Source organism: Platichthys flesus, chromosome 15, assembly GCF_949316205.1.
Source record: "Platichthys flesus chromosome 15, fPlaFle2.1, whole genome shotgun sequence".
Classification (NCBI taxonomy): domain Eukaryota; kingdom Metazoa; phylum Chordata; class Actinopteri; order Pleuronectiformes; family Pleuronectidae; genus Platichthys; species Platichthys flesus.
In genome coordinates, this window is record NC_084959.1 from 4,868,844 (window position 1) to 5,002,783 (window position 133,940).

The 133,940-nt window shown below is 45.1% G+C and overlaps 1 protein-coding gene across 1 annotated transcript; it reads left to right on the plus strand.

The window, feature by feature from the left end:
- Positions 1 to 39,206: 39,206 nt before the first annotated feature.
- LOC133969944 (protocadherin-16-like) lies at positions 39,207 to 108,344 on the plus strand. Its single transcript, XM_062406679.1, has 28 exons — positions 39,207 to 40,036; positions 40,154 to 40,351; positions 40,446 to 41,219; positions 87,830 to 88,021; positions 89,164 to 89,395; positions 89,479 to 89,715; positions 90,371 to 91,429; positions 91,556 to 91,743; positions 91,904 to 92,000; positions 92,116 to 92,273; positions 94,507 to 94,944; positions 95,058 to 95,353; positions 95,464 to 95,579; positions 97,610 to 97,849; positions 98,376 to 98,501; positions 98,609 to 98,818; positions 99,668 to 99,924; positions 100,021 to 100,227; positions 100,326 to 100,722; positions 100,838 to 100,951; positions 101,058 to 101,269; positions 101,369 to 101,520; positions 101,970 to 102,100; positions 102,262 to 102,548; positions 103,146 to 103,287; positions 103,666 to 103,837; positions 103,929 to 104,338; positions 104,424 to 108,344. Exons 1-28 carry the CDS (start codon positions 39,218 to 39,220, stop codon positions 106,472 to 106,474), a joined length of 9,912 nt encoding a protein of 3,303 aa, XP_062262663.1. The 5' UTR covers positions 39,207 to 39,217; the 3' UTR covers positions 106,475 to 108,344.
- The last annotated feature ends 25,596 nt before the right edge of the window (positions 108,345 to 133,940 follow it).

A 133,940-nucleotide genomic window follows, 5' to 3' on the forward strand; every position in this document is an offset into this window, starting at 1 on the left:
GAGGTTCTTTAGAGTTCAGTGCATGACTGAAATCAACCCGATTATCAAGATTGGCAAATTCTTCGAAAAAATTCCTCTGTCCTCCGCTCTCCACTGTCTCCACTGTCCCCTGAGAAAGGTTTGATTGTCTCTGAGGGTCTATTAGCGGCAACGTGTGTCCTAAGTGGGTTCACACTAATTGGATTTGGTCGGGGCGTGCTCCTAAACACACACACAAACACACACACAAACACACACAGACCCAAGCACACAAAGTGACCTAGTGAGGCATCTCTGGTCACATCAGAAGCTCTCCGCTCTCAATCTAACATCACAGGAACCACAGAGCCGGATCGGTGCTTCTGTTTATCCAGCCAGGCGAGCAGTACGCCGGCAGGTTGTGGAGTGACGAGACCCAACCCAAACTTCTGCTCTTCATAATGAGCTCATTTCTTTTACAACCTGCAGCTCACTATATGTCTGGTTTTCACCAGTCTATAAATAGACCTTTTTCATTTCACTTGGTATTAGCACGGATTCTGCAGCGATCACAGGCATCGGGTTTATGATCACAGCCTCGGGATGGAAAACTATGTGGGCATAGAAGTCGGTCTGGGCCGTATATCCAGAAATGTAGTTCCCTGGTACATCCATTCTAAGAACACATGATATAAACAATAGTAACAAAATGCCTGCTTTTGTATTAAAGGCTTACTTGATTTTTATTTTCCACAAGTCTGGAAAGCCCCTGCCACTGACCCTTCAAATGTTATTGTTTTGTTTTAATTTGTCTAAATTAGTAAATCCTTCAATGTTCAACATTGGACTCAAATGATGCCGGGCGGATCTGGACCCAGTTTTAATGAAAGCAGTCATTTGAGATGGATTGTATTTTGTCAGTCGGACCTCTGACATGAACCCAAACATGAGAGAGGAAGTCTCTTTCCATTCGGTGCAGCAGTGGATGATGGTTGATGGCTTGTGGTTTGGAGTTGGGATGGAAAGGATATTATTATCTCCGTCAAGGAGGTTATGTTTTTACCCCTGTACATTGATTTGTTTGTCTGCAGGATTACACAAAGACAACTGAACAGATTTATGCAGATTCGAATAAAGAGGCAGATCAAGGATTTTTTTGTATCAGTTGTTTTTGTTTTATTTTCTTTGAGGGGAAAATGCAGGGAATTTGATGAGGAAAAATAATGTGGCTTATTAAGGGTGTGGATATCTATGACTGTTAACAATTTAATGCGGATCAGGATTGATAATCAGGAAATATGGATTTTAAATATGGTAACATAAGGGGACCATTGGGCCTTGGAGGAGGTATGAACCCTAAGTGCCATTTTCTTGTTTGGGTAGTTTGTATGTTTGTGTGCAAGATTGAACCCTAACAACTGAGCAGATTTCTTCAGAAATTGGTGTAAGGATGTGGTATGAATCAAACTAGAGCCCATTAAATTTTGGTGTGGATCAAGGATTTCCTTTTAACCTTTAACAGTGCGTGTGTGTGCTATTGTGTGCTCTTGTGAGTGGCCGCTCTAGTTGTGACCTTATCTCCTGCAATGAGAGATTTCTCTGAGGGAGATCTTGCTGCTGCTGCACAGTGTCCTTGACATTTCTTTGTTCTAAGTGGGACAGACACCTCCTGGAGTGTGTGAAGCCTTGAAGCAGGCGAACAAGAAACTCCTCCGACCAGCAGGGAGCGTCTCAGGACGCAGATCCCATCCCAAGGGGCTGTTTTGCCCTTATCTTCTGTTCGGAGGCCTCCTCCTCTCTACCAGCTGTCGGGACTTGTTTTTGTCGACTGGAACACTGCTAACATCTGTCCCCTGTCTGCCGCTGATTGATGTCAGTCATGTGATATAATATTGGCAATATCACAAACACAGAAGAACACGAACATGTGGGTTTACAGTACAGGGAAAACATGTGCCCGTGAAGACATCTGCCGACAAGCAGACGTGTGCACATGATGGCTTTAATGGCTCTTACATCCCGGTCCAAGCTCCTATTTTGGAATATTTGAAATAGCTTCAGCCTGATTTCAGCCAGGAAATCTGTGGATCTGTATTTGAATGTACTTTAATGGAGAGAAATACGTCTTTGTTCTGTCATCACGCGGATTACAAAACGGATGAATACAGACAAAGTACTTTTGTTTAATACTTTAATATAAGCCTGGTGAAATGAAAAGCTGCTGTGGTTGCTGTTGTGGGAATGTCTTATATATTTCCCAATTTTCTTTTTAACCCATAAACAAAAGCCAAGGCCGTGGATTTTCTCCTTATTTCACTTTCTGTAAGTGAACCTGTCGCACACTATTTCCACAGCTGTGTGCTCTTTCCTGACATTCGGTGAGTTCATGGTGAACTTCATAAATGGTGTTGATAATGATCTGATGTGTGCAGCGTAAAGTGAGACGTGCATTCAAAGGCAGGATCATTGAAAAATGATGTAATAATGTACATTAAGTAATGATGCTGTTAAAAAACCAAACCCTGTAATTTTAGATATACAAAACTTACTAACATGGAGATGTTGAAGGGAAAAACTATTTTTTTTATGAAATGAAACTAACACACGTCCTACAAAGTAAAAGTGACTCATTATAAACTATAGTTTTTAATTGTGAGTCCGTCATGTGTACACAAGTTCCCTTTTTGGAAGAGAAGATATAAAAAGTATGAAAAGTTGTGATTCTGCAAAAAATATGGAAAACGCTTTCTTTTTAAATGGTGTTTAAATTGTGTCAGCATTGTTAGCTCAGCCAAGGAAGTTGTGTGTTTGTGGTTGGTAAGTATGGTTTGGTAAAAACTACCAGATGGATTACTACAAAAATAGAGAGTTATGCTCAGTGAAGAATTTTGGGGCACCAAGACCTCCGCTTAAAATGAATAAACCTTCAATAAATTTAACACACAGTCACCGAGATTACATTTGGCAGCTTGATCGAAAACCAGTTCACAACATATTGCAATTAATAATTACAAGACATACCACACCTGCTCCCACAAATGGTCTTTCCCAGTGACATCACTGCTGATGTCGCCGAAGGTATAACTACAGGAAGTGTTTGGGTGCTCCCTTGTTTTTTTCCTGCAACACACGTTTGCAAAAGTGAGGATCAAAGAACTTAACTAATTTAAAACTGAAACATTGAACTGGTCTTAAAACAAACTTTATGGTTGAAACAAACAATTGATAAGAAAAGTTAAATTAAATTCATGATGGTTTCTGAAAACAAGGACGAATGGCATGTTCTCATCCACTTTGTGCCATTTGGTGTGGATCCAAATAAAAACCCAGATCCGATGAGGTTAAATGTGGTTTCATAAAGTGACTGTTGTTGAGGTAGGTGCTCGACTGACTGGTACGGCTCGATGTTTGGACTGGCTGCTCGGAAGGAAAAACGTTCCTCTGAAACGTCCACACACCCGGGTCAGTTCATTTTGTTGTCCCAAGGCTCCCAGTGGATCTACGGTATAGTTTTCAGTTTGTCCACATGAGGCCAAGCTAAAGAGATGCCTGCTGGCGTTTCTCTGACAGGAAACCACCGGAAAAATACCAATGTATGTCAGTCTTCCAGCTTTAAGTATGGTCGGAGAGCCGCTTCAACCACTGACACACACACACACATTCCTACATCACCATGGAAGTGGAATTTCCGACTCTACCTCGACCAAGGCATTTTGAAGAAAAAAAACTCCCCAAGGAAATGCATATTTTTACATTACATTATAATTGTGCATGTATTTTTATGATTTTTAGAGGACCGGTTCCTTCCATGTGAAGCCTGGTAAAAAGTCTCATGAAGTTTAAAAGCCTTGTTTGGGGCTGAGACCAATTTAAACTATACATGTGAGAGAGTCGTTAAAGTCCCAGCTCCAGCCTGCAGAGGCAGTGCTGAGTTTGACCTTTGACACCCATACACCTGCAGGTGCACTCATGGACAAAATCAAAATACATTCATCAGACTTTAGACGTAATTATAGCTTGATTTAAGTGTGGAACTCCAAAATGCCCCCTGCTGGCTCACACTGGTGTGTAATGAGGGGGAGGGCACTGCTGGATAGGTAGGCTACACACACACACAAGCACACACACACGCACACATGCACACATAGCCTTGTTGTATGTAAGCTTGCATGCAAACACATTCACCCTCGCACCTTTTTCGCAGCCTGCCTCACTCGTTCCCAGAGACTTTAATGTCATATTTGAAGACGTAGTATTTCTTCTCTGTCCTTGCTAGGCTCAGGGTGCGTTCGACTTCCCTGCACCTGGTAATGTAAAAACTCTGCCAAGAGGTCTCCTGGCTTTCAGCTGTTACATGCTAACTGCCACACCGGGGGGTGAAACCAGATGCTTTCAGGAGGAATTCAACCCTTTTCTTCCACCGGTGCTCGCTGATATGTAAATTAGGTCTCTGGATAAAACTGAGGGACCACAATCATAAACTAAAGTTTAAACAATCCTCATAAATGCACCGGATCTAACCTTTATTGGGCTAAATGTTATTGTTTGAAACAATGGTTCGGGTTTTTCCTTCAATTACACTGAGAGGCTTTGGCTGTAAACTTGGCTGCTGGTCAGTTTTAGACTAAACATGTGTTGCCATTTTAAAAAGTGAACTTATGTGACCCAAATTATCTGGCTGCGGCCTCTATTATCTTACCGGTACCAGATGCAGCTTTAGCGATAAAGCTCTCACGGTGCTGAGTGTGACGTTAAGCAGGGATCCTGGATGACCGTCACTTGACCTTATTGATTAGTCCTTCATCGGCCCGGCCTGTTTATATGCACTGTTGACTGTTGCTTTAGGTGGACGCGTTGCAAGATGCAGAGGCCGACGTCATTTCACCAAAACATGCAGCTCATCATAAAGAGAGAAATGCCATGTTTACTGAGAACATCAGTTGTAATAGTTGTAACAGCTGGAATAGAAAAGTTCTTCATACCATTAATTAGTTCCCTCCTGACTTTTTTTTTTAAATCACTTTCAGAGTAAAATACCTTCTGGACACAAAGACAGATCTTCAGATGGACCACAATGCACTTGTTCTCTGAAAGGTATGGACAAATGTCATCAATTGTCTGTCTGTTGTTCAAGCTGCACCAAATTGCATACACTCATTAATATTCTTACCCTAAAAATGCCTGATTAAAAAAAAAAATAAACCACATCAAGATCACTAAATTGTTCGCTTGGAAAATGGACCATGTGGATATTTAGCAAAGCGAACTTCCTCTCCTGCTTTCGGACGTCTCGTGCACCAGCAAACTTTTTAAGTCACTAAAATGGAGAAAATGTCTTTTAAAGTGTAGATTTTCAAAAACCCTAAATGTTAAATGGAGCCTCTGGAAAATGACGATGTCACCGCTGACCTCACTCACGCCCACTTTTGCTTTGTGTTATGAGAATGAGCCAGTAACAATAACAATTATGCAAAAAAAAATTTACCAAAACAATAGTCTGATTACATGTTTGCAGCTTTAAACATATTGTTCTTCTCTGGAATTTGACGGATCATTGCTGTTGAGTTTATCGCCACCTACTGGCCCGGCTTGCTTGCTAAGAGTTTGGTGTTCTTGACTGGACTGAGGTATCTCTTTTCCAGAGCGGTCTCTTTTCTTTTACATATATCTCCATCTTCATTACTTTGCTTTATACTTGGTGCACAGTGACGACTTTTACATGTTTACAAAGGAGGTTTTGTGAATTGACATGACCTTTGAAATTCTCCAGTAAGTCTCGCAGGCAGTTTAGAGTTTGAACAGTAGTCCAGCTTTGATGAGGTCTGCTACTGCCCTCTGTATTTTAAGGCATGTGCCAAGCAGCCAGCCAGCACATGCACACGCAGCCAACCGGCTCCCAGCACACAACCCAAACACAGGTTTTGCAAATTACAGCCTGCACATAGAGCTCTTTAAAAAGCCAACACTTTCTCTGATGCTGTTCAATGGAAAGCAGACCAGCGTGCCTACACACACACACACACACACACACATATGGGCCATGCATTTGAGCAGAGTGGCCTGAGGTCCACTGAGGTCAACAGTGTTGCTCTAGGACGTCCTGTTGATGTCCCTACAGGGATGAAAACGGCGTTAAAGGTGCAGGGGACACAGCTGGACAAGCTAAGTGACACTTTGATCGTGTCACACAAAGTTACAGTTCACAGATGTCTCCCGAGTGGAAATCCTTTATTAAGTTGGAGTTTAAGGAAAAAGTTGGAACCTAATGACAAACAATTGAGCAAAGAGGGCCGTGTTATTAAATGTCAGATGTCTTCAAGGCTCCCGCGGCTGTTATGACAAAGATAAGTTGGGTCCAATCCGTTCAGATGGAAAAGTTAAATGAGTGAAAGCTAAATGCGTAATCGTTGCCTTGATACCTGGCTTAACAACTCAGCCGAGCGTTTGCTGAGAGAATATGATCCTTGATCCTCAGACAGACAAACCTTGACTCTCTGGCTTCATTAGTCTAATGTGTTGGAAACAGGAAAACCAAAACCTTGTGTTTTCTGTGATCATATTTATTTAATTACGTTGTACATATCTGTGATATAAGTACATTGAAGGTACTGCCAATAAAAACAGTCCAGGATGTTGGTTGCAGAGGCTGAGCCTTTCCAGACACCACGAAATGAGGAAATGAATAACATTAGATGAAGGAGAAATACTAAGAGAGGGTGAGTCCGTCAACATGCAACTGAAACTAGGTTTAAAATACCAAAACATTATTAGGTTCTACAAATATGGAAAAAGGTTTTGATTCATCCCGGCAAGCTCAAGTCCGTTTTATCAATATCCAAGGATGAGAAGCTTCTGGAAGATTTGTCTGTGTTTTGGGTCTGGGCTGCAGAAGCTTCTGAAATCAAATAATAAATCATTTGGTAAATCAAAATATCAAAATGAAAGGGAACAAAATGGGTCCATAGACGAGATTCTTCACTGTAAGTGTTTCTTTAAGTTCTGGCCACAATTTCCACAAACTGCTTCCTCAGCGTGAAGAATGGCTCAATCTCTTCTGGTTAAAGGAAGACAAATCCATATTCATGCTCTAATGTTCAGAAAACACACAACTTCCCTCACACTGTCCACTGCTGCTGCTCCTCTTTTCAGCCCTTGCCGGAAACATAATGCACATGCAGGACATTGTAAAGTCACATGACATAACGATCATCCAGGAGCATTGGCCCTACTACTCACAAGCTCCTTTTACTGAGGACTTTGGGTTTTGTAACTTTACGGAACATTTACACACACAAATGAGGAGGGTGCTCAGAGATCTAACCTCTGCCAAGGCTAACGCTCTATTTCAGCATGTCAGAAAATCCTGGAGCAGCTTAAAAATGTAATTGCCTCCATGGGTCATGCCCCACCATCCACAAAATTTCATGGAAATGTGTGTACTTTTTTGCCCAATCCTGCTCACAAACAAAATCCTGATGAAAATACACTCAAATCAGCACTGATGGGGAAAAAGCACAAAACGTCTCATTCAAACACAAACTCCTCATCGTTAACTCGATTCTCTCTGTGATTTCTGTTTGTGTAGATTCATTGTGTAGAAAATGGGGCCATGGTCGGTTGTTTGCAGCTCGTGTGCCACAAGAGTGTTTCTTTAAATTATGACCACATTTTCCACAAACTGCCTCCTCTCACAAGGCGCAGCATTATTCCTTCTTGTTGACAGTTTTCGTCTCTTTGCCTAAGTGAAGAAGATAAACGCACTGGATAAACACTGAATGTAAGGAACTGTTGCTGTGGGAGAGTGGAGCCCTCTGACTGACTTGGATCTGAGACTGAACCGGGGGGGGGGGGGGGGGGGGGCTTCTAAAATATGAAGTTCTATTGATTTGAATGATGTTCAAATAGTTTCACAAAGCTCTCGAATGTTTTTCTAATAAAAAATGACTCACGACCGCGTCTTGTTCTCTCAGCGCAGCTTCTGAGACCGAGGAGGAGACGGAGAACAAGTGAAGAAGTGGTGAAGAGCAGGAGTTTCCAGAGGGTAAGTGGGGACACGAGGGTTAGGTAATGTAAAGTGTGTGTGTGTGTGTGTGTGTGTGTGGGGGGGGGGGGTGTTGAGAGCAGGTGCCAGACAGCTGACGAGGACGAGAATCTGAAGGCGATACTGTCACTTAAATGAAAACCACCTGAAAGTTACTGAAGCAATGGAATCTTCCCTGTAGTGTGTGTGGATCACAGTGTCCTCATAGAAGGGGGGGGGGTGTTATACTCTCTCTCACCAGCAGAACCTAACATATACACAAGCACACAGACACACACACAATATACACTGTTATTTCGTTTTTTGGGTACGTGTCTGATAATGTCCCTCCAGGTTTTCTGGACTCATTATTCACTTGCCCCCCCCCCCCCCCCCCCCCTATAAATTACGATCTGCTGCCCCCCCCCACCTCTCCCGTTGCACCATAGTCCAAACGAGAACCCTCGGAGAAGCTCCACCACATCACAGGAGGACAGACCTTTAGCATTAGAGCCGCGACTGAACAATGCTGGCACGCTCGGCCGTGTGACAGATGGACAGAATGAAAGAAAGAACAAGAGGAGCCCACAAGCCATCACAACCCCCCCCCCCACACACACACACACACTCCCCTGCCCCCCCTCCATCTTGTTTGGACCTCGCACATGGCTGAAGCAAGAGGTAGATCTTCAGGGAGAGCGTTTCGTATCATCTGAGGCCACTGGCATAGCAGTCAGTGAAATGTTATTGGGTTTTTCTAATCGTACGAACATGAACTCCTGTCCTCAGTTCTTTTATGGTCCCACCTGCAGCTCCCCGAGCGTGGCCCTCGCGGTCATTAAAAGCACGTTCAGCGTCGACCTACAGCCGTAGATCAAATGTTGTACAAATGAGTCGGCCTGTTAGGCTTCCTCAGACACCTCCAGCTCCACCTGGCACCCACATTATCCCCACAAGAGAGCTGGTAGCGCGAGCACAATGAGCTCCAGACTATCAAAGCCCTCCTTTTTTCAGACTCCTTCCCGTCTCTGTTGTCAGACCCAGCCCGGCTCCCCTCTGATGTTCAGGAAATTGAAGTCTGCCGTGGGCTTCCAAGGATGAAGGTCTGATTCTTATGAGGCTCAGCTGAAAGTGAAGATTGGAAACCACTCGTGTTGTGCTTCTTTGAATAAAGTGAACCTGGTGCTGGAGCTGGTTCGCTGTTAGTTCAACTTTGTAGTTTCACAGAACCACTTTTTCACAGAGCTACAGCCACCAACGATTTCCCAGCAACACCAGCTCAGACAAGCACACCAACAATGTTGGACTGGTGTGTCTCTTCAAGTGTTGCTCAGGGCTTTGTTTGTCTACGACTGGTTTTGTTGGTCATGATAATCCTGCCTGACTCAACCTGCAGTTCCCTATTCTAGACCAGTCTCTGGTTGACAGCCATTTGATAACTGGTTGGAGATTAGACACTTGCTCCGAATCGGCCCCTGAACTGCCTTTGTGGGAAAGAGGAATTGGTTCCCAGCACCAGTGAATGTAAAGAGTCAGTGGGGCAGCGTCTTGTGTGAAATCCTATCTGCTTTTACTTAGAGGATCAATAATCAATACTCCTGTGGTTGGTAGGAGATGGGATTAGGGGTTTTGAAAATGGATTATACTCTTGTACAATAGAAGCTACTCCTGTGTTAACAATCTGCTTTAATAGCTGCGAACACCAGTAGTCAGCTATGAACTGTAATGGTTTTACGTTTTAGTTTTTTCTTGTGCCAGTAGACTGCAACACTACATGACTTGTAGTTTTATAGGATCACTCTTATAGAGTTCAGCAGTGGACTGGATGTATGAACAGCTTTTCCAGTCTTAACCACCACTTGAAGAGCTTTACACCTCGAGTCAGCGTCTTGCCCAAGGACTCCGACGCAAGGAACCGGGAGTCAAACCACCTTCCAATTAGAAGATGACCAGCTCTATACCTCCTGAACCACAGTTGCCTCAAATACATACAAGATTATTTTCAGAGTAATTGTCAAACACAATGTTTAATTTAAACTTTAAGAAAACATAACGGTGAAGGATCCATTTTATAACCCAAGAAAACCTTTGCGTGTGAGAGTCTCCTCACAGCAGACAGATCTGCTGCAGGCGGCGGAGGTTCCCTCTTGGAATTCAAAAAAAAATTGCAAAAGTACTTTATGCACTTAGATTATTAAACAAGACCTTGATAAAAACTTGGGGAATAAGTCTGCCTCCACCGTGTGTGAGCAATCTGTGAGAAGGAAGATTTTTGAGTTATTGAGTGAATGTTGTGTTCAAGTGTCAGAGCCGCACTCAAAGTTAATAAAGCGGAACAGAACGTTGTGTTTGATTTAATAATAAAAAACAGACAGACAGTTTCTTTTGAGAATCCTGGTGTTAGATTTGTTTTCTGGAAGAAGATGAGTTAAAAACAACAAACACCCAAACTGTTTGTGACCTTGAGGGATAAACTTCATCTTACGACGCTTTCAACAACTGGGACGATTCATTCTATAGAACCAGAGCCTGCTCCTGCTCTCTGATCTGCTCACTTCCAGTAGTTCACCAGCACTCTGGAACCTCTATGTCCCAGAGATGAGCTCGATATCTCATGATGTGAAGTCAAAAGGGAAAATGGTAAATCTAATTTACCCACCGTGCAGTAACATGTCACCGCAACTTAAGATAACATTCCTCTGGAAAGCAGAAAAAGATGTTTGCCTCGTTCCAATCGTTGTTGAAGTGTTGTGCGGAGGACGCGGTTGCATTGTGTTGCTGTGGCGGATGAGCAGCTCGGAGATGATGTGGCAAATATCAAGTTGTGAAATCATGTTTGACGTTTCCAGTTCACATCACCGCCGCCTCGTTCCATTTTTCTACATTTGTCTGTGTCAGCATGTTTGCATCGTTTGTTTTTCAGATTCGCTGTGTGTGTCGGTGTGTGTGTGTGTGTGTGTGTCTGTGTGTGTTCTCCAATCTCTCAGCAGTCTGCCAGTTGATGGGAGTCACATGTAATAAATACACGACGCAGGCCGGAGGGATCCTGACAGCTCTCATTTTCTAATTCATTAAAGGAGCTTGTTGTTGGGTTGTGCCGACTTTCATGACAGTTTCCACCACGAGCTCTGTAATGACTTCAGCGTTGGGAGGGCTTGTGGGTCTCCAACACATACGTGTGTGAGTCTGGGTCTAAACGCTTATGGCTGTGTCAGCTTGTCATTACACCCGACTGATTAATAGCCAATGAGGAAGAAGTCATCGGTGAGTCATCTGCAAATGGAGGCGATTAAGTTCGAGGAGGAAATAAAAAGTTTTAGTTTCGCTTTGCTTTGTTTAAATCTGTCCCTGATAAAAACCTTGTGCTTTTCAAACAAACACACACTTCTCCAGTTGCCACCGCTCTCAGACTGTCGCGTCTAATCTCAATCTACCTCTGTTTATTATTCCTCACAAGCAACGTCCACGCTCTCCATGGAGACGCGCACCATCCCTGGCAATTTGCTTCCTAATTCATAGTCCCAACGCACCGAAATAGTCCCGTGTGGCTCGATTACAGAGCCTAGAAATCAGTGGTCACTGTGATGTGGACGGCCGGTGGGTATCCTGAGCGGTGCAGCAGATTTTCTGGTCACACACACACACAAACACACACACACACACACACACACACACCACCTTGCTTTTCCATTTAGCACTATCTGTGTGTGCAGAGGATGATGGGAAACACAATGGCCGCTCCTTCCTCATGGCAGCTCCGCTCACTACCGACTCTGTGGCATGGGCATGATGCTGTGCATAGGTATTACACAATGTTGTGTGGAAAGTTTAGTAACAAAACAGCGGTTGCCTGGAAGAGAGATGAACTCACACAAACCCTAACCATCACCTGATGTGCATTAAAGCTGCTTTCAGACAAGAACATGAACTGAAAAAGTTGTCCACAGAATTGGGTCCAGACTTTCTTCAGATGCCTTCACAATCGCTGAGAAACTTTCTCGTCAGTGTTGTCTACGTGTGTGGCTTCGTTTTTCATCATGAGATTTTTGTCTTGTTTGTTCTTTTCATTCACGTGTTAGAAACATCATCAACCTTCTCGCTTGCTCAAAGGGAATCCTGTAGACGATCTCCTGCCATTCTGTCAAATCGGCTCCTACGGGCATTTCGTCAGCCGGAGTAACTCCAGGAAGTCCTGAGGCTCTCATACACTGTCGTATACCTCAGCCCCTCCAGAGGATCTCCGGAGTTGTGGAGTGCAGAGAAAAGCATCAATTAGTTTAAGAATGAAGGGGAGAGACGCTGAGAGTAAAATTTAACACAAAAAGGGAGAGGGGGTGCAATCTGAGGCCATGTGGGTTGAATAACAAATATCATTAACTTCCAGAAAAGATTTCTCTGACTTTTAAAACCAGAGATCAGGCAAAATGAAGTCATGATGATGTCAGCCACGTACTAAATGGTGCCTGGAAGCTCGCTGTCCAAGTGATGATCACTGCTCCTGCAGGGATCAAGGGAATGAGGACTGGTTTATTCAGTTTAATGAGAGGGAATTATAGGGGGGGGGGGGTCCTCTAACACACAAACAAATAAGCAAAAGTGGTGTTTTCTCACAAAGACAAACACGATGTGAGAGGATTGCATTTTTTGCTAAACTTTGTGTGTTTGTGTTGTGTGCCAGCACCACAGCTGCAAGCCTCTTCCCATTGTACTTCACAGTGCAATGCTACGCTGAACTCTCCCCCGCTCATGTCCAGTATATCTGTGCATGCTAGCTCGCACTGCAGGGACATAAACAGATAATGAACACACGGAGGTGGAACTCAAACCGCTCTCTTGTTTTACGACTCAGGCGTGATGAAAGCGTTTCCCCGACAGGACGTCACAGTGATCGTTTCAAGCCGTATTTTACTTTAACTGAACCTTGTAACCACGTGTATTATGTTCCAGACTCGTATGGAAGCAGGCGGGCTGGGACACAAATGAAAAATTAGCTGCCAGTCTTGGCCTCCTCGCACATTCATAGTAATCTCACTCATTTACTGCTATTTAAATGAAAAATCATAAAAACAATAAGCAGCCGCTGATTTTCTTTCAGTTGACGGTTGTAAAGAAATATTACCGGAGCATTTTATTTCTTTTTTTTTCTTTTACATTTCTACTCTGCGAGTTGGAAAGCGCACTACTTTGTGCGGTGCCCTGCCTAATCATAAACCTGTGGAGGTATATGCATGATAGAATGAAAGAGAAACACGGCTGTAAATTGGAGAATCCCTCCCTTGTGGCAGGTAATCACTGGTAGCTCACATACAGTGGGCTTTGTAACGCCAAAGGCTCCCTTCCGGAAAACACCTCGTTGGGCTCTGGCTCCGAGCGGCCTACCTGGCCCACGCAACGTGCAGGAGCGGTGTTTATGATCTCCTCACCGGTCGGGATGGTTTACGGAGAGTATTTAACAAATGTCATACATACCTCCTGAGCTTCTCGCGGCCTGTTTCCAATCAAAGCCGCCGGGACGATACAGTTGTCGGTGGAAAAATGCTTCACGACTTGGCAGAGGCCCGCAGCGCTCCTTTCTGTGAAGTGAAGCGTAATTGAATAAATATGTCGTGTGGACAGAGGGTGTTTCGATGGCAGACCAGCCACTGTAAATATTTGGGTCTTGTCGGCTGCCCGGGGACAAGAGAGTTAAACCCCCCCCTCCCCTCCCGCGGTGGAACTGAAACCGATCACCATACAACGTGCGGCTATTAAAACAAGTTACCTGTGTTCATGTTTTAAACCCTTCACATGTTTATACATATATGTATGTAACAGAAGATATGATTAGCTTGAAATTGAGTGTAATGGGTTCGTTTTGGGAACAGCTGGGAGAACCCCCCCCCCCCCACAGCGCATCATCATCGGCGGCTCCCGTCCGGCTCCAGCTCTTATCAGTGTGGAGTCTAGACTTAACCTTGTTTAATATGTTTACTATCTACCAGGGACTGTCTAAATGTGTTTACAAAAATATGCGTGTGTGTGTGTGTGTGTGTGTGTGTGTGTGTGTGTGTGTGTGTGTGAGAGTCGTTCATGGAGCATTTAGTCAGAGGAGACTGTGGATAATGTCGGCTCCACGGCCCAGGTCACATGTCAGGGGATGAGCGAGGGTCACATCTCTCCATCGGCAGAGATGTACTGTGTGGCGGGGGGGGGGGGGGGGGGATGAATAACGCCCTGTGTAGTGGTCTGCACGAGTTGAACGCACCCGAGGAGATCTAATAGAGACACTGCTCCGTGCAGGGGAGGTTTCCGAACCAAAGAGTAAATCACTCTCAGCTTGTTATTTAGACTTTTGGATCAGTTTATTGTGGCTTTTATTTTTGTCCTTCTGCCCTCGTCTCCTCACGCAAACCCCGTTAATGGCTGCAGCGCCGGTTCGAGTCCAAGACAGATAAAATATTCTTTTGAACTGGCATCCAGTGATCAGGTCTCATGGAAACTTACAAAACGCTTGCACAGAACCCGAGCTGTGGCCTCCACTTCACTTCCCTGTTGCTCCCCCATTCTTCTCCAACTCTCTGTATATTTTTGTCACTTTGCCAAACAAGTTCAAACATCCTCGTGAACAAATATGAGCTTTGTTGGAGACTTTCCATCGCCTGGCCCTAATCCCCCTGAAAGCTCACACAGCGCTCTCATAATGTAAACACACTGTGACCTGGGCTGTGTGTGGCACTGGTGAGGAACCAGTATCGCAGTTTCTTGATTGTTGTCCTTCTGCAGCCGGCAATTTATTAAAATTAACCCCAAAACAAAACAGAAATCCAAAACTCCTCCAGAAAACAAACAAATCGAACGGGGCTGAAGCAGCAGGAGGAGAAGACTCCACATGAATCTCACTGGTGAAGCGGACGGAGAACCGACTCCAGCTCCTGCCCTGGCTCCAGCCACAGACAGCTGCAGGAGTAACAAAGACCAGTTCTGGAGTTTTTCTTGACCAATTTCCAGACTCCGAGTGGCTTTAAGTTTTTTCCACTCTCTGATTCCAAGAAGATAAGTAGCTTAAGTTTTCAGAACACCGTGTCATAAAACCTCGAATATGATCTATCAACTCCTTCTGTCCCGATGTAAACGTACACCCTTAGAAACATAGAAAGAATAACAGAGACTGTGCTTAACGGATCGTTTTCTGCTCTTTATGTTAAAACCAGATCCCGCTGAGTTTCGTACATCGTAGACGGATCTATCGGGGTGAGACAAGCAAACTGCACAAGTTCAAATAAGCTGTGCGCATTCATTTCTAAATGTCTGAGGATGTTTGATGTTTTGGGCTTTGTTCGTTGGGAGAAGGGGCCGAATTTGGTTCTGCTACTTTTGAGAAAAACTTTGTGTCCAGCGAAATATTTTTTCTTCTTCTAGAGCTTAGGTCATTATAATCCTACACACACTCTATCTATTTTATATTTTATCATCAAGATGGATGAATTATTCCCTGAGAATCCTGCATTGGCTCTAACGTGGAACGGGTTCTTCCCTGGATCATGCCCCCCGGCCTCTACACAATCTATCTGGAAATCAGTTCAGCAGATTTCTCGTAATCCTGCAAACTAACAAACAAACAGACAGACACACAACCTCGTTGGCGGAGGTAATTACTCTCGGGTAAAAATAATAACGTCAAAGCAAACCCATATTTTACACTGAAGCCATTCAATCATAGCGCTGCACTATGATCCTCGATGACGTGCACACAGGCTGAGGGCAGGTCACACTGGTTGTGTGATGAGTCCGTGACGACGCACCGAACAATATGGCATCTGTGGCAGGATATGCTCCTGTTCCGCCAGAGTCAGAAGTCAGAGCCGCCTTATCTTCACAGGACAACACTCCGGAGCAACAACAAACAGGAAGCAGCTGATCCAGAGGAACAGGACTTATCTCCCACCGCGCACTTGACCTCCTCTTCTTCCTCTTCCCCTCAAGACACGTTTCACAGGCCGAGCCAAGGCTAAGACGCCTCTTAACACACGCATCACACACTTACATACAGAAACAAAGGAGGAGCTGCTGCCATGTAAAGTTGCAGATATCTTATTTGGGGGGAGAGAATGTAAGGGAGTGTGTGTTTGTGTGATTGCGTGCATTTCAGAACATTAAACTTTGGCATGAATGCAGAAAGATCAGATGAGATAAAATGTGCAAAACAGCAAAACGACACTCCCAATCCATGCACACACACGCACACACACACAGGCTCACACAGACTTGTTATTAATCTGCCATTGACTCTAAATATGGACTCTATGGTAATCTGTGTGTCACATTAGTGGCACCGAGTCACACCAGTGCGACACGGCATCACATCTGGCGCACTACATCCCCTAAATCTGTCCCCGCCTCGGCTGCTTTATGTGCGCGGTGAGTGAGCGAGCGCGGCGTCCAGAGATGACACTCACTCTTTCCCACGATGCTTTGCAAGGGCAGGGAAGGAAGCAGCCAGGGTGGAATGTTGAATGGCATACACACACACACACACACACACTGAGGAAACTCCTGTGCCCGTAGTGCAGAAGCCGGCCTGTCGATGGGCTTATACAGGAAGTTCTCAGCTTTGGCTACTTCCTGTTTGCTAGACGCTTGTATTAGAAGCACATTGTGAGGTAGAGAAGCCTTTCAGCAGCTTTTCACCAAGTGTAATGAACCAGTATACGAGTTCTGTTCTATAGCTGCTGCAGCTGCTCCAGTTTCACAGATTTTGTAGCAATGGGTGCATTTTCTTTTTATTTCTACTTTCTAAACTGATCAACACGGAAAACATCATCTGCTACAACCACACATCACTGCAGGGTTATTATTGTCATCATACTTGCAAGAGATTTTATATTTTCATCACTTGAACGTAAAAAAAAACCCACACAAAAGCTGTTTTGCATTTAAAAACTAGAACAAATTTCTGGCAAAAACTCCATTCCTATCAATCTGTGAAGCTCATGCTTCATTGTCGCCATTGTTCTGTTTGCGTGTCAGTTTGCCAGCAGCTAAATAGTTTCCTCACAGCGTCAACAGTCTCGGTTGTTAGACTGAGGCCATCTTGATTTAGTGCGTCTCTCTCTGCTTGGTGCATTCGCTCTGTGATGGTAAAAGATTTGAATGAAAGGGAGGGAGAAGGAGGAAGTGCGATGTCACGGAGAGATGGATGAGTGAGGGGGGGGAGTGTGTGAAAGTCCGAATGGAGGAGGAGGAGGAGGTGATGGAGGAGGAGGATGCAGTCTGCAGGTAGCGTGTTGATGTAATGTGTCGTGCACAGAGAGAGAGAGATTGGGATGGTGATGAGAGCAGAGGAAAGGGAGGCAACTGAGAGATTTGTCAAAAGATGTCATCATAGACAAAGAGTCCCACGCGAGGGGATGTGCAGTGATAGCAGCCAAAACACCTTATAGATCTTTAAACCACCTGTCACAGCTTCGGAGATGATGCAATGGTGAAAACTCCCAGTTGCAAAATTAGAGCAACACTAAGTGGTTTTTGTACCTGAAAGTGGTTTAATTTGAAAACTGATTTCCTCGCTCCTTAAAGCAGCCACCCAATGTATCCTTCTATCCCAGAGCAACAAAGGCTCAAACAGGTTGGTCCCTCCTGTCTCATCCCATCCCAGGATTCATTGCGCTTCTCTGAACCAGTTTTTAAAGCGTTAATGGCAACGGCACGCGTCCATTGCTTGAGTATCACACTTCAACTCAATCAAACTGCTAATGAGCGGCTATAATTGGTAAAATGAAAACGGATTAAAACGTAAAACTGCAGCTCTGATGCTAAGCGATACTAATAAGGGCGGGACGAGCTGGTGACACAGATTAAGGGAATATCATTTCGGTTCTGCCTTCAATGTTGGTCTTTATGGGCTGGGTAGACCAGTCCCTGAAAAACACAACTTATCTTACTCTGGAGCACAATGCTGGAACCTAATTCCTGCTTTACGGCCTAGAACCAGAGCCAGAGCTAGCATCTATAGCTGTTAGAGACAACTAGCTCATCATTCTTAGTTTGGACATCGTGGAAGTGTCACCAAAGAAACCGAAGAAGACATTGTCGGAGGAAATGAAGAAGAGCAAAAGAAAAAGTGACGTCGTGTTCACATGGCACGATTTTCAAAGTTGGCATATCGCTGTCGACTCCTTAGTTTAACACCAGAAGCCTGGTAATCACATTTTTATAGAAGTTTAGCGAGTTAGCCAAACAATCCCATCATGTTTAGTTATGCATCCCACCTGTAGGGGGCGCCAACGTATCTTGTTAGTAAGCGAATCTCGCATTATGTCGTTTAAATGATTTAATGATTCAAGAATTTGTTGTCAGCGAGAAACAGAAACCAGGATGACACTTTGTAAGCGATATTCCTCAGTGAGATATGAGATAAGCGATTGAATCGATATATCCAACAGCGTGAGAGGACCTCAGATGGATTGTGACCCACAAGTTTCCTCCATTGTACAAAACCTGGAAGCTCGTCAGAGGAACTATTTAATCTCCTTCTCTGATATCAGCGTGTAAAGATGCAGAGAGAGCAAGGGGCCGGACAACTGCAGCTGAACCCCCCCCCCCCCCCCCCCCGTCTGCCGTTTTCCTGTTTTCACTCTTCACCCCAAGATCATCGTTGGATAAGAAAAATAAAAGTTACGACCTTCATGCATGAACATATGAGATAAGTTTCTCAGCTATGCTCTGCAGGGAAGCTGGGAGACCTTTCCTCATGCGGCAGAGCGCTGCCAAGTGGAAGCAGGCCAGCCTCTGATGGAGAGGAGCTCCGGTGATATATCAGTCAGAGATACACACGTTGCTTTCAACTGTAAGCACATTACGGAGATGACACAATTCAAGATAAGGCTGAAAAATGAAGCTCAAAATTAGCGGTAATCTTGTAGGATTAAAGATGAATGTTGGAATTTACTGAACTGTATAGAAAGGTATGTTAGGGATGAGTGGCTTCCATGATGACATCACGACTTCAAACATTGTATTCCAGATGTACGTTTGGATGTGGATCGTTTTGTGTGATTACGTTTTTTCTCTGGGAGAAGCACTATCGCTGTGAACAATGCCCTCTTCCTGCTCTGTCATCCCTCGCTCTATTTGTCCTCAAAGTTTCCCCCCGAAATAGTCCAGGAGCTGCACATGTCCACACAGACAACCGGGAATAACAATGTGAAAATCAGTGAAATGGCTAAAAAGGGTCTGGAGGAAACCACACATAACCTGCAGGAAATATGATGCCAACACCCGACAAAAGAAAAAACTTTGTTTTTTTCCTCCGCTGGCAGAACAAAAGTCACGATTCCTATTCAATACTATTCCTACATATTTAAATGTTGGTCTCTTTTTTGTGACATCTGCAGAAATGTTTGAAAACCTTTGACAGAACAGCCAAAGTCGTTGAGGCAGAGTATGGTTGCATGGTGGGAAGACTGGCCTGAGAGTAAAGTAAGCTATACTGGTCTCCCTAAGAATATCCTGCAGGAGCTGAAGAAGACAAACACCACTTTATTTGTTTCCAGTGGCAAAGGGAAGCACGAGACCAGCCAAGGGAAAGTGTTGTTAAGTGGAGGTGAGTAAACTTAAAGAGGTCTGTGATTTAAAAAATGAGACCTTCTGTTTTTTTCAGTATAGTTTGAACCAAAGTGTCAGGTGTGAGAGGAGCTTCGGACCAACGGACCAAAGTTTAGTCCGACCAGAGGAGTTGCTCCTGGTCCAGATCAAAGCCACTCTGGAACCAACTGCAGGGAGCTGAGACAGCAGTAAACAAGTTAACAACACGCTGACTTGAGACGCACACTCATCTACAAAACAATCAATGTCAAGAACAGTTAGACGCAGCCCACTAAGTTTATGACCTCAGGACGTATCTATGTCATACAAACGTCTTTAGTGTTTAGGGCGCTCCCTAAATCAAACCTATCAAATATAAGCAATGTAACAGAGACATGAAGGTTTTGTGTGGACGCATTAATACTCTACCAAAAACAATAATATCGACTGTACTCTGTATTTTTATGTTATAAAAACCAAAACCAACATTGTTCCTCTGTATCTGTAAATATGTTTTGACTTCCCCTTCCTGCCCGTGGCCCTCAGCCCAAGGCCTTTTATTCCAACTGAAAAGGCCAATGTTTAAAAAGTGATGTGTAAATACAATGTTCCCCTTGATTTAACTGTATTCAAAGTGATTGTACGTCTCCTTCTGATCAACTGTTTCTGGGGTCTATGCCACGAGAGGAACACTTTTTGTTTAGATTCTTTTTTCATGAAAACACTCGACTGTGACTCCAAGTAAACAATTTGTGGAATAAACTCCAGTTAATGAAACAGAGTGGTATTTAGTCTATGGGAAAGGAAGGACCGATCAAGCCACCGCTCTTTCCTTTCTTGGCAGAGTCGGCGGAGCGGGGCTGTGACCTCATCCCATCCTGTCGCACAGGAAAGGTGGATCAGATAGCCGGGGCCGACACCTGTGTGGACCCAGGGTCAAACCGTGTGTATACGGCCAAGAGAGAGAAACCGAGACTTCAGTGCCAAGAAAATACAAGAGAGTCAACGTATGTATGTACAATATGAACCTGTGTGTCGGGAAAGGGACTGAATCCAAAGAGATGAAGTGATAACAGTCGAATGAAATAGGACGCGATGGAAACAGACACGTTGAGCTCTCTTTGGCGACGGAGCTGCCGGCACACACGGAACCAGGATATCGTGTTGCCTGCCAGTCAAGGAGCAGCTTCAGATGCACTTTCCAGAGTACGTTTCTCAGAGGAAGAATATTTGTTATGTTACAGTGTTCACCGGCGTATTTCTTTAAGTGATGGAATCTAAAATAATTAGTTTCAGGCCACTGCGTATGCAAACATGTCAGTTTGGGCAATTTACTGCTTTGATTCGCACCAGAGGCATCACATTGTCGTGTGTGCTTTGTGTGTGTGTGTGTGTGTGTGTGTGTGTGTGTGTGTGTGTGTGTGTTTGTGTAGGATAGAGGGGGAAGCTCTGCCAACAAGTCCAATCCTACAGCCAATATAGACAGGCCCCTCCATTAGCGCCTAACGATGCATTTCTAAATGACCTCCCAGCCACTCGTCGCTGGTTAACCACCGTGTCACGCTTATTTCTCTGCTGGTTTCATGACGACCACAAGCAGAGTCGAGATCCAAGATTATTCAAATCAGTAAGGAGGATGTAAAAAAAACAGATTACATGATTTCTGCAGGTAATTTGGAGATTTAGAGCTGAAAGGAGGTTATGGTTCATCCCCTGTCCACTGAAATGTGGACAGGTTTGTTTGTTTGTCGGAAATATTCTATAACGATCACAAAGTGGATTTTCACCAAACTTGAGCTGTTCTCAGACATGAAGTCCACCTCTAGCTGCAGAAATATCATCTTTTTGTTTATAGCACATAGACACCAGCGTTGGCTCTTATCGCGATCAGCTCTCAAATCTTGTTGTCTTTCCAAAGGGACATCTTCTTCAGGCCAGGGGTCTGACAGGACGGTGGAAGGGTGAGACACGCGGTGAGAGAGGACCCATTCAATCAGACCTATGTATACAGGGAACAGATATTTATGTGTTTGTTCAATTTGGTGCGTATTGGCGGAGGTATGCACTCTGTTCTGAGTGCTATTTAATCTCCTTTCTTATGAATACAAGGGGTTGGAACATATATCAGGCTTATCTGTGACCTGATAGAGTCTAAATCATGGAGGTGTGCTGGTGGTTTGAGATGTGGCCCAGGGTTATCGTGGTCAGGCCGTGGATTTTGAGGCTGGAGGAAGAAAAATGACGAACGGGAGGTAATTAAATCTTACTGCATGTTTTTGGTACGAGTTTGTAACCCGTTTGTGACCGAGCGTGTACGTGGACAAACACAAGTGTTTGTATTCGACCGAGATGCAGAGAGAGACTTTAACATTTATTTGCGGCGTCAATATAAATCTTGCACTGGTCTCCTCCGCCGTGGGGAGCCCCACCTCAAGTGTCACTGCTCAGCCATCTGCTGCTGCTTAAAGCCGTGTAATTGCAACTCTGTGGCCAGTTTTACACGGCAAGTTCGATGCCGAATAAATTCCCTCCCAAACACAAACACATGCACACACACAGACACACACACACACAGGACAAGAACACGATTCAATTTTGAGCTGAAGCTGCACATGGACTCGTGGGGCAGGAGAGGATTTATTTATTGGTTTCCTTGTCTATTTTTTTTCATTTAAACATTTTCTCGTGACAAATTTATTTTCCAAACCTTCAAGGAGGTGCGTTCATTTCGAGGTGTCAGGTTCTTTCCGGCCGACCGACCTTTTTTACAAATATCTCCAAAGGCTTGTGCTGTATCGCCCTCGTAACTCACAGGCAGCAGGAGCAAGGCGCAATCAACCGGTGGATCAGGTTCTATATCTCAGCTATAAATTGCTTCTATTCATGTTAACCCTTCGTGCGTATCTGAGAAACGCAAGTGTATCTGGGGCCTGGGGTTCAGGAGGTGGGGAAACAGAGGGTGGGAATAAGAGACTGGCTTTTTATATGCATACAGTCAAACTAAAATAAGTTAGACTTGCTATGATAACATTAAAGACCAGTAATGTAATAAATATGTTATTGAAAGTTGCTGTTTTTGGCTCGTTGAAGGAAAATACATCATAAAAAATGAAAACAAAACCGATGACTTGTTGTACTTGTGGCTCTTAAATCACCGAAGGGACGACATCATATCAGCAGTAGATTAGTAGATAATACAGCACACAAATACATGTTATATACCATTGCTAATGTGATTAACTAACACATTTATGTGATTTATGACAAATCACGTCCTCAGCAATGGAAAGTAGTTAAACTCAACCCGGTGTGGTGGTATTATCGGTCGATATGGGCTTTTCACAGATGGATATCGAGGTTGATGTTTGTCGGTTTGCACTTATGAGGGCGGCGCAGCAGCTTGAAGGCTCCTGGTCTGTGCTGGTTTTCTCTGGTTACTCCAGCATCATCCCACAGTCTAGAAACATGCAGTCTGGTTTAGTTGGAGACTCTTAGGTGTGTGCGGAGGCTCAGTGAACCTCCAGGTGAACCAGGGAGAGGGGAGGGGCACAGCTCAGACTCGTTGGCCTATCAACTCTCCCTGGATTCAAAAGGCAACAGCTGAGACACCAGAGACAGAGACAAGGCCTGAGACACAGAGACTGAGACACACAGAGTGAGACACACTTCAGTGAAGCTCATAGAGGACACACACACTAAAGACTGAGCTGAAAGCTGGAGGCCGGCAGAAATGGCTGACCACTTTGAGTTGAGAGATCTGTGAGTTTAAAAAGCGAGTGGTGAGACCCCGGTGGCATCGTCTATTGCCTCAGTGTAAATGTGGATGTTTATCTCTGTGTGATGAACCTGCGATATGCTGGTGATCTGTCCAGGAAGTACCCAGCCCCTTTTGGAAATGTCAGCTGGGACTGACTCCAGCTCTCCCATGACCCTTAAAGGATAATTGATATAGATAATAAATGGATGGATATATCAAAAATGCAGAATAGATCTTTGTTTACATTTTATGTAAAAAAATATATTTTTATTAATCTAAATAAAGTTTTTGGTTAAACTGTAAAATATCAATTCGTCATAAGGATTGGATATCAACATCTTAGGATTGCAGTCTGCCTTTTTTCACATATATGACCTGGTCTATGTATGCAAATTTGACTCCTTAATATTGATATCAGCGTCGTCCCACAAAAATCCATGTTGGTTGTTCAGTTAAGTACAATCTGCACAAAACCATAGTTACAGGAATGATTATTAGTTATTGGATGTTGACCCTTTTCAGTTACTGGCTTTCAATCCTCTTTATGTTGCTTGTTGCTCGGCTGGGATTTAATTTCATCCTTTGGTAATTTTAACAAGTAGTTTATAACACTAATGCTGCCATTTCTTTAGATTTTTCATAGATCTTTGTTGTCTGCATAATTTTTTTTGTCTATTGTGTTAATGTAGCCGATGATTTGCGGTGAAAGTGTAAATGTACCATTTCCCATCGATAACTGATTGCAAAGAAATGTAAACAATGTTGTCTCCCAAAGCTAAAAAGATGGATTTACGTCCTTATTCACCTCCACCCCTGTTCCCACCTCCCTCATCCATCTCCTCCTCCTCCTCCTCCTCTTCCTCCTCCACATCTCCTCCTTTGCAGGTGGTTGCTTGACCTAAAATCTGGGGTGATGCATGACTCCCGTCTTGCTGATGCTAGCAATCCAAAGGGTGTGTGCGCTTTTTGTCTGCGTGTGCCTGAACCTCGCCTCAGCTGCTTCCTATAGACTCAAGCTTTTACATCCAGATTGAATATCTAACTTCATGTAACAGTATGGTATTGTGCTTGGGTTTCAGTAACACACACTGCAACTTGAAATCTTAATGTCATGTGTGACAGAAAATAAGAAAACAAAATGGCCAATATTTGTCTTTGTTTCCTTATTTCCCATTTTGTTTTCTTATTTACCGTTGTGGATTTCTTATTTTCCATTTGCACCCCAGGGCCACAATAGCACTGTGTTAACCCACGCTCATAAATAAAATCCCTAATCAGCTAAATCACAAGACACATTATATATTCAGAATTGATCAAAGCCTCAACTCCAAATAATGTGATCATCTTATTTCCTATCTTCCCAGAAAATAGATACAATACTAAATTCCCTAAACGTCCATATGGGAGCTCTTGGGTTTAGTCTGGTGTCCTTCTAAATTACAGAATAATATTAAGAAGGAGGAGGAGAGCAATGATTTTGCTAATGAGTCACATCCATATATAATGTGCCATGCTGAGCTGAGGTGCTTTGATCACTCCTTTGTCTCCAGCTCTACTTCCACTGAGCGGAGCTGGGGGGCACCAGAGGCTTCTCTCCAGCCTCCTCTCTCCCTGCTCCCTCTCTCTCAGCTCTGCCTACCGTAGTCCCCAGTCTGCCTCTCTCCTCTGTCCCCCCCTTTTGTGTAGAGAGCTACCCGAATAAATTATAAGTCTGTGGAAGGGAGGAGGAGGAGGAGGCTGAGGAAGAAGAAGAAGAAGAGGAGGGTATGGAGCAGAGCAGGGGGGCTGGGCCTTGTGCCGGAGGAGTCGGCTTTCAGTCGGTGAGGCGCACGGTGCCATGAAGCGGTTCACACATACACAGACACACACACACACACACCGGGTCTGAGTGGACTGGATGCTGAGGGAAGGAAGGAGAGGAGTTTAAGATCAGCGACACACTGAGGCGGATCTCTGCGGGGCTGCAGACTGCTCCTCTCCGCTACATTCATCCAGACGCGCTCACCTGACCAGGACGCAGAAAGGAGGAGTGGGACAATCCGAGGCTCATCCGCTGGATAAGAACATCTGTGGAATTGCTACAGCTGTCTTTTTTTTTTTTTAGTGTGTGTTTGTGTAGATATTTTTTTTAAACTAAAATCCAGAAAGGAAAAGGAAAAACCAGCTGACCAGCAGGGCTCCAATTCACCCATTTGTGTCCTGCTTGGATTGTCCGTCGCTGAATTGGGAAAAACCGTTTGAATACTAATCCGGTTTTCGGAGGGGGGGACACCGGGAGCGCACATCCACAGAGCAGAGGACCGGCTCGGATGAATGTAAGTGACATCTCCTTTATTCTCACCCTCTGTTCTCTGGTGGTGCATCACACCACCGGAGGATAAACGTGCAGAAAAATGGGGTGGAAGCGTCTGGTTCTTTTTTTACGCATAGAAGGGGGGTGCACCCTGCATCTGCACCTTGCATTCAGGAGCCTGTGGGTTGGTCAGGCGGCTACTGTGACCATATAGGCTACCAGAAGGGCTACAATAGTATAATAAGATCAATAAATCATGGTGGTGCAGCGTAGAGCCTCGTATTGATTATTGATTACCATTCACACAGCCCAGCCAGCGAATCTGCCAGGGTTGGAGAAAGAGACAAAAAGACCCGGCACCAGTGGCTTCCCATTTAAATCATATGCCAAACATGAAAGGGATGTTTAAGGTCTCATAGACCAGCGCAGAGGCTTAATATGGAACTGTTTAATAACAGCGAGTCAGTGATTTCTTCCCCAGGGTTGGCAACTTACAGCGAGTACACTTTGTTTTGGATGCAGGACAGAAACCACTTAATGGGAAACACCATGAAGTGCGTGAGAGGGGCCAGCACTTTTTTCTTTAACTGTTTCCTGGAGAGGGCTTTAGGATGAGTGCAAGGCATCCCTGTAGAGATGAGTTAGAGAGTGAGAATATGGAGTACAGATGGACGCCTTTGAGCAAGGCACTTTATCTACAGGGCAGCAAGGGGTCGAGAGACACAGAAGGAGGTTGTAAAATGATTTCCAGAAATTAAAAACACACTTTTATCTATACTGCTTATCTTTTTGAGGGTCGGGGGGCCAAGCGGGAGCCAATCCCAGCTGGCATTGGCTGGGAGGCGGGGTTCATCCTGGACAGGTCACCGGCATATCAAAAGGCCAAAATGCAGAAACAACCATTCACACTCACATTCAAATCTAAGGTCAATTAACTGTCTTCCATTGACCAAACCCCAATCTGCATGTGTGGAGAAAACCTAGAGGGTCACGTGGAGAACATGGAAACTCCACGTGGAAAGACTCTGGCCAAACCAGGACCGAACTGGGAACATTCTTGCTTTGTCAAATTTGAAAACCGAATAAATCCTCAGCCTTATGATTCTCATTGTCTACACGTGACCCCTGAGGTGATGACGACAGATTAGCGGCAGCCTCAGTTGCAGCAGGTTGTTTTTTTAGCACTACAGGAAACATAGCTGAATTTGTTTTGCTCAAATTAATATCTTTTGTGTTAATTATTTTGGGGACCGTTCATGGGCTGAACGATTTGGGAGCATCTGATCTACATTATGATCAGACTCTGTGATAGACCACCTTTAACATTCCAGAATAATGACTCCAATAAGATTTTAGGGGGTTTTTATTGTCAAGAAAATCGATTCTGACACAACTATGGCATTTTTTCCTAACAAGATGTGTATTTATAGCAGCCAGATCTCTCTGTGTGTGTTTACATGGCCAACATCTAAAAATGGGAGCCCAGGGGCATATTTAAGCACCTCACCACAAAAGTTATTCTCGTCATATCTGGTGTCCACTGGCGTCCTCAGCTCCTGGCTCTCTGCTAGGAGGAGGGAGGGATACAGATCTTTGCATTATTATTACACTATCCACTTACATGGTCCTGTGCGCTCCATGTTCAGCAGAAGATGTCTGCCTCGGCCTCAGCGTTTGGTCTGATTACAACCAGTTAGAGTTTGGTTTCTTGCGGAGTGAAGAAGCGTGCAGCGAGACGACTTCTAACAGGAACCATATGGATATCTATTGGAGCGCCTGCAACAGAGTGGAGTTTATATTTGCACAAACAAGTCGTGGTTGCTCACAATCAGCTGCTCATAGGAACAGATTGTCCTTTACAGGGGCAGTGGCAATAAAGGCAATTTGCCATATTTAGATATTTAATCAGATTTTTGTTTGATTTATTAAGTCATATTGTTATTTGTAGAAGATGAAAGTGGAAACTGAGCAGAGACCTGAGCTTTGTCTGATGTCGCTGGCGGGAGTGTGGCAGCTGAGGTGACCCCCCCTTGACCTCTGACCTCCCAGTCAAAGAGGCTCTTATTCATCTTCATTTACTTGTCAATAACGGTTGTGATGATAAATGCTACTATTGCCGTCTGTATTTGTTTCCAACATAGTCAAGGCAAAGAGGTCTGGCCATGCAGCTCAGTGTCGAGTCTCTTTGTCGAGCTTATCCACAAAGTAAACAGGGCACTGATAACCTTGCACTTCATGTGTTCCTGTGCAGCTGATGGCACCGACTCTACCAGGGTCAGGGGGCGGAAAACACACTTCACAGCATCTGCTACATCACTTTCTTGTATACTAATCCTTTTTCCTGATTCCCATATTGGCTCATGTGGGTGAAAGTTGGCACAGGGCTGCAGGATTGCGGCCGAAAATCAGGACCATGATTATTGTTGAGATCTCAATTATTTAAGGGACACAGTGTTTTTGCTGCATCAAAAAACAAAACTGCAAAATATCAATAAAACGGTAACACATTGTTCCATTAAATATGAAAACCACAGAGAACGGCTTTTAGTTTGACATAATGAAAGACATGACGAATCCCCCGAAGTGAACCCAAATTGTCTTGATTTCCACCTGATGGCTGGCAAAATACAAACAGTTATAAACCCCACCTCCTCCCTGTTAATGGATGGGACATGGACCAATCTGAAAAGTAAAATTAAACGTCAGAGAACATTTTCACAGTGCAGACTCTCGCTCCAAATACACAAAATGGCAGCGTTTGTGTCTTGGATGTTTCAGCTTCATATCTGAATAGTGGGAGGTAGTGGAGACACATCGTCCATCTTCATATACAGTCTGTGATTAGCATATCTTATCAATATATGACCTCAAATAAGGTTGACTACTGAACCTGAGGTAAGTGTGTCATCCAGAAGTAAAATATACATCAATTTTTCAGGTTAATTAAAAACAAATAGGCCGTTCCGCTCGCTGCTGTTTCTCTTGTCAACTTCCCAAAAAGTGAAGCACGAACATCTCGATATCTCGGTCGATCCTGTTTGTTTAATCGTCGGAGGCCAGAAGCACGTTTTGAGATTCACGTTAAATTAGTCCTGGCAGCAAACGACGGGGCATCACCTCTGACTTGGTCACTGCGTCTCATTCAGCTGAGTCAGGCAGAAAAGCAGTTAAGCTGAAATCTGTGCATTAAGCTTCCATCAGCTTTGTGTGTGTGTGTTTGTGTGTGTGTGTGTGTGTGTTTTTCTCCATCCAGATGAAATTGAACTCCACCAGCCACATTCTCCCAGGAGTTTTTCTTGTTTATATGGACTTACAATAGACAATGTGCTTTATTCCTTTGCAAATCTCAAGCAATCTGGGGAGTTTACTTTAAACTCAGCGGATACACAGTGTAATCAAACTGCACATTCGCCACCCACATCGACACTGCGATCCTGCATGCACTGTATACACCCCTGTCCTCTATGGGGCGCCCGCAAATCCCACATAAGAGGACAAATTTGTGTTTTTCAGTCAAGTTGTATTAAGCACGTGACTTTATCCCCGAACTTTCCTCTCCCACAGTCACATGTCTGACGCTGAATTGTTCACTTTCAACACAAAGGCCCCACAAGTAAAATACAGAGAGGAGGCGTTTTTGTGTCGTATCCGCTGCAGCTCATCAACACATATCACGGACGGCTGCCAACAGAGAAAAGAACAGAAAGCATCTTCCCACCCAACTGTCGCAGCTCAAACAAAAAAAAGGCTCTAATTGTATCCCTGAACTGTTGTTTCCTGGGTTTTTGTTTTTTCATGCGTGAGAAATCAGCATCTGAGCACAAATATCGGAAAGTGACTCAGAGACTTCCTCGTCCGCTTTCTCCCTCTGTCTGTCACTCATGCACACACACATGAAGCAGACACACAACACACTTAACGCCACGCCGGGTGCTTTGTCCTTACAAGTATAGAAAGACAATGCACACACTCGCCACTCTTCCAACTACATACAATTGTTTTCCTCTTACCAGGCTCCACAAGTAGCCAGTGGTAATATTGAACCTCAGTCCGTCATGCTTAGGATCTTGTGTTGGTGTTTTTATTTACCTCTCAGACCACCATCCTAGACATAGCCTAAAACCCAACACTCAATACTGAGGGGATTTAAATTGATTCTAGTTCATAAGTCGGCATATAGACTGTAACCGGTGTCTGCCGTGCGGCGTTGGCACGAGGGAGTGTGCGCTGCTTCGGTTTCCTGGAAGGTCGCTTGTATTTGCATCGTTCGTTCACAGGAAGGCCGGGCGCTTTATTAATAGCATCAGTTGTAGACTCAGAAAATAAGATTCCCATTGATAAGGAATCCCCCCCGTTCGCTGATTGCTTCACATTTCATTAGCTCTGAGCCTGAGGGCCTCTCGGTTGCCATGACAGTTACAATCACCAATCTGATGTGATTATAATCATGAAATTTAATTACGCGGTTGTAAAATTAGAGCTGTGTGTGTGTGTGGCGAAATTGGGGAAACGAAAAGTGGCACCAAATATCACACTGGAGTTAAAACGCAGCTATAACAAGTTGGCTTTGGTCATTTTTGGTCACCTGTAACAAAAGGAATTCCTATTTAGAGAGCAGTAGCTATACTTATTTGCTCTTTTCTTTAGTCCTTCTGGAACCTAGGTGATAATGTTTGAATTATGAGGTTTGGGACCTCACATCTAAAGTTATATTTCATCTTTCACCTCGATCTAGGGCTGGGTGACCCGAAATGTCCCAGTCAGGTGCTGAGGACATTCTCTGGAGTTGTGACCGGCCCCCAAGTTAAATCTGAGATTGTCAGAGTGAGCCCACGTGAGATCACAGCAGGAGGAATAACGAGCGATTGTTAGTGTTGATGATGATTCTAACAAGTGATGAAAGAATATAGAAATATCCAAGGATGGAAAAGAGGTTCCATTCAGGTAGAAGACCCAGAAGAGGATCTCCTTCAAATGTGAAAATCCCGACCCTGTGTGGACAGTTTCCAGATTCCATGTTTGACAAAATGTGACAAGAATCGTAGTCATTATCGATATTGAGTTATATGAAATATTGTTTATCTTGATTATATTTCTAACCATATCATCCAGCTCAAGCTCGAACTGAAGCGTCTTTTCCTGACAGTTTTCTTTACTCTTTCCCTTCAGTGAATACAGACCTTAATGTCCTCAAACAGTATGACTAGCCCCCTGACTGCTCCTCTGGAGAAGATATTACTGTAGGACGGACTCGCCCAAACCCAACGTGGAGCTTTGAGTTGGTGAAATTCCCCTTTTTGTTTGTTCTGAGGCCCAGATGTGAAGGAACTGGCTTCGTCGTTATCCATGGTCCTTATCCAGGCAGTTGGGATCCTGTTAGTTTAATGGTCAGGTCGGCGGAGTGGGAAACACTACAGAATCTGACCGCAAGATATTCTTAACAGTTTACGGCGATAGGTGCAGCCTGCAATGCTTTTTGGAGCCATTCCACTGACCTTCAAAAAGTTTCATATGACTCGAGTTGCGCGTGTTTAAACTCAAAACTTGACAACTAATTCAAATTCTAACTGGCGAAAACCAGGCCTTTCACTGGCCCGTGATTGAGATCTGGTATAACGCTGCCTGGATGAGGGTCGTTATGCTCCTGGAGGAAGCTGCAGATGGAAGTCCTCTAAAGTCCTGGTGTCGTCTCGAGTTTCCCCCGTCCTGTGCTTTCCCCCCGCTGTGGGTTGGAGCTGTGACACCGGCTCCCGGGTGCCAAAGAGCGTTGGAACTCTGGCTTTCTCGTTAGTGCAGTGGATGGATGAAAGAAGCTTGTGTGTTTCCCTGCGTGCACGACAGGGAAGCAGATGTGTGGCCTCAGCGTTTACCTGTGTGGATGATAGAGATATGTCAACAGGTCTGGAAATAAGGACGATTCCCAACAGCGATTAATGGTTGAGGTGATAAACACTCGGCATGTGTTTTCCAAACTCAGACCACACTTATCCCACGTATAATTGTATTAAACATTGTACATCTTCACATTTGCACAATTTGCCATAACAGCTAGAACATCCATTATTTTAGACCCAGGAAGCTAAAGGTGAATTCATAGTTTGTGTGTCCGCCAGTCCTCGTCCTGTACATGTCATCCACCCATGTCCACTTATGGACACTCCACAACCAACAAGTGTGCATCTCTCAACATATGTGTAACGCTGAAGGAATGGTCAACCCTTACGGCCTTTGTCTTCTGCTTTGTCACATTCTTCTCTCGGGATGAGATCATTGAGGCAGTTTTATTGACTCACAGAACCTTTTAGCTCAGATTGTTCAGAGTTTAGAGGTGTTCAGCATTTGAAGACTCTACAATTGGAAGACCCTTTTCTATTGTAGAGTTCAAAGTATTAATAAAGTTCACGTCTATCCAGTCATTATTGCTCCAGCCAGCAGAGCCTGTCACCTCTTCAGACCTTTTTCCGAGATGACGTTGCTCAGGCCCACATTTCTGAATAAACTGATGTATTAACTTCATTATAGTTGTTGGAAGGGATAAATAAGCGGATGCCTCTGAGAAAAAGATGAATGAAACGTGGTAACTGCTGCCCATCTGCTCGGCTTGATGGATGAGACGTGTCTGAGTGCGAAAGGCGAGCAGGCAGAGGAGAGGGAGGAAGAGAGAGAGCCCGTCTGCGCAGCGTCACATGTGTTTTTAATGAAGTCGGCGAGATGATCTGAGCTTCTGGTGCAACTACAAACACTCGCACGGAGCCCAGAGCTGCATGTAGAGCAGCTCTCGGCTCAGGTAGAGCAACGTGTTATGCAAGTTAAGGTGTGAGACCAAAGGAGATGAAGCTTTTTCCTCTCGATAACTTAGACACGGAAACATGTGACCTGTATTCACAACAAGAAAGGCAATTCTGTGATGTTTCCCATTGATTCTATCGTGTCAGGGAATCAAACCACCACTCATCAGCTCAGGAGTGAGACTCAAACTCATCACAGCTCACGTCTTGGCCCTTTTATCACTTAATCATCAATAACTGAGGAGAATTGACGTCTGTTTAACCCTGTGGAATAAATTAAAACAAAGACAGACGGACTTAATTCGCAGGCTTACCACAAGAAGTATAATGGCGTAACACGATACAAAGGCATTCTCCTGGAGCAGCAGCTGCTGGCGCGCCACCGACCCGGGAGTTGATGGAGAATTTAATAACTAATAAGCCAAGTTGCTGTTTCTCTATTCTGAGCTGGAGATGAGTAATTACAGATTTTAATTGAAAACACCCAAGAAATAGAGAAAATCCAGGAAGGAAGAAACTTTCTCTCTTTTTCTTTTTCACCCTAAAATAATAGTTGTTCACTTGCAGACTGGAGATACACTATATAATTACTTGTATTGATGTACATGTGTTTTTTCCCGAAACAATAACATGACCTGGTATGACTTTGTGTGTGGTTGACTGTCGGGCCACGTTGCTGGTGATTTCAATGGGTGGAAAGCAAAGAGATTGAAGTGTGTGTGTGTGTGTGTGTGTGTGTTTGTGTATGTGTGTGTCTGTGTGTGTGTGTGTGTGTGTGTTTTAAAGTTAAGATTGGATCTTTGGTTTCTCTTTCTCCTGACCCTTTTTTGGGTATTAGTTGAGAGTTTATTTTTCCGTCTTTGAACTTGTAACAAAATAACGTCCTCGCAAAAAGTTTAGCGTTTCTTTTAAAAGTTTTAAGCTTTAGGAGTTGTGACAGGGTTAAGGTTGGGGTAGAGGTTGAAGCCAGGCATTCAAGGTTAGAATAATCCTCCAGAGAATTAATGTAAGTCAATCCAACTTCCTTACAAGTGCACAGTGCTGCAAACACATGCACAGAAACCAAACAAGTCATTGGGGAATAACATGCGATGCAGATTTTAATTAATAATTTGATTATAATTGCAGTGTAATCAACTCTGAGGGGTCAGCGTTTGTTCGCCTTGGATTTACATCACATTAACATCGGAGCACAGTGATAAGACCTAAATACTCGCCAGTAGGGAATCATAGTGGTTATGTGTGCAGCTTGTTTTATTACAATATGGAGCCAAAATGGATCCATTAAGTGCTTGTTTGTACATTTTAATGTCTTCCTCATTCGAAACTGACAGAGGGATTTACTGGTGCTTAATTGCTTCCAGATAATGTTCTGGTTTTTCACCTCAGAGGATTGAATGGACGTTCTTAGACGAAAATCCACTCATTAATGGGGAAATGGTTTGTTTGAGTCGCCGAGGACATTTATCTGCGTTTCACCAGTGAGGTAATAATGTTTGACGGACAGGCACGGACACAGCTCGACAACTTGCCCTTGTGGGATATTAAAGCGGCTCTGATGGGGAGGGGCGTTGACTGACGCTCGATGGCAGCTGCAGCTTCACCTTCAGGGACATCTCCCGACACACGTCTTTTTTTAAATTCTTCTTTCAACTCTTGCCATCTACGTTTTGTTTTGAAGTCGTCGTGTCACTCATCGCTGCGTCACTTTCCCTTATTTCCTACCTGCTTTCTCTCTTAAAACGAATCTGCAGACACAAACAAACCAATGGTTCCTCCTGGCCTTGAAGGTTAAGAGGACAGGGAATCTCCTGGCCTGTGTTTCCACTTGCTATTAAATATATGTGCACTTCAGACTAAGTTTATCTTCTTTGTGTTTCCGTATCTTGGCATTATTATAGTGTTTTTTTACCGATCACTCACTCTATTGTTCTCGTTCTCCTTCTGGCCTGTGGGGCAGTCAAATCTGGGATGTTGTGTCACACGGGACCTGGTGTGTGTGCGACTGTTTTCCAGCTTTGAGCCACTGTGCGTGTAAATAAACAAATCTGAGTCATCACACCAGCGTTGAGTTGTCATGCTGCTGCTGCGAAAGAGTTTCACTGTTTTTTTCCAAACTAATACCCCGGTGGACTCCAGAGTGAAAGTTGGTGGAGAGATGTTTGTGTAGCCATCTTATAGTTGTGCTGATAACTTCCAGAAATCGTGACCTAATACTCATACACTACAGATTGAAGGAGTCAAATCCAGTCCAGAGCTGTGTCTCAATTTGGAGGCCGCATCCTTCATCGGCTGCATCAGTAAAATGATTGTGTCCCAGCGGCTCCGAGCAGCAGAGGCTCCACTGGGTGTGTCCAACATATCCCATGATTCAGTGCGCTTCAAAGAGGCAATGACAGAAAAGAGCGATGGTCGAAAAACGTCATGCTAACTGTGTTTTTCAGTTCAAAAACACCAAAGTACAGATATGTTGATCAGGGAGAAAAACAAAGTAAGCGTCTTGTGTAGTTAGCTTACATGACGTCAGCCTGTTTCTCAGTTGTTTAAGTGTATTTGATCAGATTATTAACATTTTCCAAGGCGTGTTCACTTCTTAGTGTCCCTTGGAAACACTGGTTGTTGTGAGGGTGGTGAGTTTTTGGTTTTGTTGTGAATTTTTGTTTGGATTGTGAGTATTTAGTTGAGTTGTGGGTATTTGGTTGCCTTGTTAGTGTTTTCTATTTGGCATGTGCTGTGTCTATTTGAATGTGTTTTACTAAATGTAGTGTGTCGAGCTCTCAGGGCCACCGTACAAACGACTCTCAGGACCTGATGAGGGTTTCCTCTCGTGCAAAGAAAGGGAAGCGACACACTAAAACGTATTTTATTGGAAAATATCTTAAATAGCACAGACAGACCTCAGGAGGAGGACACGTAACTTACAAGCAGGACCGGCCTTTCATGGCTGAGAATAAAACAAAAGTTAAACAACAAGTTCTCTGTTCCATCAACACACAAGAAACATAGCTGAGATACAGGCAGTATGCAGTGGCCATTTATTACTTGGAGCTTCATGACTTTGGGTCCTGTTTAGCTTGGCCACGGGTAGCCATGGCGTGCCCAACTAGAGCTGCTAAATCCATTAAAGAGGATGAACTGAGGGAAGGTGGGAGGAGGGGCCACTGGAGGGATACAGGGAGATAGAGGGGCCGGTTAAGAACTGGCACTGCACGAGGAAAAGCCATCCCTCACAACCGAGATACGACAGCACAAACACAGACACTCACACACACACAGTCAACCACTTTAAATGCTCACATCCTATAGAAAACACCCTGGTTTTCTATTATATGGTAACAGTACTTAAGAGCGGAGGCCCATGTATTTGAGGCTTTGAGGCTTCTGCACAGAAGAGGCAGATTATGGGGGTGCAATGCCAGATATAATGTGGCTGAGACTGCTTGGAGCCCACTGGGTCCGTCCTGCCTGTCAGTGTGGTCGCGCAGAGATGATGTCACCCTCTGCATGCACATGTGTTGTGCAGCCATACAGAGCAGCACACATAAAAAAAAAACAATTTACCAGACAGGTTGAAAGTTGTTGTATTTCTTGCATTTTAGAATAATTTTTGTGTGCATTTGAACTGGTAGAAATATAACTGTTGGTGAACGTTACACGGAGCGCCACTAGAGGGAGAGAATCACATGGCCGTCTCTCACTCCACTGACCATCTGTTAAAGCAGGTAGCCTGTCAACATGAGCTATACTTTAGCGACCTGCTCTCTCCATCCCTCTCCAGCTTGTGTTCTCCAGCACAAACACCAGTGTATTGCAGTGTATGTCGAGGGGGGGGGGGGGGGGGGGGGGGGGGGTTGGCGATGATGTCATGGACCGACCGCTCGCTGACAATGACAAATCGCAGCCGTGAGATCTGTTCATCAATATAACCTCTCACTGACACTCAACTGAGGCAAAGAGGGAGCGAGGACTTGAGACGGAAAAATAAAACACCGTCACACTTTGGCGTGCACTGATTCTGACTTTTATTTTTCGATCTCAGGCTTCACCTGCGCGGCTCAGAGGTCCCGAAAGAGGAATCATACTGTAATCACGCCCCAGTATGTAACTTTGTGTCCTGAATCTAATCCTTCCATTTCTCCTCTTTGTTCTTTTCTTTCCTTGGCGTTCTCAACGGCTGCATTATGGTTCTGTACTCAGGGCCTCACAGGGGCCGAGCTGTGACTCTGACTTTTCCTCTCAGCAGTAGGAGGCCTTCTCTTCATCATCACGCCCCTAATTATCTCTACCAGACCTCTTTTTTCTTTTATAGCCACTCTCCTTTTTTCTATTTCCTCCAAGTCCATTGAAGACAGACAAACACTCACCACTTTGCCACACAACAAAAGAAGGGTGTGTACGCACCCTGCATATGGGCTCGGTCTTAGCTTTCCTCATTGTGTGGGAGTGCAGCAACTGTCCAAAGCAGCCGTCTGGACCAGATGTAGAGGTCAGTGCTGTACCACTGGGTCCAGTATTCATGTCCCTCTCCCTGTCCCAGTGGAGCTATATACTTTATTAATCTCCCCTCCTCAGGGGCCTCAGAGACGACTGCAGGCGGCCAGGGTCATAAGAAAGGTTGCAGTAGGATCCATTAGATCTATTTTAATTATAACCTGCGCCAAGGAGGTTATGGTTTCGTCTGCGTTTGTTTGTCTATTAGTAAACAGAATTACGCATAAGATACTGGAAGGGTTACCGCAGAACTTGGTGGAAGGATGTGGTATGGGTCAGGGAAGAAGCCAGTAAATTTGGTTTCACATCCTGGTCAGGAAACAGATCAGTCTTTCACATTGTCATAGTTGCTGTTGTTTTTGATGAGTGCTTAAATGTGGTTTTATAAGGGTATATGCTCTGTTTAGCCACTGTAAGGTTACACATAGGGCTGTGAGCCTGTAACTACCACCAATGACAAACATACAAAAATAATGTGACCTTAGTTATAGGCTAGTCATAATCCAAGGGGACTGTTGGGCCTTGTTGGAGGTATTTGCTCTACTCAGTGCAATTCTAGTTTGCATGGTATTATCTGCAAAAATTGGAATTGCCATCCGGTGACAAATAAAGTTGTTTTGAATTGAAATGAAAGTCTTTCAAATGGAATCTGCTCATTAGAATTGATGTACATAAACAGACATTATAAATTAGAAAGGTTGTGTTTATAATCTTTTGTATCGAGGATATTAGTCTTACCATCGGTCTTCAAGAAACAGTATAAGCGTATTTATGTGTGAGGGTGAATACTTCAGTTCAATGTATGTGCAGATTCTGCAGCCGGCAGCAGAGTGGCGGACATTCCTAAATTTAACCTTCCAGATTATACATGCACCGTGGGAGTGATTGTCTGGGTGAATATAGCTGGCCAGCAAAGGGCCAACACCCTCCCCTGATAACTAGCCCCCTCTCTGCTCCTGGCCTGTAATACACATCCATACTTTCTTCGATCATTTGTTCCAAACATTAGCAAATTGAGGCAGAACTTGTTCACATTCCACAGAGTTTAGGTATTAATGCTCAGATTAATGGAGGAGATTGTTGAAAAGCAGCATCCCCCTGCTCTCAGAGTGTGATGAATGAGTGGTGTCAGGGTTGGTTGGCTCTCCATCATTGCAGGATGTTTTCACGAGTTATTCGCCCCATAAATCTTCCATCATAATTAGTAGAACATGCTTTTAGACTAATTTAGAACATAATCGAAAAATATTTGTTGAAGTCATCGACGGTCACAACATGCGTCTACTTGATCTCGTGAGAGTTTAGTGCATCCGGACAGGTCAACCTCGCCAGCTCAGTTAAGAGGCTATTTCCAGAATTTTATGGTACTGCGCAGAAGTATGTGTGTCAAACGTGGGTCAAGTACCATTTGCAAATAATTACTGGTGTTTGTCTTAACTTGCTGGAAGCACCAGATGGAGGCTTTGCTGCAGGATAACTCATATAGTGTCACGTGAGTTTGAGATTGCCTTTTAAACTCTCGTGATTACCTTTCTTGGAATGTGCCATCCGATGAAGGATATCCAAATTAAAGCCGACATCAACAGTTTGTGTTTGAACCCGTACTGACGCACGACCTGGTGGACAGTTACAGTGAGTGTATCTGTTTGTGATTAGGCTTGGTTTATGGCTGATAAGATTTATTTAACATTAGCATGAGAGGAATATTATCTTTATGGATTTGTGCATGATTTAGAGTTTGGGGAACATGGAAGCTAAGCTTACAGTCTTAAACTATAGACTTACTTCCCCATGCATTCCGACATGTGTGTGTATGTATGTGTAGCCATTTTGCTGTCGTGATCTGTGTTGGACATACAAATATTTTTGATGCTCATTTTAATAACTTTTAAGCTTTTTCTCGTGGGATTTCAGGGACAATTTGAAATGTTCTCACCCAGTGAATAAAATGTGTTATCCTTCAGATAAATATAGTTTAGTACTCTGTCCTCAGTACGTTTCAAGCCAGTGTGGATCCTGGACAGACTTAGACTTCCATTTCCACACTTTGTCAGATCTTCATGATCCAGCTGAGGAGTTCTTTCCAAAATGTTATATATTTTTACCCCTTTTATGGGGCAAAAGCTGAAGTTAGACAGGCAGTGTTTTTAACATTGGTTCTGGATTGTAAAAGTGTTCGCACATTGTCATGCAGAGATTTAAGAAACAGGCTCCACTTAGATAACACAGCAACTGCATTTTTAAGATGTTTTCTGTATTAGAATGAGAGAGGGTTTCAGTTATTCAATTCACATCTCAAATAGACTCTTTCTCTGTTTTTCTAATCCTAGGTGTAGCAGAACCCAACCATGCCATTAACAAGTAAAGGGTCAAGACGGCGGGCCTGGGTCAGCGGACCCTGTATGCCTCTCTGGCGGTGGAAGCCGCTCTGTCTTAGCATTGTCCTTGTTGTTATTCAGTTTACAACCGCCCATGGAGAATTGGAGCTCCAGCTGGATGAAGAACAGCCTGCTGGGACCATCGTTGGGGATATCAGTGCCGGGTTACCACCCGGTGAAACTGCAAGTCTTTACTTCATCTCAGACCATGAAGGCACAGGTGTTGGCAATGATCTTAACATTGACGAAACCACTGGCATCATCACCACCGCTCGCCGCCTGGACCGCGAGCAGAGGGACCACTACAGCTTCATCGCTGTGACAATGACAGGAGTCACGATTGAGGTGTCAGTCACTGTCAACGACATCAACGACCATGCGCCTGTGTTCCCTAAAGAGAAAGCCGTTCTCAAGATTCCTGAGCACACAGCAGTGGGGACAAGGTTTTCCCTGGAACCTGCGACTGATGCAGACAAGGACCAGTTGACTATCCAAGGCTATGCGATTAAAGAGGGCAATGTAGGCCAGGCATTCAGACTGGAGACCAAGAGAGCCACTAACAAGGTGCTGTATCTGGACCTGGTGGTCAATGGGCCACTGGACAGGGAGAAACGCTCGTCCTACAGCCTTGTACTGGAGGCGTTTGATGGGGGCTCGCCCAAAAAGATGGGATCCATGAGCCTGGAAGTGACAGTGACGGACATCAACGATCATGCGCCGTTGTTCAATCAGAGCAGATACCACGCCATTATCTCTGAAAGTCTTCCACAAGGAAGTAGCATCCTACAGGTTTGTATACTGTTAACAGTATTGCTGTAGTTTCTCATCTCTTAAGTAATAATCCTTCACTCAATAAATCCAGGAGACTAATTTTAACCTCTGTGTCCGACTTCCTTGTCTTTGTAGGTGTTTGCAACAGACGAGGATGAGAGCGATAATGGTCTGGTGCTTTATGAAATCAACCGGCGTCAGAGTGACCCTGACCGCTACTTCGTCATGGACGTAAAGTCAGGGGTCATCACCCTGAATAGGCCCCTGGACTATGAGCTAAAGAGGGTCCATGAACTGGTGGTCCAGGCCAGGGATAATGCCAGCCACCCTGAAGTAATTTTAACAATGAAACAGAAACACATAAATCCTAGTCGTCCTTGGTTTGAACACTATGTAACATGAATTTTGACCTATTATCTTTTCCCAGGTGACCAATGCGTTTGTGACTATCCATGTCCGTGACTACAACGACAACCAGCCAACCATGACCATCATCTTCCTCAGCGAGGACGGTTCTCCGAGAATCTCAGAGGGAGCCCAACCAGGACAGTATGTGGCCCGGATATCTGTCACCGACCCAGACTACGGAGAGTACGCCAACGTTAATGTGTCCCTCGAGGGCGGCGATGGGAAGTTTGCTCTTACAACCAAGGACAGCATCATTTACCTCATATATGTGGACGAGGTCTTGGATAGAGAGGAACGTGATTCATATGACCTCCGTGTGATGGCCACGGACTCCGGCACTCCTCCTCTCAGGGCCGAGTCGTCTTTCACCATCCAGGTGACCGACGTTAATGACAACCCCCCTCTGTTTGACCAGCAGGCCTACAGACAAACTATCCCTGAGGTTGTGTATCCTGGATCCTTTGTTTTGCAAGTTACCGCTAGGGACAAGGACCAAGGACCCAATGGGGACATCAAATATACCCTCCTCAAGGGTAAAACCTCTCACTCTGATTGGTTTTCAATTGACCCGGTCACGGGGATAATAACCACCGCAGCCGCTCTGGATTTCGAATCCGAGCCTGCGCCCAGCGTGACTGTGATTGCGACTGATAACGGCCGGCCGCCCCTCTCATCCACTGCGAAGGTGGACATCGTGCTGCAGGATGTTAACGATAACCCACCGGTGTTCTCCAGCAGCATCTACAATGCCTCCATAAAGGAGAACACTCCAGCTGGGACCTGCTTCTTAGAGGTAAGAGAAACCAAACAAGTTCTCTCTCCCCTCTTTCCCTCTGATTGTCTTCCTCTGTTTCTTCTGTTTCCTCTGTACTCGTCTTTACTTTGTATAGGAAACTGCCGTTTTCATTTCTCACGGTGCTCAGTCTTGCTGTGTATTGGCCTCAGCACTACTGTCCTTCTTATGCAGCCAAAACATAGAATCCACTGTCTCCCCTGCTCTCTCATCTCTTCATTCACTCTCTCTTTTCTTTCACACCCTCCTCTTAAGCCCCCTCTGATTACTTCTCTGGCAAAAGCCTGATTTGTAAATCAGTATAAACGAGTCTGGTAATCAAACGTGTTTCTGAAGTGAAAAAGGAAGGATGGTGCACTCGGCAGAGCTGGCGTTTGATGTGATTCATGAAAACAGTTCTATAGGAGGAGAAAAGGAAAAGCAGCCGTTCAGAGTGATTCCTTAAGACGGGACACGATGTATGGAGGTATGAGAGAAAAGACAAAGTGGGAGAAAGGCAGGGAGTGAGGCTTCACCTGCATTCCTGAAGCTACTGTGAGGAGATTTACTCTGAGCTGTGATATGTCCTCTGTCTCACCTCGCGGGGTTGTCATGGTAACCCAGCCGGTAGCGTAGGGTGAGTCCTCTGTGTCGGAGCGGCAGCCGGGACGTCTCGCTTTTATCTCGGCTCCTATTAAGCAGGACCTCTCCTGAGACCTCGAGAGAGAAGGGTCACTGGCTGTTTGTGTGCCAGCATCATGCTCCGTGTAGAATCAGTGTTTTCAAAAGGTTGGTTTTTAGATCTGTGCTCTGAAATGGACAAACCATGGTCCAAACTAATATCATGTGACTTTGTATGATTTATGTTCGTCCTATGAGCATGTGACACCAGAGTCAATTCATCGTTGACCAGCTCTTTTGGTCCCTTGTTCCAGAACCAAAGAAAATGTGCTGCCCTAAACTTAAAGCTGCAAACTTCCTGCAATGAAAAGCCTCTGGTCTTGCTAATATATGGCAACAGTAATGGAAATAGATAAATAGTTGAATTTCACATTCTTGCAGGTTCATTTACCATGAGTTTGGAAGAAGCGGCTGGTTGGTGTTCTGTGGAAACTGGCATATGGGCTTCTCTGCTCCTCAGGGACGAGCAGAAGCAAGGGAATTAGACGAAGAGTTTGAGATGCACGTGAAATAAAAAAAGCAGAGAGTTTGACTGAGCACGGGAAGCAGAAAAGAAGCAAGCAAGACCTTAACCTGATTTATAGTTTCCTTTCTACATGCAGTCTGTCCATTGTGGAATAATTGAACCCTGTAATTTGCCCCTAATGTGGCTGCTCTGTTGAATTATTACACCCCTCAACCAACTAAATACCCCCCCGGACCTTAAGTTCAGTTGTTGCAACAGTTGTAATCAAATAGTTAGTCCTATAGCCGGCAGTTATTCTGGCACTGGGTGCAGGCGTAATCCCATGCCAGACATCACGGTTGGTTTTCCGACATGTGAGTGAGAGAATAAGGCTCGATCTGCTCATTCCGGCACGTTCTTTAAGACTTGTCAAGGCAAGAGTCTCCCCACTGGGGGATTTGGGATTTGCAGGCTGTTGGTAGTAAACTTTTTTTCTGGGTCACTGGCATTTGTGGCCTCTGCAGACACACACACACACACACACACACTTTGGTATTATGTTAGACCTGACATCCCAGCCTAATGGATGCCCCTCTGTATTTTCTCTGCATTCTCTCTGTTTACCTGCCAACCGACTGTCAAGATTACGGAGCATTTCTTATTTTGTTTTGTCAAGATAACGACCAAAGTGAAGAATTGGCTCGGCTGATGCAATAAGACACATTTTTGTGTTATGTTATACAGAGTCGAGACGAGGAATATTCTCAGAATTGTGCTAATATTTATAAGAGATAAGAATCGCATTCGGGTTTTGGAATTATTGCAGTGGCCTGGCGGGGAATTTGAGGACAGAGGACAAAAGAATCAAATGTTTAATATCAAAACAAGAAAATGTGTTATCAGAAGAAGTGTCTGAGGAATAAAACATATATGCACATGAGGTTAGGATTAGTTATCCTCTCTCTTCTGGCAAAACTTACTTTAGTTCCATGTATTTTTCTATTCATAGTCTCCGTCTCTTCCGCTCACACTCTCTTTGTCTATTTTCCTTCCATTTCTGTTTCTCAGTTTTCGTACCTTCTCTCCTCACACACGCACAGTACAGACAATCACATGCTGTGCAGTCACAGTGCGTAGGAACCCTCTTATCAGTTTGTCCGTTATAGTAATCTGTAATGTGCTGCACTGTTTACATAGCCGTGATACAAAGGAGTTATTTATTTCTTGGTTTCCCTCTTTTCCTCTTCCCCTGCTTCCTTAAAGTATTTCCCAGGCAAGGAGAGGTTGTGTTGCCTCCTTGTTTGTGTGTCTGTGTGTGTGTGTGTGTGCACATTCATCTGACTCAGGTTCATATCCTGAGAATGACGAGGTCATGAGAACAGCGTGCATCGCGCCTGGTGACGAAAAGTGACAAGCTTATTAGCGTGGCTCTGAACCTTATTAGCATGTAGAGGTTGCTTAAACCTTCTGATCAGCGTGGGGCCTCTGTGAGTGAGGGCTAATGCCAGTGAGTTCATATAATTAGTTTCAGATCTCTCGCTCCTTTTTCTTGGGTATTATCTGTGTTCCTCAGCGTCTATAAGCGTCTTTCCCTTTTTCAGTGTGGGTGGTGCCCTGCAGAGCTGCTGTCAAATCCAATGACATGCACTCCCAGCATGACCTGACCGATACCACTGCTGATCTCACGAGCAGTGACACCCGCGCTCCTGCCAGTTCTCCAACCAACAGATGAGCTGCAAGCCAGGAAAAAAACTGTTTCAATAGACTTAAAATAAAATAGAGGGACTCTAGAGAAAAGGGAAATTAGATGAGATGACGTCAAAGCAGTGGGACAAAGCAAACATGTGCACGTGTGCTTCCCAGTACATGGACATGTGCATGTTTGCGGTACATCTGTGTATGTGCACTTGTGTACATGGTCGAGGCCAAGAACTCCCTTTGAGCAGGTGATGTGTCTCCCCTGCGATGTTCACCATGTGGTTTCCTGGTCAGGCCTGTTAAACAACGCTCAATCATCTCGACAGACAAGCAGATGTGCTCAGCTGGGAGATATACAAAGTATGGCATGCCGGGATTTCAGTACAACAGTATAACAGTAATGCAACGGTCTGCTAGAAAGACTACAGTTTGGTTCAGTGTTGTAAAGATCCACAACTTTGATTATGAAAAATAAATCAGTTGAAACATGAGTAGAACCTTCAAGCTAGGGGCCCATGTACAGTAGAGGCTGCAGAGTTCATTACAAAAACAGAAAAATGCTATTTATACATCCTTGCAGTAGTTGGGGATATGATTTAAGTTCAAGAGTTCATCTGAACATATTCCAGCAGAAAGAGAAGTAAAGTTGAGCGGGATATGCTCAGTAAAGGCTGCAGAACTCTGTCCATCGAATTGGTACGGCCCATTCAGTGAACATGACTCTTCCAATTTCATGGAAATTTGGGGGTTTGGAAGCTTGGCCTTGCTCTGACCTGATTGCCAAGGGGAAATTCTGACCCGATGTTGGTGATTTCCATCCACTATTCAGATGTGCAGAAATCTTGGTTTCACCTTCTGAGCAGGTTGTGCTCGTAAAAACAAGGTGAAAACCTTGTAGCATGTACGGAGGCTTGAGTCCTCTCCAGTCTGATGTGGCTCTTTCCCTCATCTTCCCTGCTCTCTCTTCCCTTTCACACTGTGGCTACATCCACATCTGCCTGAAAACTTTACGGCTGCATTGTAGTCTGGCCATGCAAAAACTGAGATATTTGAGACAAAGTCATGCACATTTGCTTCCTGTAGACGTTAGAATGGAGTAGTTAATACTCATGCGGAGCTAAAAACGCTCTTGTGGACAGAGATCATTTTAGTTTTAAAACGAAAATGAATTTGTGTGGATGTAGCCCTAAAAATCTGTCTTATCAATAAAAAACAACATGTCCACAAATATCTTTAAAACAATAAAGGAGGAGAAGGTCACACATGAAAACATGAGTGTGGTGTGAAGGTGACAGGTTTCTCTTCACAGGTGGACTCGGTCCTGAACTCACCCCATAAGCACTTAAACAAACACAGCTCTTCTTTCTGGCAGAGCAATCAGCCCCTTTTGGTTTGAAGTCCAAAGTTGGGGACCCTGTGTTCTCTGTTTCTCTGTGAAGAAAGACTGATCATAATTAAAATCCACTCACGCACCCGCAGTCACATTGATATCACATTTGATAAACCAATACAGCCGGAGACATACGGTGACGTACCGACACCACGAAGGTGTTCGGTTCAAGCTTCCTGTAACTCCAGTCCCCTGCTGGTGTTGTGCTGAATCCGACCCCCACGGAAAGCGGAGCCAGTCCAAACCACAGCTTCCACTTGGAGCTTGCACGCTCGCCTCTCGGGCCAGACTCACAACACACACACACACACACACACACTCCAGTCTTTATTAAGCTTGAAATATGGGGTTAGATGAAATTTATTGAGCGCTTGATGTCCTCCCTCCTCTCACAGTGGCAGCTGCGCTTCAAATACGGCCGCGCTCTGTTGAGACTTTAATTATTCTGTCAGTGTGTTTAATTTGCTCTAGGATCAGTAGCTGGGTGAAGAGCGGCTGCAGGTCGGAGTGTTCGCTGTCGACGCGGCTGCTCGGCTGCATCGAACAGCCGATCGGCATCAAACACACAAACCAGTTTAGAGAATGGCTTCGTGCTGTTAACAGCTGGCCCCTGTTCGCTATGTGCTACTGTCTCCTCCTCCAGCTTTCTCTCACCGACACACACATCCCTCAGCTGCCAGCCATGTTGACAGAATGTGTGTGACGAGGGATCGGGATGTGTGTGTTCGCTATGCAAACTATTCTCATAACATCCATCAGCGCCCTCTGTGAATTCATCACCTGTTGGCCACTGGAGGCTCCGGTGCCACGAACGATATCCGTCTTGGTTTCACGCTCAAATGCCCTGAGGTTTATTGATAATGACACTGGCTTTGATAACGTCATGGTGGTAACGTCTCCTGGGAATGTTTTTATAGATATAAAGGGTTTGATTCTTTCGTTTGTTTGGCCTGTGGTGATGCTGGTTGCAGTTTTTCTTTCTGGAACTGTTAAAGTGACCCTGCAGTTATTGAGCCATGGCAAAGAAAGACTTCTGCAGAAACCTGAACCTGCAACACCATTGCTGTGTTTATTCAGGTTCAGTCCCAGCCGCTGGTTTTAATCGTGTCCTGTGTCCAAATCCCACCAGATCCCACATTGCACTACCTTGGAATCTCAGAAAGACACACACCATGTATAAAGCAGATAGGGTTGACAGCTCTTGAGATACCTGAGCCATAAACAGACAGAGAGAGATTTCTGGATCATCAGATGGACGAACCCCTTAGTTCACAGCCTCGGTCCAGTCTACAGAGAGAGTGTGGAGATCCTCTGACTTTTCCCTCGGCTCCACCATGACGTTAACTGTTCCTGAGATTTGAACGGAAAGTTTCAACAAGTGCGATGCTATCTCCTTCTGCTGGAATATTTTCAGGAGCAATCAAAGTGCTTCAAAGCCTCAAAACTCTTATCAGACGCATTTCTCTTTGCCGGTGGATTTTTCAGCTCTTAGGTCGACTTTTGTTAAATCATTCAGTTTTTTTTTCTTCCTCTCTTTTCCCCTTCAGAAGCAGCACTTTGGTTCCATATCAATAGCTGTTGGCATATGCTGCGTTTTATACTTATCAGAGTGTTCAGTCATGTGTGATGTGACTGGCTGGTGCCTCTGTGGAGAGGATGGCCTCACGCCTCATTAAGCCCAATACTCTGTACCATATGGCAGCGAGGGGTTTTCTTCTCTCACTCTTTCAGTCTCTCTCCAGTGTGACTGCTCTCTATTCCATTTCTTCATCTCATCTGTTAGCGAGTATCGCTCGCTCCATTCTTTCTATTGTTTGTTTCAACCTCACGTGTCATTGGCTTTTACCCTGACGGCTGCTCTGCTGGTCTTGGCAACTTATTCTCTGCCAAGGAATCAATCTCCCATCAGTGAGCGAGACTATATCGTGAATGGAAACATATTTCTTTCTTTGTGCGGCCACGTTTTGTTGTTTCTCAGTTCTGAGCCCCAGAGATCTGCAGACACCAAAGTATAGCTTTAACAATGACGAAAATAATGATAATACATTTTATTTATAGAGCGATAAGCAAAACCTATTCAGTCAAGTTAAAAGCACACAATAAAAGCAGGAGGTAGCAGGATATTGAGCATATATTTAAGTTATGAGGTTTGGTTATGAAACATGAATAAATTACCCTAAAAGTGATAAATTAATCTATTTTCTGAACTGAAAAGAAGCTAAATAAGAAGCTAAGTAAGAAGCTTAAAACAAAACACCAGACATTCTCTCAAATATGACCACAGTCTATAAATAACACTGGATTATTAGGTCGACCACTAACTTGGTGGTCAGTTGGTGAAAACCCCTCATGTGTATTTCTATTCCCGATGGGTCGGGCGTTCCCTCCTCCAGTGTCTCTGTATTGAAATATCTGTTTGGCTGCTGTGAGAGAAGAAACATTAATCAAAGAAGGAGAAGTCCTGGAGTTCAGTTGAGGGAACGATGGATGGTAACATGAGACCTTCTGATAATCTCTTCAGTCTAATTCCACCAGGTATTCAGTGTTGGACGTGCAGAATCAAGGAATCTACTGGTATCAGGTTCTGTTTATATAGTTGTGGTGTCCGATCCACTTTTCCTAATTATGGAAATACAAAATAGTCTGGCCGCAGCTGATTGTTTTCATTATTGGTCAGTGGTTTAACATTTAAAGTATTTAGAACTATAAAAAGAATAGTGAACAGCCCCGAGGTGACATCTTTAAATTACATGTTTTTATAGATTAGCAGTGGAAAGACCAAATGTACAGAATTTACAATCAGATAAAACAGTGGAGCAGCAAGCGTTTGACATCAATCATTCATATCTTTTTCAACTAATTAATCATCCATCATCAACAAATTGTTACAGATTTTTTGCAACTAACTTTTTCAGGACCTCACAAAGCACTTTAGGGCTCATCTTTTTCATATAAGCCAAAGAAAATGGACGATTTATTTGAGATGTACTTTGACTTTTTAGTTTGGCCCCTGTCCGCTCCATGGAGGACTTCAGGGACCTTATCTGCAGCCTTCCACCAGGGGGTGATCTAGATACTTTGGCTTCATTTTTATGGAGCTGCCATATTGACCATCTTCATATAAAATCTATAATCTGAACCCAGAGTTAATCAATATCAGCAGATTCATCTAATCATGAGTTTATAACGGTGCATAGAGAAGACAGAAGTGATCTGCAAAGCTTGTCTTGTCTTCTGAAGCTGACGAGATGGACACAGTCAAATTCACCTCAGAACCCAGTTGAGATATCTTCTCTAGTCCCTGGAACTCACAGATATAAAACAGCTGCAATCACAGGATCCTCTGCAAAGAACAGACGACAGCAAAAACACAAAAACATTCACACATTTTCTATCTGTCTCCAGCTTCCTGTCCTATCTCTCTATTCTCTCCTGTGCGTCCTTTGTGTCTCTTTTCAAACGTATCTGCCGTCATTGCTCCAATCACTGTCACACACACACATACACACACACACACACACACACACACACACAGTCACATATGAAGAAAGTACGTACGAGGAGCCGGTGATCCCGTGGCTCTCCGCAGTTCATTAGGTCAACTCCTAATCTAATTTCAGGACACATGCTGATTTAAGTTGGTGTAAATTAGTACGCTTCCTGTGTTTCTCTGGATTATGTTTGCTTTGGGAGGGGTTCTGTGGTCTGGGAGCAGCAGGTGGTCAATAAGTTCAGGACGAGGGGTTGGTACAAAGAGCCGCTTTCCCAGCGTATCAGATTTTCATCATTTTGGCTTTAAGCAGAGGTGGATGTAGGGTTTGGAGTCACAGTTGGATGTGACCAAGTCGTAAACTCACCGAGATAAAGATACAAAAGATTTGAGGGATTTAATTAGTTTTTCTGTGTTGGGATCTGTCTTAGTGCTCGAGGGCTTCCATTCGTCATGTGTGTGTTTGTGCGTGTGTGAGTGTGTGTGTGTGTGTGTTGCAGCAGTAGCCTCGGAGCTGTTATCTGGCCGACTCTGCTCCTCAGCTGTTGTGTCTGCGTCCCAGCTCACTCCACACTATTTATTTTCACTATTTCCGAGGGGTTGAAGACAGTGCAGCTACAGATATTTGTTTTCTCAAATGAATCATCCATTTAATCATCTGGTCTCACCTCAGGAGCTCGAACGTGGAGAGAGATGCTGAGAGGCAGAACTATTCCAGATCTAGTGTTGCGTTCATCGAGCCAAAAGACACAGTATTAAACAATACTGCTGATCTCGCCTGGTCCATGTGAGATCACAGAAATGGCCCCGACCAAATAAAAAAGCATTTTATGTTCAATGTGGTCCACATCACGCGTCTCACTTTCTTTACGTCTCCCAGATGCATTTCGGTCATGCGTGCTCCTCGTCTTGTCTTGTCTTTGGACTCCAGCTTTTATAAGGATGGTTCTCACCATGAGATGTCCATTAAAGGTTAGAGCAACATCAGAACGAGCGAGAGAAAGTTTCCACTCCACTATAGTGGAATATTTTACAAGAGAATCCCCCGGCTACCTCCCACCTGCTCGCTCAGACCTCTGCTTCCCTTCTTTTCAGCCTCTTTTTCATTCACTGTCCTGGTCTCGAGATCCTGTGCCTGATTCTTCACGTCCAGCACCAACCTGACTGAATCACTAGTCAGACCCCGATGCCCAAGCTCTGTACTGAAATAGTTGCCCTGCTTAAAGGAAACATAACCATGATACATTTAAAAGCAGACGGATTGTTTGAGTTTGACTTGTCGTGCAAACGCATGATAAGCAAACCAGCCGGCCTTGAAACCCAGGGCTGAGGATACTGGAGCAGGAGTATTTTGCTGGATTAAGCCTTGAAACTGTTATTTAGTGAGATTTACACTCATCCAAGTTAAGTGGTCTTTAAACTGTTGACAGTTAATTTCCACTTTCAATTTGCCTCAGCAATAAAAGAGCTGCTCTTATCTTCAACCATCACTTTCTATAGATTCTGGCGCCTTTAAGCACCGGAATCTTTATAAATGTGTTGATTTAGCATCGGTATCAGAGAAAACTCTACCCAGCACTATCTGTACATGGGCATCATGCTGTCAAATAATGACACTGTCTCATGCACATTTATTATTAGACGACACTAATTGTACGGTAGATATTGAATTCCAAATACATGCACACGGGGAGAAGAGAAGCAAAGGATGAAACCGTGGAGCCGGACTCTGTGATGAGAACCACAGAGAAGTGGGGGACGTATTTTGACTCCGGGCCCGGGTGCATGTGAGCGTGCATGTGAAAGTGCATGTGAGCGTGCATGTGTGTTTGCGGTGGCTGGCCGCGGCCTGTCAGACTGGGCTGGAAGGACTACGGGAGTGGAAATAACTTCACTGTTTGCATGGGCAAACCTCTGTGATGTGTTTCGGTGAGCTGTACAAATCTTGGAACCGCGAGCGTGACAGGACCGGGGTTGGGGGAATGGGGGGGGAATGAAAGAGTGATGACAACGAACGGAGAGGTGGGGGATTAGAAAATGTGGGGAACAGAAAAACAATTGAGACGAGAGCTAAATTGATTCATGGGGCTTGATTATTAACTTTATCTTCGTCGTAAAGCTCCCGTCTTTTTCCCTCAGCAGTAGCGGTTTCATCCTCAGGCGATTCCCCTCGGACCCGGTGAACCGGAACACGCAGGACGAGCAGAATATGAATTTAATAAGCAGCCTTGAGATGTGGAATAAACCTCAGTGTCTCCCCCCCCCCACCTTTAAACTCACAAGCAGCTCATTGTGTGTCGGAGTTTTTAAAAAGCTTGGATCTGTGTTTATTGGAGCCTCGGACATGATTTGCCCAAATTTATAGCCACTGGGCCAAGGTCTAATTTATCAATCATCTTCAGCTTTTATATCCCTTTGAATGAGCACTCAGTGAAATATCAGTAAAGCTCCACTGACATTAACACTAATAACAAGGCTATAAACACAGTTTGCCATTCATCAATAATAGCTTTGATTATTTCTCTAAGCCAGTGACTTTAAACAGTCTTGACAGGCCGTGTACTGGTTTCCTACTCTGGTCTTTCAAAATGCTGCGTCGAGCCCCAGTCAGCAGCTTCAGGGTGGTCTGTCCTCTTCTGACCAATCATACAGTAACTTGTTATTAAGGGGAACGGGATTCTTCATGTCTCCTGTGCAGTATTACAATATTTTCCACCCGGCAATTTGGACAGAGCTCACGCTTTTTAATAAATTTATTGGATTTTCAGTTTTATTAGAATCTCCGGTGGCTGATGTGGAGCTGCAGCTTCTCTCTCTGCTCAGGTCAGAGTCAAACATCTCATGTTGACATCGAGGGACCAGGACTGAGAAACCTCCAACAGGAGCTATATTTATTTTATCATTTACACCATACTATAAAAATGAATACACTTGTAGAACATTAATGCGTATATAAGAACTTTCCAACATCTCACTATTGTTATACACCTCTAACATACATGTGTACTGCTGCTATCCGACCTGCAGTGAAGTCCAGCCCCCCCAGTTAATTCAGCCCATGAGAGAATGCAGCAGAAAATTCCCGTCAGACAGCGAGTGCGACATTTTGACGCCATGTGATGCGTGACGGACGCCAAACTGGACAAATACATCATTGATAAATGTCAACTGGGAAAGACAACGAGGCGATAAGGGCCGGTGCTGGAGTGGATGTGCTGTAAATAAGAATTGATGGGTTATGCTGCAGGCTCTGCAGATACTCTCCCGCCCCTCCCGCCCCCCCCCCTGCCTGAGTGCTCTGCAGATTGTTGTGAACGTGTTTGAGCTGCACAATCTCCTGCTGCGTTGTTCTATTTTCTATAAAACATGTGTAGGGCCTCACCAGGTGTAGAGCGGGTCGTCCACTAACCAGAGGGTCGGCGGGCTCCTTCAGTCCTTGGGCAAAACATTGAACCCCTAAATTTCCCCCGACGGCTGTAAAGGTTGTGTAGGACTGGTGTGTAATAGACAAATCCATGTGTAGTAAAGCCCTGTGTGAGTGTATTGTACTTCACAGAGCTTTATGTGGTCCATAAGATTGTTACAATATAAATTCAGTCCATTCCCAGTTGGTTTTGGGACATGTCTTACATTCAGATTACATCTAATATGTTTGTGAAGGAAAGATGAATCTCTGACTGGAAACAGTAGTCGGTACTTTAACCTCACACTGGGTTTATTCACCGGCACTGGGTGATCGGTGCCGGCTGAGGTTTGGTAAATCATCACATTTGAACCTGTCTCGCTGGTGTAAGTGATTTTTCTTTCTCGAGTAAAAATGAGTCGGATTCAGTGTCAATTCAGGAGAAGGAACATTTCTGGTGCGCGTGACCCAAATTCAGCTCTGTGGTTTTGGATCAGGTTTCCTGCGGCCCAACACACCCTGGTGTGCAGTTTAGGAAGTTCTTTATACTACTTGGAATAAATCCCTTGGTTTTGGAATAACACGTCCGTCTCGCAGAATTTAGCGGTAAAAGTGCTACTGGAGCGCACAGACGAGAAGGGGGGGTGGGGGGGGGGGAGCAGGTGTACTTTGAACGACACTGGGCTGTGACTGGTGACAGAGAGACGTCACTACAATCAAGAGCTCCACACGCTGTTCAATGGGATCAAAGGAACTAGCAGGGAAAGCAGCAGCGAGTCGCACAAGCCATCGTTTAATGTCAACATCTGGTGTCCCGGCTGCTGTCACTCATCAGGGCTCAGCTCAGCAGTCGGGTGGTCAGAAAATGAAAGGAAGATTTATATTTAATCTTATATGCACTCGTTCATTTTCCAATAGAGAGGATGACAGGATGTTATACAGGAAGTAGTGCGAGGATGGGATTTGCTCGAGTCGTTCCTCTCAACACTAAATAAACCACACGTCTGAGTAGTTGTAGATATTAGTATGAATATAACCACACGTTTAGGGTCAATTCATTTTGATGCAGCTGAAACAAAACCAATAAAACAGATGAATCCTGTGAAAGTGAACCTCAACAAAGAACAGGATAAGTAGAATATAAACATTCCACAATTGTGAATAAAGACCTTTTAATGATTTATTGTAAGCGTCTGAACGGGAAGTAGTAACCTCGGCCAAAAAGGTGTTTTAGCTCCTGTATGAAGGTCTGTTTGTTTGTTGGTTGTTTTGTTTGTCAGCAGGATTTTGCAAAAACTACTAAATGAATTTCCAAGAAACTTTACAGGAAGATGGGCCAATATTTTTTTTCTGAAATGTCCTATTCACTGTAGGCTAAAATAAATCTGCATATCTGGAAGTTCTTTCTAAATTGCTTCTACACATATGTGCAGTATCCACACACTCACCCACAACACACACATATATGAACATTCATGCACAGTCCACATGCTTCCCTGTATGGACCTGTTTGCGTCGTTACTCCCTGAACACTGACGGGCTGTTGCGAGCACTTGCTGCCTGAGCTCCAGGGGATGATTACAGAGGAGCTGCTTGATTGCTCAAATCTCAGAACAGCCGGATCTGCTGCTCAAATACCGGATACGAGAGCTAATGTGGATCCATGGAGGGATCTTTCCTCCTCTCGAGCCCTTTGTTTCTTATCGGACGCTTCTTTCAAGTCCTGCAGATGGCGAACGTGAGATCACAGCAAGGGCGGAACATGTGAAACTGCTTACTCGGGACATTGTGCTCTGCGCTATATGTTGTAATGAAGCGTGCAGGGATGGTAATGAATTGTAACAGTCTGGTCTCGATTGACCATCACATGGTTGTTTCATGCTTCACAATATGCACGTTGGATTGTAATGTAATCGAATTGGCAGGTGATGGAGTGGTAAACATATAGTTTGTGTACAATTACTAGTATTTTGACATATATTGTAAGTTTGAAAGTTTTCCAAAATCCAAACTCGCTTCCATGTTGTCATTGTTTCACCCACAGTTCCTTTAACATTTCACTGATCTCTCTCTCTGAGGTAGAGCAATCCAATCAAAATGCGTAATGTTATATATTCAGAACATTACATTGCTATATATAGTTGCAGTACACCACAGGGGGAGTAATTGCCTGATTACATTGTGTAACTTGCAGTGTGATGTGATTAATTAGGGAGTAAGAGGAGCAACATCTCACATGGAAGTCACACCCGGACAGAGAGGTCAGTGCTCCAGAAGCTGACGCTCCTGATCATCAAGTGAAAAACAACCTTCATTAAATCCATGTTGAATTACCACATGAGACATTGTTGAAAGGGGAAATGTATTTAATGCTCTTGGGCGGCTGTGGCTGAGGGGTAGAGTGGTCGTCCTCCAACCTGAAGGTCGGCAGTTTGATCCCTAGTCCCGATCTGCATGCCGAAGTGTCCTTGGGCAAGCTGCTGAACCCTGAATGCCCCCCCCCCCCCCCCCCATAGAATAGAATAGATGCACTGTATGAATGAGTGTGTGAATGGGTGAATGTAAAACTGTACTGTAAAGCGCTTTGAGTGGTCATCAAGACTAGAAAAGATCTATATAAATATTAAACCATTTACCATCTTGCTTGAACATGTTAATATTTCACGGTGAAGAACTGATGGTGCCGGATGTGTGGATGATTCATCGTGAAGAAGGAGAAGAGCTGTGAACAGAGGACTCAGCACATGGGAGGAGAAGGGAGTGGTGGAGAGGACGGCGGCTGGTGGTGTGAAAGCAGGATGCATCGGAGGTGCTGATGGTTACCATGACAATGAGAGATGGAGGACGGGGGGAGGTGGAGGCCGAACCGATTCATCACCAGCTCCCCCTGGTGTGTGCGACTGTGTGTAGGATGAAGGATTCCACCTCTACCTGTCCGACTGCACCCTTGAAACAGGCTATTCCTCTGCAGCTCTCCCGGCTAACACACACATTTATTTAAAAATAAAAGTGGAGCAGGGCAGTGGAGACCCGGATGGGAAACAGATTGGGAGCAGGGAGACCAGCTGTGCGGTGAGAGAGGGGAAGAGAGAGAGAGAGAGAGAGAGAGAGATGGAGTAAAAAGAGGACAACTGTCTTTGTCTTCAAGCAGCACATCATGGTCCACATTGTTTTCACGGCTTTATCTGGTGGAACCTGCAGACCGAGCGCGGTATCAGAGAGTTCCACGAGGCTGCACCAGAGACAAGCCCCTGATCAGACGATAATGGCGCCAATGAGGGGACTGTATCTGCAAATCAGAGCAAGAGAATGGGTGCAGATTCGACTTTGTGTGTGTGTGTGTCTCTGTGTGTGTGTGTGTAACAGGCAGGAATCTTCGTTTCAAAGATATTTTGTATTGCTGTCAGGGGGAGAGCGGGGTCATGTTATTCTAACTGGGCACGGAGAGGAGCAGGCAGACAGTCTTCACATGAACACTCAGCCATATGAAGGATGACGGCCATTACTTCATACAGATAGCATGTGCATGCGTGCATGTGTGTATGCATGTGGTGGGGGGGGAGCCATCGTTCAGCGGTAACCATGGTAACAGGACTCTCAGGACCACAGGGAGGGAAAAGAGAGGAGGAGGAGGAGGAGGGGGAGACAGAGGGAATTATGGGGGAGCGCGGTCGGGGTCTGTGTCTCATGATAAGTGATAATGAAAATCTGGGCCCCGCTGATCCAAAATGGAGGGCAGCATGCTTTCTTTTGGCCATGTGACAAATCAAAATAAGATTTAAAGCAATTTAAATCGTAATGAATGAGACGTTTCAGTGTCTGAATGAGAGAAAATGGAGAATGAGGGTGAAATTGTATGAAAAGGTATTCATGCAGTTCTTTCTCAGACGCCTTTTCGACTGTTCCTGCCTCTCCTTTAAAGTGGGCTATCGAAATGGAATCTCCAGGCCAAAGAAAACTCCTCTCATGCTGAAAACCTGCTCTGTTCGGTGCACACATGTGTGCGATTTGCTTTTGTAGTGTGATTTCTCGCACAGACAACGTGTGTGTACGTGCGTGTTACTGCACAAACTCGTTCTTTCACCAACCGAAGTGCGACTTAATGTGAGGTTAACGATCCTCCGCCAGCTCCACAGAAATCCCCATGTGCGTGTTTTATTTGCCTCACCTTTAAATCCCTGCGGTGCGCCGCTGCTTTGAGGTAAACTGAGGTAATGTTGAAACTGGCCTTTCCCAGCGCCGCTCTATCCACAACTTGAAATACTCTGCGCATGAGCCAGAGCGACTGGCACAGCGGCGGGCTCGGGCCCCAGTGGTTTGAATTAGCAGAAAAGTAAATTCCCGTTTTCAGTTTGTTCTCTCGCTCTCGCCTGTTTTCACTCATGCCTTCTTTTCCTCCCCTGCTTATCTAAACTGACGCCGCAGGTTCGCTGCAGGTTCTCCGGCGGCTGCGTCCACACCACTTCCCCTTCTGTCTCTCCCAGTTCAGCGGAGGCTCGTGACGAGCACGCACACTCGCACAGTGCACACAGCCCCCGACTGTGGATCTAAATGGAGTTCTTTGTTTTCTTAATTGTCAAATTAAACATGTCACTCTGCTTGAATGGGACGCATGTATGCCAGCTGCCGGTTCACCCAGTGGAGAAAGTAAATGGTGGTGGTGGTGGTGGGGGGGTTAGAGACACAAGCCCCCTTCCTCAAAGAAAAACTAATTGAGCATGCCTTTAAATCACACACACACGCACACACAGACACACACACACACACGCTCGCACAATGAGGAGAGGATGAAGGAAAGTCGGTGCAATCTTTTGTCTGTCGCAGAGTGAGGCTGGATGGACAACCCCCTCATCTGGTAACAATCACCTCACAGGCTGCCTCACTCTCTTGTGTGTGCGTGTGTGTGTGTGTGTGTATGTGTGTGCGCATACATAGTACTTGTGAGCACGTAGATGTTAGGACAAGCATGTGCGTCCCTGTGTGTGTGTACTTGTGTGTTTCTATTTCCCAGAGTGCCTGTAGAAATTCCCCATCCATCGTAGAGCTGTGTGTGAAATATGAAGAGGAGGAGGAGAGCTGCCTCCAAACAGGGAGAACTGCAACATGTTATAAAGTGGGCACCTTCTTTCTTCTTCTCCCAGAGGGTGGTTTATTCTTTTATATTTATTGGGCGTCCTGCTCCAATCACACATCCTCCCTTTTTACCCATTAGTCTGGCCTTCCCTCCAGCTGCCTCTCTCTCTTCAGAGCGGAGTGGTCCGGGCTGCCCTCAGCTCCTCACAATGCACACCTCCCTCTCACACTGCGGGAGCAACCCTCCTGCTTGGTGCTCGATGAACTCCATTGAGATGCTGCACACAGAGGAAGGATCATTTAGCTTAATTAATGTCCTCCTGCCGCACGGCCCCGAAGACTCATAACTGAGGCTCCGAACTCAGAGCCGTCTTTATTGGTTTAAGACTGAAAAGAGCGAGGACTTGAACCTTTGGCTCGAGGTCCAATCAGCGGCTCATTTTCTGAGGCAGCTGTCGGCCTCTCCAGTGGAACCATTAGGAGTTAAAAAGGAAAAATCAATCATAGAATCTGGCAAAGGCCGAATTTGTCAATGAGCAACTGAGTTCAAGCCATTTCCTTCAATTTACATTGATTCTAAAAACCAAACAGGTTTCTCCTGTTTTTATTGGAGAAAAGCTTTTTATTTCCTCCAACCGCCATTTCTGGCTCCAGTTCTTTAAAGCCGGTGCGCTGGGTAATAAAGTGATGTGGCGTCTTAACCCCCCCCCCCCCTCCGCCATTTCATCCTGGTGATTTAGAGGAGTGGAGTCAGGTCCTCGTTTTCACAAGGTTCGCCTTGATGAATACGATTTCTTCTGGCGCTGCTCTCTGGGTCTGGGAGAGATTTTCTGTCTCTCTCTGTCTCTCTCTGTCTCTCTCTCTCTCTCTCTCTCTCTCTCTCTCTCTCTCTCTCTCTCTCTCTCTCTCTCTCTCTCTCTCTCTCTCTTTTTGTTCTTTCAAGTTACATCAGTGAGACTCGACATACACCAGAGGATATTTGGCTGAAATCCTAAATGAGACGCACAAAATCGCTGTGGAAAAAGGATAAATACCTGAGTCTCTTCAGGGCGAGCGTTAAAAGAAGAAGCCGGTTGTCCATGTTGAAAATCTAACATGGACAACCAGGATGAAAAAGAAAAGAAAAGAAAAGAAAAAAGAAAGGAAAGAAAGAGACGAGGATTGAAGGACGAGAATGAGATTGACAGGCGTGCAGGTCAACTGACAAACAGGCTCATATTCAGTTACACACACACATTTCATGGTCTTTCGCGTCAATATCTTTGTATTCATTGTTAACACGATGCTGGTGGTCTGCGTGGAGTGAGTGTGCGTGCTGTGTGTTCCATTAATCACACACACACACACACACACACACACACACACACACACACACACACATACATAGAGATCTTCAGCCGAGATAGAGGAGAGCTGTGGCAATTATACACCTAATAAATCAGTCATTCACTCATTTTTGTATGTATGCGTTTACTGTGCAACCCACAAAGTGACACACACACACACACCTCTATACTGCTGACCTTTACACACACACACATACACCTAAAGACACACATACGCAGCAGGCTCACGTAGGATTGTATAGTAATGTTCTTTTTAGCGGTCACCTTGGCTGGAGTGCACACACACACACACACACACACAGACACACACACATGCATTATTTCATGTGTGACAGCTGCCTTATGAAGTGACTTATTTGTGGTATTGAAAAGCGTCACAGCTCCGACTCCTCGGATGTTTCTGGAGCCGTCCCCAGGCGGAGACAGGCTCCGTTTGGATTCCTCCGTTGGGTGGAGGGACGGAGGACTATCAGAGACCTGGATCTGGTTCAGCCATCACTTCTCTCCCACTCTTGGAAACTGGCACGTGTATAGAGGCGGGGGCGGGGGTTCCGGGCGTCCTGCACTGAGCCAGGGGTTTGGGCTCAGCCGGGCAAAACAGGATGAGTGTGTCAGATGCACTGGGGCTTCTCAGGTGCGGGGGACAAAGGTGCATTTACGTCCCGGCACGCTTGACAGGATCACAGCTGACAGCTCCGTCCTCGAGGCTCGGCCACAAATTCATATTCTTGGTGAACAAACGGGGCTCGTATATATACTCCAGGGCATGTGAGGCGAAAGGGGGGGGGGGGGGGGGGGGGGGCGAAAGAATGGAGAGGAAAGTTTTGAATGACACAGGTTTGATGTCAACTCAAATCAACTCACATTTTTCAAGAGAAGCCCTGATACAGAGCACGGCAGCTTCAGCCAGCCAGCGAGGGGCTGGAGATACAGAGGAGGAGGGAGGAGATAAAGGATTCAGTCGTGTTGCACTGATAACAACTTGTAGTCAATTATCTGGATTAAACACAAGCGGGGCTGGTTTGTGTTTGGTTTCCATTTAGTTTCTTTGTTCTCCTGGTCCTCGTGGACGTTTTCAGTGGAAGAGGTTTTCTGGGCACGCACACAAACCCAGTTGCTCAGCAGGATTTTGCACCTTTGGGCCCATCGCACAGGCACATTGCAGTTATCTTACGGCTGATCCACTCTCTACTGTATAAACAGCACACTCCTTTTATACTGTATTGTTGTGTAGGACTCAAATCTCTAAAATTTTGACGGCATAAACAGACATTTTCTTATTTTCACATTATTTTGGGGCATCTTTTTCCCGACCCGAGCCCTGGGGAAGGACTGCAGCCTCATTATCTGTTTTCTCTCTGTTGTTTTGCAGCAGTTTTTTATAATAATTGTATTTGGAAACCAGTGTTCAGTGCACAAGTGCCTTCAAATCCCACTGCTGCAGTTACTGGACACCAACCTTTGAAGATTGTGAATCCCTTGCGGATATATTGGGTCACGGTTCTGACCAGCGACTGTTATATATATATGATAAAGTATTCCTCATCTTGTTATGGACTCCTTTGTGCCCCCCCCCCCCCCCCCCCCCCCCCCCCTCCAGCTCCCTTTATGGGGTCTGGACCCTGCTTTTGGAACCACTGATCTGGGCTTCATGCTACCTTGATGAGACACAGGAGTAAAGAGTCAGGTCTGGTTAGCCTGCAGACCTCAGATCCAGGATGGAGGTAACGTGAGATGCAGACTATAGCAGACCTATGGAAACAAGGAGACGTCCGTTTATAGTCCAGCTATAGAGATTTAATCTGTTCTATTAAACTGAGCCAGTGGCGTCGCTCTGCTGCTCCTCTCTTATGGGATTCTTTAAACAGAGAACTACTGTGATTTATTTGTGCTTCACTTTCCTTGTCCACGTCTGCTCTTCTGCCTCGTTTTGTCTTGTCCTTCCTGCGCACAGAGACAGACACACACATGCCTGAGAGCAGCAGGCTACTGAGGTCATCATATATGCATACATGCATGTAGTGTGTGGTGTTTTTTAATGTGCAGTCTCCGAGTCTCTGTGTTAACACATGGGTCTGTGTAGGGCTTTCCTGCAGGGTCTCTGGAGTAAGGGTCAGAATCTCATGTAACCACCACTCCCTGTGTTTTGACTTCAGCGCCCACCCTCGACCTCACCCCATGTCCTGATGCATTACAGCAACTATGATCACACAAGGTGCATCCCCACTACCCCCGTTCACTACCCCCCCCTGCTCACTCCCATCTCCTAAGACCACTTTCGGTCATGGTAAAGTTGGTTTTTGCTTCCAGGGCCAACAACCAAATCTGGCATGTGTGAACAGATAAATGAAATATCTCAAGTAAACGACTTGTGTGTTTTTCTGGGATGAAGGATCTGGACGGTTAGACATTAGTTGGTTTTGGACCACTGGTATTTAACCAGTAATTGAGATCCGTATTTCCACTCTTCGTGATTTGAATCGGTACTTTTTTCCGTGTCAGTGATTTATTTTAGTCAAAAGTCAAAAACTAATTTGTCTTAAGTAGCTCAATATTTGGACAGTCTCTGCCCCATTTTCTCTTTCACTCACACACTTGGAAACAATCACACGTCGCCACTTCAACACCCCCCCACATGTTCCATCGCTCTGTGGAACCGTTCGTGTTTTGAACACTGGGAAAAAGTGAATTATCAACAGTGATCTCAGCCCTATAGCACTGTATGTTCTCCATCTGGAGTACAGTTTAATACTGACCGCCTCCGGGGTGAGTCAGCTGTGAGGAAATTAGTCTCATTATTGGTCCGACTGCTGCAGCGACCCGCAGGACAGACGAGAGGACAAGGACGAGGACGAGGAGAGGACTTGGACCGGGTCCAGGGATTGTTTGGAAACTCGCACCATAAAGTCCTCCTCCATTTTCTTTGGTCTTTCCTCTGGCCCTTCTGGTCGTTTGTTTGTCTTCCTGTCTCGTCCACTCAGCTCTCGTTCCCCTCAGGGACAGATTTAGCAGATGTATGTAAATATCGACATCTCTGATTTGGTTAAGGCCTCGGTCCCGGGCAGAGACTGGGGGGGTGAGAGCCGGGTCCCCTGCTACTCCCGTGAAGTGGTGAGTTGCGACCCCAAACCATCTGTCAGCCCCGTTTTCGTCACGTAACGTACACACAGATGCAAAAAAAGAAAGTGAGGGCGACTGGAACCTCGGGACAGGGCTCACGTTACATTACCCTTCCATTCACAGGAAAAGAAGTTTGGTCTTTTCTTGGATTGGAACATTAAACGGTAATTTATGAGCTGATTACATTTCATGGCCATAATTCCTGTGTAAACTCTTTTTGTTCAGGATGCCATGTATCGGCATCGGCAAACCGTATATCCGTGCGTCCTGCGTGTTGGAGCGAACGTGCAGTGAATCAGCGTCTGCTCCCTTGAGATGAAAACAGAGGGAAATCAACAGTGGCACTCGGTGGAGCTCATATGTCCGCCCCGGCCCAACAAGGCCCCTTAAACTCAATCGAGCTGAACCGAACTTCTCACAGTCAAAGATATCTGTTCCCTAAACCTGTCTGATCTTTGTCATCAATATCCACGAGTTATTTCCTGGGAAGAGGTTGAAAAACTGCAGAATCTCACAAAGTTGAAGAAAGTGAAAATAAAAAATTATCCCTGGTGTTAAAAACAACTGTAAACATCAGATAAACAGGTAAAGAAAGTTCCCGATAAGAACAGAGCTGTTGACATGTGTGATGAAGTGTCTCACATGCTCTGAGAGAACGAACATGTGCGTGTGTTTTTGTGTGTCCCTGCTGGAGGTCGTCACAGTGTCACGCAGGTCAAGAGGGTGTCAGCCATGTACTTCGATTGGGAAACACTCACTTCTCTGCTCAGTCACTCACGTCCCCTGAAAAGTCTCCAGGTTAAAGTAAATTGTGGTTCATTTATAATTTGGTTTTATTTCCACAGTCGTAAAGGTCGTTTTCTTTCCAATAGAAGTTTATTACACCCGGCTGATTGTTCCTAACCCGTCTGACTGCTCGTGTTTCACGTCACCGTCCCTGCAGAGCTCTGCGGTGAGTGAAATATTATCGCAACCCAATAAAAACTGTGATTATTATTCCAAGATATAAAACCCAAGATGAAATAAACCATCATCATCCTCGGAGCCAGATCATTTTTTAATCTCCTCATGTCCCTGTGCTAAGCTTCCTGCAGAGACGCTGGATATCAGTTCCCTTTGTCATAAACACAAGAGATCGTGTTGCCTCTGTCGTGAAGGTCCGGCCTCACGTCCAGGCCTCGACTTCAAGCTGCTCGTCCACACTTGACATTCAACACGCGCGGTGACCTGAGGTCAACTCCGCTTCCACACACTTGGTCACATTTAGAATTAGCTCGGAGTCCGCGTGCAGCTATGTGTGTGTGTGCAGTGCGGAGTAGAGGCCTGTTTGAGTTTATTTGGTGTATAGTCTATATACAGTGGATGGAAGTAAATCATTTGGAGCCGGAGCTGAGTGGAGGGTTTGTGTGTGTGTGTGTGTGTGTAGGGGGGGGGGGGGGGACAGGAGTGGGTGAAGGTAATCCCTCATGTCAGCGGCTGAACGGGAGGCCGGGCGCCCGAGCTGTGTAATGGTTTATATGTAAACAAGCTATATACACCCCCCCCCCCCCCTCCCGGTGGGTGTTTGTGTGTATAACCATGTGATTGTCCAAGTGGAGTGTCATTGATGAAATAACGGAAAATGAAATATCTTCTTATCACGGAACCAATCAGCCGCCGACCTGAAGATCAATGTGAAGTGGTCGGAAAACAGTTTTAGTCCAAACTGCTCCGACGTTTACAGTCTGTCTCTCTGTCTTCATACAAACAGTGGTGTAGAGTGACTGATGGGGCGGTTTATAATGCTGACTGGCTCTCTCTAGTGTCACCCCCCCCCCCCACACACACAAACACACACACACACTCCCCTCAGCTGCTACCCGCGAGGTTGTGTTTCACTCTGTTGCTTCAATATTTTATGCCCCTTGTAGCGCCAGTGCCCTAAAACATTTAAAGGCCTATTGATCATGTGCGTGTGAGGGGGCGGTTCGGAGGGACCACCCTCCCGAAAGACCAGACGCGAGGCATCAAAGCGCTGACCCTGGATGTTTATGCTACGTCTCCTCTTGCTGCGGCATCTGTCTGGGTGATTCAAAGTGCATATACATCACAGTGCGTGGCTCTGACCTTGGCAGTGAAGTACCAGGATTATTCCACCCGTCCCTCAGAAGTCGGCCACTCTGGAAATCATTATCTGGAGCTGCCCCCCCCTCATTTTGCTTCAAAGATTTCACTTTGCTGCAAGAGTGCGATGACAAGTCAACCTGTTCGATTTCTCCCCGGCTCCACATGCGTGTGTTTCCTGCGCTGATCGGAAGAGGAAGACTGTCGGTGCTCGGAGTTTGGGAAGTTAGGCATCTTTGTTCTGCCCCTGAGAGATTTATGGCCCAGATTCCTGAGCGGGATTGCTGGTTCCAAAATTCAAAGTCATGCTACAAAGTCCAAATGTCTCAATACTTCCCCGCTTTCTGAGGGTCTTTTTGTTTCCAAACTGTGCAGGATCATGTCCTCATAAAACGGCCGAGGAGTCCAACGATGCCACATGTACTGTATGTTGTGGGAGCTGTTGTATATTGTGTTGTGCATTATCAAAACAGCACTGAAATCCTTTCCCCCCCGTGGGGATGTGGAGCTCAGAGAGACGGATTCAAACAAACACCATGGTTGGCTTGTTATCGAATGCCTCCGCGGTTTCCCTGGATAACAAGAGCAAGAGAGAGAATAAAGAAAAGAAGGAAACACCAGCATTGATCAAGAGGGAGAAAGAATAGTTCACATGGCGCCTTTATCTGTTAATTAGAATCCTGAAATACATAATAACCGAGTTATCTCATTAAAAATGATTTGAATTGCATCTAAACTGTCCTTGAATTAATCAAACATCCAAATTTCCCATAACTGCTTAAATCCCTGGGATATAAGGGATGTGAAACAAACAGCCCGAGGTAATATTTTCACATTTGGAAAAAATATATATATATTTGTTAATTTATTGAAATACATTTGCTAATAGTATCTGACCCAGTTCTCTCCCATGACTTCTGTGGTTGGGATGCTTTCGCTTTGTTGCGATAGAAACCAACGAGGACACGGCCTTATCTGGGGGGTGTGTGGGGGGGGTCTTCTATCTCTTCTTCTCTCTCTCACCTTTAAGTTGCCTCTCAGTACGGCTGAAACAGATATTTGTTCTCACACGGTCACGCTACAGAATGAACGAGATGCACGAGCGAGCGCACACATGCGATCACTGGCGCTGACACACATTAACCTCGTGGTCTCCTTCTGAAACCGGTCGCAGCCAGCTGTTTGATTAAGGCTGTACGAGTAATCCAGATGTGTTCTCCGGTGGCTCGTCTCCCGTAATGAACCAATGAAAAGGCCCATTTCGTCTCTTTGCTCCTTTATCGTTTCACAGGGCTTCGGTCATGGCTGCTCGAGATTGTTTTTTTGTTCGTAATCCCTGACGTCTCCTACAGTCGAGCTGTCGCTGTCGGGGCGCTCGCTGAAATGCATTCATTAGCACATGTGTCCCCCCCCCCCTCCATCCAACGCTCACAGTTTGTCTTTCGCTGGTGGCTGCATGCAAAAAAAAACCCATGTAATCATGGTTTGATTGACAGCCATCCCCCTTTGTCCTTGCTCCTAATGAGGTTTGCCTGCCGAATAGAAATCGCAAAACCTGCAGGAGAGCTCCCCCGACGCAGCTCCAAGCAAAGTGAAGGCGACGCGTGACGTGTGCGCCGGTTCTGTCTTTCACACGTCTGCCTCTCTGTCTGTGTGAAAGCATCCCGGCTGTTGATAAGGAGTTAAAGCAAAAGCGTAGATGTGTAAAGACTTGGCCGTGAGAGAGAAAACACTTCTGTCACCAATCCATTTATGTGTGTAACGGGAGGACGAGAGGAGGAGGAGGAGGGGGGGGGGGGGGGGGGGGGGTTGAAAAGCAGAGTAAGGGGGGATGTACGTGTTTCTCCTGGGGCGACGCTGGAAGAAGGTTGAATTGATTCTGTCGAGACGAGCTGTGAAGAGCGTGTCAGCAAACTGCAGTGTCGGTTGAGTCGGAGCGGGATACACGTCCAGGTTGTCCTCCGGTGTCTGGAAGGGTTTTTCATAAGAGGAGACAAGTAACCAATCATTTCTCTGTGTGTGTTCATCACAGTATTATACTGTGGTGCCAGAAAATGATGAATCCAGTGTGTGTCACTCATCAGCTGCTCATCCTTCTTTGTGAGAGCAGATCTAATGTTACACAAACTTCACAAATCATTTCTATTAGCTCTGCCTCAGATAAATGTGTTATTCCAGTGTTTAACCAGAAATCACAGACCTATCTCTTTTATCTAGGGACCTATTTATACTTCTATATATACTAGTATAAATGCATGTATCAGTTAGCCAATATAAATCGGCCAATATGAGCCTTTCACTGCTGTTTATTTTATTCTGCAGAATAAACATCACAAAACTAGATTTTTTTTCTTGATTCAGGTTTTAAATATCTGGTAGAATTTGTGTTTTCTTTGTATTTATAGTTATTTATGATTTAGTTTAAGGTCAAACTGTAAAATATCAAGCATCAATTACTTTTGTCATAAGAAACAACATCTCAGGAGTCATTGTCATTTAAAAGAATATATTTATATCAATAAAAACGTTTGATAATGTTATTGAAATCCAAATCAGTCGGCCTTTAATACATATCTGTGCAATGTTTTGTACTTTTTATGTGATTAATATGTCGTTGTGCTTCAAACTGTGTTACTATTGTGTCAATCTCATTGTTGTCATTGTGTATTGGTTGTGTGTTAAGTCATGACATCAGTGTTTCCACTCTGATGAGGAAAGTCAATCAAAGCTCTGTCGTAGGTGTTTTATTTCCTCATCAGTCAGATATTTATCGTCTAAAAGCAGCTACAGACTCGGTCGGTGTATATTTAAGAGGAAATACAACTTATCTTAATGTTGAGAAAGTGTGTGAAGGCGTGTGTGTGTGTGTGTGTGTGTGTGTGTGTGTTTGTTTGTGTGTACGCGTTTCTTACTTTCTTTCTGTAGAGAAGTCAAGTTCCTGAACATATCGCCCTGAGCAGAACTTCCGTTTCTGAGTCCCAACAATAGTGGCAGCTTCCTGGTTTATCGCATCATTTCCTGTCTTGGTTCAGTATCGCCGTCTGGCAGCGTCTGGACCAGGAGACTGGAAATCCACCTCAATTCACTCATTTAATCAGGGACAGGGGAAAAGTTTAAGCATCAGAGATCAAGATAATTTGATTTAAAAAATGAAATGAATGATTCCGTGCACCATAAATCATTTCTTCTATTTCCTCATTAAACTGTAGGAAAACATGAACTCATGTCCTTGTTCCCATTCGTCTTCTGCCCTCAACTTATCGGGTCATCTTCAGACTGTGAGCTCGCCCTTAAATTCAAATGTTACACTTATTCTGCAACACTCTCCCCCCGTGTCTCACATGTTTATCCCCTGTAGCTGAGTCCAATTGTGTCGTAATCGATCAATACATATTAATAGGATATTTTCCTTTTTAACCCCAGATTTATCAAAGGTACCGTGGTATCGTATTTGATGTGTAACCTCCCAGGATGACAAGATTTGTTAAAAGTAAAATAAATACACTCTCAAATTCAGATTGTGGTTATTATACAAGCCCCTGCACGCTGTAAAAATATCTGTAAATATCTAGATGTGTACATTTACACACTCAAGAGTGACTGAAGTAATATTCCCACATATTCTGTCTCCTCTGTCCTTTAATAGTTAATCCTGAGTTCAAATGACCAGATAGGTTTCTGTGAAGTGTGCTTTAACCACTTGTGTATATATAGCACCGTATATGTGTGTGTATATGTGTGGCTGTGTGTGAAGAGGAGGGATCTGAAGAGGGGTTTTCACAGGGATTATCTATATGGTCATGTTGTGGAACAAAGGCCACAGCTCGGGTGGTCTTGTCCGTCCGGGAGAGATTGCGCCCGGTCCAACTCCCAACAACTCGCTTCTCTCTTTCCCTCATTCACTGGTTTTTGATTCCAGAGGCAAGCGCAGTGCTCGAGAATGACACAAAACCACGGCGCTCCGCTCAGCCGCGTGTTTCATCATTGTTTGAATTAAGTCATGCCAGTGAGGCTGAATCTCCTCGTAGGGCTGTGGCCTGATATACCTGGCCCGGAGCCTTGTTTACAGCAGCTCCAGAGCGGGATGAAGACGAACTGTGTACTCGCAGACACGATGCAGGCAGGCCACAGAGGACAGGCCTGACTTTAACCAACACAACGCTGACAAGTTAATCTGTTCCTGCTCCTCATCCAGCGCTCTCTCCTGTGCCAGGCGTATGGAAGGAACTGACCCCAGGGGCCATGACACAGACTTTTAAATCAAACCCGAGCTGGAATCATTGTCCTGCTCGCCGCAATCTTTATTTTTGTCATGCATTTCATTTCATCTAGCCGGGGGACCAGTCTGATGAAAAAACAGAAGTGTCATGTACATGAAGCAGTGATGCTCTGATTGGTGTGTAGTCTTCTGGCTGATTTTTACATTCCCTCATATGTAATCACAAAGTTTGGCATAATGTAAACTTAGAATCACTTAATTGCTTTTTGGAGCATTTGGCTTGATCGTGCACAAGCTCATCAGAATCAAGCAAAGGGCCTGATACCAACATGGCTCATCGAGGGTGAAGCATTTAAAGTTACAGGAGATGTTTTCTGATCATATTCAGGCTCAGAATTTGAATCTGTGATAGATTATAAATTCTTCATTTCCTCGTACTGTCATTGCTGCAGCTCCTCTTTTCAGCCTCTGTCTGAAACAGAATCTCTTGTGTATCCTTTTTACAGCTTCCTTGATTCTCTTGACTACTTTCTTAAAAGGCAGGATACACAATTCACATTCTGTTGTTGCACTGATTATTAATATCTCCAACAAAAAGAGAAAATCCGACCATGAAAGCTTAAATCAAAGATGTCATCAGGTGACTCTCTTCCTCGTGTGTCCACGGTTTCAGTTTCTGTAAAATGTATCGTACTTCCAGCTGTGGAAATATTACCAGTATTCCAGTAAAACCAGTGTCGTCACTTTGTGTTTTTGGTGCATTTGTTCCATTATCCACAATAATATTAGTTCTATTCTCATTTGCCAGCTTCTAAGTGTTTGCAAATGCTGGATATCTCATCTTCGAGTAGACATCTTATGTACACTGTATATTTCTCTCTAGCTCGGGATAAATGTGCCGTCCAATCAGAAATAATGATGATGAAGAGTAACTTTAAGCAAAGTAATCAACTGCATCTGTGTGTGTGTGTGTTTGTGTGTGTGTGTGTGTGTGTATGTGTGTGTGTGTGTGTGAGAGAGAGAGAGAGACGCCACTCTGCCATTTCATCATTCCTTGTTTTCTGAACCCGACACTGCTCAGTTTGCTGCGCTGGCGAAACCCGGAGCGAAGGAAACAGTATCCACAGACGGAGCCAGTTCTTTGGAGGAAGGTGCACTGAGCTGCTGTTCTGCTGTAGTAAACCTGGATATGAGTTTTGAATATGAAGCACGCTGATGGAAAAGATCAGAGCTGGCTTCATTGGTTTTTAACAGCAGATCACAGATGTCTCTGTTTGTGTTTATGTTTACTCTCAGTGTACATACTGTAGTCTATCCTTTGTTCATGGCAGTCGTACTGTACATGCAAAGGCCTGTGTGTGTGTGTGTGTGTGTATGTGTGTGTGTGTGTGTGTGTGTGTGTGTGTCGCTCTGTGCTACTATGTGCCAGCGCTGGAGATTAGCGACGGCACCGGAGCAGCAGTGAATCTGTGAAGCAGCTTTACAGCAAATGTCTGAGTTTACTGCCCCCTAGCCTTCTGTCATCGGCCACACCTAGCGGAGAACAAAAGGGAGCGGAGGCTGGCACCGACTGGAGAACGGAGAGAGCGAGAGGGGAGGAGAGTGGGAAGCAGAAGTGGAGGAAAAACAGAGATTAAAACCCCCCGGGGATAAAAAGACACGGAGGGGAAGGAGAGTGAAAGGAATAGAGGCTTAAAATGGGTTTTCCTGGTGTTTTAAGATTTGTCTAACAGTCCCATGTCTCCAATTTTTTAAATCAAGTTCGGCATTAACTGCTCCTGTGTTTGCTTGTGTGCGTCATGAACCTAAGACTTTATAGAATGAAATATTTCTCGATTCAAGGCCAGTTGTCCTGAAAAGGAAAGAGGTCGTTAGTTTTAAGTCGTAAACTTCTGCAGAATCGAACCAGCAGTTTGTAAAGAGACAAAATAAGGTCGGAATTTGTGGACACAATCCTGAGGAAAATTTAACATTTCCATCTTCTCATCACTGAAATACATTTGTTTACAGTGTGTGTGTGTGTGTGTGTATGTATGTGTGTTTTCTCTATCTGGAACAGCAGGGTTGGAGTCAGTTTTAGTTTGTGGTCCATTTGCAAGCCACATCACCATCTCCACTTTCAGAGCTGCTGCCGGAACATAACATATTTCAATTTTTTCTAAATATATTTTATGGTTCTGTTTTTTTTTCACTTTTGTTTTATTGATTGGATGGCGGACAGTGAGTCCAAGAGTACAGGGGCCGACATGAGCAAAGGACAGAACCCGGGTCAGAATATGACATCTTATTAAGAGAAAGGTTCATTCACAGTAAGAGATTGTTCTAGATTCTTGCATCGGTTTCAGGACAAGGGGATTTCTCCAAAGTCCATTTCTGTTTGTGACAACACAGTTCACCCTGAAATGGCTGAAGTGAAATTACCCCAAAAAAATCGACCTCAAATATTTTTGGGGCTTCCCTTCCTTGGTCCAAACCAAAATGAGAGTGGACTGTAGTGGACACGTCCAGAAATGAATGCGACACACCCTGCATCTGTGCAGGAACGGACAGTAAACTGTGACCAACACTGAAAACAACACGTTTACACAACCGCAATGCAGAAGCATGTCTGAAGAAGGAGATGGGAAAAGAAGGAAAGTGTTGCAAGCGAGGACGAGCTTGAGGAGACGAGGGCTGAAAAAAAGCAACACAAATCGGAGAGGAGGAGGAGGAAGTGGGAACAGGGAACTAGAAAATCTAAAAAGGAAGTAGGTCTTACGGGGAAATACATCATTGCAGCGATGGGCTAACGGGGTGGGGGTGGGGGGGGGTATTTAGGTTGGCCCTCCACACACAGGACTCCATTGTGCGTCGGTAGTGGCTGGCTAACGAGGTTTGACGGGGGTGTTTTGACTGGTCCCGTGGGGAGCAATGTGTTTAAGATAGAAATTTACAGGGGCATGTTGTTTCCACGTCGTATATTAAGCAGCATTTGCCTCGGTGCCCCCCCCCCCCCCCCCCCCTCCTTTAATGCTTCACTCGCAAGAGACACAAGAACGATGTTTACCCTTTTGTCTCGGGGAGGCAAACCTCTGCAGATTGGAGGTTTGGGTTTATATCGATGTTCTGCTGCTGGAACAAGGAGCTACTTTCTGTTGTGTTTGCCACTAGAGATTAAAGACTGCCGATGTTTCCCTTAGATATTGATTATGATTCCTGGTGTTTGTGTAACTGCAGATAACAAGCACTGCTCTGATACCAGTTGAAAGCGTTCTCTCTTACTTTGGAGCTATCGTTGTCAAATTCAAGTTTGTCCTTTGCTTGGTGAACTTTCTTTCATTGTTCTTCTAATGCTTTATGAGATTGCTCTACTGTTGTAATTGGCAACACCAGTGCCGCCCTGCCGTCTTGCTTTTTACTCGTGGGACATACCGGTGCAAATTATGGATAATCTTTAGCTCGCTCTGGCTAATGCTGCACAGCCGTAAATGACTTCTTCTTCTTCACTGCTCTATAAACAGTATTTGCAAACTGGCAGAACAGTGCAACTGCTTCTTTTTATAGCGACAAAGAAGAAGTGATTTCCAGAAGAGCAAATACCAGTTTCATCTTAGTGGTGGTATTGGGTCAGATCATAGATATGACCCTGGTGTTTTCTGCAGTATCTGAAGCATTTCCGTTGCTGCTGTTGGAATCATAACATCTGTATAAAAGACACTAGAGTACTGATGTTCCGTGTAGCTATACCCTCATGCATGTTTCAGTGTGGATCGGTTTTGTTGTGTGTGTGTGTGTGTGTTGGTCAGTTTCCGCAATGGAAGAGAAAACCAACTGGAAGTAAAAGACAACAAGGGACCTTCCTTTTCCTCTCCCTCCTCCCAAGTAGTTTCATCCCTGGCCTCCACTTTCATCCCCCTGTTTCTGTTTCCCCCTCTGCATCTTGCAGGTGTATCAGTTGTCCCTCTGTTATTCTCCTTTGTGAGTGCTGAGCTGAGCTGAATGTGACCCCAGTGATGGGGGAGCTCTGCTGGCTAAGGTATTGGGATGAGAAAAACATCACGGAGTGGATGCCTCCTGGAGGTCAAGTAAATGCATTAGAGGGTAAGCAAACAGACAGGATGCAGGGGCAGAAGCTGTTTTTGGCAGCCTTGCACTAAAGTGGGGGTTGGGGTAACAGGAGATGGAGGGGGGGGGGGGGGGTCGAGATGCAAATCTGTCACAGCAGGTGCGTGATGAAAGAAATGGAGAGCTGTGTGTTTAGTTGTGTAGTTACAGAAGAACGACTTTAAGATGTCGTTTCTTGAAGTCTGAACTTTAGTATCCGTATCTTTAGATCTGCACACCCTCCCTTCATGCCTCCCCCCCCCCACCCCACCCCCCTGTTCTGCTCATTTATTTTATCCTGAAACCCAAATCCACTCAAACGCAGCTTTGATCTGGGAAATAATCTACACCAACCCCGGTCCCCCCCGCCCCATCTCACCCCTCTCCCGGCCGCGGTGTGACCAGCCATGTGATAGCTGGGACCCTATCGTTTCCCATTACCGTTGTGGCTTAGTGCATCTCGCCCAGCGCCCCCTACCTCGAACCCCTTGGCTCGCGGTGCTGGAGGTCTGTTTACCCCATGACTTCCAGCTAATCCTCCGCTAACTCCCCCGGCTAAACCCCTCCGCCCTCACTGCCTGTCTTCCCCTGCGTTCTGAGGGAAAACGGGGCCAAAACAGGCAACTGACATTAAAAGAAAAGTAAATCACATGCTATTCTGTCAACATCTCTATTGGGTGAAGCGTTAGTTCCCCTCTTTTCCCTTCGGTTATCCGTCTATCCGCCCCCCGCCCCCCGCCCCGCGCTTTATCTCGCTCTTTTTCCACTTCTCCCCAACACCACATTAGTTCAGCTCCCTCTCGCCCTCCCTTATATGCACCTTCCCTCATGCACACCTCTTATCCTAACACTTTCCACTCCTTCCCGACACGTACTGTACCCGACACTTTCACTGCACATCACCACCCCATCCCTCACTATCATACCCATTAGTGTAATCGCTCTTTCATCCCCTTAACTCCTGACTCCTGTTAACACCTCCGTCCTCCTCGCTACGTGGGATGGAAAGGACAGGTGCATCGTGATGGACGCAGCAGATGATCGAGTCCGTCAAGACGTGCACTAAAGTTTTCCTCCAAAGACATCGTAAAGTCAACTCTCACCATTCTCCACTTCTCCCGGAGCCAGACGACATCGATTTCTATCTCCCCGCGAAACATAAATTAGCCCAAACTTTCTGCATGAGACATGAGGTAATCACTTCAGCGAGGCCGTGGTAATGACTCAGCAAAGTGAATGGAGGCAGCGGAGATACCAAAAAGCGATAGCGGAAAAGATGGAGTAATGAAGATAGAAAAAAGAAAACTCAGTTAATCAGTCACATTCTCATTAATTCTTTCTTTTGAAGCCGAGGTCTCTATTCAGAAACTATTCAGCTTAATCATGGTCCCGTTTATCTTCGCCTCTGTTCAAGCAATTAAGATTTTCGGTTTCCCGACATCCAGATAAAGCAACTGTCTAAGCATTTATCATTTTTTTTAGGAACGCTGCCGTGTGCTGTAGTAGTTATTTTTTCTTACAGGAGACAATGCAGTAAATTATTGCTCCTGCCCAGTCTGCCCAGTTCACGTCTGCAGTGTTGGTGTTTGAAGCCACTACTGTGCTGCACCGTGCTTCCAGTGGGGCTCTGTGTGAAGAAGTCATTCCCTGCTGAACTGACTGATGAAGTGCAGACGTGCGGCTGATTTAAGACTTCTCTCAACACGTCTGTAGGTGTGCAACGCCACCCCCCCCCCCACTCTCTCCCTCGTCTTATTTCCCCTCACCCCCCCCCCCCCCCCCTCCCTTCTCTTCATCCCTGCCTGATTCGCTCCCTGCAGGAGTTTGGCCATGTCTCTGACCCCGGGGCTGCATCATGCATAGCCAACCTGTTTTTCTTGGAAATTCCAGCTGGCTGAGCTAACCGTGGAGGATGGGATGATAATGCGGGGGGGGGTGGGGGGGATAGAGCGTGCATATGTGCGCTTGTATACCTCTGCACACATGGACATGTCTTCGATAGATGCACTTCATCACTGACAACCCGGTTGATCAAGTGTGTTTGGGTTTCTTACGAGGCCTCCGGTGCTCTCACTTTAATTCCCCCGCCGGTGGACTGAGCCGTCACTGTCTGCGCCGACTGTCTTCTGTTAGCATCGGGGTCCGAGGGACAGGCGGACAAATGAGCCCCAAAGAAGAACCCCAAAGGGACTATCACGTTTAATCCTCTCCAGAGAAACAGATGAGAGCACATGAAAAGCACGAGGACCGAGGAAAGGCAACAAAAAAAAAAACAGAGGAGAAAGTAGAAGATGATTTAAAGCAGACATGTTTAGCTTTAGACAGAACAGTTTATCCTGAGAATAACTTGGCTGCCTCTTCTGAGAGTGGTCGTCTAAAAAAAAAATTCTGGGGATCATCTTTGGTCCAGCGTGAACTTTTATTTCACAGGTGCTTCGGGAATCAGAGACGAGTCTCTTCACCACTTCCTGGTACTCGACTCACATGTGCAGACTCAGGAAATTAATTTAATAAGGATAAGCTAGTTTTTCACCCCCTCAGGCTGTGTGCGAAAATGTAAGCGCACTGTCCAATACCCCCCCCCCCCCCACACACACACCTGGACACACACACATGCCCATTGAGGCTTCTTGTGTCTCCCTGGGTCAATTAAGTGTGTGTGTGGGTGGAGAAGACAAGGGTTTGGCTCCTGTATCTTCAGCAGAAAAGGTTAATCAATAGTGTTCATTAAGATGTAATAGGTTTGCCTTCGAGCTGACCATTCAGCACTTTGTGTGACCCTGTGAGGGGCCTACAGTTTGCTCTAATGAGGGTCACGTGTTCTAACTGTACCTGTCGCTCTTTAATTCGTCCACGCTCATCGTGCGGCAGCTGGAGGTCGTGACCTGCTGGGTCGTGAGCAGGACCCAAATAGTTTAACCTTCTCAGCATTAAACCCGCTAACTGTGTTACGTTAAATCTTGCCGTTGACCCTGGTGCTATAATGAACATTAAGGCACACACAAAAGAACCTCTTCATGTGTCCCTGCACGGTCAGACCCGGGTCAGTCAGAGGGTAATTCGTTTATCATCGCTTCTCCTAACTGCACAATCAACTTAGCTCCATTGTCAGTCTTAGATCTAATAATAGCAGTTGTTTTAGTTTGACCCTTATCACCAGCATGACTGCAGAGTTAAGGCCATGGACACTAATGTATTGTTTTTTAAACCTAAACAAAAATCGGTCGGGCTCGGACATAAAATCACAGCCCAAGTGGTTTTCTCCTTTTATGATTCTATATGCAGTGTATATCCACACAGACCCATGTTTAACACAGCACTTCAAACTGTTGTATTCTCCTTTTCGAAGTGTGAAGTCTCAAGCACACAAGCCACCACACACACACAGACACACACACACACACTCAGTAACACACAAGGATCTCCTGGTGTAGATCGTTGGGTGTTGACCGCACCTCTCTGCTGAGGTCAACATCTTTCAGAGTAACCCAACACCAGATGTAAGCTCGGAGCTCAGGGGGCGCTCCTGCTATCTTCTACTATTATCACCTCCCCGAGGTGGAGGTCGCCGGCTGACCCGACCCTGCGAGGAGCTGGGGAAAGGTAGAGCAACAAGGAGAAAGTACGGACTGAGATGAGTACACAAAACACATACACACAACACAGACAGCTGGTTAAATGTGCGGTGTGTGCTGATCTGCCATTTCTCCCAAAATATAGATAAACGTATAATAGATTCTGTATCGTTGGGGGTCAGGAAGGGAGTCACAGCTGGATGTTTGGTTCACCTTTGACCTTTAACTCAGTGATTTGCTCATACATATACACACAGCTTGTATCTCAGGAACTAATATTGTGAGACGACTATTGGCTCTTTGTGCGACCACTTCTGGACGGCAGACGGAGGTTTAGTCTGTCCCCAGTAGAGCCGAGCTCCCTGGTAAACCATAAACACACTCTGCTTGATTGGTGCGAACCTCCCACATAGCCGCGGTGTGTTGGTTTACAAATTAGGAAATAGAATGACACTGAAACATAAATGTTTATCTGGAGAAATTCAGCTGGTGTGGAAGCCTGAGTGCAGCTCCAAGCGGCTGCGTCCCTGCTGCGCGGAGCGGGACGTGGTTTCAATCAGATTCACTTTGTAAACCCTTGATTTAGTTTGAATTGGAAACATGTCAGGGCGTAATCCTTTAACTCAAGTTTGGCCAGATTTAGTATATTCTCAGCCCCTGGGCATAGATAATAATAGATAAATAATGTAATAAGTCTTTGAGTTAAAGGCTTCCATCTGGCAACGCACCACAATGCCCCGACCAAGGCCGTGCCGTAGGCCTCAGAGACAAGGAATCATTGTGGCAGTGACAAATGATTTTTTTACCTCTGCGCTCGTTTGAGTTCGGCCATTTTATTTTGATTTGCCATTTTTTGAGGTTCTTCGTGGAGCGTGGGGGGGGGGGGGTAGTGGAAATATTGTGGTTTTTCAATGAGTCAAGATTGGGTTCTCCCTTCAAACCAGTTTGCACATCATGGAAAATAAGAGAATTTCGTTTTAAGTGGCCGCAGTCGATTGATACACAAAGAAAATCCCAAGTTGCTTTGATGTTTTAACAAACACTTGCATTTTGGAAAAGAGTTTAGTATCAGGGCCGAGCAGTATGCTGGGAAATCATTCTCTTTTGCAGATCAAACAAAACCCTAAGACTAAATCAAAAGCTCCTGCAGCAAATTTTATTTTATTCTTTATTCCGGATTGTTTTAATTGTCTAGTTGAAGCCTTGAGTTTGGCATTCGGCAACCATTTTAGATTTTTGAAACCAGAAGTAGCTATATATGGAAGAATGGCGGGTGGAGCTTGATTGAGCTTGAGGACCCTGCTAGCTGTCAATCAGACAGTATCCACGCCCCAATGTTTGTCTTTATCAACCATTTGACTCTAAATGGGACCATGAATTATGAAATGAACATCATGCTGTATTGAAGAAGACTTGAAACTAGAGATTGAGAGATAAACTCCTCAGGAAAATGTTTACTGACTTGAAAAATGAAGTAGAAACATTTTCGCATAGACTTCTAGTGAAACTGACTTCTCAACAGACATAAATCAATAAGAACATATTAACACAATAATTATTATCATTTTAGTTGTTTTTAGTAACCCTCCATTGTGACTGGTGGAGAAATGTCCCAGTCAAAACCACAGATGTGCTTTATTTGGCTGGAGTCTGGTGTTAATTAATTTGCCCTCATTTCTTTGGGTGTCAGGGCTCAGTGTTGACTCAGTGACGGAGGAGGCCATGATGAAACCGCTCCATGGCCTCGGGGATCACGTCCAGGAAGCAGCGCTGAGTGGACGGAGGGCTACAAAGGCTTACAGACACTATTTTGGTTTTAGAGGAACGAAGCTATGCAATCAAAAGGGGATAAACCCGAAACCTCTGAGTAACATGTTTAGAAGATACGTGTGTCTCTATTTGTGTATCAGCTTGAACCATATTATTGGGACGGCAGGAGTTCCCCCCGTTGGCCTCAGATTAAAGAGGCTTGTCTAAACAGTTGAGACGTAATATAGAGATGGTGGTAATAGTGTTTACTTTAAAACTGTAAAACATCAGCCTTATCAGGAAAAACTCACCCGCAGAATGTAAACACACAGATAAGAGACGCTTTCTCAGCGGCGCTCATCTGATTTAAAACCACTTCAGAGATTAAAACGGACATTTCATCCTTGCTTTTGATAAGAACTGAATTCCTACTGATGATATGATGTTATTATTTAGAATAGTTTAGCTCTGAGCTGCTGTTTCCAAGATAGATCGTTGGATTCAAACCTATTGATCTCCTGTTTGCCACAGTTGGACTAATCAATATCCATAATCAGAGCTGCTACTGGTTTCTCTAAACAACACACGCACACACACACACACACACACACACACACACACACACACACAAACACACACACACACACACACACACAGATACATAAAATCCCCAACTCTCTCTTCCTCTCTCGCCGTGCACACATGCGTTTAACATTAAAAACACAAATTGGAAACAATAACTGTAAACAAGACACTAACCCTCAAATTCTCCCGATGAAATGCCTCAAAAAAATCTCACACACTCATCAGAGAGGAAATAAAATCATGCGGTGACCCAGGGGAGGAAGAAAGACACAACAACAAAACAGATTCCACTGCACTCGCTCCATCTCTTTGTCATGTTTTTATTGGATAAACCACTAAAATGCCCCAAATTTATAAATACACACACACATGTCTGCTCCCATTTGAGAGCGATGCTGCAGCAGGAGCACAGACGCATCCTGCCGGGCGCACACTGCTGTTTGAGACAGTTAGAGGATTTCAAACTTGCCCTGAGTGGCAACTGTGAGCCACTGCCTCTCAATCATTCATCCGCAAAAACCCAACGCCAGCCTCAGACAGTCTCAGACCACCGTCCCCCCCCAGTCTGAGGTCCAGCTCCAGTCCGTCCCAGTGCTGTCTCTCGATCCTTAATTACTGTTTTCTCTTCATCTCCGACGCTAAATTACAGCTGGAAGACAATGAGTGATAATCATCGCGCTCTACATTACAGACCTCACGGTGTAGAGCAGAGATGATAGCTTAGGGAGAACTTTTCTCTCATGCACTTGTGTTTGTTCTCTCTCTTTGTAGCAGCTTTTGCATCACGCCTGCTGGATTTTGGCGTCATGCTCAAAATAACAACGAGGAAACATTGAGAATCATCAAGTCAACATGATGCAAGAGATTTCGTAACTTTTGACGACTGTTAGTTAACTTACATATTCTTGTTAAGTTTGTATCTGCAGGTACGTCGGCTTCCTGTATAAATACTTTACATTGATAACCCATCAATTTGTGCTCAACACACTTATGTGCACACGTCATCTGACAGGGATCCCTCCGATTCTGAAGTTTCTACAATATTCTTCCCGAAATTCGTGCTTCAATGCAATCCATCCCTACCTTCATCAAACACATGTATTCTTGATGAATAAACATCTTGCTTTGAAAAGAGGGAAAGAGCCTTTATGAAGCCAAGTAAAAGTTATGCTACCTGATAATAATATTCACGTGAGGCTAACAAAGACATTCCTGCTTCCAAACTGTGTATTTCTTTCTTCACACACACAAAGCAGAACAGTTGCTCTGCTCTTGATCAACAGTGGAGCCGCGTTGAGCCTCATTAAGCTCACAAGTATCTGAGTTTGATTGCAGACCGAGGATCACTTGCAATGTTAATTCACCTAATTATGGCGAAAGAAAACAACCCTGTCCCTGAGCTGATTGTGAAGCACGCTGCTGAGCCTGAGGCCACATTCACAACTGTGAACACACGGTGACGTTCTCCGTGGGGGGTGAACGTGCACACTTACCCTTTAGCTCTGACACTTCACCCCGAGCTCCTCATTAGCTTTGCTGTTAGCGAGATAGCGGCAGTAAAGAATCTCTGGCATTTCACAGATATGCAGATCCGCTGTTCGCAGATACTGTGCCGGCCGGAGAGAGTCTGGCTGAGGCCTGGACATGCACAGAGAGAGAGAGAGAGAGAGAGAGAGAGAGAGAGAGAGAGAGAGAGAGAGAGAGAGAGAGAGAGAGAGAGAGAGAGGGTTTAAATGGCTATAAATATTTAACAATAAGTAAAAAATAGGGCTGACTTCCAACCTGATTAGGCCAGCTGTCAGTCAGGGCCCACAGGATTCCCTTTGAAAGGAATCTATTAACTGGGGGAGGGGGCAGGGTGGCACCCCCCGACAGACAGACACACACACACACACACCAGGGTTGTACGGCTTGAAGATAGGATCACTCGCATCTAAATCCTGTGTCACTCGTCTGAGTCCAGGAAGGTGAAGATCTCTTTATCTCTCTCCGGCCTCACTCCTCCATCTCCTCTCTTTTCTCTGCTTGTTATTCGAGGAGAGACGACTGGGCGTGAATTGGCGAACATCCCCGTACGAGCAGCTATGGGTGTGGTGCCGGAAACTTCTTCATCTCTAATGGTTTCCTTTTCCAGTAACACGTGTGTGTCTGCACGTAAGACAAACCAATTAGCTGATTAAAGTTGAGTTATCTAGATTGTTATACATTTCATTATATTATGAGCGACAACTCCAGTAGCAGGGGACTTCCCAGTGTGGGAAGTTTAGGGGTTTAGTTCTAGCATAGATTTTTAAACAAAGGCAGTGTTCCAGATTCCCATATTCGACTTGAGCCTTCTACAGTTTTTATTTATATATAGTGAGACATTTTTGAATGTATAGACATTCTACATAAGCATCAATCCTGCCATCTTCCTATTTAGATTGGTCCCATTCCTAGTTGGGTTCCATTACAGCAGTGCAACCTGCAGTCGTGTGCGATCAAAGTGTCCCGCTGCTGCCCGAGCTCCGTCTTTTGTTTTGTTGTGAAGCCCGGAGAAGAAGCAGGCACGGGGAGTGACAACATGTTGTTGAGCCAACGTGGGTAAACCGTGCCACGCTGTTTTCTTTAACATGTGATGCAGCCCAGAGATAAACGTCCTAACACACACCACATGCTACAAACCCCACGGGCTACAGCAGTTACTCTACGGTGTATAGGACTGTTTCGAGTTCAGTGTGCAGCAACCTGCCCTGTGTGTGTGTTTGTGAGCGTGTGTGTGTGTATGTGTACTATTCAGTAAGAGAAAGAGAAAGTTCTAGAGGCAGTCATCTTTTATTATGTTCATTAATAATATTAGCATTCTTTCTTCCAAATATAGAAGTCAGTCTCTCCCGCTCCGTCTCCTTCACCTCCCTCTCCTTCTTTTCCCCTCTGTGGTTTGATGTTCATAATTATTTCCAGCCGTGAACTCCACATGAAAGACAACAACCCCTTGCCATAACAGGGTGAGGAAGGACCGAGCGAGGCAGAGGATATAGGAAAGAGGGGAGACGCTAAGAGAGAGAAAGCGGAGGTCAAGGGAGGAATGGAGATCGAATTGGGAAGCGGGATGAAGCCTCGTTCCTCCTCATTTCAAGGACCCGTGTCATCATTAGCTCGGCCTTTTGTTCCTTCTCCACCCCAATTCATTCCCTCTCCTAACTCCCCCCCGTCTCCCCCTTCCTGCCATACATCTTCATTGTGCAAGTAGTGCCTCAACTCACCGACAACGGGGAGGCACAAATTGATATTGGGGCTAGAGAATGTCTGATATGAGGAATGCAGCTCGCTGGAGGGTGGAGGAATGTGTCAGTGGAAAAACGCAGGGAAATTAAGTGGATGTTTGAGCTCCACACAACAGACCAACAATAGTTATCACTTCTCCAGTTTCAGTTTCTTGTAAATAACGTCAGCATGTGTGCAATCATCCCAACGATGATGCATTCGTTCGCAAGCTGCAGGTCTCTCGTGCTCTTTTATGGTCACTGCTGCTGCTGCTTTGAAGGATCCTTCACGTTATCACCGGTTGGATCTAGTTCTCGTGGTTTCAGACATTATTCACATCGGTAATGAGAAGAATTGTGCTCATCTAGTTGATTTCTGAGATCCAGGATTGCAGTGACATCCCTAAAAATAAGTCGGAGAGAAACACAAGCAGTCATAAAAACAATCCTCAACAGCGTTTATTCAAACAGATTTGCCAAATTTTAAACTAACAAAGAAGGAAAAAGGGAAAAAAACAGATAAACTAGAATGACGTTTAATTTCTCTTAAATTCAATCAAGCTGCACCAAATAACACAAACTCAAACAGATCGGCTGCATAAAAAAAAAGCCTGATTTTTTGTATTTTGTATTTTCTGTATCCATCTCCTTTCTTCAGATCGATGGCAACATTTAATGGCATCTCTCTTAAACCCTGTTCCATCTTTACACAAATTTTTTTTAACTTGTTGTGTAGTTTTTGCATAAAATGTGCAGACAATCAACAAAGAAACGGACTGAGGTGAAAAGATAACCTACGTTATGGTGCAGGCAATAACAAAGACAAAAAGCTAAATAATATAAATATCTCAGGATAGAAAAAATTGTAAACCTCTGAAAATCTCCTCGGACCTGGACAATCTCCTACTGATTTCTTTCATGTCTTAAAATGGCTCAACACTAATTCAGATTAAGCCTTGAATACTATTTTTAAAAACAATATATATAGCCCTACTTCCAAAATCTCTTTGGTGAGCACGGTGTCATATCTAATAGAAGTTATTGCTAAATCTACAAAAAAGAAAATGTAAACCTGCGGTGGAGCTATATTTGCAGTGATATAGACTTATTCTTGGCCCGGTCGACCTCAGAGATGATGATTGCTTCATAAACATTCGGGCCTGGCAACAGTCAGAAGGAAGAAGTGGATTAGGTCGATATAACTCTCTGTGTTTTACAGGTCTTCACTGTGAAAGCCTATAGAAAATCTCCCTCCCTCTCTTTCATGAGAGGCCATAAAAGTCCTGAACTGCAGCAGAGCGGCGGCCGCCTCATGGGAAACAGTACGCAAACCCCCCTTTGACACTAACTGATGCTTTACAGAGACAAACTGCAGAGAGGAGCAGGGTCCATCTGGACCAGCGCCCACATCTGGAGAGGACGAGCATAGAGGAGAGGAATAAATAGTGGAGGTGTAATACAATAAAATAATATAGAGGAGCATAAAACCATGAATATGTCGAAAGAGAAGAGTAGAATTGGGAAAACAGGAAAACATGTTTAGAATGAAAACGAATAAAAGCTGACCAGCTCGAGAGTTGCAGGTGTGCCAGATGTTTGCTGTGCGATAACCGCTGGCCTGCTGGTATCATTAGACAATAGCTGTTAATCTGCTCAGCATCACAGGCAGGAGGCTGCTCCTTCCGTGCAGTGTTCAATTCCACCGACAGATGGGCGTGGACGTTGAGTTCGTGGATAGGAAGGGTAACGTGAGTAAAAACCCTCGGAGGGACAGCCGCTCTATCTGAGAGCGACGGAGAGCGACAGTGGGAACAGAGAGGAGTTAAGTGGAAAGGTAGAGGGACAAAGAGACAGAAAGAGAGGGTGTCGTTTCAGGCAGCTGAGTGATGGCGTCTGGATCTCTGCTAATGCTCCAGTGAGTGATTGCTGCTCTTCTGCCGCAGCCAGGGATGAATGACTCTCTACGGACAAAAGAAAAGAGAGAAGCCTCCAGGCTCGAGTCCTGGCTGAATCCGATACTCGGCACGCTCTTCCTGACTGTTTCTCACAAAGTCTTAACGGGCTGACGTGGGCTGTGTGAGACTGCATTTATAGAAGTTGGTCAATAGGCTGCTGTGTGCAAATCATGGGTCGTGGTACTGTCAGTTCAGATGTGAGGCAGATGCAGTGGATGATGTTGATGTTCTTTTATTGCAACTTACAACGTCACCGCCTACATTACTTACTATGACCTCACTTGATCGTACCTGGGAGAATTAAACGTTTTACTGACCTTAATCTCTTTGTTTCCCCGCTCGGCTCCACCTCACGTTTGCCAAAGGACTTTTTTTCCACACACTTTTAAATTTACTGGCGCCAGGTGAGATATCTGCTCTCCCACTGAGAAGAGAACCACACTGGAGTTTTTTTTTTAAAGTTTTACCCCATTAACTATAAATTGTGAACACTTATTAATTACTGCAGAACCCCTTTTCCAAAGTAAACCTTACTCCAGGCGTTTGCCACCTTCTAGGCAGCCATTAGTTTCAGGTCATTCCAATGATAAATGGAAATCGACTTGCAAAACCACAATTATAGTCTTTAATTTAATGTTTGACCACAAATGATAAAACCTTTGGGTCGTCTGGTGGTGAATGTAAACCCTGCATCATCCAGAGCAGCTCTAGAGCAATACAAAAACTTTTTACCTTTCAGCCAAAAAACAAATCTGCCAACTGGAGACCGGCGAACCGAATCCAAATCTGACAGGAACTTCGTTTTGTGTCTGAACCCGACCCGACCCGAGACTGATGTTTCCCACGATTAAAAAAAGGCAAATGTAGCGTATAAAAAAACGTGCCCTGCAAACGTGAACAAACTCTGAACCTGGGTCAACTCACTTCCAACAGAACTCCCTCATCCAAAAGTCACTGTGACTCTGGAAGCTCTGCATTGCATTGTGACCACCAGAGAGATTTAGCTCTTGAAGTACGAGTTGCTGCTTACGTTTGCGTTGCTGTGTAGTTGTGTGTTCATCACAGCGGGATAGGACGGGGAATAGTTTTGCTGAGGCCGTGGATCACAGAGCAGGATCAAGCGTGGGAGGAATTCCTGCCTGGCAAACAAACACCCTGGTCTGGCCGAGCAGAACCTCTTGATTTAAGAAGACATGTTGAGTCTACGTGTTTACTAGTTCATCTTGTTGGCTTTGAAACTTCAGTCTTTTTTCTTAAAAGCACTTAAAATGCAGTATTAGGAAACAAACTGAGAGAAGGAGTTTTTGGGATCAATCCGGCGGTTTGACCCAACCTGCCGCTGCTGTCAGACAGATTTACAGGAGGGAAACGAAACGATGAAATCCGATTCTAAGAAGCTCCTTTCCGTCCTTTTCTCTTGTCAAACTTTTTGTGCTTGGACAAAACCAATTGTGTATTTCTGCCTCGAAGTCTCGTCCCTGTTCTGTCCCTGTCCATTTTTATCCCATGTTTTAACTCAGCCTTTCAGCTCTGGAACCACATAACCGCTCTGCTGTGTGCGTACAGTCTGTTGCTGCAGAGAAAACCCCCAAGATCCTTACATCTTTGATTTTATAGCTCCCAAGGTTTCCATGAAAGCGTGCTTAAATAGACGTTTTCTTGCTGTACTACCTCCTTGTGTTTTTTTTTGCGTTGCAGTTTTCCCCCCCCCCTCCACCATGAAGAATCCATACCATACTGGTTTTAAAATTTTACTGGGTGGAGAATCAATGTCCTGCTCTTCTTTTTGTTCCTTTCCTCTTCAAAAAGAATTGTATTCCTGTGCACTTTACTCCTGCCTGTATTTTATATAAACCTAAAGAAACAGCCAATGCAGTCTTGTCTCCTCCGCTGTCGTATCCATGACAGAACGACCTTTGACCTGTCTTTGTTTGGGACGGACATTTGTGTCCATGAGGTCACCCTATGACCAGGTGGGCAGTCATGGCTGTTAAAACCTCTTTAATTAGATTTGTGGAAAGGATGGGGTCATCATACATATGTGTGTCTGTGTGTGTGTGTGTGTGTGTGTGTGTGTGTGTGTGTTCAACGAGTTCTCATCACCACAGGTGGCTAATCCATCACAGACAGCCAGAAAGACACGAGGAACACCCAGACATGATCCTAGATCCTAAAGATAGCGTCAGTTTCAACACTGTACTCTATAGGAAGTCTAAGATATGATATGAACCCCCCCCCCCCCCGGGCTGCAAAGGCCGACCAAAGGACGAGGGTCAGAGTGAGCCGCAAAGAAAACACAACCCTCGCGCCACGGTTACACTGTGACATAAACCCAGAAGGTGCTGTTCTAATATTTCCACGTTTACATATCCTATAGGAGCGTCAGTGTGAGGGAAGGTGGTATTAGTCCTGTCCCGTATGTGTGTCTGTCTTTCCGTCTGTAGCCAGCAGTTAAGTGTAATGACGAAGACAGGTGTCGCTGGGACAGAAGGAAGGTCGTTGCCGGATGTCTGCTGCCGCGGTGGTCTCTCGCTCTGCGGGTTCGGGGCCAGGGCGGGTTCAGAAAATAGGTTTCAGGCGTATGATGAAATCATTAAGCCAAAAGCGCAGACGTCAGAAGTCTGTCTCTTATGTCGGTCTGTTTCAAATTGAACCTTTTTCATGGAGAAGTTAATTAGGGTGGAACACATATGACAACTCCAGGGGATGAGCATCTACAGAAGAATAAACACTTTAAACTGACTGACTGCTGTTAGAAAAGAGAGGAGACTAGTTTTAATAATCTTATTACGAAAAATCTCACACAGTATTTATGGACTATATTCCATATAGTCCATAAATACTTTTTTCATCTTCATGCTACTGCTTGATTCCTGAAATAAAGCAACATTCTTTTTATAGCATGACACATACTGTTGCAGCTGTGGCTCCGAAGGTCGTCCACTAATTGGAACGTCGGGGGGGGGGGGGGGGGTGTCCTGGGTCAAGGCACCGGACCCTGTGTCATTAGTGTGTAAATTGGACGTAGGCTGTATATAAAGAGGGAAGATGTGTGTCTACTCCCCCCCCCCCCCCCCAATATCCATAAGTTAAGCCAATCTATCGGTTACAAACGCTGAAGACATTATTTGGGGCCAGAGACTTGGAATTAGCGCTTTGGTGGGTAACGAACAACCTAACATGACAGAAGATGTCTTTGAGAAACTAATATGTGACTTGTACTTTGACTTTTTAGTTTGGCCTCTTCTACTAACATGGAGGAGGTGGGGTTTATCACCAGGGGCTGATCAAGATGCTTTGGTTTCTCTTTTGAGGACGGGTCATCTCGTCCATACAGTCTATGAAGTTAGATGTATGGAAAGAAAAACGTATGACTCCATTACACTACTAACTTTATCTTTATTTCTTTATCCATCTTTCAAATTATAAGGATATTTGAATATTACACTTTCAGGTGCATCACATGATTTCATTCAGTCGCAGAACAACATCCTTTCTTACTCTTAAAACCTCCAAACCTGCTAAAACCCCAAAATGTCTTCAGCCATTGTGAAATCAAACACGTCAGATACCTCACTGTGGCTGAATGAGAAGAGACTGTAATCCAGAGGAGGGCCGGTATCACGAGGCTTCCTGGATCTTGGCTCGCCTTCAAGGCCGCGAGATCTGAGGCAGAGTGCTACTTTAAACAGGCTCCATAAACGCCACCAAACAATGTTATAGACCCGTGTAAAGCTCCAGTCAGAGACAGGACCCCGCAGCGCATGCAGGGGATATTTCCCTTTCGTTTTTTTGCGAGGAAATCTTTGTTGTATTAGGGGATTGTTTTTGTGGTTTAGTGGAGCGTTCAGTGTATATTTGTGTGTGTGTGTGGTGCAGTAGAACGAAGGATGTTGGATGAGATGAAACGAGTCAGGGATCAAGGTGTCGTCCGGTCCGTCTGCATCTTATTTAACCGTCAGTTGAAAACCAGTTAGTGCCTCCGTTGACCTCTGACCCAAACTCTCGACTCCCTCAACTCCCTCAACACTCTCCTCTCCTCTGCTAAAGGTTACCTGTCAGCTCCCCCCACCCCCCCCCCCACCCCTCTGGATCCATGGTTACACCGCATCACGTGTTCCCCATCGCAGGTTTTCAAACACACCACTGGGAGATCGTGTCCTTATATATGATCTTTAAAAAAATGAATTACTCCGACAGATGCTCTGGAGTACTCTGGAAATCATAACAAATAGTGCTATGGTGTGTGATATTTGGACAAGTGCAGATGTATGGGCTCGTTATGGGGTATTATTGTGATAACAGAAAGGCCCTTAGCTCGTATATAATAATTATGACACATGTAGGTTTGCTTTCACGCAGGTTGTGGGACCGGCTCTGTGGGTTTATGTGATCCTCATGTCTCACGGGCCGTTTGACGCCTCTGGACCGTCCGTGACTCACCCTCTACCTCACGTCTGTTTCCCCTCAGGTGTCGGCCACAGATGAGGATCGCGGTTCCTTCGGCGCCATCTCCTACCGGCTTGGCTCGGGCTCGGCAGGCGGCCTGGTACCGACGCAGTTCACCCTGGACAAGGAGACGGGCCAGTTGTGCACCAGCACGGCTCTGGACCGTGACGAGGGGCTGGACCAGTTTGACTTGACTGTTACTGCAACAGATGGAGTAAGAAAAGTTATATTCATAAGTTCTAAGCTGTGTAACTTTTTCTTTTTCCCAGACTAAAGAAATTGTCAGAAATTAGCTCAAACTAGACTATAGTCGAAGGATTCATTCTTGGAGTTGCTTCATGAACAAACACTTTGCCCACGTAGTCCTGCAGTGTCTCCTCCGATCAAAGCTTCAGGCGGACGGCAAACTAAAGTTGTGTAAAGCTGCAGGAAAAATACATCTGATCAAAGATGCATTGAAGATATGTTTGAAGAGGACGGTATCCAGTGTCGTCACAAACAAATAAATCAAGGGAACCGCAGCAGCATGACAAAGCAATCAGAGGGAAACAGGAGGAGGAAAAAAAGTATAGAAACAGGCCCATTTAAATAACCTTTTACCGAAGAATGATGCCATCTCAGTTAAACTGCTCTACCTGACCACACACTGTTGTTGTACTGGGATCGTGCCAGTAGACCCGAGCACATTTAAAGCATCAATTAATCACAATGGGTGCAGTTTAACAACACTGGGACTACATGAGATGCAATAAAACATGTTCTCTTGAGTGTATAGCTGGGTTATACAAAGAAATAGATACACAGCCTTTGCCATGCATCGTAGTATTATTCTTATCGTGCATTTTTTTTCTACCCATGTTCAGGTAATTAACGATTCCAATTATTCCGTGCAGCCCCAGCACATTCCCAGTTTGAACCAGTTGGTGTCTGGAATGTCCCTGTTTTTTAATGCTCTTGTAAAACTAAAAACAGGAGTCACAGTGTAATGAGTTCAAACTTTTTCTTCTTGCTGACAAACGCTGCAGCGGACGGTTGAGTCCATATGACAGGGATCTTCCACAGGGAGCTCATCTGTCTTCATTCACAGCTGCTTCATCTTTACAGCGTGACGTAAATCTACTGTCGCAGTTTTATAAAGTTTTTTAATAAACCCCTGAACTGTCACTGTCACTTTCCCCCGAGGGACGGAAAAACTAATCCAGTGTTGTCTTTGGGGATATTCTCAACAGCAAGGAAGGGAGGATGGTATTTAACCATCTATCCTGTGATTCAATAGACTTAATCAAATATAATTCCATACTATTATTACATTTTTAATAAAAATGTAATTGAAACAACTTACTTTTTGTTTTCCAGGGAGGTCTGAGCTCGGTGGCCCGGGTGCAGGTTTCAGTGGTGGACATCAACGACAACCGGCCCACCTTCTACCCGGTGCTCTACACCGTGAGCCTCAGCGCCCACAGCGCCCCGGGAACCTCTGTCGTAAAGGTCACAGCCAATGACCCCGATGCTGGGGAGAACGGCAGGGTGACCTACCGCACAGTGCCTGGAGGGGGCTCCACATTCTTTACCCTCAACAAGGACACAGGTATGTGTGTGTTTCTTTGTGACGCAGGGTGCACTTTGGACAAATCAATGAGTGTTGTGTTGTGTATCCTTCTTTCCCTGCAGGGGTCATTTCTCTCTCCCGCTCGCTCCACGGCAAAGCCAACACAGTTATCTCCATTGTGATATCGGCCGATGATGGCGGAGGTCTGACGGCGCCGGTCAACGCTCGGGTGAACGTGAGCGTGGTCGGCGGCTCGGTGGCGTCGCCCACGTTTGAGCAGGCGCAGTATTTCTTCACCGTGTCCGAGGACGTCCTCAGGGGGACGGCGGTGGGAGTTGTCCGTGCCGCTGCCAAGACAGGTGAGGTCACCTGCTCAATCATGACCTCAGATTTATATCATTCCTCTTCCCTCCTCGAGCTTTAGTCCTTTCAGGATTTCTTTATCTAATCACTTCACATACCTCACCAGCAGAACCCAGCTTTACGTGACTCACCTGTTTCCATCTTCCTGACAAGTAGCAGGACAGAAATGCACTAATGGACAGGAGCACGCAAAGTGCTGTAGCTCTTACTCTGCAGCAGCAGAACAAATATGCAACAAGAGCAGAGACTCCATTAAGAATTCACATCCATCACACAGCACACACTTAACAGGGGACGCTTTTCTTTCTTTTTTTTTTGCCATGACTAGAATTTTTATGTTCTCTCTCTCTATTAATGATGGAGGAATGGATTTGAATGGGGCTATAATTCTGAGTGGGAGTCAGAATGAAGTGTTCTCGTTTGTGGAGTTCACAGAGGAGCACACTCACATCTGTCCTGACCTTTGAAGGCTCTCAGTGAACGTGTTTCCTCTCTGATTGAACCCAGTGCTTCATAAAGTCTTTCAGTCTCCTTTAGTGGTGTAACGTTATTATCTTTGCTTCTCAAACTCAAACTATTGCTGTTTTATACATTTTTTTGTTTTATTGGGTTCAGAGAAATTGAACAATTTTTTTCTCGTCCTCCTCTCAGCTGCCTCCAAGGACATCTTCTACTCCATCTCTTCTGGAGACCCTGAGGGTTACTTCAAGGTGGACAGTGCTTCCGGTACCATCCGTACAGCTCTCCCTTTGGACCATGAGACCTGCTCCAGTCTTGACCTGGAGATCCAGGCGCGCTCCGGCTCTCCTCCGGCGTACGGAACCAGCCGGGTACGGATAACCATCTCTGATGTCAATGACAACGCCCCCACCTTCCTGCCCTCCTCATCCGAGTCCCTCCTCTTACCAGAGGTCACCAAAATGGGGACCGTTATCTACCGCATTCAGGCCACTGACAAGGATTCAGGTCATAATGGTCAGCTCAGCTTCGACCTGGTCTCTGCCGGAGCTGCAGGCAGCACTGGCCAGAGGACGTTTGGTGTTGACCGGGGAAGTGGGGAGGTGCGTCTGATCGGGGGTCTGTCTTATGACAGTGTCCCACGCTATGACCTTCAGGTGGTTGCCAAGGATGGCGGAGCGCCTCAGCTTAGCTCCACCTTCACCCTCGTGGTCCACATCCAAGCACAAGATGCACAAGGCCCCAACTTTGACACCCTGACCTACCGCGTGGAGTTACGGGAAAACACTCCACTCAACACGCGTTTCCTCCAGGTCCGAGCACTCAACAGAGAGGCTTCTGGGAATGGTGGAAGCTCCTCCTCATCTTCTTCCTCCTCTATTTCCTATCGCCTTCGACCTGACGGGGATGCTGCTGGTTTTGGCATCATGCCTGATAGCGGTTGGCTCTTTGTCCGTAGCTCTTTGGACCGAGAGGTCAAAGACATGTACCTGTTGACCGTCCTGGCCTCTTTAGGCCCAGGAGGGACGGGGAGAACTGGAAGTGCCACAGTCAGGGTGTCAGTGACTGACGAGAACGACAACTCGCCCAGACTGAGCCAGGAGAGGGTGTTCCTGGCTGTGAGAGAGAACCTGCTGGCCGGGACCGGCTTTGGAAGAGTGTCTGCTACAGACAGGGATGCAGGACTAAATGCTCGACTCACCTACAGGCTCCTGCACGCTGACAGACACTTTCAGATCAACTCACAAACAGGTGAAGAGGACAACCATGACTTTGCTCTTTTAGTTAATGTGTTAAATTAAATTAATGTTGTTAAATTTACTCCATAAGAAGAATTAATGATTTGTAAGTTAATTTCATCGTCCTCTATTCCTTCAGGTGAGATCAGCACCCGCCTCGCCCTGGACAGAGAGCAGCAGTCCAGTTACCAGCTGGTTGTGGTCGTCCAGGATGGGGGGACGCCCCCCCGCAGTGCCACCGGCACCGCTCATATCACCGTGCTGGATGAAAACGACCACGCCCCCAGTTTCACTCATAACAGGCCGGACAGGGAGCTGCTCCTTCAGGTGAGAATGAGTTTGATAGATCTGATCAGTTGCCTGGAAAAACTATCCCAATAAGGATTTCATGTGACTGCAGCGATATGCAAACACTGTTGACAATACACGGTATGTTGGAGAAAGTCATGAATGTGAATAACTTAATAAAGATCCTTCTCAATTGCAGGTGATGGAGGGGCTTCCATCTGGGACAGTCTTAGGGACCCTGACAGCTAAAGACTCAGATGAGGGCGAGAATGGGACTGTGTACTACTCTTTATCAGGTCAGTGTTGTAAACACGTTTACATTTCCACACTTTATTCACTTAAATAACAATATTTTCAACATCAGTAGTTTTACTTTGAGCTGCTCTATAACATCTGTCACATCCTCCAAAGGCTCCAGAGCTGAGCGCTTCTCCCTCAACCCGACCAGCGGCGAGCTGAGGACCTCCGCCCCTCTGAGATGGGCGGAGCGAGCCGAGTACACCTTCGATGTGACGGCTGCTGACCACGGAACACCGGGCCTGAGCTCCACCTGCCAGATACGGATACAGGTACACTTAATCTGTGCATTTGTTGCTTCTCAAAAACCTTCTGAGGCACTGGACGATTTTAAACAAAGGCCAATCTGGTGACCAGGCCAAAAACCAGCTCATATCTCCACATTACCTCAGCCCTTCTGCATTCCTTGCTGAGAGTAATTTCCTCAAACTGTGCACAGAAAGAACAGTACAACTGTCAAAGGAATTGGAAAAGGAGGTAAATATGAGAAGGAGAGAAACTGAGCCCGGGCCCATACAAACAAAACCATCTATCCAATCTAGCGTGCGTTTCCTGCTCCAAAGGTTCGGAGGGTAATCAAAACCCAAGGTGAGAAACCCCGAGCTGCAGGAGGGAGCCGGTCCCGACTGAGTTATTGTTTTGAACTTTCTACAGAAGGGTCAATCCTGCGTATCAACACACACTATGAGGAGTTCACCAGCAGGAAAGAAGGGGGTCTGCCACAGAGGCATGTAGCCAGGGGAGGGTGGAGGTTCTGCTTTGACTGTGGAGCTGCGCAGCCCTGTGTTTTCTGTGTGATGTGATTTCAGAAAGGAAAAGGATGTTAATTACAGCAGGAGGGCTCGCCTTAGATTTTGCCTGCTTGTGCGACACTGAGATTAGACTGAGGGGAAACAGGCACCTTGGAATCAAATGGTCCCAGATGAGATCTGATGAGAGCCAGCTGCATCCAATCGCACAAAGAGAAAGGGAATACACCACTGTACGGTAGCAGGCAGCCGTACGTGCACGCACACGGACGTGCACACGGCACATTCAAGTGCTCTCATGAGGTAACGTTTCCATGTAATGATTTTGAGATAACGTTTCAAATAGCTGTGGGTGAAAACAGACACAGGGATGTTGTTGTACACCACAAATACTAAAGGAACCATGCTAAGTAGTTTGTGTAGGAGAAGGCAGTGGAGATAGGGACCAGCACAGTACAGGACAGTTTCTGACTGAGCCTGCTAAAGCACAATCACATTAGAGATAACTGAAAAACTGTGATGTATTTAAAGGGTAAACGATCTGTATTTATAAAGACTAGTGCAGTGACTGGTCTGATCCTGCCTGTTTGTAATGGGCTGTTAGTTTGGCCTGGGGTGATGCTGGTTTCAGCTTTTCTTTCTGAAACTGTAAAAGCGACTTGCAGTAACTGAGCAGCAGCAAGTAAAGACCGGCTGCAGGAACTCGGTCCACAGAACCCTGAACCCTGAAGCAGCCCCCCCGCTGCTGCACAAAGAGCACAAGAACCTGTTTATTCAAAGTTCAGTGAGACTCGGTTTATTACATAGAACCCAGAACGCTGAGTCCCAACCACCGCTTCTACAAAGCACTATTCTTATGTTTATTTAAACTGCACTTCCTTGGACCCTAAACAACAGTTATGGAAATATGCAAGGCACATACAGACACATTTCAGTTTCAAAATCAATTTCCTGTGTTTTCTCATGGACTTTGACTGGTTCCCTGCATCACTACAGTGAAACACGTTTAATTGTTCTATTTTCTGTCTTAGATCGATGGATGGTTGACTGCAATTGTCTGCACATAGATTGGTCTTTTGTGTCAGCACATGTGGTTGAATTATGCACATTACCCACATGTATTTATAACCCAATAAGAAACCAAAAGGATTCAATTCATTGCAATAGACTTTGGTTTAAGCAAGTGAAGATTGTGTGTGTGTTTGGATCTTTTTCATGTTGTAACCAGAGCTTGTAAAAATCTGCTTATGTTTGCTGTCTTCAGAATTCTTTCATCTGCCCCAGAACAAAAATCAAAACCCTGAAACCGTTGCTCGGAGCAGTGAAAGGCCCCTGGCATGTATTTGTTCCCCATCTGACCAGACTGCTGCATATGGAGCCGCGGCTTATTTACATTTTTCCCTCCACATACGCACCCCCGTCATTATGTTGTCACAGATCACAAATCCAGTGAACTCTCATCTCGAAGCCAAGATGCCACAGTGTCAAGAAATTTCCTGGAAGAATCGAACATAATGTCTTTGTTTAAAATGAGAAATGCCTGTGAGGGTTATTATTATGGAAATAACAACAAAACAGACACAGACTGGAGCCCAAGGCCAAGTGTGGGGATGGTGTGGGGCGTGAGCTTCATCTGCAGAATACCAGAGGGAATAAGATCCATTAACAAACACAGGGCAAAACTCAACTTTACACTTTTCTCCTTAGAACTGCATTAAGAACAGATTTTACTTCATTGTACTTGTTTGTCTTACAGGTTCTCAGCTCCACCAGGTCCAACCCGAAGCCCAACATGCTCTCCATGACCCTGATCATCGTGGAAGGCGTCCCCCCAGGCTCAGTCATCGGCTCTCTCCGCCCGCACGACAAGCAAGACTCCATACTGGAGGGCCAGGTCACCTACCTCGTGGTGGGGGGGACAGACCGCGACGGCACCTTCATGGTGGACCGTCTGAAGGGCGACGTGTACCTGGTGCGCGAGCTGGACTACGAGAAGGGGTCGAAGTACATGCTACAAGTGGAGGTGTCCGACTTCTCTCAAGCGTTTCCCAGCAGCCACCTGGTGCAGCTGGATATCAACGTGCAGGACAGCAACGACCACGCGCCCAAGTTCACGGAGGACCCGGTTACCATCGTGATCCCAGAGAACATGGAGCCGGGGGCGTCGATTTACACCTTCCAGGCCGTGGATCAGGTGGGAAACGGAAATAAATCACATGGAAACCAAATGCCATGCACTGAAATAAGCTCTGTGCAAATCTCAAAGTATTAATTTCTCCTTCTACTTGTGCGTTTGTGTTCTTACAGGACGGGAGTGGACCCAACAGTGAGCTACGTTACTCCATTGAGCACTACTGGCCGGACACGCCTGACTTCCTGACCGTCGACCCCATCACCGGAGTCCTGACCTTTGGGCAGCAGCTGGACCGTGAGTCCACGCCCTCCCTCTTCCTCGTGGTGCGGGCCACGGATCAGGCATCGGATCCCTCTCAGAGGCGCTGGGGCTCGGTCACCGCTCGGGTCTTTGTGACGGACGAAAACGACAACGCCCCGGTCTTCAGCTCTCCGTCTGCAGTCAGCATCATGGAGGACCAGCCTGTGGGGTGAGGGGCGAACTGACACTCTTTTGTACCTTTTATGGCTGAAATCTTAAAAGCCAGAAGACGTTCATGTTTGCCATCATGTGACAGTTTGTCTGTTTCTTCACTGGCAGGTTTGTGATTTTGTACGTGATGGCTCGAGATGACGATGAGGGAGAAAATGGCCGCGTGTCGTACAGGATCCAGACGGGGAACAGCGCTGGGCGCTTCAGTCTGAACCCAAACACCGGTAAGACTATTTTCAGGCTGAGGACCCATCATCTAAAAATAACAGGAGACTGGGAGTTCCATATGAATATCCAGTTCACACTCCTTCAAGGGATGATGGGAGGAAAAAGTCACCGCATTTGAAATCCTGTTTTTTAATGATTTAACACTGCAGGACTTTGATTGATAGATAATCAGCATCCAACCCCTGGACGCCCCCTGAATGAACAGAAGTTTCCAGAACATCATAATTATCCAGTGAACTTCTGCGTCTACAGGGTCTCGACTGCAGAAACACTCATAACCCCCATAACATGCTTTACTGGATGATCTTTCATTGCCGTACGTGCAATATTTCCGTTGAGTTATGCTCTGGTGCACTTTTCTTGACGGCTTCCTTCATGGGAACGGATCTTTATTTGGGCTGCGGACGTGGACGGACTTTGATATCCTATATACGTGTATGTGTAATCTCCTCATCGCTTGTGCTGGGTGGTGTGGGTGTGCTCCACTCTGGCGGGGGATGGGATTAGGAACCAGGAGGCAGACATTTAATGGAGCTTCCAGATGGAAGAAAGTCTTTACTTCATTACTGTCAAGTGTCTCGTGCGTTAGCAGGGGTGGATTTCACTCCTGCTCTGTGTCTCAGACTGTGTGGTTATGGCTTAAGCTCATGGTTGAGAGTTGCTGTAATAGCAGATTAGCTTTGCAGTGCGGAGACATTCACCAAACTGCCTGGCTGATGGTGGGGGGTATCATTAGCCTGATTACTCCTTATAAACGACATGTCTGCTCGGGCAATATTAGATTTCTGTTGTTTCACATAACAGCTGCTGTCCTGGTGGTTTTATTGACCACCTGAAAGATATTGTCTTCAGTACGTCTCTTTCTAGTCGCCTTACATTTGATTCAGGCTTCTATATATCGGCTTGGTATCATTTAAGCTCTTGTCAGACTTTTAAAGATAAAAACTAAATTTCTATAAACATTCATTACTCAGCCAAGGAAAGAAAACTACTGAACCCACTAACAGGATATTTTGTGGAGGAGTGCGACATGACCCAAGGAAGAAACTTGGATAAATGAGTTACACACTCTCCAAGCTTCCTCCTAGTTAGAGATGCAGACCTGATTAAATGCATAATAAGCTGAGATCCAGTTTGAGATATTTTGTATTTTGGTAACTTTAAGATCTTAGACAAAGAATGAAAAAATGTGAAAAACAGTAAGTCCAGAGAACAGAGACGATGAAGCTGTTACCAGTACAGTTCTCACAGAGGAGGACGAATCAGTGGTGTTTTGGACCCGTCTCAGTTTTGTGGGTTAAACACGGGAGGAAACAGAACTTCACAGAAACATTAGAGCTATAACCTCACAGAACTCACCATGTGCTGGTCTGACACACTGGGACATTAACACATTACACACATTCTCAGACACAGCATGCCAGCTAGACTTTTACACTGCTCTGAACCACACACACACAGACACACACACACACACACGTTTCATATTTCCTCTCGTGCTTGGCTGACCCTCTTGTCATAGCCGGGGTGATGACAGGTGTGTGGGGTACAGACACACAAAGTTGGGAGAGTAACTGAACCCACAGTCTAAACAGTAGACGTCTAATTCCGTCTCTATCTGAACGTAATTTACCCAAAATACACACTTAGTAATGTCTTAGAAACTTAAAGGCTGACATGTTGTAATGTCATCAGAGAAATGGAAAACAACCAGGGAAGGTCAAAGGTCGATTTGAGTTGGAAAATATGTAGATCCAGGTTTTATACTTTGTGATAATCACCCATGTGAGCTGATAGAGCGACGACATGAATGCATGTTCAAAAAAACAGAAGTGAATATCTGGCACAAAGTCACTGTGGTAATTTGCGTAGTGTGGAAATTGCCATAAAGCAAAGCTGTAAAGTTATTTTGTTTTTAGTGCTCCTCAAGGTTTAAAAATACTGTCCCCCACATGTACACAAAATGACATGTTTACAAAAACAACAACAAACAAAGTTTATTGAATATTCTTTTCATCTTTTGCAGGCTCCCTCTCCATCCTGAAAGCCTTGGACCGGGAAGAACAGGAAGACTTCAATCTGACCATTGTCGCGGAGGATCATGGGATACCTCAGCTCTCCAGGTCCCAGGTGCTGTGCGTGCAGGTGATTGACGTGAACGACGAGGCTCCGGTGTTCCAGCGAGCAGAGTTCGAGACCCAGGTGATGGAAAACCAAGGGCCGGGAACCACGGTGTTGACAGTAACTGCCTCTGACAGGGATCAAGGTTGGTTCAAATTGTAAAATAACAGAAAAAAAAACGTCTATCAAACAAGGAACTTTTAACTCAGGAAAAACAAACTGGAATCAAATTTTCGACTTTGCAATTCCATAAAGTTTTATATGTATAAAATATAAGTCTAAATTTCCAGGAACATATTGTTTCTTTTTACATTTTCAAAGATGGAGCTGTGTAGTATAATGCTCAGAAATTCCGTGAGGAAAGAATGACTTAAGAAAGTCCGGCTGACGCCTCCAGTAGGAATACGGCTGGAGAACTAAACAAGAGGGAGACATAAAAAACCCACTTGATTATAAAACAAACCACAAGCTCCTGCTAATGAAAATGTGTGGTCACAGTCATTGTCCAGAGCCTTGTGCTGCTGGAGCTTTCATTAGGATTTCCTCCAGGCGCTGGGCAGCTCTGGAGTCATCAAATCATTAACTTATTACATTAAACGTAGCCCATTTTCTTTACGGCTTGTTTTGCAACGGCGCCCAGTGTGTGAGTTTTTGCTTGTGTTTAAACTCAGGGTCCAATGGCCAAGTGACATACGGAGGTGTGACGGAGGAAGGCTTCGTCATCAACCCTGTGACGGGGGTCATCACCACCACAAAGGAGCTGGACGCGGAGCTACAGGATCACTTCACTCTCACTGGTACAGCAGCTAAAACTCATCTATGTCCACAGAGCACCCCCTGGTTTAAAGCCATTGTGTTGGATCCAGCATCTCATCAGCTTGACATTTTCCATGTTTTTCATCAGTGTATGCCAGGGACGGAGGGCTGCCTCCCAACTTCGCCAAGGCCGTGGTCCGTGTGGAGGTGCAGGACGTGAACGACAACGCCCCGGTGTTCTCGAAGCCGTGGTACCAGGTGGAGGTGCCAGAGAACCAGGCCCCGGTGGAGCTCTGCTTTCTCAAAGCTACAGACCCTGACTCAGGTCCCGGTGGACAGCTGGAGTACAGGATCACTGGTGAGGAGCAGCGTCTGTCTTTATTTACTTGACCACAATTATCTTAATTGCAGCTCCAGGATGTGACTGTTCAGGATATAATTACATTTAATTTAAAACCAAATGTTTTGTCTTGATCATATTTATCGTTTATTGAGTTGACACTTACTTGGACCATTTTGTTGAACTGGAAGTGTGTAGGACTTTTAGGGACTGAGGTGACTTGGCTATTATGAAAGATCAGATCTTCATACAGTTTACCTCGACTCACCCCTGTTATTATTATTATTATGTCATATTTCAATGATGGTGCATCCCATATATCTGTCTGGATCACATTCAAACTTTGACTTAAGTGCAAAGTTGGCTTTGCCCGACCCGATCTATAGAAACCTCTCAATCAGGGTTCTTGCAGGGTCTTAAAGAGTCTAAAATTCAATAATCTCAATTCAATAATCTGAATTGTACGGCCCTAAAAGTCTTAAATACATTATTATTAGGTCTTATATATAGTAATGTTAACTTCCTTCATGCTTTAAAAGTTAGGGATTTGAAAGAGAAATGTTTTGGCGACGTGCAAAGTTTGTAATGTCTCCATGTGTTGTAGTTCTTTCTCAACGGTAGAGATATTAGCCAGCTGAAATAAAACTATAAACAAGAACAACATGGAATGGATAACTTGGCTGTTGGAACGATTTCAGGGACCTACTACTGTCTCTTTAGTTTGTTGAAGTATATAAATCTCAAGATGTAATATGTCATATCTGGTCTTATATTTCATTCATTATGGTCTTGAAATGTCTTGAACTTGTTGAAACCAGCTGAAACCCAGTGTTAAAGATTCTTCATCTGTCACATGACTTTCTTCAGCGGGAGACCCTCAAGGACATTTCCAACTCCACGTCAGCACCGGAGCCCTGTCCACGTCCCGAGGCCTAGACCGGGAGAAGAATGCGGAGTATAATCTCGAGGTGGTGGCCATGGACCGAGGCAGCCCGGCTCTCAGCACGACCGCCACGGTGGAGGTCAAAGTGATGGATGTCAATGACAACAGCCCGGTCTTCGACAGAAACAGCTACTCTGTGGAAGTATCAGAGGATGCTGCAGAGGGCACACATGTTCTGGAGGTGGGCAGAGATAAAATAAAGATGATGAGAGGATCAAAAAACTTGCATCATACTAACAAAAGTACCCATATATTACATTTATTTGTGTATTTCCAGGTGACGGCCACAGACGCTGATGATGAGCTGAATGGGAAGGTTCTGTATTTCCTGAGCCGGGAGACACACGGAGCGTTTGCTGTGGACGAGAACACCGGTCGCATCACCACGGCTGCACCTCTGGACCGGGAGAAACTGGCATCGTACAGCTTCCAGGTGTTTGCCGTTGACCTTTCACCTGCTGCACCCAGGAACACGTCTGCTCAGGTAAAGGAGGTCCGATGTTGAGGAGGTGTTCAGTTGCCTTTATGAGTATCGTTTTTGTTCATTACCAAATTTTTCACTTTGTGAACACCTCCCTCCAGGTGACAGTCACCGTCCTGGACGTCAACGACAACACCCCCTTCTTCATCCAGGACCCACTTGTCATTGAAGTGTCCAGCCAAAACTCTCAGCGGGTTCTAGCCACGATGAAGGCAGAGGACAAGGACTTCGGGGCCAACGGTTCTGTGTTCTACCGTTTTGCGATGCCGGTGAAGGGTTTCAGTATCAACTCCCTGACTGGGGAGATCCAAGCCACTCAGCCATTGGGAGATCTGACTCAGGCTCAGAGGACGCTGATCGTGGAGGCCATGGACCAGGGCACCCCCGCTCAGTCCGCACAGGGTGTGGTGGTGATCTACGTGAAGGAGGTGCAGTACAGTGGCATTCGCTTCTCGAGGAATGCCAGAGACGTCAGCATACAGGAGAACACCGCAAACGGTTGGAAGACAATACATTCTTATTAGTCATCCATTTATTCGTGTTTTTATACCATTTAATGACCTCCCTTCTGTCATGGTTAAGGAATCCTTTTCTGTTCTTTTCCTAAATTTAGGCACAACCGTGGCTCAGGCTCAGGCTCAACACCCGGACGGCACACGGAAGGGTATCAGCTACAGCCTCTTCAGTGGGAACAAGATGCATGCATTCAGCATCAGCTCCTCATCAGGTAAAACTCCCAATAAAAGTATTTCATGTAGCACTCTACAGATTACAAATAGGATGTTCAAGGCCGATGATCTCCTGAGACCAATTTTTCTAATTTCTTTCTCCAGGTGAAATCTGGGTGCAGAAATCCAGAGGCCTGGATTTTGAGGACGCCCCCAGACTCCGGCTTGTCGTGAAGGCTGAAACCATATCCTCCACCTCTTTCATGGCCATCAACCTGATCCTGCAGGATATCAACGATAACCTTCCGCGCTTTCAACTGCAGAACTATGTAGCTTACATGAGAGAGGCACAGGGATATGATATGCCGATCATACAGGTACTGATACATGTAAAACAAAGAAATAAGACGGTGTATGACTGGTTCTTGGTCTGCTGAACTTATTCCTACTTCTTGCTCCTCCACCTTTTTTCACAGGTGGTTGCCGAGGATGTGGACCAGGGCCAGAATGGTCAGGTGACCTACTCCATTCAGTCATCGGGTATGAGCGGCCTGTTCAAGATTGACCCGATGACAGGAAGCATCACCACAGCTGCCATCATGGACCGTGAAATCTTTACCCAGACCAAGTGAGAACAGACCTTCGGTCAAATAAACCTCAGCCAGATCTTCTCAATGAGCACATTTTGAGGATGGACATATGTTTTACCTGTGATAACTTCATGGTGGTGGACAGGAGGAGGAAGAAATTAGACACAGCACATCATGAATCATACTCACTCAGCTAGTTAGTGTTTCGATAGCCGGTGAGGAAGCTGACACAGTCTGGTGAAGACAAAAGCATCATTACACAGTGATATCTGCAAGCCAGATGTGTGTACGTGGGTGTGTGTGTGAGAGTGTGTGTGAGAGTGTGTGTGCGTTTGCGTTTGTGTGCGTGTGTTTCATACTACTATGAGACTGTGTAGCTGAAGTTAAAAATGTGTAATCAAGTTGATTATCATTAAAAATTTAATTTGTAAGATCTAAATGTAATAAGAGACATTTTGTAAACCTATTTTTCTTTGCCGACCCACAGACTCGTGGTTACAGCCACCGATAGAGGAAGTCCAAGATTGGCTGGTTCAGCCACGTTGACAGTGATCATCATTGATCAGAACGACAACAGTCCCACTATTCCATTACCAAAGGAAGTCCGCATCCCAGAGAGTAAGTACTTTATGCTTTTGATTATGTGTTGTATGGTGCTGCAAGTTATTAACAAATACAAAACTAATTCTGTCACACTGCAAACTCTGTACAGGTCATACGCTGGATGTAGGTAAATTCAATTAACACCTTTTTGTTTGATTTCGTTCTCCCTCCGTCAGACATGTTGATCGGCACAGAGATCACTCTTGTGACGGGCAATGACGTGGACTCCAGTCCCGCCCTCTCCTACACTTTGCAGCTGGATCCAACGGCGTCCGGCAAGTTTGGGATTCACCGTTACAGCGGAGGCGTGTCGCTCACCGCCCCTCTGGACTTTGAGGAGAAGACGTGGTACACTGTCACTGTCCGGGCCACAGACAGCCAGCACCAGGCGGAGGCTAACATCACAATACTGGTGGAGGATGTTAACGACAATGCACCCGTGTTCACCCATGATCTCTACCAGGTAGGACAACTTATTAATCAAGCTCATGTTCTGTGTGTGCTGTGCAATCTGTTTCCTGCAAATTCATACGTGCACATAAAAAATGCCGAACATTCATGTTTATTCATAGGAATTGTTTTGACGCTGTACTTAGGTTTACTGCACATCATAAATAAGGTGTAGAAAGTAATTTGATTCAAGTTTCCCATGTCTTCGCGGCTAATTAAGTTTGATAGGGAATTTAATTCACTTCAGAAACAAGCTACTTCATCGAGAAGGGGAAAACTGCATATGTAGGCACATATACACACTGTAAAAAAAACTGTACATTCCCAATGTGCACACAGTGTGGGTGATAAAAGTTAACTACCTAATATTCACTGGGGAAAGGCTGCAGAGATGAGCCTGTATAATATTTACTACTCGGTTGCAGGAAATGACCTCAACGTGAGCGTGAGTTCAGGAAAAACAGGAACTACAGTATAAAATGCTCAGTTTAGTGCTTGTTGACCTCCTCGCCATGACCTGAGGAAATTTACTGCAGTGTTTATGGGAGCTGTTATTTTTTATTTTTCACACAGATGCTCAGCTTTTGTTTGTGATCTCTCTGCGCCCCAGGTAACTCTGCCGGAGCATACGCCGCCGGGGAGTGCGGTCATCACGGTGACAGCCACTGACAGGGACTCTGGCGACAACGGAAAGATCACCTACAGCGTGACGTCATCAACCCAGGAGGGATTCTGGGTTGACCCAAACAATGGTGACCAAAACAACCTTTTACTAAAGCGGCACTAGACATGCACTGAAGACCAGGCTAAAATCTATACAAATATCTCCTTATGAAAAAGAGGTGTCATACACGTAGATGAAATACGGGATTCGAGTCCCAACTTCTCGCCTGAACGTCTCAGTCTTTTTCATGAGGTTGTGAACGTATGTGACCCAGACAATCTCCTGCTGTGATTTTCAAAGTCAAATTCCAGAAAATGTCCAGACCTATTCCGATACTTTCCAGCGTTCATGTCAAAATGGTTTCAAAGAATTTTAATTTAAAGTTCAGTTATATGAAATTCATTACACTTTGAAAGTTAAGTGAAAGCACATTGTCTGACTCACTCGTGTTGCTCTCTGTATCCAGGCACCCTGTTCATTAGTCACAGAGCTGAGTTTGACCCTGAGCGTCCGTCAGTCAGTGTCGTCATTGAAGCTCGTGATGGAGGATCGCCTTCGCTCTCGTCCCTGACCACGGTCCAGGTTCAGATCTCTGACGTCAATGACAACGCTCCTGTTTTCCATCAATCTGATTACAGGTCAGTCTGCATTCATTACATTAGGAGCTGGATGATTTATTCTGTAAACTCATTAGCTGTTCTTACATATCTAACATTCTTCTGTTTGCAGGGCTACAGTTGCAGAGGATACCATTCCAGGGTCGACAGTCTTGACCTTCGAGGCCTTCGATAGTGACCTCTCAAGGGAAAACTGTGGCTTCGACTTCGCCATCGCCTACGGTAATGAGGGAAACGCGTTCCAGATTGAAAGCAGCGTGCGCTTCCTGGAGGGGCGGGGCTTTCAAACTGTTGGGACTCTGCTGTTGGCCGAGGGGCTCGACTTTGAAACCAAGCCACTGTACAACCTCACAGTGGTGGTATCAGATCGTGGCGTTCCCCAGAGGAGCTCGAGTGTGGCTGCAGTGATTACCATCGGTGATGTGAATGATAACCCTCCAGTGTTCAGCAGTGCTGAATACACCGTGTCCCTGAGTGAGGGAGCTGCTGCCGGGACGGAGATCATTCGACTAACTGCTACAGGTGGGCAATAGTCTATCTCATTTTCTGTCCTTACTTTATGGCTCAGTTAACTAATTGTACTCCGTTGTTGTCTGTTTTTTTCCAGACCCAGACTCAACTCCCAATGCTGAGGTCCAGTACACCATCAGCTCTGGTAATGAGGTGAACTTATTTTCCGTGGACCAGTGGACCGGAGCTCTGCGGCTTCAGCAAGCACTGGATCGTGAGCACCAGTCCACACATGTCGTCATCATCCAGGCCACAGACGGACAGGGACACTTCACGCTAGCTCCAGTGGTTGTTGACGTCAAAGACATCAATGATAATCATCCATTCTTCCCGGTGGAAGTCCTGACAGCGAGTATCAGAGAAAACCAACCAGCCAACTCAGCAGTGACTGTTCTACACGCTATCGACCATGACACAGGGGTTTTCGGCCAGTTGAAATACTACATGGTGGAACGGTCCAGGCTTGGAAAAGACAGTTTCATTGTGGATCAAAACTCAGGAGAAATCAGAAGCAAAATGTCCTTTGACTTTGAGAAGGTCAACGCCTTCAACTTTGTAGCAGTCGCTGTAGATTCAGGAAACCACACAGCCACTGTGACTGTTCAGGTGTTTGTCACGGGCGAGGATGAGTATGACCCCGCCTTCACGTCTACTAATTTCAATTTTGAAGTCCCAGAGGGAGCCAAGAAAGGCCAGACCATTGGCCAGGTCCAAGCAAATGATGAGGATGGCGGTGTGGATGGTATTGTTCTTTATTCTCTCCCCACCAGCTCTCCATTCTTTGACGTAAACAAAACCACCGGGGCAATTTTCCTCAAGCTGGACAGTTCAGGCAGTAGCAGTAGCAGCAGTGGCTCTGGCCGGTCCAAAAGGGACACCAGGCTGATGACTCTAGACGTGAGAGCTCACAGTCCTCTGGATACATCTCGCACCACGACCTCCCAGGTCTCCATCGACGTCACAAACACCAACTTTGGCCTGGCTACTGACGTGAACATTCTGCTGATTAGCATCGTTGCTGTGTCCCTTGGTTTCATCATCTTGCTTGTGGTCCTGGCCGTGGTGGTGTTCCTGGTCAAGTCACGAAGGAAAAAGAAAGCACAGGAAACAGGAAACAGAGCTGCAGCCTCGGGAACTGCTCTGCAGAAACTGGATGAGTGCAACTCGGGATCTGGAGGTGAGAGAATCTACCACCAGGCCCTGCCAGGCTATGCTGGAGATCAGGGCGGGGCCGGTGGGGGTCCCTACACCCGAGGGGGCTCTCTCGATCCCTCTCACTCGAGTGGAAGAGGATCGGCTGAAGCGGCGGAAGATGATGAAATCAGGATGATAAACGAGTACCCCCGCGTGGCCTCCATCACCTCGTCCATGCAGGAGCACATCTCGGCCAGAGGACCAGACTCTGGGATTCAGCAGGATGCTGACCAGCTCTCAGATATCTCCTGTGAACCCGCAGCTTTGGAGGGTAGCACTTGGTTCAAAGGAAAGAAACTGGGAGGCAGTCTCAGTGGGACTTTGCTGTCTGGCCAGCTCCCAGTATACAGGGATGACGGAGGTGGGTACCTGGGAGTAGGCCGTGGCCTCAACATCTCCTTACCCAAGGATTATCCCTTCCCTGAGGACGGTAAACCTTCAGTGGATGGTTCCCTCACAGCCATCGTAGCCAGTGACGAGGAGCTCCGTGGAAGCTATAACTGGGATTACCTGCTTAACTGGTGCCCGCAGTTCCAGCCTCTTGCTAATGTCTTCACAGAGATTGCCAGACTGAAGGATGAAACCGCCCAGCAGAGCCAGAACCCCCGCCAACCTTTCCAGCCAAAGCCCAAAATGGACCCCAAACCTCGAATTGATCCTCCACCCCTCATTACATCAGTGGCACACCCAGGGGCCATGTCAGTCCCACCCAAGGTCCCCATGATTGGACGGACATTCCCCCATTTGGCCTCACTCCGCAGGTCCCCAATCAGTCACGAGGGCTCCATCTCATCTGCAGCAATGTCCCCCAGCTTCTCCCCCTCTCTGTCCCCGCTGGCGGCTCGGTCTCCAGCTGTTTCTCCCTTTGGAGTCAACCAGGGGCCCTCAGCGTCCATGATCAGCACCAGAGAGCCCTCGCTGGACCAGAGTCCAGATCGCGAGATGAGAATATGATGTAAAAATTTGAAAACTATTTAAGGAAGAACTTTTAAAACAGACAATCGGAGCAAAGCATGACAGAGCATCCCTCTGGCCGTTTCTCTTCGAACTTGAGTGTCAGTTGAACTTTTGTGCTTGGAAACCGTTGTTTTGAATGAGGGTTTCACAGATGTCCAGTGTTTAGCTCTGGACAATAAACGCACCCACGAAAAGCATAAGTAACCTTCCTCTTTTAGAATATTTGTCTTGAAGTCCTTCCCTCGGTCGACAGTGTTACAGGAACACACGGAAGTGGAACATGTGCCTGGGTTGACAGGACCAGCCCGCCCTTCCACAGTGACGCAGGTCTCCATGAACTGATTGGGGTGAGGAGGTTCACGGACCTCTCTCTCACCATGCCCTGCAGTCAGAGATCCCTTAGTGTGTAGATAGATAAATGTGTAGTTTTCATGTTACCTCACTGGCTGGCCAGAGAGTTAAGGGCCTTGTTCCTCTCTTTGTGTCCCCGCACCTTTTTACTCTCCAGTATTAAACTCATCGAGTGGCTGCTTTCAAAATGGCTGCTGCACATGTTTGTGAATCCGACGGACAAGCGAACTGTTGCGTTGACAAAGACGCTGATTCACTGACTCGCCAATGCATCACACAGGAGATTGACCAATGGAGACATGTCTTTTGATTTAGATTTGTTTTGTTTTTTTATATATTTTTATATGAAATTATGATTTCAGATTTCAAGAAATGCCATTATTCCGCACGGAGGGGGTCATTGATTTGTGTGTAATTGCATATATGTATATTTGTATGCAGACTACATTATGTACTGTATGTGTCTCCTAGGTTTTTAGAGACTCTTGTGACATTTATGTTGTGAGTGAGCGGGAGACTGTTGTGTTTTTATCATTATTTATATGAAAAGACTTTGCCGCTCCATTTCATCAGCAGGAACCTGAACAGCTTCACACTCTGCTGTGCTCTGAAGGGTTTGTCCTTTTTTTTGTCAGATTGTAGATCTCTCTCCAGAAACTCTACACACACACACACTCACCAACTTTGTTTCTCCAGGGACGGCTTCATTTACCGATCACCTCTGTGTCTTTGAAAAATGAAAGTGCTTCCTTGAGTCAATAACATCAGTCGTAAATACATTTTACTGTGAAGTTGTTTATCTTAGCACGGCAGCAGTAACATGCAGGGAGAAGTGACACAACCTGGACAAAATGTAGCACACGAGCCGAACGAAAGCGAAGCAGGAGCCGGAATCCATGAACCCTGATGAATGTACAAGGGTTTTGCAACCAGTGCAGTATTTATTTCCATGCTAACCCTCTGTTCTGTACATTTTATTTCTGTTAGTCACACATCGAGATTGTCGATGAGATGATGAGGTGTTTTCACCCGCCATGTGTTCATCTCGTCAGCCGCACCTTCTCTCTTCGCTCTCTGCGTTCAGATCGAGTTTGAGCCGCCTGCCTGCGCTGCTCGAGGCAAAGACTCCGTGAATGTTATTTTTCGTTCTTCCATGTGTATCTCTGCTTCTCGCCTGTTTTTAATCTTTGCAGATTGGACGTCTTCTCATTTTTCAAAAAAAGATGGCTTCTACTCTGTTCTTTGTTCAACATGTAACCCGACAACTTGTCTCGTGGCAAACTGACACTGGTTCAACCAAGAGCTGCACATGCCGTGAGCCTGACTCTAGCACAAAGTGTTCTTGACTCCTAGTCACGCTGTGACAGACACATTTCTGTATTGGAGGACGTCCACTTGGAGCTCAGCTTGAGATGAACGCCAGTGACTGATCAGTGGAGCAATGGCAGAAAAAAAAAGAAGCTGTACATGTGTTTAAGGCAAATAATAAAAATTCCTACTGATCTCTTTTGACAAACTGGAGTCTTGCTTTGTCTGTTTCATAATTCAAATCAGGAATTTTAAGGGAAGAGGAGAGAAGTTATTAAAGGTTAAAATTGTTGTCTGCGCTGTGAGGGGGGAAGTTTTAAACTCTTGAGTTTATTCCAGTCATTCAGGAGAAGACTTAGACATTTGGTTTCAGTTCTGTGCCTTTTATAACATATACATTTTTTGAAATATGACCTGGGTCAGTTTAAAGTACTTTCTTTTTTGTACTTTAATATGGGGAAATGTATTTTTGCAGATTCACATTTTGTCTGCGCTGGTAATTACTGAAATCACATGTTGCAGGATTACACAAACAGACAATGGCGACAAATACAAACCTGTCCGTCTTAATCCTCACGTTAATTTTGATATTTTTTTACGAGAATAAGAAGAAGTAGAAAGGCCAGAGAGAGAAGAGAGGTTCTGCCCACTCGCCTCTCGTCTGCTTGATATGATGACTAAAGTTGCACTTAACAGATTAACTCCAAGAAAACTGAGATTATCAGTGCACCATGTTACAGATTAACTAATAAACCAATTCATACTATTTAGTATTTATCCATTAGGAGACACGGTGTGGGTCGGCTTTGAGTCGTACATCGCAGAAACCAGAAACCTGAGATCGAGCCAAGATCCATTCAACGGTGGATTTAGTTGCTCCAGCTCACATGATGGCATATGATGTTGATATAGCTGAATAATTACAAAATGTTTATTTCATATGGAGCACAGACATGTTTGCGTAGCTGCCGGCGGATTTCTGCCTCATTTGGTCATCACACGGCCCGGCGCAGTGTTTCTCTGTTATTGTTTTGTACAGAAGAAGCCGAACGCCGGTTTTGACGAGGTGCAAGAGAAAGAGCCAGAGACAGAAGCCGTCGCGGTCCAGCCAAGACGTGCATGAGTTCTCGTGAAAAGAGAGGTGATGATGAATTGCCCGTTTTCAAATGATTGTGTAATCTATATAGTGAAAGTTCCCGCATTTGTAGACAGCTCAGGTACAAGTGTAAAATTCAAAGCTCGGCCATACATTCAGTCTGTGTGACTGCAGCACATGTTAACTAACCCATAGTGCTGCCTGCAGGGGGCGAGAGAAAAGAGTAACCTGCTTCCTTCATTCACAGGAGCACCTCAACACAGCTGTGTTTACAATCTGACACACACACACACACACACACACACACTTCAATGAGGCTACACTGTGACACACATGGCCCACAACAAACTCCCCAGCTGATTCTGGCCCGGATCCAGCTCCTGCAGGCACACATTGTTTTCGACAGGTTTTTTTTTGAAGTTGCAAAATCTTGGAGAAAGTTATTGGTCTGAAGTTGAAATCTGTCCCTTGAAGACTTCGACTAGATGGAAGCCAAATATAAAATTTGGAACTGTGTGTTTGTGTGTGTTTGGTGTTGTGACATACGATCATGTTAATCTTTTGGGACAGCTGGTGTCAACTGGGAAGGCCCGATACGCACCCATCAGGTCTTCATGTGATAATTGACCCGACATAGGAATCCCATTGAACCCTTGGAATCAATGTGTTATCAGTGGATTAAGGATAAAGTTATCAAGACAAAGATGAACCCAGTATATTTACTTTAACCTCTGCACGATTATTTGCTCTTTTAAATCCTTAAAAACCTTAACTCTGAGTGATGATGCTCTAACAGACCACAAAACTTTAACATTAAAGATTATTGTATTTCTGATTTTGTACATAAATAATAATTATAATAAACTTTATTAATATAGAGCTTTTAAAAACAGAGTTTACCAAGATAGATGACGAGTCTCCACTTTTTTCTGTTTGAAAATAAATTAAGCTTAAGAACCTGGATATGGCTTTTGAAGGCATTTTGTTGAAATTTTACTATTTGATTTGATCCATGTCCAATGTACTCACATGGAGGAGGCAGGGTTTATGTCAGCCTGTACTTCAGCCAGCCACCACGGGGTATTGGAGATGATTTGGCTTCAATTTTGGGAAGCAATCATGTTTGTCCATGTGTATATACAGTCTGTGAGAAATGACTTAAAACCCAAGTTATGGAGGAACTCTTCTCATCTTCTTCCTTTACGCGTCTGCTGATAACTGACTTCACTTTGAAATATCTGAATTCTAGGCTAGATACAAACAGCTACAGTTTTAATTGGCACATAGAGGCAATTCCTCCTCATTTAACTTCACATGACATGAGATTCAACACATGAAAGTAAAAATAAAAAACGATATCATCAATCTTAGGTAGGGGTTCATTGCACAAATAGCTTTGCTCTGGCAACATCTCACTTTTAGTTTCACTTTGTCAGTGAAATACAAATGAAGATTTATATAAGTTGAAATTGTGGAGAAATCCTCACGTTCACTGACAGCTTCTGGAATTTGTTTAACTCCCTCTGCCAGAATCTCCAGAGGTTGGAAGAGAAGTGAAGCCGCCGGAGAAACACGGTTAAACACTTTGATCTCATTCTGCGGAAACGTCAGCGCTCGCTCTGTTAGGGTCCGTGTTTTCTTTCCTGTGGGTCTGTGCTGATCCGGCCCTGCACGCTCTCTGGGAATCAAGCCTGTAAACATCACATTAAACCGGCCTCACGCTGTGGTTAGCATCCAGGTGCTGCTCCGCTCGGACTTTGATCAGTTCGACGAGCTCTTAATGATGAATCGTTACACACACAGAAACGCACAAATACTTTAAAACACACACACAGCTGTGGAGTCTGAAGTATTGTGCAAGGTGCTGTGTATTAGAGGGAAATGATGCTGCAGTGCACCGGTTGCAGCGTTCGTTAAATGTAGGTCAGTGCACAGAGAGCGCGAGAGAGAGAGAGTATAAGAGACAAACAGGAGATGCACTGGAAGTAAACAAAACTCCAGTTTAAACTTTTAATTGAGGCTGAGGTGCTGCAAAGATTTTCTTCAACTGTTTGTCGGAGGAATCAAATCCTTAATAAAAGTAAATGTTGTTGAAATAAGACGCAAATGTAAAGTCTGCGGAGCAAGTGCATCAATATTTCCTTTTTGATGTTATTTAAAAAAAACTGCACGTCAGTTGCTCGGATTTAATTAATTCTGATGAAATAGCGATGAAACTCAACTTTAAATTGGAGTCTGATTTTCCTGTGAAGGCGACTCTGACTTATCGAGGACGACTGGTCAAGTTTGTATTAAAGCTTGAAATATTTCCATCGGAAAAGATGAGAGAAGTTAATTAGGATGATGGTAAAGTGCAATGATCACAGGATCTGTGTCTGCTGCTTATACGTGGGAGCTGGAGTTGAGTTGGGTCCATCCAGGACAGGTCACATCACAGGACTGCAGATATTAAGACGGACAATTTTAGTCTCCGATAAGTCTTTGGACTGAGGGAAGAAGCCAAAGTATATATGCAACTTCCTATTAAAAGTAAATGTTGAATAGATTTGACTTGCATAAGGACATGGCCAGTAGGAACCCCTATTTCTCTATTGGCTATGCAATGTCCATGTTTGTAACTTTGCAGGATTCGCAAAAACTACCAGATGGATTACCACAAGACTTGGTCCAGGGATGTGATGTGTGTCAGGGAAGAAAACTATAATTTGTGGATCTGGATCAGGGCACAATATTTTCTCCACCTCCCATAACCTCTTCATTGATATCTCAGATAATCATTTAGGTGAATGATATTTATGCGAGTTTGCAATTATGTATAGATTCAAGTAAAAAAATCAACCCATTTAAATATGTTTTCGTAATAAGACTGTTGGGCCTTGGTGAAGGTTGAATATTCTGTTAAGGCGTGACAGGATCCATCGCTGCACATTAGAGACTAAATGTCATGATATCTCAGTTTCCTTTAATCCCTACAAGAAAACAACAAAATTAAAAACACTCCACAATTGGACACATGGAGCATCTCCAGCAGTGTCGTCTCATTTTCCTTCAAGTCAAAAACAGGGATTCTGTAATATAAGATGAAGAATATCTCAATTCACTGCATCTGATTCACCTGCAAATCTCTTTTGAACAGATTCCCAGAACCACAATCAAGAATCATGAATCTGTCCGCCGCCCCCCCCCCCCCCCCCCCCCCCCCCCGCCGCTCTCTGGTCTCCCCAACCATCAGGAAATGATCACGATAACGTGAACATATACAGTACGAGCCCGACACCGGTGCCAACGTCCAGTTCTGTTTATCAGTCGTTATCTCCGCTGGCGAAGGAAAAGCTTCTCACTGTTTTCCATTTTTGGGGTTTGTTGTAGAACTGTGTGCTGAGGAAGTGAGATGTGAACTGTCAAACAGTCGAGTTCCAAACATCAGCTTCTCTGCAGTTCATCACCTCGATCCGACTGCTTTTCCAAGAGTGTTGTTGAGATGTTGCAGAATTCACTCACAAACTGTAAATTAACCAAAATCAAAAGTAAACCAGAGGTAATCCATTTTGTGCCGAGACTCTGTGCGTGACTCACAGGATTCATGGAGGGAAAACTGGCTCGTGGCCTTTAAATGGCTATTTATAGGGAGTTTTCACTTCTACTGTTTTTTTTCTGCGGCATCAAGCAGGGTAAAAAAAAAAAAGAAATGACAGGAGAGAGAAGGCAGCTGAGTCAGTGTGAGCCTGGTTCTCATTTGTGCTGACCTTGTGTTACAGGACTCCTTCACTAGTGTCACTCACACTTCAGGCTGCAGGAGGGAGGAGGAGGGAGGAGGAGGGAGGAGGGAGGAGAGAGTTAGGCAAAAAACTAACTGTAGCTTAGTTACCGCTGAAGTAGAGTGAAAAATGTAATCACACTCAGAGTTATGGAAAATCACAGGTCAGTGCTTCAGTGTTAATTGAATGAAATAGAAAAATAATTAAAGGGAATCCTACAACTGTGTTTAAAGCAGTTTATTGTTTGAAAACAGAGCCATTAATCAGGTTTTTAATTGTTAGAATAATACATTGTTCTCTGGATCGCAGTGCAAAGCAATCAGTCAGCAAACAAAAGTGAAAAATGAATTAAAAACACAATGTCCTTCTAAAACAAAAAAGCCTCTTTCCCCACAGCTCCTGAAGTGTTTCCGGGTGAGAGTGAACAGATCTCAGACACCTTCACCTCTCCACTGAGAGGAACCAAACATCTCAGTGGACGCTCAGTCAATCAATCTGTTTGCTTTGAGGTGCTCCAGAGCTCCTCGGGCAGAACATGAAGTATGACGTTTGTCCAACTGTTCCAAGAGGAAACTGTGGAGCCGTGTTCCGCATCTGGAGCTTTGACGTCACTGTTTCAAACGGCCTTATTAGCTGTTGTGATCATTTTTTATTCTTGTAGCATGTAACTGTTGCCTGAGAGCGAGAAGGTTCCCGGTTTGAATCCCGGAGTTCTGTCCTCCTGTGTGGAGTTTGCATGTTTTCACACTCCGGCTTCTCCCATCATTCCAAAGTCATGGAGCTATGTTAATGTCAAATGACTGTAGTGGTTATCTATCACCCTGAGACCCTCAAAGGAAAGTGGTCTAGACAATAAGATACTTGTTGATCTCGAGCCATTTAACTTAAATAAATCAATCTTTGTAATGTAGTTATTTATTATATTTCATGTTGCCTTTTTAAAACAGGGGACAACAGATGCAATGTATCCAACTCTGGCTCATTTGCAGTATTTTGTCTGTTTGTCAATATGCACTATCTCTATCAAAAGTAAACTAATAAGATAATAATCTGACCTATATTTGTTTGCTTTATCTGTAGCATTATAAATAATATTGTGCTTGTTATCTGTTGGCAAAAGTGTATTTATTTACCTCTGAATCTCATCTAATCTACATTGAAATAGCAAATTCCAACAGGTCTTCCTCTTGATGTGTGATGTCAGGCAGCAGAACCGACCAGATTAAACATTTGACATCATAGTCCTGCGCATGTCGCCGCCAGCCGCCTTCACTGATTGTGACGAATGAAGCTGCAGCTCGTTTCTTCATGATCTCATGCTCCGAGCCTGAATGGGCCATTCAGCCCGGCGCAGGTTGTGGTGCCGCCGGCCAACACATTTCTGGGTGGGGTGCCTCTCGGGTATTAATTCTTTATTTGCATGAATTTACAGGCCACAGTAAATGAGACGGGGGGTTCAAAGGTCACGTGGATGGCACCCAGTTTGGAGAGTACAGAGGAAAAGGGAGGGATGCTGAATTAGTACGTGCCAAGATTATTCAATCTTCCCTGTTCTGCAGAAATCCTAATGGACTCCAAACCTTTCTCTCACTTCCTTCACTCTCTTCTGTTTCTCTCTCTCTCTCCCTCAGTGCACTTACACTGTAGGAAAAGCTTCTGCAGTGAGATACTGTCGCTGGTCCTTGTGCCTCTTCAGCTGCTCTCACACATGCACTGTGAGAACACAGCAGGACATTGTAAGGAACATTCACTGCGAGCGAACGGGTATTTAAAGGACATTTCTAACACGTGTAAGATGCCCAACTGAAAAAAGGCAAAGAAGAACACAAATATCTCAGGATGAAAAAGAGGAGTGATACACGAGGAAGATAGAGAAGAAGTCGTTAACTTGGAAATACGAGATTTCAAGAGATTTTGTTGATAAGAGCCGACACTGGTGTCGATGTGCCGCAAACAAAAACACACAATTTCCCCAGGGGATTGTCATGTCCTGCCTCCTGTTACACATCTGACCTGGACAGTCTCCTGCTGTGTTCTTCATATCTGACAGATCAGAGTTTCAGGGCATTATCCAGGGTTCATGTGTGTAAACTGCTTTAGTCGGTGAGGACTGTCAGAGACACAGCTTAGTCTCAGTTCACATTTTTGTCTTTTTACCAATGTCATTTTTGTCTTCAATTATGAGACCTCACCATTTCTCCATCCACCCCACTGTCACAACAACCACCCCCCTCTTCTCCCTTGTTCTCTCCCTCTTCTGCTCTCTCTGCCCACGATGTGAGCCAAAGCTCCGACACAGATACCGAACTTAAGAAAACACTGCAGGCCCTCAGTCAGGAAGGTTAAACCAACACCAAGGGCAAAAGCAACAGGACAACAAAAACCACTACATCAAGCCTTTAACAGGGAAAGACTGGGAATGTGGTGGACGTGGAATATGTTTCTTATTACGAGCCATTATGCTGATTTATGATTGATGGATTGATAGACCGTGAGTCAAGCCGTTCCCCTCAAATGGGAAAATTAAATCTACAACACGGCAGCCAGGCATTTTCAGCATTTCAAAACCCCACAGTTGCCCGTTTGTTTCCTGTGGCCCTGCAGATCCTGTGTGTACGTGTTTCCCTCCGGTGTGTGCAGCGTCTCCCCAGCTGCAGGTCGCTGACCCCTCCACTGTCAAGGAAACGTTCGGCCTTCATCCGCTGCAGATTTTTCAAATAAAAACAATAACTGCAAGCTTTACCGGTGGGGCTGGGAGTGGCATTCCAGCCGGATTATTTGTCTGCTGCTCGCTCCTGAGCAAAATCTCACGCATGTGAACCTTTGTAATGGATTCAATAAGAGCAGAACAAATCAGCGGAGACATCCGATCTCAGAGCGTCCACTTATTGTTTCTGCATTTTGGCGATACGCACTGAAAACAGTGGAGGAGAAAAGCTGTATTTCAAAGTGGCAGCGTTCTGTTTTCCCACTTTATTCTCATCTCTCATGTTATCTGACAAGAAGTCATTCAGAGAAAAATTCGGGCTGTGAATAATTCGGTTTCCAGCAGTGAACCAGCTCGAGGAATGGTTTGCTGGAAACTTTTGTTCGCTCACGTCTATTATGATCCTTCTCTTATTGAACTGGTCGTGTTCACTGGGATTTCTCAAACAGCTTCTGTCTCTGAGTTCTCTGCCCGTCAGGCTGGAGGCAGGAGTCTGTCCAGGAGGCCGTGAGCAGTGCAGCTGTTTAATGGTGCTGAGATACAGAAGCAGTTAAACGCTCGAGACGCAGACAGCAGTTCACACTGTAATCATCATAATTCATAAGAGTCATAAGTATTCCCTGATAACAGACCATAATGGTAGAAGTCGGCTGCTGTCTTAATACAGCTGCAGAGAAATCAATGTGTTGTTCATTGATTTTATTAACTTTGACGTTTAAGTTATTCAAAAACAACATGCAACTTATATTTTAAACTACTGCTTATTAACAGTGATTTGCATTCGGATCTAATTGTCAAATTCAAGCTCGGTTGGTTCCAGTCGTCAGAACTGATGTTTTCTCAAACATCTTTCTCAAAAATCCTGTTTCCTGAATCATTGCACTTGTATGTGCAGCTACTCTGCAGCAGTTATTCATGGCTGCATTAAAACTGGATGTTGGAAGAAGTGTGGAAGAACTGTAATCACATGCAAGACACTGGGAAAGAAAACGATTTCCAGGGAACTCACTGCATTCGATTATTAAATATTTACAATCAACCAATTTGTCTTTTGTTCTGAGCTTTTATCATTGCTGAATATTAAAACCCAGAATTACACTTTGAGTTCTATACATGAAGAATTAGTGTCACTGCTCACCACTGACTGGATATTCTCTGGAAAGGTTTTAATTTATACAGTGTGATAACCTACATGACTTGATTCTGACTTTAGCAGTAAATAAAACAAAGTCCCATAAAAAAGTATTCAAAGCGATCATACGTCCTGAACACACATTTTTCCATATACCAGGTTTAGTTGTTTCCCTCCTATGGTTTGAAACATGTGGAAATTCAACTTCTTTCTCTCCCACATCAGTGAGAAACGAGTATTTTGACTCAGATCAAAATATGTGTCTCCAAACTTTCACTGGGCGTCTCTTCAGAGCTTCATGATCCTAACAATCGTTCTGTCGTGGGTGCAGACAGACGTGTCTCTGCTCCACAAGCGGCTGCCCGGAGTGGAGCGGTAGAACAGGGAGTTAGGGAGTATTTACAGTAAGAGGGAGATCGGTTGTGTGCAGCGCTTTTTGGCCGAGAGGAGACGTGGATCAGGCTTATCGTTTGAAACAAGCCAACTTCTTGTCGTTTCAGCTTAAAGCGTTGGACTGCTTAAGTAGTCTGGGCACAGACGTTTTTTGCTCAACACTCTGTTTAGATTAAGTTGGAAGGAGAAAGTATTACTAAGTAGCGTGGGCTTACATCCAGGCTATTCTCATTTTCATAGATTGACTGGTGTTCTGGTGATTCCTGTGACAGACGCAGGTTTCGAGCTGCAGCATCGTGATCCTCCGCAGAGCGACCGAGGCACTGAGCTGACGAGTGAGGGACGACTGGCACCACACATTTACATTTTGATCCAGCAAGGAAAGTTTTAATTTCTTTCCCGCGGGTCAAAGATTACATTCATATCGTTTTGGTTTATGTGAGGTTATTTTACTTTTTTCAAACCTACATCAGTTATAATTGCAGCGACTGCTTATCTTCCTTATATATCTTGCAAAAACACGACATACAGTGCAGAAACCAATGGAAATACTCATGTGATTCCTGTCAGTTACATTTGGTTTTATGATTTACTGTCATTAATTATCCCCCAAGTTGATTGATCTTTGTTAAACCAATCAGAGACATTAGCCGTTTTCAGACGTTATCGGAAAAATGTTTGAATCCGATTTTTCCATGTAGCAGGTGTCAGACGGCGTCCGGACATTACGTGTAATTTCCACTGTGTAAATCTTGTGTTTATTTTTCACAGCACCTCCACATGAGCATTGCTATTTAACCTTGTGGTCTTCTGCGTATATGGCATCTCTTGTTTATCCGGAGATGTTTTATTCTTTTAAAAGAAAAAGAATAAAACATCAACTCAATGTCCATTTTCCAGTCATTTTCCTATTATCATCTCACATGGGCTCAGTCGGACAATTTCCAGACATTTTAAGTTTGGGCCTCAAGAGAAAAGTTAAGGAAAACGTCCTGAGCAACTGACTTGGACATTTTCATTCTTACATACAGCCTCCAAGATATTCTGGGACATTCAGTGGAGCTGGTGATTGACCGATTAGCCATTTTTGCCAATTGGAAGGATGGTCCATAGTCTTTTGAGGGTCACAGGGCGGCTGGAGCCAATCCCAGCCGACACTTGGTGAGGGGCGGAGTCACCAGCGTATCGCAGGGCCAACGTGCAAAGACACACAACCATTCACTCTTAAACCCTTGTGCAGTTTAGAATCTCCAGTTAACCGAGGCTACGTGGTTTTCAACGGTGGGAGGAAGCTGGAGATCCCAAGGAAAAGGGAGAAAACGCAAATTCCACACAAAAAGACAGACGGGCTCAAACCCTGAACCCTCATGGTGTGGGGCCAGTCAACAGCGCTAACCGCTGCACCACCATGCCACCAAAGGCTGGTTCACAATCCAGTAAATAGGTTTAGTCACTGGACACAATCCAGACAAGCTTTTAATACTCTCAAACGACACAGTTGTTGAACACACAGTTGTTATGTCGGTGTTGATGCAGGTAAAAAAAAAGTGGCACCGCCTCTCGTAAAGTCATCAGGGAAATGTTGGTTCTGGCTCGTTTCACGGTAAATCATTACTGTAAGTGACAGCTCGGAGCTCCTTTGAAACGACTGAGTCCCTGCAGCTGCCAGTAGTCGTAGTAAGAGTAGCTGAGTCAGGACACTGGGGCTCCTGTGTTTGATTAGAAGCGAGTGTCTCCGGGCTCCACGTCTCCCACTGTGTCTCTCACAGGCGGTTTTCTGTGGAGGAAAAACAAGGGGGGGAAAAAATGACAATCTGTTTTGGCCTGCATGACTAATGAAACCACATTTCTGCTCGCTTGCACGGAAGGGAGCGAGCGAGGGCGGGATCGCGTCACTGCAGGGACACACAATCATATAAATTAACAGGACTCAGAATGTTGCCGCTTCCAGAAAATGTTCTTTTTCAGGCCGATAAAAAAAAAGTTCACTGATTTATAACAGTGTTGATCTCTGCACGGAGCCATTTGTGTCACAGGAAAGGTCGGGGGTTCTGAACCGACTGTCCCGAGGTGTTTTTTTTGTTTTCCTCTCATAATGAATGACTGGACTCTTGAAATATCGCTTTGGCTTCTTAACCGATGACAGCAGAGGACCACATAACAAAGATATCAGGCAGTGAGGTGTGAGTGACGAAGGTTTATGGGGGCGCCGTGGATATCTCTGACGTGCACCCCCCCCACCCACGTCTCCCTCATTTCCTGTCACGTCCAGGATGTAGACTCCAGAATTCACGCTGATCACCGTCACCTCCTGCACCGCGCTCATCCTCTGACGCTAGTTCCCCTTCACCTCTCCTCTCCCCAAACCTTTACCGGAGATTTCAATGGATGCCTCGGTGCACTGCACCTTTTCAAAGCCCCTTTCGATCATACTCACACGACGCTTCGTCTTCATGAATTATATCTGGTGCGGAAAAACACAAGCTTGAACGAAAACAAGCGGCGGGCGAGTCTGGCAGGGAGGGAGGGAGGGAGGGAGGGAGGGAGGGAAAGAATGTGACGATAAACGCGATGCTGTTTATGCAAGTCACTTGTCAGCGAAGCCGTTATCATGGGTTCGCCTCTTCTCACCCGTATTTTATATTGTCAGTCGTCTCCTCGATGATGCATGGTGCCGGTTCAAGGCTTCACGGGTTTTGTGTTCCAGTGATGTCAGGATGAGAGATGGCCGCACAGTTACTCTTGCTCCTGGAAAGACAGGAGGAGATTTGGATGTGGGGCTTTGTTGGCGAAGTCATTAATAGTAAAGCATAAACGTGACAGTGCCAAAGGAGCAGATACACAAAGCACGGAGTCGATAAATCTGTTTTACTCTCAATTAGAACATTGTGTAGGTCATGCTGACACGGAGAGAAAACTGGAAGGATATCTAGGTTTACACTGTGACAACTTCATCCTGACCTGCATGAGAAATACAGTCCAAAGCCATTTTCCTCGAAGTTCCCATCTCGTTTATTATTCAAAGGTTAATCCCTGTTGTCACGATCTTAAAATAATTAAGATTCATAATCTGGTTCATAATTAGAATTAAGTTTACACACCCTTATGTTGAGAAATCACACCACTTTCCTCTTAGGGTGCAGGACAAAAAACATATACAACACACTAGAGGAAGGAAACGCACCATGTGTCTCCTTAAACACCCGACAATCGCACAATAAAAAGACTCAACAAGTTGGCAGATTGAAATTGTCTGATTTCCGTTTGGGGAACGTCTTGGCTCATGGTTCAGGATTGTCCAGACGGATTTGTGAGAAACAGCATCTGACGGGAAAGGAGGCGATCATGAACAGAAACGGATCTGCTGCTGAGTTGTGAGGTCAAAGATTTGATTCTCCCCGTGAACTACAAGATTGGGTTTGACCGACACCTCAGCGGCGACCCGCCCTTTAATCCACAGAGGAGTGAAGTCGCACCACCATCGTGAAGATTAACTGTCTCACCCGAGTCGGGGCAGCATTAGTCTTCTGTAGCATGTGGAGTTCCATGGAACGTTCAGCAGCAGCAGCTTTTTGTTATATTCTTTCCAGCTCCCTCTTTAAAGTAGCAGCCTGAATACCAGCGCTCAGCACATGCGGTTGCCATTTGTAGGTATATTACGAAACACAAAACACCGTATCCCCTCACATTTCAGGAGAACTACAGGAGGGAGCGGATTTTTTTGACAGGAGGCAAGTTTCGCCTCAGGTTTTTTTTCTTTCCCCTCCAGCCCTAAACCTCCATCTGCCTCCTCCTCTCGTTTCCCATGGCCCCCGCTGAGCGAGTCCACCAGGTTGTAAGGGATACGCTTTGTGGTCGTGCATAGCTCAGATGAACTGAATTCCTGGCAGCGTGGCACGACACTCGGAGGAGCAGTGAGATGTCAGGGCCAGCTAGCTGTGAGCGGGGGGGGGGGGGGGGGGGGGGGGGCTATCTAACCCTGGAGATTGTGTGTGGGAATAAGACAGATGAGGTGAGAATTCCATTTCATTACAGAAGCCGGTCAGGGTGAACCAAGTTTATATATTTAGTTTTTGCACAAGTGATTTCCCTTTTAATATTTACTGTAAATCTGAAGGTGTCCATTGGTTGTATATCTAATTAAAATTTGAGTTACTTTGATTCTTCATATCGATTGAAATATGTCTCCTTATTAATGCTGATTGTGTTAATAGGCAACCATTTGTTCTGTTCCCTATATCACTGATAAAAGTCAAGGGTCAGACTGAGTTTCACAGCTTGTTTCAACTCCACCAACGGGCCAACAGATAAGTTATGGCAGGGTTAAGTTAGGATGTACAGTACAGTGGATCTATTGTTCTAAAAATACAGTAAGTTTCAATAAACTTTGTGTTCATGTACTGTATCAGAAATTTCATACACAAGTCCACTGATTTAATTAACCTGTAAATCACTGTCTCTACCTCTTCAACTAAATCTTACAAACAAATCACAAACGGCAGCAAAAATCTAAGTAATGTTAGAATATAGTATTAGGTTAGGGCGCAGTGGTGCAGTGGTTAGCACCTCACAGCAACATGGTTCCTGATTGGAATCCCGGCTTCCTACCAAAGACGAGGTAAACAAGGGTGAGGTGAGCTGGAGGGTGAATGGACATGTCATCTGAAATATATCTGGAATAAAGGTCCAGATTCCACCCTGTGGTCCACGGACCTTGTGAGAGGTTGTGAGAGAGTTCAGTCACTGAGCCGCTGCATCAGTTCATCTTTGTGCTTTTGTTTTTCCTCTGGATAATGAAGGTGCAGCAGAATTCTCACAGAAGAGCTGCTGCTGCCGCGAGTCCCCGGCTAAAAATAAATCACACGTGCAGCTTTAAGTGATGGAGAAGGTGACCAACACAGAGACTCTCTGGAGAGCGCAGCTAGAGAGGTTGAAAACAGCTCAATACTGTGTGTGTGTGTGTGTGTGTGTCTGCCTATGTGTGTGCATATGGCTTGACAATAAATGTAAATGTGAGCCAACTGCAGCGCTATAAGTTATGATGTTTGGAGAAGCCAAGAGGCGCTGATTGCATCTTAATTTACAGTTGGCTGTAAATACATATTAGGATCTTTTTACAGTCAGGATCTCCCAAACCTCTCATATCAACATAAAATATATGCAAGTGAGAAAAATGCAAGAATTCCCATTAGTGTGCATCATATTGTTAGACTAAGATTTGTCATGTGCAGTTTTACACAGGAGAGAAATCAGTGGTGGGATGTAGGAAAGTACTTCATGCAGTATATGAGCAGATATCTTAACTTTCTGTTTTTACAATTCATTGCGTTACCTAAAATAGATTTTGAAGAGGCCAAAACTGAAACTGAAAATGTTTGTATTAGCATCATCTGCAGTTTTATTATGACTGTATCTGTATTAATACTGTAGAAAACAGAATATACAGTAGAGACAGTAGTAGATGAAGTAGAAAAGTTAATAAGGTACTTTTAATTGAGTGCATTATTTGTCCATAAAATGTCCATAAAATGTACTTTCTCCACAACTGCTAGAAATAAAAAACAAATATTAATAATACAAGTCTTATTTTGTATTTAACATTTTGCCCTATTTGCCTCCAACAGATTAAAATGTCCTCAACACAATGAGCCTTATAACCTGTGTTTGAATTCTATACAGTGGCTTGTCTCCAGTGAGTGTATTCCGAGGTCCACTCTTCACTCTCAGTGTGGTTTCCTGTCAGATGGACGACAGCGAGCAGAGAACGTGCACGTGATGATCTGCTCGTGCATTTTGTGCAACGCGACCCCAAAACACATTGTGCATCTACAGGAAGATAAATTCGATGGCTGCTTATTTGCCTGACTTTTGCTTTTCACAGGGTCACATTTCAGATGTTTGTGCTGCAAACATCATTCTTGTCATCTACCGGATGGGGGGGGGCTGTGGGGGGGGGGGGGGGGGGGGCATATGCATCACCATTGTGAGCTGTAACTGTAAGTTATTGTGTGCTACATCAGCAACTGTCAACTGACCTCTAATGAACCTCACACAGCATTGTTCCGCCGCAGCGCTCAGCCAGATCTGTCTTATTGTGTTTGGTGCTGTTGGCGTTTTGTCTCACGCTCGCCCTGTCACAGCGCCCTGTCTCTCTGACACCGCTCTGCTGACCTCACGCAGCCTGCGTGCTTACGAGGCGGTGTTCTCCGTGTGCAAGTGTGCATGTCCACATTCATAAGCTGGATTTGAGTGTCTGTTCCTATGTGTGGTTAGAGAAACCTCTTGTCCAAGGCCCAGAAACACAGGTTGGAGAAATCAGGAACGGCGAGCGGAGAAAACTCCAGTCCAAGACTTCAAGTGGAAACTATTCCAGACTGGAGTCCCATCTGCTTTCACTTTAGAGTCTGAGTCCTAAACCAAATAAAGATCCCTCCTGAACACTTTTATTGCACTTCTCTCTCCATCCATCCCTCGTTCCCATCCTGCTCTTTCCACTGTTTCACCGTCCCAGGAAAAGATTTTCTTTATTCTCGCTTTGTTTTCGCCTTGAGAGAGTCGACTTGGTCCCGTGGTGTTACGTGTTAAAGTGTCCCCCCCAGTACAGGCCGGCTCTGATCCTCCTCATGTGCAACACTTGGGTTTGTTTTTAACTTGTGCACCAGGAGGATTATTACCTCTAATGCTGTCTCTGCCTTTTTGTTGTTACGAGAGCATTTCTGATGACCAGTGTCTGTTTCTCCTTTTCCTTATTTTTCCTTTCTGAATCAAACAGAACTTGATTGTTGCAGATCTCACTGTGAAAACAAGTTTTTAATTAGTAGCAGGCAACATTTATCAAAATCATTTATCAAAACTACAGAAGTCTGTGTTCAGTTCACATCTGTCGTCTTGGCAACTTGTCTCTTCCCACTGAACAATTATTGATGAACTGGAATTAGAAGAAAGAAGGAGGATATGTTTTCACCACTGTCCGTTTGTTTGTTTGGTTGTTTGTTTTTTTCTCAGCAAGATTACGCAAACAATTACTGGGCACATTTTGGAGACTGATATCTGTGAGTCATGTGCAATTGGCTGCAGCTTGATTGAATTTACTATTGGGCCTTGACATGAGATCTACTGTGTGCATGTAGTTGATTAATGGGACAAGGAGGAAGAAAGGGAGCAATAAAGAGATCCAGTAACAGACAGATGCCAAAAGAACAACTCCATTGTCTTTGTTGTTTTGGATATCTGAGTGAAAGGGAACCAAGCAAATATATTTTCCATTACAGATACATTGTAACTCCCTTCTTTAAGAGCATTGTTTAAGAGTATTGTTTGATTTCATCCTCTTCCCTGTTACTGAGATAATTGTCTGTTCAACACGTGTTCGCTCTTCCCAGCAGCGCAAACAAACCCGGTGTAACACAGCAGCGTTAAATATTCCAATCAATCCATCAGACAGAATAGTAGAGTGTAATGAATGGCTGCAGCACCACACCCAGGCAATCCGGCTTGAGTCAACGCAACAACTTTTGAGTCCCATTAAATTCCTCGCTGGGATATAAAAAAAAACACACCCTGCAGCTCTATAGTTGCTGCTGGAGGTCGATCAAGAGCCGCTTGGATCCATGTTTGAGCGTCTGTGTGTTCAACACCGGAGCGAGGGAGCTCCTGCACGCTCAAGTGTATTCATCTGCCAGTGTCCTCCCAGCGTGCCGCCCTTCCATCGCCGCTCCCTCTATGCTACACGGTTTGGATGGTCACCCTCTGCAGCCAATGCAATCACCGCGGGGCCGACATGCGCTGCAGCCCCGGAGCCGGCGGAGGCCATGTTTGTGTTCGTCTAAACAAACACCGCTCTCTTTTTTTTTTGATGTTCGGTTTGTTTGAGTTTCAGAACGTACACCACAGGGAGGGTTGTGGAATCTCCGGGCACCCAACAAAGACCCCGTCATCCACAAGAAGAATCCATGAAATGAATGAAGGCGCTCTTTAGGTCCCCACGCGGGTCGAGAGCGGCAGCTGCTGAACAAAGGGATGACGACGAGGCTGAGGCCGACCTCACGTCCCAGAAGAGACGCTGGCTGTTTATTTATGGGGATGTAATTGTGTTTGCTGATGTGGAGTCGAACAGGCTGTCTCGGGGTTGGCATCGCAGGTCAGTGGAGGGCAGACTGCCTTCAGAGAGCTTCTACCCACTGGCTGGCTCACAGATGACCTCATCGTCCTGGTGGAGGAATTGACAGACTGGAGTCACCGCCTCCCGTCTCTCTAAACCCCCCCATGGGAGTCCAGCAAGCGCACACAGGCTGCATGAATAAGTCATGACATCTTTTTGTCAGAGTTGATCCTCTTCCTCGTTACCGTTCCCCTTTCTTCCCTCTTTGCCACTTACCTTTTCAGATTCAGCTCGAGATCTTTTCTTCATTAAATCTGTAAAAAATGGCCGGAGCCTCTTTGCTTCAGGAGAGGCTCTCAAGCCAGAGATGCACACTTGCCCTTTCTCCTCTATCCCCTCTATTCGTCCTTGGGGTCCTCTTGTCTCTCGTGGTGAAGAGAGCAATTTATTCATCTATTGATTGGCTTGTTTGTGTGTTTGCCCGGCGTGAGGGAGGAGGATTTCTCTGCGGGGGTTCTCAGTTGGCTTCAGTGAGCCCAGATGTGGCCAAGATGAGTCGGATCAAAAAGATAAGCCGAAACACAGAGACACGTATGAATGAAGTGACTAACTAGAATGGCACTGAGTAGAGCCTCCATATATCAGTCCTCCAAAGAAGTCTTTCATCAAGAGTCATGAATTATTCCCTGGGAAATTGGTAGAGATGTCAAAGATAGTGAAAGTAAATGGCCCATTCCCCATCCTTCCACCATGTTTCATAGAAATCTGTAGTTTTTAAGTAATCTTGCTAAACCTAACTAAAGGACACAAGCAATAATTAATATGAATCAATGATTAACAGCAAAGACGTAACATGAAAGATTCCTTTGGCTCCTTTTGTTTCCAGCTGTTCCATTGAACTGTTCATTCCTGTGTTTCTGACATTTCTGTCTGGGTCGAGGCTAAATCCCCGGAGCTCAGGATCTGGGTGATGTGGATAGAGAGGTCGAAGGTCACAATCCAAAGTGCTTAACAGGGGTGAGAGAGGTTTCCAGAGTGATTGACCAGGAGAGAAAAGAAAACAAACTAGGGCAGAAACCCGATGCCCCCTCGGAACTAATTCAAGTAGAAATGTGAAGACTAAAAAAGAAAATAAAACAGGGCATCAATCGCCTTGAAGTTTAGAAAACAGCTTGACTGAGAACAAGAAATACTGCCACGCATATCCTCCTTGTTTTTTAAACCAAACACCAGAGCAGGCGTCTCACACCTGACGTTTCCTGTCACATGTTCTGTCTCCTCAGAGCAAGAAGACCATTAGGACCTGATGAGTGACTGTGGAGAGTTGGATAGATGTTTGTCTCTATGTGGAACGTTTTGAAAACTGTTTATCTTATCGGCGTCATACTCTGCATGAGTATTGGAAAGTGCAGTGTTGAATTCGCTGCAGTTTGGTGACGCAATATGTTAAGAATTAATAAACTGTGGATAAACAGTCGGGCAGGGCTCTGTAGCAGCGCCGGCTGGGACTCATCAACACAACAACAACAGATTCTCCAGCTCCAGGGTTCATCGAGCTTTGAATAAACAAGTGAACAGCCCTTTGTGAAGCAAATAAATTAGTATTAATGTTCAAACTTGAAACTTAATCAATGAGAAAAGTCAGCATTGTACTTATTCTCCCTTTTTCCCTTTCAGTATCTTTTGCTATTTGCTTTGATTCGTCTCTAAACAGTTCCTGGCCGCCTGTGAATCATCAGATTAAATTCTGCAGATGATGACAAGCTCTTACATTGCACAAATCTTGTGTTTGAACTCAGTGGTTGATTGTGAGTCAGCGACAGATGAGCAACGTAATGAAATCTGAGTTTAAAGAGAGAGGCTTCAGGCTAAGGCTGCGGTTCCTGGAGAGCGGGGCAGGGCAGCGGATCAGGGACCTCGGCCAGGACTCGGCTGGCGGTCCTGGAGCGACGTGTGGACAACGCAGGGCAGGTACTGAGGAAACACCAGGTTGGACCGAGGGCCGGCTGGTAACTGGATCTCAGACGAGGAGCTGGCTGAGGCAGGACACAGGTCTCGGCCGTAGCGAAGTGCAACATGACTGAACGGACAATCTGACGAAAGTGAAATCTGAGGTTTTAATACTGCACGGTGCTTGTTGATGAATCAATGAGGAACTAGTGTGCAGGTGATGTGATCAAAGCAGGGATCTGACCCCAGCACACAGACACACAGAGCAGCAGGAACCCAAGGTAACGAAGGGAGAAGCAGAGTCGGTACCGAACACGAGCATCGAAACATAAGATCAGGAAACTCAGCAGAACAAGAGAGAAACTCTGTCTGAGCTTGGCAGGAAGGGATGAGAATGGAATATACAACCACGCAGACAGGAGGTTGTAAATCTGGGCTACTACGAAACATGTGGAGCCTCCTTCTGGTGTGTGGTGTCGGTGTGTAGATGCACATGTGTGAATGCAAATATAAGCTGGTCGCAAATCTGCCCATCCCGAAAATACATGCATTGCAAGGAAGACAAAAAAAACTCAGAGGAAACATGTGCATGTATTTTGCCTCCAACCTCTTTGCCAAGTGTGACTCACAAGACTCAAAAAATGCAAACCTAGTTTTCAGATTGATGACATTCGGTCAGCTGGGAAGAGGTGAACCGACATTGGCTGTTACTCGTGTATCGCAGATATTGTCTCAATTACTAACTAATGCGTCCCTTTGTGCCTGTGTCCCCTAAGAAGTAAACTCCAAAGCAGTGCTCAGAATAATGGAAGAGGATCCAAAAGTTGCAAAAATATCAACTGATGGATGAACAGGAAACAAACATCCCCAGGACAAAAGCAGCGACGCACATAAGGCTTGTGGAGCAATAACACTTTTCCACAGTTGACAGTCATCAATGTGAAATAATGTGTGTTAAGCTTCTTCCCTCTTGACACGTCTACACTTTTGCCCTTGACTAACTTACTCCAAATGTATTGAACTAATATTTTACGCAAAACAAGCAAGCCAGGCCAGTAGGTGGCGCACTACTGTGACCGCTGGTAATGTGTTTGCAGTGATGCTAAAGTTTGCTGCAAACTTGTTGCTGGACTTTGTGACATTTTAAAGTGAAAGTAAAGTAAAGTGTGATGCATGTGGAGGAGAGGCCGAAATGCAGCGGAGGGAAAAACCTTGTTTTGCAAACGTAAGTAAGACAGAGAGGAGAGAGAGTTCAGGGAGCGGGTTTGGGAAGAAGACATCAAAGTTTATGTTGTATATCCTGGTTTTAATTCAGGATAAGAAAGTTGCGTTGCACTGGCTCAACACTGGAAGTCTAAACCCAGTTGAGCTTCAAGCATCCCGAGGTATTAAACTGATACTTAATCCTCCACAGATGGAAATACAATGGTAAGACCCCCTTTTTCCCCCGGTTTACCCTATATACTGTACATACTCTTAGAGAGGGCGTGTCTGACTGTGGGCACAGTGAACGCTGAGCGGAGGAAGTTTCTTAACTGTGAAGTACAGCAGCGTCTCAGCAGCAGTTGCAGAGCTAAGATGAGCAGCTCTCCCATTAAGCCCCAATGAAAGGCTTAGAGCCGCGTCCTAAGCTGTACTCGCCCACGGTAAAGTGGAGGCTGTTTTCTTGAACTTTCGTTTTTCTTTCAGCGGGATCATCATTTTTCAGAGAGAATGTTGGGGGGGGGGGGGGGGGGGGGGGCACTCCGCTGCCCCGGTTAGTTTTGATTGGTCTAATCTCTGCAGTTGATCCGGTGAACATACCGTGAGGCCTCGGAGGAAGGAACTGAGATTCCACAGTCACCAAATCACACACGAGGTTTATGGCAAATCAGGGGGTTTGTGATCAACGTTCGAGAGCGAAGGCCCAACACGTGTTTGATCAACTGGGCATCACGGTAATCCTGTGGCCTGTACACAGTTCAGAGTGGCTGCAGGAGAAAAAAAAAAAACTTCCAAATCTTCTGCTGGGTTCACAGGTTTTCATAAACTCTCCAGACACACACGGATTTACTCCAGCCAGCAGCACCGAGAGGGAAATTACACCAAGACCAAATAAGGACATTATTTCTCCTGATCTACAATCTCAAATGAAGCCATGTGTGTGTGTGTGTGTGTGTGTGTGTGTGTGTGTGTGTGTGTGTGTGTGCGTGTGTTTGTGCTTTGTCTCCAACAGTTTAAGTTTCAGAGCCTGAGAGTGAAGACATCTTTTGCTTGACAGTTTTATTTCTTCAAAGGGCAGTTTGGGGTTTAAGACGACTCTTGAGGGCAAAGGTTAGAAATAGAATTATGTTTTTGTTCGGGTCAGTTTCAGGGGTCAGGGTCTGGTATTTGCGATTCCCTTTGTCAAGCCGGAACAAAACCATTGTCCATTGGTTTGTTTGTCAGCAAAATGAAACTTATTCTGAGTGTAGTTGTTCGTGAGTGATGATGCAGGTTAGAGTGAATCCAGTTTATCAGAAACTGTCCATAACGAGAGGAAAAAGAACATGTCAATAGAGAGTGTACACACACAAACTCAATGTAAATATGCAATACTTGTCCATATAATACTGTGTTATAGTGTATAACAAAAGTGGAACTTGCTGTCATGCATTTCTCATATTTGCTCTATCGAAACAAAACGTCATGACGTAAAATATCGACTTCATTTTCACTGACTTTCCTGTTGCGTTCCCAAATAGAGTAGAGGGTTAAATCCTCTGTCTGCCGCGGTGCCCAAAGTAAAACCACTGAGAACCGACAGAGCGCTCTAACCTCTCCGCTCTACCATGTCACATGTGGCGCTCTCAATCCAAACATCATGTCAGCATCGAGCTGTAATGCTCCAAAAATGCTGCGATTTCTCATCCACTGGAATTTCTCGGTGCGTTTCTTAAGAGGAATCCGGGGAGGAATCGTGGGGCGTGAGTTCGGAGGGAACGTGATAAACATGAAAACCGAGAAAGTGTAAAATAAAATCTGTATGTGGGAGAGAGCGGCGGCCACGCTGTGCCAAGCCGGGCTCCCTTTCACTCCATGCTGAGGGAGCACAAGGTCAGAACATGTGCTCAACCTGGAAATCACCCAGGAGGCGCGGTGACATGCTGCCGATTCAGAAGCTCGGCAGGTTTGGAGCTGGAGGATCTCCAGAGCGCCCGTGACCTTTCACTCTGTCCCTGTTGAACTCCTGTTTTAATAGATTTGACAGGTATGTTCATTTTGATGAGGAGTCTTACCCACATGAGACAAGCTTAGGAAGTGGCTGTTTGGGTGGCTGTGGCCCCCCTGCAAACTCAAATCCTGTAAGCTCTCCATAAATGAAACCCCGGGAGGAGTTCGCTTACAGAGATGTGCTTGTCTTCGCCTTTCTGTAAAAACGTATGTGAGGTCCTGCTCCCTGCTCACAGGTATCTGAATGAACGTCTGGTACATGTGTAGTTTTTGGCCTTTAAAACAATTTCCTTTCTTTAGAGTTCATTAATGATTCTGTGGACGTGGGACGATTTGAAGGCATCCTGTGTCTGCAGACGAATGGCGGCCCTGTCGGTTTCTCTCTTTGCGATCGCTCCAGCAGCGGCTGCGAGGCAGAGGTCAACAACTGGCTTTCACTTTTATCATCATGACCCGAGATGTCGGAGGCTGAAAATTAAGAGGAGGGAGAGAGAGCAGCGGACGAAAGATGAGGAAGGAGCACAGGAGATTATTTGCTTTTCTGCAGGAGGGGGAGACGCTCTTGTCGTTTTAAAGGCTTTCGAGGGGATGTTTGCTCACCCTCTTAATGGCTTAAAAGGACTGGAGGCATCTATCTTTCTCTCCACGCGTTTCGGGGGAGAAAGCCCGAGAGGAATGGACCAATTCAGGCCTTTGAATGATAGCACCAGCTCCTACAGATATGTCCCAGAAGCACACATGGAAAAATACCATTATTAAAGTCAATATCACAACGGAATATCCATTACGCAGACACGAAGCGGGGATATAGTCCATATTAATAAAATCCCATGAAACCAGTTTACATTTTTATGCACTCATCAGAAGTAATAGCTTTTTTATAGAACTTGGCAAAACACATTTCAGCATACGGTCGTGAAAATATTTGTAGATAAAGAAATACTCCTTTAACTGCATTTTAAAACGTTTTTAGAAGTCCGTAAACTTACAGGTTTGTTATTTTACATCCATCTCTTGTGAGTTTGTGTAAATGTGTAGATTTAAACTAAGGCTGAGAACAACTTGTCTCCAGAGTTACACATGTGCTGGAGGAATGTCAATGGGCACGAGGGTGTGTGACAGAAATGCTGAAGCAAAAAAAGGAAAAAATGGATTCATAAAATACACTCTAGATGGAAAAAGATGAGAACATCAAGGTGTCAGAGGATAGCGCACAAAAGCACACAATAAATCACCATCTGAACACCTCAGGTTAGCCGCCACTGAGCATGACTTGTGACATCAGCCTGTCTGCCAGGCCCTGGTCATGTGGAGCGTGGCACTGGGGTTGACAGGCCAGTCTGAAACCTGAGGACCAAATGGACCTGGGAGTCTCTGGAGGGCTGGATAGGATCTTTCTGCACCTCCATGTCCCCCGCACATCTGGCCCGCTGCACTGCTGGAGAAGGGGGGGGGGGGGGGGGGGGGGGTTACGGAGGGGGTGAGAGAGGTCAGCGGAGGGTACAGAAGAAAACACGGTGTATTCTTGGGGGCATGAGATGACACATTACAGAGCGGTGCAGCTGTTCTGTGGTTTCTTGCTTTTCTTTTAAGTCTCTGTGCAGCTTAATAAATGTGGGAAGCACATCTTGTATGGTGGGTTCCGTTGAGAGTTGGATTCCTCGACATTATTTATGTTTACATCTATTAAGGAAGTTGTATCCTTGCTTTTTTAATAGCTGCTCCCTCTTCTTCTTCTTCTTCTTCTCTTTGTCCCATCTCCTTCGTCATCGGTTTGCAGTTCTGATCCAATTCCGAGCACATCCCCAACCCACCTCATCTGCCGACACCTGCTCTCTAGCGCCACACGCTGGCTCTTAGTCTGGCTCTTAATCCCCTTTTTATAACGATTTAATTGCACGTCTTGTGTGGTTCTCTCTGTCAGTCAAAAGAAAAAGAGGAAAATCCTCGTCATTACTTATGTGTGTGTGTATGTGTGCAGTTGTAACCTTGCCTGAGGTGCCCGTAACAACACTGTGCCTGTCACCGGTCAGTCGGACAGAAATTTGGATTTGACTCTTTGAGGCGAATGCTCCAGCGAGGCTCATATTGAGCTGTGGCCTGATGAACAGACAGATTCTTGGCGTCTCGGGGACATTACTTAATGCAGCTTAGGATTTGACACTAGTGTATGGTGAAGTTTATTGTTCGGCTGATTCCACAGGGGCTTTGGTCGCCACTCCTTGTCCTTGAAAAGTAACCGTGCATGTATTTGATTATTTGTCATCGCTGTAGTTGTGTCAGTCTTTATGTTCGGACGCATCCGAGACTTAAAACAGCGTGAAAAATTCACAGTGAACTCCAAACCCCTGTATTTCAATTTACTTTTGTAGATTCGCATCTTTGCCATTTTTCCTCGGTCCTATTTCTGTTTTGAAACTTTTTTTTTACTCTCACTCTCTCATTTTTTCCTCCACAAGCATCTCCCAACAGTTCCAGCTGACCGGTGTAATGGAAAGCTCCAAACCAGACTGGGCTCGGTGCAACGCCGTCAGCCTAATGGCTCTCACAAGGCTGAATAAAAGAAATGTCACCAAGGAGCTGAGACGGAGACCACAGACAAAACACACTGTTTGTGTGTGTGTGTGTGTGTGTGTGTGTGTGTGTGTGTGTGTTTGCAAGAAAGAGATGGTTGACACTTTCCTCAAAATCCACAGAAATATTTACCACTGCCAAACAAGTTTTGTTGTCATCTGCATGTGTTTCTTTGTTTACTATAAAATGTGATGGAACGATTCAGTATGTGGGTCAAAAAAGCCGTTCAATGTTGGTATGAAACCTCATCAGGGGAATTTCTGTGACACAACATTCATCATTCATCACAAATTAGGTCATTTTTCTACATTTTCCATGATTCTCTTGGAATTTTGTCGGAATCTGAAGTTTTTATGACAATTGACGTCTACCACAGGTTCTCACTCATGTCTGGAAGAGGAGGGTGAGGTGAGGGGGTATTCAACTGCAACATGTAACTTCACCACTAGATGTCACTAAATTCCACACACTGAACCTTTAATGAGAGTTTAGCAATTTTGTGCAGAATCCAGGTAAAAGTCTGATTTTAATGTGTTATCCTTTAATTCCATCTGTGTTTGTCTCTCTGTCTGTAAGGTTGCAGCATTGCACAAAACCTTCTGAATATTTTACTACAACACTTTGTCAGATGGGGTTGTGGGTCAGGAAAGAACCAGGGGGGTTGGCATTGATGAGTGTGTGAAAGTCCATGCAGATCCAAATAAAAATCTGGATCTGGTGGATTTAAATGTGCTTTCATAAGGGAGGAGGTGTCTTTTCAGGGTTGTATGGTAACAAATAGAACAAGTAGTGTGTAACTGTAACTTTGAAGACGAGAAGTGTCCTTTTCAATAAAGCTTGTTTTAATTAAAGAGGATTGTTACAAATGTAAGTCCATCATTTGCAGTGACCATAGAGAAAA

What these genes read in the sequence shown, in the direction of transcription:
- LOC133969944 (XM_062406679.1), top strand. Translation starts at nt 39,218, where the DNA reads ATGCCATTAACAAGTAAAGGGTCAAGACGGCGGGCCTGGGTCAGCGGA. An exon ending in CTGTTACTGCAACAGATGGA is followed by an intron (nt 88,022 to 89,163) that starts GTAAGAAAAGTT and finishes TTTGTTTTCCAG; the next exon opens with GGAGGTCTGAGCTCGGTGGC. An exon ending in TGCCTCTGACAGGGATCAAG is followed by an intron (nt 97,850 to 98,375) that starts GTTGGTTCAAAT and finishes GTTTAAACTCAG; the next exon opens with GGTCCAATGGCCAAGTGACA.